Source organism: Pseudorca crassidens, unplaced genomic scaffold (genome assembly GCF_039906515.1).
Source record: "Pseudorca crassidens isolate mPseCra1 unplaced genomic scaffold, mPseCra1.hap1 Scaffold_46, whole genome shotgun sequence".
Taxonomy (NCBI): domain Eukaryota; kingdom Metazoa; phylum Chordata; class Mammalia; order Artiodactyla; family Delphinidae; genus Pseudorca; species Pseudorca crassidens.
Genome location: NW_027136299.1, coordinates 167,855 through 312,033, shown reverse-complemented (window position 1 = coordinate 312,033; position 144,179 = coordinate 167,855).

Here is a 144,179-nt window from a genome sequence, read left to right as displayed (position 1 = left end):
CTGTGCTCATTTCAATCTCTGGTTTTATGCAGCACCCCAACTCACCTTTCCCCTTAAGCAAGCATAAGTTGGTTTTCTAAATTTGAGACACTGTTCTGTTCTGTAATTCAGTTCCTGTGTAGCCAAGTTTACATTCCATGTATTACTGATATCTTATGATGTTTCTTTTTCTGTGTGACTTATTTCAGTTAGAATCATCATACCTGAATCCACTCATTGTGCTGCTAAGGGCCTGATGACATAGATTTCATTGCTGAGTGATATTGCTTTGTAAGTAAATACCACAACTTCTTTATCCATTTTTCACTTTCTGCGATGTTGAACTTGTACTGTAAACGAGGTTCTTGTAAACAGAGGCGTCCCAAACTTTGGGGTGGCTGTGTCTTTTTGATTTTAATTTCCCTAAGCTATAGGACCATAAGTGGAAGTGCCCTAGGCTCTGTTGCTTTGTTTCTTAGATGTTTCAGGAAACACCATACACTTCTCCCGAGTGTCTGTTGGCAATTTACATCCCGCCCATCAGCATAACAAGGCTCCCAGTTCTCCATGGCCTGTCCCGCCTTTCTGGATTTTACACTTTTTTCAGATGGCCCTTTTGACTGGGGGGAAGTGAGACTTCATTGTAGTGCAGATTTCCTTTGCAAGCTTGCTTGGTTGGCCAAAAAGGGCGTATGCGTTTTTTCATGAATATATTCAGGAAAAAACGCATACGCCCTTTTTGGCCAAGTGCATCATTGTGGACGTTCTGCCTCTTTTCCTATGCTTTCAATGCAATTCCAGTCTACCTCCTGAAATCGGTTTCCTGCAATTCTGACCCACTTTCAAGTCCTCTTGGCAGCCTTACTTCAGTATATTTTTGGACGATAGCTGTCATTTATAACTCTGCAGGTTTGTGAATTACAGTGCCCCTGAGCTCCTTTCTTCAACTCGCTTTCTTTTGAGCTGGCCGCAACACCGCAGGATGGCTTCAGGCCCTAATCTGGTTCCGGCACGGCACGCTGAGCCTTTGGTTAATTCCTCTTCCTGGTGGGAAATGAGAGTTAAATTTGCCCGTCCAGACACCTCCAGCTAGTCTCTCATTGGTTCTCGCTATTCCTGTTCATCTTCCGCAGAAATTGCAAACTGGGCCAAACAGGAGGTTAAAGGGACTGACTCTCCAAGTCGGGAGGGTGTTAGTAAAGCGTCTGGAATGTTGCACCCGAGTACCAGGGTACGAAAACTGAGACATATTTGAACACGTCTCCCGATCACATGGTTGATCATACTCTAGGTTCCACATGCATGTTTTAGCTGAAGGAAGAATACCTTAAACCTGGGTAGTTGAAACCCGTGGAATGGGTACCATGCAATATGACTTCAAAGGGTCTTCATTTGCTCACCGAACCTCTCCAATCCTATCACTGCTGCGTTTATGCCCCTGTACACATGCTTGATTCTCTTTCGGAGACATAGCAATCCATAGGTTTTAAGATACTTACTAGTCATGTACATTCTTAGGCATTTAATATGCGGTGTTGAGTCCATTTCGTTGAGCAAGGAGTAGCTCTTGTCTATTCCATATTTGGATTAAGGAACTTTATCTGTGTTCATTTCAATCTCTGGTTTTATGCAGCACCCCAACTCACCTTTACCCTTAAGCAAGCATAAGTTGGTTTTCTAAATTTGAGACCCTGTTCTGTTCTGTAATTCAGTTCCTGTGTAGCCAAGTTTACATTCCGTGTATTACTGATATCTTATGATGTTTCTTTTTCTGTGTGACTTATTTCAGTTAGAATCATCATACCTGAATCCACTCATTGTGCTGCTAAGGGCCTGATGACATAGATTTCATTGCTGAGGGATATTGCTTTGTAAGTAAATACCACAACTTCTTTATCCATTTTTCACTTTCTGCAATGTTGAACTTGTACTGTAAACGAGGTTCTTGTAAACAGAGGCGTCCCAAACTTTGGGGTGGCTGTGTCTTTTTGATTTTAATTTCCCTAAGCTATAGGACCATAAGTGGAAGTGCCCTAGGCTCTGTTGCTTTGTTTTTTAGATGTTTCAGGAAACACCATACACTTCTCCCGAGTGTCTGTTGGCAATTTACATCCCGCCCATCAGCATAACAAGGCTCCCAGTTCTCCATGGCCTGTCCTGTCTTTCTGGATTTTACACTTTTTTCAGATGGCCCTTTTGACCGGGGGGAAGTGAGACTTCATTGTAGTGCAGATTTCCTTTGCAAGCTTGCTTGGTTGGCCAAAAAGGGCGTATGCGTTTCTTCCTGAATATATTCAGGAAAAAACGCATACGCCCTTTTTGGCCAAGTGCATCATTGTGGACGTTCTGCCTCTTTTCCTATGCTTTCAATGCAATTCCAGTCTACCTCCTGAAATCGGTTTCCTGCAATTCTGCCCCGCTTTCAAGTCCTCTTGGCAGCCTTACTTCAGTATATTTTTGGACGATAGCTGTCATTTATAACTCTGCAGGTTTGTGAATTACAGTGCCCCTGAGCTCCTTTCTTCAACTCGCTTTCTTTTGAGCTGGCCGCAACACCGCAGGATGGCTTCAGGCCCTAATCTGGTTCCGGCACGGCACGCTGAGCCTTTGGTTAATTCCTCTTCCTGGTGGGAAATGAGAGTTAAATTTGCCCGTCCAGACACCTCCAGCTAGTCTCTCATTGGTTCTCGCTATTCCTGTTCATCTTCCGCAGAAATTGCAAACTGGGCCAAACAGGAGGTTAAAGGGACTGACTCTCCAAGTCGGGAGGGTGTTAGTAAAGCGTCTGGAATGTTGCACCCGAGTACCAGAGTACGAAAACTGAGACATATTTGAACACGTCTCCCGATCACATGGTTGATCATACTCTAGGTTCCACATGCATGTTTTAGCTGAAGGAAGAATACCTTAAACCTGGGTAGTTGAAACCCGTGGAATGGGTACCATGCAATATGACTTCAAAGGGTCTTCATTTGCTCACCGAACCTCTCCAATCCTATCACTGCTGCGTTTATGCCCCTGTACACATGCTTGATTCTCTTTCGGAGACATAGTAATCCATAGGTTTTAAGATACTTACTAGTCAGGTACATTCTTAGGCATTTAATATGCGGTGTTGAGTCCATTTCGTTGAGCAAGGAGTAGCTCTTGTCTATTCCATATTTGGCTTAAGGAACTTTATCTGTGCTCATTTCAATCTCTGGTTTTATGCAGCACCCCAACTCACCTTTACCCTTAAGCAAGCATAAGTTGGTTTTCTAAATTTGAGACCCTGTTCTGTTCTGTAATTCAGTTCCTGTGTAGCCAAGTTTACATTCCGTGTATTACTGATATCTTATGATGTTTCTTTTTCTGTGTGACTTATTTCAGTTAGAATCATCATACCTGAATCCACTCATTGTGCTGCTAAGGGCCTGATGACATAGATTTCATTGCTGAGTGATATTGCTTTGTAAGTAAATACCACAACTTCTTTATCCATTTTTCACTTTCTGCGATGTTGAACTTGTACTGTAAACGAGGTTCTTGTAAACAGAGGCGTCCCAAACTTTGGGGTGGCTGTGTCTTTTTGATTTTAATTTCCCTAAGCTATAGGACCATAAGTGGAAGTGCCCTAGGCTCTGTTGCTTTGTTTTTTAGATGTTTCAGGAAACACCATACACTTCTCCCGAGTGTCTGTTGGCAATGTACATCCCGCCCATCAGCATAACAAGGCTCCCAGTTCTCCAGGGCCTGTCCTGCCTTTCTGGATTTTACACTTTTTTCAGATGGCCCTTTTGACCGGGGGGAAGTGAGACTTCATTGTAGTGCAGATTTCCTTTGCAAGCTTGCTTGGTTGGCCAAAAAGGGCGTATGCGTGTTTTCCTAAATATATTCAGGAAAAAACGCATACGCACTTTTTGGCCAAGTGCATCATTGTGGACGTTCTGCCTCTTTTCCTATGCTTTCAATGCAATTCCAGTCTACCTCCTGAAATCGGTTTCCTGCAATTCTGCCCCGCTTTCAAGTCCTCTTGGCAGCCTTACTTCAGTATATTTTTGGACGATAGCTGTCATTTATAACTCTGCAGGTTTGTGAATTACAGTGCCCCTGAGCTCCTTTCTTCAACTCGCTTTCTTGTGACCTGGCCGCAACACCGCAGGATGGCTTCAGGCCCTAATCTTGTTCCGGCACGGCACGCTGAGCCTTTGGTTAATTCCTCTTCCTGGTGGGAAATGAGAGTTAAATTTGCCCGTCCAGACACCTCCAGCTAGTCTCTCATTGGTTCTCGCTATTCCTGTTCATCTTCCGCAGAAATTGCAAACTGGGCCAAACAGGAGGTTAAAGGGACTGACTCTCCAAGTCGGGAGAGTGTTAGTAAAGCGTCTGGAATGTTGCACCCGAGTACCAGGGTACGAAAACTGAGACATATTTGAACACGTCTCCCGATCACCTGGTTGATCATACTCTAGGTTCCACATGCATGTTTTAGCTGAAGGAAGAATACCTTAAACCTGGGTAGTTGAAACCCGTGGAATGGGTACCATGCAATATGACTTCAAAGGGTCTTCATTTGCTCACCGAACCTCTCCAATCCTATCACTGCTGCGTTTATGCCCCTGTACACATGCTTGATTCTCTTTCGGAGACATAGCAATCCATAGGTTTTAAGATACTTACTAGTCAGGTACATTCTTAGGCATTTAATATACGGTGTTGAGTCCATTTCGTTGAGCAAGGAGTAGCTCTTGTCTATTCCATATTTGGCTTAAGGAACTTTATCTGTGCTCATTTCAATCTCTGGTCTTATGCAGCACCCCAACTCACCTTTACCCTTAAGCAAGCATAAGTTGGTTTTCTTAATTTGAGACCCTGTTCTGTTCTGTAATTCAGTTCCTGTGGAGCCAAGTTTACATTCCGTGTATTACTGATATCTTATGATGTTTCTTTTTCTGTGTGACTTATTTCAGTTAGAATCATCATACCTGAATCCACTCATTGTGCTGCTAAGGGCCTGATGACATAGATTTCATTGCTGAGTGATATTGCTTTGTAAGTAAATACCACAACTTCTTTATCCATTTTTCACTTTCTGCAATGTTGAACTTGTACTGTAAACGAGGTTCTTGTAAACAGAGGCGTCCCAAACTTTGGGGTGGCTGTGTCTTTTTGATTTTAATTTCCCTAAGCTATAGGACCATAAGTGGAAGTGCCCTAGGCTCTGTTTCTTTGTTTTTTAGATGTTTCAGGAAACACCATACACTTCTCCCGAGTGGCTGTTGGCAATTTACATCCCGCCCATCAGCATAACAAGGCTCCCAGTTCTCCATGGCCTGTCCTGCCTTTCTGGATTTTACACTTTTTTCAGATGGCCCTTTTGACCGGGGGGAAGTGAGACTTCATTGTAGTGCAGATTTCCTTTGCAAGCTTGCTTGGTTGGCCAAAAAGTGCGTATATGTTTTTTCCTGAATATATTCAGGAAAAAACGCATACGCCCTTTTTGGCCAAGTGCATCATTGTGGACGTTCTGCCTCTTTTCCTATGCTTTCAATGCAATTCCAGTCTACCTCCTGAAATCGGTTTCCTGCAATTCTGCCCCGCTTTCAAGTCCTCTTGGCAGCCTTACTTCAGTATATTTTTGGACGATAGCTGTCATTTATAACTCTGCAGTTTTGTGAATTACAGTGCCCCTGAGCTCCTTTCTTCAACTCGCTTTCTTGTGAGCTGGCTGCAACACCGCAGGATTGCTTCAGGCCCTAATCTGGTTCCGGCACGGCATGCTGAGCCTTTGGTTATTTCCTCTTCCTGGTGGGAAATGAGAGTTAAATTTGCCCGTCCAGACACCTCCAGCTAGTCTCTCATTGGTTCTCGCTATTCCTGTTCATCTTCCGCAGAAATTGCAAACTGGGCCAAACAGGAGTTTAAAGGCGCTGACTCTCCAAGTGGGGAGAGTGTTAGTAAAGCGTCTGGAATGTTGCACCCGAGTACCAGGGTAGGAAAACTGAGACATATTTGAACATGTCTCCCGTTCACACGGTTGATCATACTCTGGGTTCCACATGCATGTTTTAGCTGAAGGAAGAATACCTTAAACCTGGAGAGTTGAGACCCGTGGAATTGGTACCATGCAATATGACTTCAAAGGGTCTTCATTTGCTCACTGAACCTCTCCAATCCTATCACTGCTGCGTTTATGCCCCTGTACACATGCTTGATTCTCTTTTGGAGACATAGCAATCCATAGGTTTTAAGATACTTACTAGTTAGGTACATTCTTAGGCGTTTAATATGGGGTGTTGAGTCCATTTCGTTGAGCAAGGAGTAGCTCTTGTCTATTCCATATTTGGCTTAAGGAACTTTATCTGTGTTCATTTCAATCTCTGGTTTTATGCAGCACCCCAACTCACCTTTCCCCTTAAGCAAGCATAAGTTGGTTTTCTAAATTTGAGACCCTGTTCTGTTCTGTAATTCAGTTCCTGTGTAGCCAAGTTTACATTCCGTGTATTAGTGATATCTTATGATGTTTCTTTTTCTGTGTGTCTTATTTCAGTTAGAATCATCGTACCTGAATCCACTCATTATGCTGCTATGGGCCTGATGACATAGATTTCATTACTGAGTGATACTGCATTGTACGTAAGTACCACAAGTTCTTTATCCATTTTTCACTTTCTTTGATATTGAACTTGTACGGTTAACGAGGTTCTTGTAAACAGAGGCGTCCCAAATTTTGGGGTGGCTGTGTCTTTTTGATTTTAATTTCCCTAAGCTATAGGACCATAAGTGGAAGTGCCCTAGGCTCTGTTGCTTTGTTTTTTAGATGTTTCAGGAAACACCATACACATCCCGCCCATCAGCATAACAAGGCTCCCTGTTCTCCATGGCCTGTCCTGCCTTTCTGGATTTTACACTTTTTTCAGATGGCCCTTTTGACCAGGGGGAAGTGAGACTTCATTGTAGTGCAGATTTCCTTTGCAAGCTTGCTTGGTTGGCCAAAAAGGGCGTATGCCTTTTTTCCTGAATAAATTCAGGAAAAAAGGCATACGCCCTTTTTGGCCAAGTGCATCATTGTGGACGTTCTGCCTCTTTTCCTATGCTTTAAATGCAATTCCAGTCTACCTCCTGAAATCGTTTTCCTGCAATTCTGCCTTGCTTTCAATGCCTCTTCATAGCCTTACCTCAATATATTTTTTGAAAATAGTTGGCCTTTATAACTCTGCAGGTTTTTGAATTGCAGTGGCCCTTAGCTCCATTTTTCAGCTCTTATTTTTGTGATCTTGCCTCATAACCACAGGATTCCTTCAGGCCCTATTCTTCTTCTGGGGCACCTTGCTGTGCCTTTGGTTTATTCTTCTTACTGATGTGAATTTAGAGTGACATGTGCCCATTGAAACCGCTACAGCTAGTTTCTCACTGGTTCCCCCTATTCCCATTCATCCTCCGCACTAACTGCAGACTGTGCGATACCAGAACTTAAAGGCATTGACTCTCCATGTGGGGATATTTTTGGTAAAGCGGCTGGAATGTCGATCCGGAGCCCCAGGAGAGGAAAAATGAGGTGCGTTTTAGAAACCTTTCCCGATCATATGGTATACCAGTCGCTGGGTTTCCCAAGCATGGTTTAGCTGTAGGAAGATTCCCTTCAACCTGGAGTGTTGGGACCCTTGGAATGAGTAGCATGAAGTATTGCATTAAACTTTTGGCAGTTGCTCACCAAAGCTCATCAATCCTCTCAGCCCCAAGTGTCCAGCCTTATGTCTTATCCAGCTGTGGGTTTATATGTGGTCAATCCAGGTTGCATCACAGCCCCTGAGCGAATTTTGTAAGAATTTTTCTCTCTTTCATTGTTTCTGCGTTTTGTTTTTAAAATTTATTTCTATAATGGGGTTTAGCTCATTTTCACTGCTGTGTTTGTGCCACTCTGCACACACTTGATTCCCTTATGGAGATATATCAATACATGGGTTTTAAGATTCTTATTACTCAGATATATTTCTCTGCGGTGTATAGGGTGTGTTGAGGCCAGTTCATTGAGCAAGGTGTAGATCTTGTCTAATATCTATTTGGTTTATTGAACGGTATCTGTGCTAATTTCAAACTCTGGTTTTATGCATCACCCCACCTCTCCTTTCCCCTTAAGCTGAAATAAGTGTGTTTTCTAAATGTGAGACACTGTTCTGTTCTGTAATTCATTTCTTGTGCAGCCATATTTACCCTCCCTCTATAAGTGATATCTTATGATATGTTTCTTTTTCTGTTTGACTTATTTCAAGTAGTATTATCGGACCTAAATCCACTCTTTATCCTTCTACTAGCCTTATTACATTGATTTCATGGTGAAGAGATATTCCATTGTACATAAGTACCACATCTTCTTTATCCATTGTTCTCTTTCCTGGGATATTTAAGGTATACTGAAGTTGAGGTTCTTGTAAACAGAGTAGCCCTAAACTGTGGTGTGCTTGTGTCTTGTTAATTTTTAGATTTCCCTAGATATACTCCCATGATTGGAAGTGTCCTATGCTCTGTAGCTCTGTTTTTTAGATGATTTAGGAACCACCATACACTTCTCCAGAGTGGCTCTCGGCAGTTCACACACTGCCCATCAGCGTATAAAGGCTCCCTGTTCTCCATGGCCTGTCCTGCATTTCTGGTTTTTACAATTTTTTAGGATGGCCCTTTTGACCAGTGGGAAATGAGACTTCTTTGTTGTGCACATTTGCATTGCTTGCTTGCTTCGTTGCCCATAAAGTGCGTATGCGTTTTTTCCTGGATATAATCAGGAAAAAACGCATACGCCCTTTTGGGCCAACTGCATCATTGTCGAAATTCTGCCGCTTTTCATGTGCTTTAAAGACGAGTCCAATCTATCTCTTGAAATCTGTTTCTTGCAATTCTGTCTTGCATTCAGATCCTCTTCTTTGCCTTACCTCAACATATTTTTGGACGTTAGTTTTCATTTATAACTCTGCAGGTTTGTGAATTGCAGTGACCCTGAGCTCCATTTTTTAAGTTGCTCTTTTGTGAGCTGGCCTCAAACCCGCAGGATTGCTTCAGGCCCTATTTTGGCTCGGGCGAGGCGGGCTGAGCCTTTTTTCAATTCTTATTCTTAATGGGAAATTAGAGTGATATGTGCCCGTCCAAACCCCTACAACTATTCTCTCATTGGTTCCCCGTTCATCCTCCTCACAATTTGCAAAATGTGTGAAACAGAAGTTGAAATGTGCTGATTCTCCAAGTGGGGAGATTCTAAGTAACGTGGCTGGAATGGTGAACAGGAGCACCAGGAGAGGATAAATGAGCTGCATTTTAGACACATCTCCCGATCACATGGTGTACAGTCCTCTGGGTTTTCCATGCATGTTTTAGCTGTAGGAAGATCCCTTGAACCTGCATATTTGGGACCCATTGAATGGGTACCAGGTAGTATTACTTTAAAGGGTGTGCATTTCCTCACCCAACCTCACATTTCTCTTAGCGCAAACAGTTTCCAGCCTTATGTCTCATCCTGCTGTGGGTCTAGATGTGTTCAATCCATGTTGCATCACCGGCCCTGAGGAAAAGTTGTAAGAGGTTTTCTCTGTCTCTCTGTCGTTTATTTTTTTCAATTTATTACTATATTGGTTACAGCTGATTTTCAAAGCTCTGTTTCTTGCTGCTGTACATCCACTTGATTCACGTACAGAGAGACATCAGTAAATTCTTTTTCAGATTCTTACCAGTCGTATATATTCTTTTCCGGTGACTTGAGTGTGCTGAGTGCAGTTCTTTTAGCTACCGTGTAGGCCTTGTTGATTATCAGTTTGGTATTTGGAATGGTATCTTTGCTAATTTCAACCTCCTGGGTGATGCCTCACCCCTCCCCACCTTTCCCGTTTAGCAGCCTTATGCGTGTTTTCTACATATTTGACTATGTTTTTGTTTTGTAATTTATTTCATGTGTAGCCATTTTGGATTCCACCTTTAAGTGATATCTTATGATATGTGTCTTTTTCTTTTTGAATTCTGTCACTTAGAAAGATCATACGTAACTCCTCCGGAGTTGTTACAACTGGCTATATTTCATTGATTTCCAGGCTGAATAATATTCCACTCTACCTAAGTACCACATCTCTACCCATTTTTTCCCTCCAGAGACATTTAAGTTATATCCTAGTTGAGGATCTTTTAAACAGAGAGGGGGTAAACATTGGGGTGCCTGTGTCCTCTCGATTTTTGTTTTTCTCAAGATATACGCCCATGAGTGCAAGTGCCCTATGCTCTGTAGCTCATTTTTTAGATGCTTTAGTAAACACAATACACTTCTCCAGAATGGCCGTTGGCAATATACATTTCCACTATAAGTCTCACAGGGCTCCCTCTTCTCCTTGCCCTGTCCTGCATTTCTGTTGTTTACGCTTTATGAGGATGGCTCTTCTGACTGATGCGAAGTGATATCTTTTGTAGTATTGACTTCCAGTGCCCACCTGTTTGGTTGGCTAAAAAAGTGTATGCCCTTTTCTTGAATATATACAGAAAAAAACGCATACACCCTTTTTGGCCAACTGCAATGTTGGCAATGTTCAGCTCCTTTTCTTGTGCTTAATGGCGAGTCCTTTCTACCTCCTCAAATCCCTTTCCTGCCATTCTCCCTTGCTTACAAGTCCTTTTCTCTGACTTTCCTCAAGACATTTTTCAGTGATGGATATTTTCAACTCTGCAGTTTTGTGAATTTTACTGCCCCTGAGTTCCATTGTTCAACTTGTGTTTATGGGAACTGGCCACAAAGCAGCGGGATTTCCTCAAGCCCTATACTGTTTCCATGGGCAACCCTAGCCTTTGGTCAATTCGTCTTCCTGATTGGAAATTAGAGTGACATGTGCCTGTCTGAACACCTAGGACTTGTCTCTCATTGTTCCTCATCCTTCTGCTTCATCCTCTGGACAAATTCCAAACTGTACGCAACAGGATGTTGACAGTGCTGACATCTCCAAGTGGGGAGACTGTTAGTAAAGACGCTGGAGGGGTGAACCCGAGCACCAGGAGATGAGGAGATGAGATGCCTTTTCCAAACTCTTCCCGATCAGACGGTATACCATCCTCTGGGTGTGACAGACATGTTTTAGCAGTAGGAAGAGTCCCATTCATGTAAGGAGAACACCAGGGCTTTTTCAAAATCAGTGTCTCCCCGAAACCCAAACTGGGGAATTTTTTAAGCTACGGCTACACATATGTTCATTAAGGGCCTTGGGAAGTAGGCAGAGTCCAAACTTTAGATGATTGAAGTCTTCAGGGTCAGAAGCACTCACCACCAGCTTCCCTTAGGTTACACTTTAACTGTCATTGATAGATGATGTCAATAAAAATATCTATTCTTTTTCAGATTATTTCCCCTTATAGGTTATTGCAAAATGTTGAGTGTAGTTCCCTGTGCTATACAGTAGTTCCTTGTTGATGATCTATTTTATACATAGCAGTGTGTATGTGTTAATCCCAAACTGTTAATTTATCCCTCCTCCCACCTTTCCCCTTTGGTAATAATAAATTATAAGATTTTATACTTCTCAGAAATGGGGGAGCTGAAAGAGAGGTATCATTTTCAATGGAAAAGCATTTAAAACAAGATTGAAGCTTTAACCAAGATTATTAGATGTACATCCTTGGAAAGAAATCACTTCGTTTCTCTAATATTGACCTGACAAATAAGACAAACCTTTTCACTGAACTTGCTTATAATAAAGTGATGGAAATATCAAATGGAAGTGTTAGAAACATCTTATTTTACCCGAGCCTTATACACTGTTCTATGTTAACTACAGTTTGGCTCACACATCTGTTCATTGAGGTTACAATAGTCTCAATTTCTGTTACTGATCCTCCAGAGTGGACCCCAACAAGTGTCCCCCTGCCCAGTGTCATTGGGGCCAACAGATCGAGACTGAGTTTGGTTCACAAGCAAAGGAAACTTTATATTTTGATCAGAGAATGGAGAGGTGAGAGCATGCACTACCCCGTGGGCTGTGGGCTGGGCTGCTGTGTAGAGATCCTGTCAGAGTCAGTGGGAGGGAGGGGGCGGAGCTCTCGAGGGCCAGGTTGGCTGCAGCTCAGGCTCTATATCGCGGAGTCTGCACTGGGCCCCAGGAGCTGAGGTGTCGACCCAGCCATTCTGCACTAGGAAATCTGGTCTGAAGTGCCGGGTGTGGAACCTCTGCATGCGGGACCCTAGGAGCACGTGAAATTAGACAAAGCACAAAGGATAAAAAAGGTTAGACTTGACTTTATTGCCCAGATTCTATTTTTATCTCCCAGGGATTTTTAATGGGCTTTGCTGGGGACAAACCCCTCCTCTGCCTTTTGTCCCGTTCCTCATTCTTGGAGTGCTGAGGGTGCAGACACTTCTTCTGTAACTGCTGAGTGCTGAGTTGGGAGCCCTAATACCCGGGGGCGAGGGTCAGAGCTTCTCCCCAGCAGCCTCCAGGTGACGTTGATTGTCCCCAGGCCCCCTGCCTCCCTGCTCGTCCACCTGAGCACCAGCATTGGAAGTGTTATAGATTCTAATGACCTTTAAGGGTCCAGGAAAGAGATGTGCAGAGACGCTGTGGGGGCCGGTTTCACCCCGCCCCACATTTGTTCGGCCACCTTAGGCTGACCGTTTCTGCCAGCCTAGATGCTCTGACCAGTAGTCTGCGCTTTCTTCAATTAGGCCCCTGAATTAACGTACAAACAGCACCAGGTGTCAGAGCCCTGCCCGCTCAACTCCCAGACAGTCCAGGGTCAGTGGTGATCAAGGACCATGATGACCACTGAGTCAACAGCCTTTTGAAGTAAACAGGAGTCCAGCCGGTCTTATTGGCCACCATCATCACGGTGTCTGTAGGCTTTTCTATGGTGACAGTGTGATATACGGTTCCCCCGCCAAGATTATTAGCTCCCCTCTGGGTGCAGTAAGTCCTGCAAGCAGTAGTCTACTCTTTTGGGACACACTCTTATTGTTTTATGAGAGAAACTCCAGGTCAAGTGATGTTCACACGAGTCGTCATGGTGCCCTGTTGCCCCCGGTTATCTCTCTGGATGTTGGAGTTGGAGGGCCTCCTCACTCGAGGTCGGTGTGCCCACGGAGCGAACCCTGCAACTTCAGGGCATCGTTGGTGGTTAGGATCACCACGTGGGGTCCTTTTCCCTTAGGAAGGAGGTGGCCTTTTGGGCTGCTGATTTCCAGGTTTTTAGATACCGCCAGTATCTTGGCCAGATGCGGCAGTGGGCCAAGCCCCTTGGTGACCGTAGTTTATCCTACCTGGATGGCATTCTTGCATTGTTCCATTTCAAGTGGTCCCAGTTTTTGCACTAATTCTCCAATGGCGATTCACCTTTCACCGGGAATGTAAAGGTCAAAGGGTTTAGCTAAATTAGGGAGTTCCAGGGCAAGGGTCTGAATTGACTGCTCTTTCCATTCTTGAAAGGCCACTTCTGGATTCTATTCAAAAGGATCATCATCTTTTCCTTTCAGTGTTTCATATAGAGGCCCAGCTAGTAGACTGTAGTTAGGGATCCAGAAGCAGCAAACCCTGGCCTCCCCAGGAACCCCTAAGCTGTCTTCTAGTTTTAGAAAGGGGTAAGGCTGCAAATGGTTTCTTCCCTTTCCTGGGATGGGCTTCTCCGACCTTCTGTGAGAATGAAGCCCAGGCAGGTCACTGCAGTCTGTGATATTTGAGCTTTTTCTTGGACAACTTCTATCCTTTATTGGCTTGGTAGTTCAGAGGCCTCCTTAGTAGGGCTGGCGATCAGAATGTCGTCTGCGTACTGAAGGAGGGTTTCCTTTTCCAGAGGTAGAACTTTTAGGTCTTTAGCTAAGCTTTCCCCAAAGATGGTGTGGGAATTTTTGCACCCTTGGGGCAAGACGGCCCGGAAGTATTGTTTTAGTTGTATGTTGAGTCCTGCCACTCACAAGCCAAAATTTCTTGTGACTCTGGGACTAATGGAATACAAAAGAAGGCATCATTGAAGACTAATACAGAATACCATGTCCTGGTGGTTGGTAGAATGACCAGCAGGGTGTAGGAATTAGGAGCAACTGGAGGTATATCCTCGGTGGCTTCACTGACTGTCCTGACATCCTTTACCAGGTCCCCAGCAGCCCATGGGGCTCTCGTGGTCAGACCAATCCCAGAATATGGAGCTCACCTGGGCAGGTACCCCACCCCCACCCCAGCCCACGGGGCTCTCGTGGTCAGGCCCTTCCCAGGATACAGAGCTACCCTTGCAGGTACCATGGCAGGGCTGGGCACACAGGAACCGTGCACATAGCCCTCATTGCAGAGCACCCCCAGCTCACCTGTCGCTCAGAGCTGGCACAGAGCACCTCAGAGCAGGACTTGAACTAACAAACAGCAGCTGTGACAGGTCTGTGACCCTGGGCATCACTCTGTGCGGCCTCCCTCCACCTGGTCTTCCAGAGACTTCCACTGCACCCGGGGCACCAGGCCTCTGTCTCCAACCACCACCCACCCCTCCTCTCCCTGACTCCTGGGTTCCTCTCATAAGGAGAGGGTTTTCTTGAAGTTGTCTCCCACTCATGGGCCAGATAAAATGATTAGAAAACAAGCCAAAGCTGCAGCCCCTTGTCTATCCTGACTCTCAGGAGCCCACACCTGTTCCTTGGACCTGGCCGGTTCAGCAAGTTCCATTTTCTGCAACTGTGAGCCCCTGAGGGGTGATGATTGGCTGACCTGGGCAGCCTTACCGTGCGGGCCAGCCCTCCCCAGGTGTGCCTGGGTTGAGATCAATATAAATACCACTCCAGGCAGCAAGAGCCCCTGCAGCCGTGCCTGACGCCATTTTCTCTGCCGTGTCAGCAGTCTCGGGGCTGGGCTGGTGGGAGGGAGTGAGAGGCCATGGCTTTGTGGGTGGCCCAGTGTGAGTGGGGCTCTGCTGGACTTTCTGCAGCAGTTGCCAGGCTGCCACCTGCTAAAGAAGAGGATGTGTCACCCATACCTGCTGCTGGAATTTCTCCCTGGGCAGAGGTGAGGAAGGAAAAAAGCAGTGGGGGCAGGGACAGGACGGGTATCTCAGTCAGGGAAATGGAAATCTTCCAGAAGAGCACCCAGGGCCAGGACCATCCTGGCTGGCCTGCAGGCACCAAGTCGGCCGGCATGCTGTCACTCGTGTGGCTCTATGGCCCTTCCTCTAGGCTTTCAAGTCCTTGTATATATTCAGGTGTTTTACCTGGGACGGGTGGGAATAGTTCAGCAGCAACTGGCCTGGGGCTCAGCTCACGTTTACTCACAGATGCCTCGGCACGGTGCCCCAGCTTTGCAATGAGGACGCTTGTTGCGTGGGGGCTGCTGGCTGAATGGGAGACGATTCCCCACCACTGGCCAACTTCAGAATTGTTTACAACTGGAGCAAGTGCCCTGATACGGTTTTCCTCTGTGGAACTGGTGGGTTCTGTGTTTTTTTTTCTCTTTTTCGTTTTTGGTTCAAGGTAGATTTTATTCCTCTTTTTTGTATTTACAGATATAAGCATGGAAATAATTTATTCATACAAATACATGTATGTGAAGGGAATAATTGTTTTTTCTGTTTTATTTTTTAAATTTTCTTTCTTTTTAATTTTGAATTTTATTTTATATTTTTATACAGCAGGTTCTTATTGGTTATCTATTTTATACATATAAATGTATACATGCCAATCCCAGTCTCTCAACTCCTCCCACCACCACCCCCCCAACAGCTTTCCCCCCTTGTTGTCCATACATTTGTTGTCTACATCTGTTGCTCTATTTATGCCTTGCAAAATGGTTAATCTGTACAGTTTTTCTAGGTTCCACATATATGCATGAATATACAAGATTTGTTTTTCTCTTTCTGACTTACTTCACTCTGTATGACAGTCTCTAGATCCATCGACATCTCTACAAATGACCCAATTTCATTCCTTTTCATGGCTTAGTAATATTCCATTTTATATATGTACCACAGCTTTATGCATTCGTCTGTCTGTGGGCATTTAGGTTGCTTCCATTACCTCGATATTGTAAATAGTGATGCAATGAACATTGCGGTGAATGTCTCGTTTTGATTTATGGTTTTGTCTGGGTATATGTCCAGTACTGGGATTGCTGTATCATATGGTAATTCTATTGTTAGTTTCTTAAGAAACTCCATATTGTTCTCCGTAGTGACTGTATCAATTTATATTCCCAACAATAGTGGAAGAGGGTTCCTTTTCTCCACACGCTTTCCAGCATTTTTGTTTGTAGATTTTCTCATGATGCTCATTCTATCAGGTGTGAGGTGATACCTCATTGTTGAGTCCATTTTGTTGAGCAAGGGGTAGGTCTTGTCTATTACATATTTGGCTTATTGAATGGTATCTGTGCTAATTTCAAACTCTGGTTTTATGCAGCACCCCAACTCACTTTCCCCCTTAAGGAAGCATAAGTTGGTTTTCTAAACTTGAGACCCTGTTCTGTTTTGTAATTCAGTTCATGTGTAGCCAAGTTCACATTCCGTGTATTAGTGATATCTTATGATGTTTCTTTTTCTGTGTGACATATTTCAGTTAGAATCATCATACCTGAATCCACTCATTATGCTGCTATGGGTCTGATGACATAGATTTCATGGCTGAGTGATTTTGCATTGTACATAAGTACCACAACTTCTTTATCCATTTTTCACTTTCTGCGATATTGAACTTGTACCGTAAACGAGGTTCTTGTAAACAGAGCTGTCCCAAACTGTGGGGTGGCTGTGTCTTTTTGATTTTAATTTCCCTAAGCTATAGGACCATAAGTGGAAGTGCCCTAGGCTCTGTTGCTTTGTTTTTTAGATGTTTCAGGAAACACCATACACTTCTCCCGAGTGGCTGTTGGCAATTTACATCCCGCCCATCAGCATAACAAGGCTCCCAGTTCTCCATGGCCTGTCCTGCCTTTCTGGATTTTACACTTTTCTCAGATGGCCCTTTTGACCGGGGGGAAGTGAGACTTCATTGTAGTGCAGATTTCCTTTGCAAGCTTGCTTGGTTGGCCAAAAAGTGCGTATGCGTTTTTTCCTGATTCAGGAAAAAACGCATACGCCCTTTTTGGCCAAGTGCATCATTGTGGACGTTCTCCCTCTTTTCCTATGCTTTCAATGCAATTCCAGTCTACCTCCTGAAATCGGTTTCCTGCAATTCTTCCCCGCTTTCAAGTCCTCTTGGCAACCTTACTTCAGTATATTTTTGGACGATAGCTGTCATTTATAAGTCTGCAGGTTTGTGAATTACAGTGCCGCTGAGCTCCTTTCTTCTACTCGCTTTCTTGTGAGCTGGCCGCAACACCGCAGGATTGCTTCAGGCCCTAATCTGGTTCCGGCACGACATGCTGAGCCTTTGGTTAATTCCTCTTCCTGGTGGGAAATGAGAGTTAAATTTGCCGGTCCAGACACCTCCAGCTAGTCTCTCATTGGTTCTCCCTATTCCTGTTCATCTTCCGCAGAAATTGCAAACTGGGCCAAACAGGAGGTTAAAGGCACTGACTCTCCAAGTCGGGAGAGTGTTAGTAAAGCGTCTGGAATGTTGCACCCGAGTACCAGGGGACGAAATCTGAGACTTATTTGAACACGTCTCCCGATCACACGGTGGATAATACTCTGGGTTCCACATGCATGTTTTAGCTGAAGGAAGAATCCCTGAAACCTGGAGAGTTGAAACCCGTGGAATGGGTACCATGCAATATGACTTCAAAGGGTCTTCGTTTGCTCACCGAACCTCTCCAATCCTATCATTGCTGCATTTATGCCCCTGGACACACGCTTGATTCTCTTTTGGAGATATAGCAATCCATAGGTTTTAAGATACTTACTAGTCAGGTACATTCTTAGGCGTTTAATATGGGGTGTTGTGTCCATTTCGTTGAGCAAGGAGTAGCTCTTGTCTATTACATATTTGGCTTAAGGAACTTTATCTGTGCTCATTTCAATGTCTGGTTTTATGCTGCACCCCAACTCACCTTTCCCCTTAAGCAAGCATAAGTTGGTTTTCTAAATTTGAGACCCTGTTCTGCTTTGTAATTCAGTTCCTGTGTAGCCAAGTTTACACTCCGTGTATTAGTGATATCTTATGATGTTTCTTTTTCTGTGTGACTTATTTCAGTTAGAATCATCATACCTGAATCCACTCATTATGCTGCTACGGGCCTGATGACATAGATTTCATTGCTGAGTGATATTGCATTGTACGTAAGTACCACAACTTCTTTATCCATTTTTCACTTTCTACGATATTGAACTTGTACCGTAAACGAGGTTCTTGTAAACAGAGCAGTCCCAAACTTTGGGGTGGCTGTGTCTTTTTGATTTTAATTTCCCTAAGCTATAGGACCATAAGTGGAAGTGCCCTAGGCTCTGTTGCTTTGTTTTTTAGATGTTTCAGGAAACACCATACACTTCTCCCGAGTGTCTGTTGGCAATTTACACCCCGCCCATCAGCATAACAAGGCTCCCAGTTCTCCATGGCCTGTCCTGTCTTTCTGGATTTTACACTTTTTTCAGATGGCCCTTTTGACCGGGGGGAAGTGAGACTTCATTGTAGTGCAGATTTCCTTTGCAAGTTTGCTTGGTTGGCCAAAAAGGGCGTATGCGTTTTTTCCTGAATATATTCAGGAAAAAACGCATACACCCTTTTTGGCCAAGTGCATCATTGTGGACGTTCTGCCTCTTTTCCTATGCTTTCAATGCAATTCCAGTCTACCTCCTGAAATCGGTTTCCTGCAATTCTGCCCCGCTTTCAAGTCCTCTTGGCAGCCTTACTTCAGTATATTTTTGGACGATAGCTGTCATTTATAACTCTGCAGGTTTGTGAATTACAGTGCCCCTGAGCTCCTTTCTTCAACTCGCTTTCTTTTGAGCTGGCCGCAACACCGCAGGATGGCTTCAGGCCCTAATCTGGTTCCGTCACGGCACGCTGAGCCTTTGGTTAATTCCTCTTCCTGGTGGGAAATGAGAGTTAAATTTGCCCGTCCAGACACCTCCAGCTAGTCTCTCATTGGTTCTCGCTATTCCTGTTCATCTTCCGCAGAAATTGCAAACTGGGCCAAACAGGAGGTTAAAGGGACTGACTCTCCAAGTCGGGAGGGTGTTAGTAAAGCGTCTGGAATGTTGCACCCGAATACCAGGGTACGAAAACTGAGAAATATTTGAACACGTCTCCCGATCACATGGTTGATCATACTCTAGGTTCCACATGCATGTTTTAGCTGAAGGAAGAATACCTTAAACCTGGGTAGTTGAAACCCGTGGAATGGGTACCATGCAATATGACTTCAAAGGGTCTTCATTTGCTCACCGAACCTCTCCAATCCTATCACTGCTGCGTTTATGCCCCAGTACACACGCTTGATTCTCTTTCGGAGACATAGCAATCCATAGGTTTTAAGATACTTACTAGTCAGGTACATTCTTAGGCGTTTAATATGGGGTGTTGAGTCCATTTCGTTGAGCAAGGAGTAGCTCTTGTCTATTCCATATTTGGCTTAAGGAACTTTATCTGTGCTCATTTCAATCTCTGGTTTTATGCAGCACCCCAACTCACCTTTCCCCTTAAGCAAGCATAAGTTGGTTTTCTAAATTTGAGACCCTGTTCTGTTCTGTAATTCAGTTCCTGTGTAGCCAAGTTTACATTCCGTGTATTACTGATATCTTATGATGTTTCTTTTTCTGTGTGACTTATTTCAGTTAGAATCATCATACCTGAATCCACTCATTGTGCTGCTAAGGGCCTGATGACATAGATTTCATTGCTGAGTGATATTGCTTTGTAAGTAAATACCACAAATTCTTTATCCATTTTTCACTTTCTGCGATGTTGAACTTGTACTGTAAACGAGGTTCTTGTAAACAGAGGCGTCCCAATGTTTGGGGTGGCTGTGTCTTTTTGATTTTAATTTCCCTAAGCTATAGGACCATAAGTGGAAGTGCCCTAGGCTCTGTTGCTTTGTTTTTTAGATGTTTCAGGAAACACCATACACTTCTCCCGAGTGTCTGCTGGCAATTTACATCCCGCCCATCAGCATAACAAGGCTCCCAGTTCTCCATGGCCTGTCCTGCCTTTCTGGATTTTACACTTTTTTCAGATGGCCCTTTTGACCGGGGGGAAGTGAGACTTCATTGTAGTGCAGATTTCCTTTGCAAGCTTGCTTGGTTGGCCAAAAAGGGCGTATGCGTTTTTTCCTGAATATATTCAGGAAAAAACGCATACGCCCTTTTTGGCCAAGTGCATCACTGTGGACGTTCTGCCTCTTTTCCTATGCTTTCAATGCAATTCCAGTCTACCTCCTGAAATCGGTTTCCTGCAATTCTGCCCCGCTTTCAAGTCCTCTTGGCAGCCTTACTTCAGTATATTTTTGGACGATAGCTGTCATTTATAACTCTGCAGGTTTGTGAATTACAGTGCCCCTGAGCTCCTTTCTTCAGCTCGCTTTCTTGTGACCTGGCCGCAACACCGCAGGATGGCTTCAGGCCCTAATCTGGTTCCGGCACGGCACGCTGAGCCTTTGGTTAATTCCTCTTCCTGGTGGGAAATGAGAGTTAAATTTGCCCGTCCAGACACCTCCAGCTAGTCTCTCATTGGTTCTCGCTATTCCTGTTCATCTTCCGCAGAAATTGCAAACTGGGCCAAACAGGAGGTTAAAGGGACTGACTCTCCAAGTCGGGAGAGTGTTAGTAAAGCGTCTGGAATGTTGCACCCGAGTACCAGGGTACGAAAACTGAGACATATTTGAACACGTCTCCCGATCACATGGTTGATCATACTCTAGGTTCCACATGCATGTTTTAGCTGAAGGAAGAATACCTTAAACCTGGGTAGTTGAAACCCGTGGAATGGGTACCATGCAATATGACTTCAAAGGGTCATCATTTGCTCACCGAACCTCTCCAATCCTATCACTGCTGCGTTTATGCCCCTGTACACATGCTTGATTCTCTTTTGGAGACATAGCAATCCATAGGTTTTAAGATACTTACTAGTCAGGTACATTCTTAGGCGCTTAATATGGGGTGTTGAGTCCATTTCGTTGAGCAAGGAGTAGCTCTTGTCTATTCCATATTTGGCTTAAGGAACTTTATCTGTGCTCATTTCAATCTCTGGTTTTATGCAGCACCCCAACTCACCTTTACCCTTAAGCAAGCATAAGTTGGTTTTCTAAATTTGAGACCCTGTTCTGTTCTGTAATTCAGTTCCTGTGTAGCCAAGTTTACATTCCGTGTATTACTGATATCTTATGATGTTTCTTTTTCTGTGTGACTTATTTCAGTTAGAATCGTCATACCTGAATCCACTCATTGTGCTGCTAAGGGCCTGATGACATAGATTTCATTGCTGAGTGATATTGCTTTGTAAGTAAATACCACAACTTCTTTATCCATTTTTCACTTTCTGCGTTGTTGAACGTGTACTGTAAACGAGGTTCTTGTAAACAGAGGCGTCCCAAACTTTGAGGTGGCTGTGTCTTTTTGATTTTAATTTCCCTAAGCTATAGGACCATAAGTGGAAGTGCCCTAGGCTCTGTTGCTTTGTTTTTTAGATGTTTCAGGAAACACTATACACTTCTCCCGAGTGTCTGTTGGCAATTTACATCCCGCCCATCAGCATAACAAGGCTCCCAGTTCTCCATGGCCTGTCCTGCCTTTCTGGATTTTACACTTTTTTCAGATGGCCCTTTTGACCGGGGGGAAGTGAGACTTCATTGTAGTGCAGATTTCCTTTGCAAGCTTGCTTGGTTGGCCAAAAAGGGCGTATGCGTTTTTTCCTGAATATATTCAGGAAAAAACGCATACGCCCTTTTTGGCCAAGTGCATCATTGTGGACGTTCTGCCTCTTTTCCTATGCTTTCAATGCAATTCCAGTCTACCTCCTGAAATCGGTTTCCTGCAATTCTGCCCCGCTTTCAAGTCCTCTTGGCAGCCTTACTTCAGTATATTTTTGGACGATAGCTGTCATTGATAACTCTGCAGGTTTGTGAATTACAGTGCCCCTGAGCTCCTTTCTTCAACTCGCTTTCTTTTGAGCTGGCCGCAACACCGCAGGATGGCTTCAGGCCCTAATCTGGTTCCGGCACGGCACGCTGAGCCTTTGGTTAATTCCTCTTCCTGGTGGGAAATGAGAGTTAAATTTGCCCGTCCAGACACCTCCAGCTAGTCTCTCATTGGTTCTCGCTATTCCTGTTCATCTTCCACAGAAATTGCAAACTGGGCCAAACAGGAGGTTAAAGGGACTGACTCTCCAAGTCGGGAGAGTGTTAGTAAAGCGTCTGGAATGTTGCACCCGAGTACCAGGGTACGAAAACTGAGACATATTTGAACAGGTCTCCCGATCACATGGTTGATCATACTCTAGGTTCCACATGCATGTTTTAGCTGAAGGAAGAATCCCTGAAACCTGGAGAGTTGAGACCCGTGGAATGGGTACCATGCAATATGACTTCAAAGGGTCTTTGTTTGCTCACCGAACCTCTCCAATCCTATCACTGCTTCATTTATGCCCCTGGACACACGCTTGATTCTCTTTTGGAGATATAGCAATCCATAGGTTTTAAGATACTTACTAGTCAGGTACATTCTTAGGCGCTTAATATGGGGTGTTGAGTCCATTTCGTTGAGCAAGGAGTAGCTCTTGTCTATCCCATATTTGGCTTAAGGAACTTTATCTGTGCTCATTTCAATCTCTGATTTTATGCAGCACCCCAACTCACCTTTACCATTAAGCAAGCATAAGTTGGTTTTCTAAATTTGAGACCCTGTTCTGTTCTGTAATTCAGTTCCTGTGTAGCCAAGTTTACATTCCGTGTATTACTGATATCTTATGATGTTTCTTTTTCTGTGTGACTTATTTCAGTTAGAATCATCATACCTGAATCCACTCATTGTGCTGCTAAGGGCCTGATGACATAGATTTCATTGGTGAGTGATATTGCTTTGTAAGTAAATACCACAAATTCTTTATCCATTTTTCACTTTCTGCGATGTTGAACTTGTACTGTAAACGAGGTTCTTGTAAACAGAGGCGTCCCAAACTTTGGGGTGGCTGTGTCTTTTTGATTTTAATTTCCCTAAGCTATAGGACCATAAGTGGAAGTGCCCTAGGCTCTGTTGCTTTGTTTTTTAGATGTTTCAGGAAACACCGTACACTTCTCCCGAGTGTCTGTTGGCAATTTACATCCCGCCCATCAGCATAACAAGGCTCCCAGTTCTCCATGGCCTGTCCTGCCTTTCTGGATTTTACACTTTTTTCAGATGGCCCTTTTGACCGGGGGGAAGTGAGACTTCATTGTACTGCAGATTTCCTTTGCAAGTTTGCTTGGTTGGCCAAAAAGGGCGTATGCGTTTTTTCCTGAATATATTCAGGAAAAAACGCATACGCCCTTTTTGGCCAAGTGCATCATTGTGGACGTTCTGCCTCTTTTCCTATGCTTTCAATGCAATTCCAGTCTACCTCCTGAAATCGGTTTCCTGCAATTCTGCCCCGCTTTCAAGTCCTCTTGGCAGCCTTACTTCAGTATATTTTTGGACGATAGCTGTCATTTATAACTCTGCAGGTTTGTGAATTACAGTGCCCCTGTGCTCCTTTCTTTAACTCGCTTTCTTTTCAGCTGGCCGCAACACCGCAGGATGGCTTCAGGCCCTAATCTTGTTCCGGCACGGCACGCTGAGCCTTTGGTTAATTCCTCTTCCTGGTGGGAAATGAGAGTTAAATTTGCCCGTCCAGACACCTCCAGCTAGTCTCTCATTGGTTCTCGCTATTCCTGTTCATCTTCCGCAGAAATTGCAAACTGGGCCAAACAGGAGGTTAAAGGGACTGACTCTCCAAGTCGGGAGAGTGTTAGTAAAGCGTCTGGAATGTTGCACCCGAGTACCAGGGTACGAAAACTGAGACATATTTGAACAGGTCTCCCGATCACATGGTTGATCAGACTCTAGGTTCCACATGCATGTTTTAGCTGAAGGAAGAATCCCTGAAACCTGGAGAGTTGAGACCCGTGGAATGGGTACCATGCAATATGACTTCAAAGGGTCTTCATTTGCTCACCGAACCTCTCCAATCCTATCATTGCTGCATTTATGCCCCTGGACACACGCTTGATTCTCTTTTGGAGATATAGCAATCCATAGGTTTTAAGATACTTACTAGTCAGGTACATTCTTAGGCGTTTAATATGGGGTGTTGTGTCCATTTCGTTGAGCAAGGAGTAGCTCTTGTCTATTACATATTTGGCTTAAGGAAATTTATCTGTGCTCATTTCAATGTCTGGTTTTATGCAACACCCCAACTCACCTTTCCCCTTAAGCAAGCATAAGTTGGTTTTCTAAATTTGAGACCCTGTTCTGCTTTGTAATTCAGTTCCTGTGTAGCCAAGTTTACACTCCGTGTATTAGTGATATCTTATGATGTTTCTTTTTCTGTGTGACTTATTTCAGTTAGAATCATCATACCTGAATCCACTCATTATGCTGCTACGGGCCTGATGACATAGATTTCATTGCTGAGTGATATTGCATTGTACGTAAGTACCACAACTTCTTTATCCATTTTTCACTTTCTACGATATTGAACTTGTACCGTAAACGAGGTTCTTGTAAACGGAGCAGTCCCAAACTTTGGGGTGGCTGTGTCTTTTTGATTTTAATTTCCCTAAGCCATAGGACCATAAGTGGAAGTGCCCTAGGCTCTGTTGCTTTGTTTTTTAGATGTTTCAGGAAACACCATACACTTCTCCCGAGTGTCTGTTGGCAATTTACACCCCGCCCATCAGCATAACAAGGCTCCCAGTTCTCCATGGCCTGTCCTGCCTTTCTGGATTTTACACTTTTTTCAGATGGCCCTTTTGACCGGGGGGAAGTGAGACTTCATTGTAGTGCAGATTTCCTTTGCAAGTTTGCTTGGTTGGCCAAAAAGTGCGTATGCGTTTTTTCCTGAATATATTCAGGAAAAAACGCATACACCCTTTTTGGCCAAGTGCATCATTGTGGACGTTCTGCCTCTTTTCCTATGCTTTCAATGCAATTCCAGTCTACCTCCTGAAATCGGTTTCCTGCAATTCTGCCCCGCTTTCAAGTCCTCTTGGCAGCCTTACTTCAGTATATTTTTGGACGATAGCTGTCATTTATAACTCTGCAGGTTTGTGAATTACAGTGCCCCTGAGCTCCTTTCTTCAACTCGCTTTCTTTTGAGCTGGCCGCAACACCGCAGGATGGCTTCAGGCCCTAATCTGGTTCCGTCACGGCACGCTGAGCCTTTGGTTAATTCCTCTTCCTCGTGGGAAATGAGAGTTAAATTTGCCCGTCCAGACACCTCCAGCTAGTCTCTCATTGGTTCTCGCTATTCCTGTTCATCTTCCGCAGAAATTGCAAACTGGGCCAAACAGGAGGTTAAAGGGACTGACTCTCCAAGTCGGGAGGGTGTTAGGAAAGCGTCTGGAATGTTGCACCCGAGTACCAGGGTACGAAAACTGAGACATATTTGAACACGTCTCCCGATCACATGGTTGATCATACTCTAGGTTCCACATGCATGTTTTAGCTGAAGGAAGAATACCTTAAACCTGGGTAGTTGAAACCCGTGGAATGGGTACCATGCAATATGACTTCAAAGGGTCTTCATTTGCTCACCGAACCTCTCCAATCCTATCACTGCTGCGTTTATGCCCCTGTACACATGCTTGATTCTCTTTCGGAGACATAGCAATCCATAGGTTTTAAGATACTTACTAGTCAGGTACATTCTTAGGCATTTAATATGCGGTGTTGAGTCCATTTCGTTGAGCAAGGAGTAGCTCTTGTCTATTCCATATTTGGCTTAAGGAACTTTATCTGTGCTCATTTCAATCTCTGGTTTTATGCAGCACCCCAACTCACCTTTCCCCTTAAGCAATCATAAGTTGGTTTTCTAAATTTGAGACCCTGTTCTGTTTTGTAATTCAGTTCCTGTGTAGCCAAGTTTACACTCCGTGTATTAGTGATATCTTATGATGTTTCTTTTTCTGTGTGACTTATTTCAGTTAGAATCATCATACCTGAATCCACTCATTATGCTGCTACGGGCCTGATGACATAGATTTCATTGCTGAGTGATATTGCATTGTACGTAAGTACCACAACTTCTTTATCCATTTTTCACTTTCTACGATATTGAACTTGTACCGTAAACGAGGTTCTTGTAAACAGAGCAGTCCCAAACTTTGGGGTGGCTGTGTCTTTTTGATTTTAATTTCCCTAAGCTATAGGACCATAAGTGGAAGTGCCCTAGGCTCTGTTGCTTTGTTTTTTAGATGTTTCAGGAAACACCATACACTTCTCCCGAGTGTCTGTTGGCAATTTACACCCCGCCCATCAGCATAACAAGGCTCCTAGTTCTCCATGGCCTGTCCTGCCTTTCTGGATTTTACATTTTTTTCAGATGGCCCTTTTGACTGGGGGGAAGTGAGACTTCATTGTAGTGCAGATTTCCTTTGCAAGCTTGCTTGGTTGGCCAAAAAGGGCGTATGCGTTTTTTCCTGAATATATTCAGGAAAAAACGCATACGCCCTTTTTGGCCAAGTGCATCATTGTGGACGTTCTGCCTCTTTTCCTATGCTTTCAATGCAATTCCAGTCTACCTCCTGAAATCGGTTTCCTGCAATTCTGCCCCGCTTTCAAGTCCTCTTGGCAGCCTTACTTCAGTATATTTTTGGACGATAGCTGTCATTGATAACTCTGCAGGTTTGTGAATTACAGTGCCCCTGAGCTCCTTTCTTCAACTCACTTTCTTTTGAGCTGGCCGCAACACCGCAGGATGGCTTCAGGCCCTAATCTGGTTCCGGCACGGCACGCTGAGCCTTTGGTTAATTCCTCTTCCTCGTGGGAAATGAGAGTTAAATTAGCCCGTCCAGACACCTCCAGCTAGTCTCTCATTGGTTCTCGCTATTCCTGTTCATCTTCCGCAGAAATTGCAAACTGGGCCAAACAGGAGGTTAAAGGGACTGACTCTCCAAGTCGGGAGGGTGTTAGTAAAGCGTCTGGAATGTTGCACCCGAGTACCAGGGTACGAAAACTGAGACATATTTGAACACGTTTCCCGATCACATGGTTGATCATACTCTAGGTTCCACATGCATGTTTTAGCTGACGGAAGAATCCCTGAAACATGGAGAGTTGAGACCCGTGGAATGGGTACCATGCAATATGACTTCAAAGGGTCTTTGTTTGCTCACCGAACCTCTCCAATCCTATCACTGCTGCATTTATGCCCCTGGACACATGCTTGATTCTCTTTTGGAGATATAGCAATCCATAGGTTTTAAGATACTTACTAGTCAGGTACATTCTTAGGCGCTTAATGTGGGGTGTTGAGTCCATTTCGTTGAGCAAGGAGTAGCTCTTGTCTAATCCATATTTGGCTTAAGGAACTTTATCTGTGCTCATTTCAATCTCTGGTCTTATGCAGCACCCCAACTCACCTTTACCCTTAAGCAAGCATAAGTTGGTTTTCTAAATTTGAGACCCTGTTCTGTTCTGTAATTCAGTTCCTGTGTAGCCAAGTTTACATTCCGTGTATTACTGATATCTTATGATGTTTCTTTTTCTGTGTGACTTATTTCAGTTAGAATCGTCATACCTGAATCCACTCATTGTGCTGCTAAGGGCCTGATGACATAGATTTCATTGCTGAGTGATATTGCTTTGTAAGTAAATACCACAAATTCTTTATCCATTTTTCACTTTCTGCGATGTTGAACTTGTACTGTAAACGAGGTTCTTGTAAACAGAGGCGTCCCAAACTTTGGGGTGGCTGTGTGTTTTTGATTTTAATTTCCCTAAGCTATAGGACCATAAGTGGAAGTGCCCTAGGCTCTGTTGCTTTGTTTTTTAGATGTTTCAGGAAACACCATACACTTCTCCCGAGTGTCTGTTGGCAATTTACATCCCGCCCATCAGCATAACAAGGCTCCCAGTTCTCCATGGCCTGTCCTGCCTTTCTGGATTTTACACTTTTTTCAGATGGCCCTTTTGACCGGGGGGAAGTGAGACTTCATTGTAGTGCAGATTTCCTTTGCAAGCTTGTTTGGTTGGCCAAAAAGGGCGTATGCGTTTTTTCCTGAATATATTCAGGAAAAAACGCATACGCCCTTTTTGGCCAAGTGCATCATTGTGGACGTTCTGCCTCTTTTCCTATGCTTTCAATGCAATTCCAGTCTACCTCCTGAAATCGGTTTCCTGCAATTCTGCCCCGCTTTCAAGTCCTCTTGGCAGCCTTACTTCAATATATTTTTGGACGATAGCTGTCATTTATAACTCTGCAGTTTTGTGAATTACAGTGCCCCTGAGCTCCTTTCTTCAACTCGCTTTCTTGTGACCTGGCCGCAACACCGCAGGATGGCTTCAGGCCCTAATCTGGTTCCGGCACGGCATGCTGAGCCTTTGGTTAATTCCTCTTCCTGGTGGGAAATGAGAGTTAAATTTGCCCGTCCAGACACCTCCAGCTAGTCTCTCATTGGTTCTCGCTATTCCTGTTCATCTTCCGCAGAAATTGCAAACTGGGCCAAAGAGGAGGTTAAAGGGACTGACTCTCCAAGTCGGGAGGATGTTAGTAAAGCGTCTGGAATGTTGCACCCGAGTACCAGGGTACGAAAACTGAGACATATTTGAACACGTCTCCCGATCACATGGTTGATCATACTCTATGTTCTACATGCATGTTTTAGCTGAAGGAAGAATACCTTAAACCTGGGTAGTTGAAACCCGTGGAATGGGTACCATGCAATATGACTTCAAAGGGTCTTCATTTGCTCACCGAACATCTCCAATCCTATCACTGCTGCTTTTATGCCCCTGTACACATGCTTGATTCCCTTTCGGAGACATAGCAATCCATAGGTTTTAAGATACTTACTAGTCAGGTACATTCTTATGCGTTTAATATGCGGTGTTGAGTCCATTTCGTTGAGCAAGGAGTAGATCTTGTCTATTCCATATTTGGCTTAAGGAACTTTATCTGTGCTCATTTCAATCTCTGGTTTTATGCAGCACCCCAACTCACCTTTACCCTTAAGCAAGCATAAGTTGGTTTTCTAAATTTGAGACCCTGTTCTGTTCTGTAATTCAGTTCCTGTGTAGCCAAGTTTACATTCCGTGTATTACTGATATCTTATGATGTTTCTTTTTCTGTGTGACTTATTTTAGTTAGAATCATCATACCTGAATCCACTCATTGTGCTGCTAAGGGCCTGATGACATAGATTTCATTGCTGAGTGATATTGCTTTGTAAGTAAATACCACAACTTCTTTATCCATTTTTCACTTTCTGCAATGTTGAACTTGTACTGTAAACGAGGTTCTTGTAAACAGAGGCGTCCCAAACTTTGGGGTGGCTGTGTCTTTTTGATTTTAATTTCCCTAAGCTATAGGACCATAAGTGGAAGTGCCCTAGGCTCTGTTGCTTTGTTTTTTAGATGTTTCAGGAAACACCATACACTTCTCCCGAGTGTCTGTTGGCAATTTACATCCCGCCCATCAGCATAACAAGGCTCCCAGTTCTCCATGGCCTGTCCTGCCTTTCTGGATTTTACACTTTTTTCAGATGGCCCTTTTGACCGGGGGGAAGTGAGACTTCATTGTAGTGCAGATTTCCTTTGCAAGCTTGCTTGGTTGGCCAAAAAGGCCGTATGCGTTTTTTCCTGAATATATTCAGGAAAAAACGCATACGCCCTTTTTGGCCAAGTGCATCATTGTGGACGTTCTGCCTCTTTTCCTATGCTTTCAATGCAATTCCAGTCTACCTCCTGAAATCGGTTTCCTGCAATTCTGCCCCGCTTTCAAGTCCTCTTGGCAGCCTTACTTCAGTATATTTTTGGACGATAGCTGTCATTGATAACTCTGCAGGTTTGTGAATTACAGTGCCCCTGAGCTCCTTTCTTCAACTCGCTTTCTTTTGAGCTGGCCGCAACACCGCAGGATGGCTTCAGGCCCTAATCTTGTTCCGGCACGGCACGCTGAGCCTTTGGTTAATTCCTCTTCCTGGTGGGAAATGAGAGTAAAATTTTCCCGTCCAGACACCTCCAGCTAGTCTCTCATTGGTTCTCGCTATTCCTGTTCATCTTCCGCAGAAATTGCAAACTGGGCCAAACAGGAGGTTAAAGGGACTGACTCTCCAAGTCGGGAGAGTGTTAGTAAAGCGTCTGGAATGTTGCACCCGAGTACCAGGGTACGAAAACTGAGACATATTTGAACACGTCTCCCGATCACATGGTTGATCAGACTCTAGGTTCCACATGCATGTTTTAGCTGAAGGAAGAATACCTTAAACCTGGGTAGTTGAAACCCGTGGAATGGGTACCATGCAATATGACTTCAAAGGGTCTTCATTTGCTCACCGAACCTCTCCAATCCTATCACTGCTGCGTTTATGCCCCTGTACACATGCTTGATTCTCTTTCGGAGACATAGCAATCCATAGGTTTTAAGATACTTACTAGTCAGGTACATTCTTAGGCGCTTAATATGGGGTGTTGAGTCCATTTCGTTGAGCAAGGAGTAGCTCTTGTCTATTCCATATTTGGCTTAAGGAACTTTATCTGTGCTCATTTCAATCTCTGGTTTTATGCAGCACCCCAACTCACCTTTACCCTTAAGCAAGCATAAGCTGGTTTTCTAAATTTGAGACCCTGTTCTGTTCTGTAATTCAGTTCCTGTGTAGCCAAGTTTACATTCCGTGTATTACTGATATCTTATGATGTTTCTTTTTCTGTGTGACTTATTTCAGTTAGAATCGTCATACCTGAATCCACTCATTGTGCTGCTAAGGGCCTGATGACATAGATTTCATTGCTGAGTGATATTGCTTTGTAAGTAAATACCACAACTTCTTTATCCATTTTTCACTTTCTGCGATGTTGAACTTGTACTGGAAACGAGGTTCTTGTAAACAGAGGCGTCCCAAACTTTGGGGTGGCTGTGTCTTTTTGATTTTAATTTCCCTAAGCTATAGGACCATAAGTGGAAGTGCCCTAGGCTCTGTTGCTTTGTTTTTTAGATGTTTCAGGAAACACCATACACTTCTCCCGAGTGTCTGTTGGCAATTTACATCCCGCCCATCAGCATAACAAGGCTCCCAGTTCTCCATGGCCTGTCCTGCCTTTCTGGATTTTACACTTTTTTCAGATGGCCCTTTTGACCGGGGGGAAGTGAGACTTCATTGTAGTGCAGATTTCCTTTGCAAGCTTGCTTGGTTGGCCAAAAAGGGCGTATGCGTTTTTTCCTGAATATATTCAGGAAAAAACGCATACGCCCTTTTTGGCCAAGTGCGTCATTGTGGACGTTCTGCCTCTTTTCCTATGCTTTCAATGCAATTCCAGTCTACCTCCTGAAATCGGTTTCCTGCAATTCTGCCCCGCTTTCAAGTCCTCTTGGCAGCCTTACTTCAGTATATTTTTGGACGATAGCTGTCATTTATAACTCTGCAGGTTTGTGAATTACAGTGCCCCTGAGCTCCTTTCTTCAACTCGCTTTCTTGTGACCTGGCCGCAACACCGCATGATGGCTTCAGGCCCTAATCTTGTTCCGGCACGGCACGCTGAGCCTTTGGTTAATTCCTCTTCCTGGTGGGAAATGAGAGTTAAATTTGCCCGTCCAGACACCTCCAGCTAGTCTCTCATTGGTTCTCGCTATTCCTGTTCATCTTCCGCAGAAATTGCAAACTGGGCCAAACAGGAGGTTAAAGGGACTGACTCTCCAAGTCGGGAGGGTGTTAGTAAAGCGTCTGGAATGTTGCACCCGAGTACCAGGGTACGAAAACTGAGACATATTTGAACACGTTTCCCGATCACATGGTTGATCATACTCTAGGTTCCACATGCATGTTTTAGCTGAAGGAAGAATCCGTGAAACCTGGAGAGTTGAGACCCGTGGAATGGGTACCATGCAATATGACTTCAAAGGGTCTTTGTTTGCTCACCGAACCTCTCCAATCTTATCACTGCTGCATTTATGCCCCTGGACACCCGCTTGATTCTCTTTTGGAGATATAGCAATCCATAGGTTTTAAGATACTTACTAGTCAGGTACATTCTTAGGCGCTTAATATGGGGTGTTGAGTCCATTTTGTTGAGCAAGGAGTAGCTCTTGTCTATTCCATATTTGGCTTAAGGAACTTTATCTGTGCTCATTTCAATCTCTGGTTTTATGCAGCACCCCAACTCACCTTTACCCTTAAGCAAGCATAAGTTGGTTTTCTAAATTTGAGACCCTGTTCTGTTCTGTAATTCAGTTCCTTTGGAGCCAAGTTTACATTCCGTGTATTACTGATATCTTATGATGTTTCTTTTTCTGTGTGACTTATTTCAGTTAGAATCGTCATACCTGAATCCACTCATTGTGCTGCTAAGGGCCTGATGACATAGATTTCATTGCTGCGTGATATTGCTTTGTAAGTAAATACCACAAATACTTTATCCATTTTTCACTTTCTGCGATGTTGAACTTGTACTGTAAACGAGGTTCTTGTAAACAGAGGCGTCCCAAACTTTGGGGTGGCTGTGTCTTTTTGATTTTAATTTCCCTAAGCTATAGGACCATAAGTGGAAGTGCCCTAGGCTCTGTTGCTTTGTTTTTTAGATGTTTCAGGAAACACCATACACTTCTCCCGAGTGTCTGTTGGCAATTTACATCCCGCCCATCAGCATAACAAGGCTCCCAGTTCTCCATGGCCTGTCCTGCCTTTCTGGATTTTACACTTTTTTCAGATGGCCCTTTTGACCGGGGGGAAGTGAGACTTCATTGTAGTGCAGATTTCCTTTGCAAGCTTGCTTGGTTGGCCAAAAAGGGCGTATGCGTTTTTTCCTGAATATATTCAGGAAAAAACGCATACGCCCTTTTTGGCCAAGTGCATCATTGTGGACGTTCTGCCTCTTTTCCTATGCTTTCAATGCAATTCCAGTCTACCTCCTGAAATCGGTTTCCTGCAATTCTGCCCCGCTTTCAAGTCCTCTTGGCAGCCTTACTTCAGTATATTTTTGGACGATAGCTGTCATTGATAACTCTGCAGGTTTGTGAATTACAGTGCCCCTGAGCTCCTTTCTTCAACTCGCTTTCTTTTGAGCTGGCCGCAACACCGCAGGATGGCTTCAGGCCCTAATCTTGTTCCGGCACGGCACGCTGAGCCTTTGGTTAATTCCTCTTCCTGGTGGGAAATGAGAGTAAAATTTTCCCGTCCAGACACCTCCAGCTAGTCTCTCATTGGTTCTCGCTATTCCTGTTCATCTTCCGCAGAAATTGCAAACTGGGCCAAACAGGAGGTTAAAGGGACTGACTCTCCAAGTCGGGAGAGTGTTAGTAAAGCGTCTGGAATGTTGCACCCGAGTACCAGGGTACGAAAACTGAGACATATTTGAACACGTCTCCCGATCACATGGTTGATCAGACTCTAGGTTCCACATGCATGTTTTAGCTGAAGGAAGAATACCTTAAACCTGGGTAGTTGAAACCCGTGGAATGAGTACCATGCAATATGACTTCAAAGGGTCTTCATTTGCTCACCGAACCTCTCCAATCCTATCACTGCTGCGTTTATGCCCCTGTACACATGCTTGATTCTCTTTCGGAGACATAGCAATCCATAGGTTTTAACATACTTACTAGTCAGGTACATTCTTAGGCGTTTAATATGCGGTGTTGAGTCCATTTCGTTGAGCAAGGAGTAGCTCTTGTCTATTCCATATTTGGCTTAAGGAACTTTATCTGTGCTCATTTCAATCTCTGGTTTTATGCAGCACCCCAACTCACCTTTCCCCTTAAGCAAGCATAAGTTGGTTTTCTAAATTTGAGACCCTGTTCTGTTCTGTAATTCAGTTCCTGTGTAGCCAAGTTTACATTCCGTGTATTACTGATATCTTATGATGTTTCTTTTTCTGTGTGACTTATTTCAGTTAGAATCATCATACCTGGATCCACTCATTGTGCTGCTAAGGGCCTGATGACATAGATTTCATTGCTGAGTGATATTGCTTTGTAAGTAAATACCACAACTTCTTTATCCATTTTTCACTTTCTGCGATGTTGAACTTGTACTGTAAACGAGGTTCTTGTAAACAGAGGCGTTCCAAACTTTGAGGTGGCTGTGTCTTTTTGATTTTAATTTCCCTAAGCTATAGGACCATAAGTGGAAGTGCCCTAGGCTCTGTTGCTTTGTTTTTTAGATGTTTCAGGAAACACCATACACTTCTCCCGAGTGTCTGTTGGCAATTTACATCCCGCCCATCAGCATAACAAGGCTCCCAGTTCTCCATGGCCTGTCCTGCCTTTCTGGATTTTACACTTTTTTCAGATGGCCCTTTTGACCGGGGGGAAGTGAGACTTCATTGTAGTGCAGATTTCCTTTGCAAGCTTGCTTGGTTGGCCAAAAAGGGCGTATGCGTTTTTTCCTGAATATATTCAGGAAAAAACGCATACGCCCTTTTTGGCCAAGTGCATCATTGTGGACGTTCTGCCTCTTTTCCTATGCTTTCAATGCAATTCCAGTCTACCTCCTGAAATCGGTTTCCTGCAATTCTGCCCCGCTTTCAAGTCCTCTTGGCAGCCTTACTTCAGTATATTTTTGGACGATAGCTGTCATTGATAACTCTGCAGGTTTGTGAATTACAGTGCCCCTGAGCTCCTTTCTTCAACTCGCTTTCTTTTGAGCTGGCCGCAACACCGCAGGATGGCTTCAGGCCCTAATCTGGTTCCGTCACGGCACGCTGAGCCTTTGGTTAATTCCTCTTCCTGGTGGGAAATGAGAGTAAAATTTTCCCGTCCAGACACCTCCAGCTAGTCTCTCATTGGTTCTCGCTATTCCTGTTCATCTTCCGCAGAAATTGCAAACTGGGCCAAACAGGAGGTTAAAGGGACTGACTCTCCAAGTCGGGAGAGTGTTAGTAAAGTGTCTGGAATGTTGCACCCGAGTACCAGGGTAGGAAAACTGAGACATATTTGAACACGTCTCCCGATCACATGGTTGATCATACTCTAGGTTCCACATGCATGTTTTAGCTGAAGGAAGAATACCTTAAACCTGGGTAGTTGAAACCCGTGGAATGGGTAACATGCAATATGACTTCAAAGGGTCTTCATTTGCTCACCGAACCTCTCCAATCCTTTCACTGCTGCGTTTATGCCCCTGTACACATGCTTGATTCTCTTTCGGAGACATAGCAATCCATAGGTTTTAAGATACTTACTAGTCAGGTACATTCTTAGGCTTTTAATATGCGGTGTTGAGTCCATTTCGTTGAGCAAGGAGTAGCTCTTGTCTATTCCATATTTGGCTTAAGGAACTTTATCTGTGCTCATTTCAATCTCTGGTTTTATGCAGCACCCCAACTCACCTTTACCCTTAAGCAAGCATAAGTTTGTTTTCTAAATTTGAGACCCTGTTCTGTTTTGTAATTCAGTTCCTGTGTAGCCAAGTTTACATTCCGTGTATTACTGATATCTTATGATGTTTCTTTTTCTGTGTGACTTATTTCAGTTAGAATCATCATACCTGAATCCACTCATTGTGCTGCTAAGGGCCTGATGACATAGATTTCATTGCTGAGTGATATTGCTTTGTAAGTAAATACCACAACTTCTTTATCCATTTTTCTCTTTCTGCAATGTTGAACTTGTATTGGAAACGAGGTTCTTGTAAACAGAGGCGTCCCAAACTTTGGGGTGGCTGTGTCTTTTTGATTTTAATTTCCCTAAGCTATAGGACCATAAGTGGTAGTGCCCTAGGCTCTGTTGCTTTGTTTTTTAGATGTTTCAGGAAACACCATACACTTCTCCCGAGTGTCTGTTGGCAATTTACATCCCGCCCATCAGCATAACAAGGCTCCCAGTTCTCCATGGCCTGTCCTGCCTTTCTGGATTTTACACTTTTTTCAGATGGCCCTTTTGACCGGGGGGAAGTGAGACTTCATTGTAGTGCAGATTTCCTTTGCAAGCTTGCTTGGTTGGCCAAAAAGGGCGTATGCGTTTTTTCCTGAATATATTCAGGAAAAAACGCATACGCCCTTTATGGCCAAGTGCATCATTGTGGACGTTCTGCCTCTTTTCCTATGCTTTCAATGCAATTCCAGTCTACCTCCTGAAATCGGTTTCCTGCAATTCTGCCCCGCTTTCAAGTCCTCTTGGCAGCCTTACTTCAGTATATTTTTGGACGATAGCTGTCATTTATAACTCTGCAGGTTTGTGAATTACAGTGCCCCTGAGCTCCTTTCTTCAACTCGCTTTCTTTTGAGCTGGCCGCAACACCGCAGGATGGCTTCAGGCCCTAATCTGGTTCCGGCACGGCACGCTGAGCCTTTGGTTAATTCCTCTTCCTGGTGGGAAATGAGAGTTAAATTTGCCCATCCAGACACCTCCAGCTAGTCTCTCATTGGTTCTTGCTATTCCTGTTCATCTTCCGCAGAAATTGCAAACTGGGCCAAACAGGAGGTTAAAGGGACTGACTCTCCAAGTCAGGAGGGTGTTAGTAAAGCGTCTGGAATGTTGCACCCGAGTACCAGGGTACGAAAACTGAGACATATTTGAACACGTTTCCCGATCACATGGTTGATCATACTCTAGGTTCCACATGCATGTTTTAGCTGAAGGAAGAATCCCTGAAACCTGGAGAGTTGAGACCCGTGGAATGGGTACCATGCAATATGACTTCAAAGGGTCTTTGTTTGCTCACCGAACCTCTCCAATCCTATCACTGCTGCATTTATGCCCCTGGACACACGCTTGATTCTCTTTTGGAGATATAGCAATCTATAGGTTTTAAGATACTTACTAGTCAGGTACATTCTTAGGCTCTTAATATGGGGTGTTGAGTCCATTTCGTTGAGCAAGGAGTAGCTCTTGTCTATTCCATATTTGGCTTAAGGAAGTTTATCTGTGCTCATTTCAATCTCTGGTTTTATGCAGCACCCCAACTCACCTTTACCCTTAAGCAAGCATAAGTTGGTTTTCTAAATTTGAGACCCTGTTCTGTTCTGTAATTCAGTTCCTGTGTAGCCAAGTTTACATTCTGTGTATTACTGATATCTTATGATGTTTCTTTTTCTGTGTGACTTATTTCAGTTAGAATCATCATACCTGAATCCACTCATTGTGCTGCTAAGGGCCTGATGACATAGATTTCATTGCTGAGTGATATTGCTTTGTAAGTAAATACCACAACTTCTTTATCCATTTTTCACTTTCTGCGATGTTGAACTTGTACTGTAAATGAGGTTCTTGTAAACAGAGGCGTTCCAAAGTTTGGGGTGGCTGTGTCTTTTTGATTTTAATTTCCCTAAGCTATAGGACCATAAGTGGAAGTGCCCTAGGCTCTGTTGCTTTGTTTTTTAGATGTTTCAGGAAACACCATACACTTCTCCCGAGTGGCTGTTGGCAATTTACATCCCGCCCATCAGCATAACAAGGCTCCCAGTTCTCCATGGCCTGTCCTGCCTTTCTGGATTTTACACTTTTTTCAGATGGCCCTTTTGACCGGGGGGAAGTGAGACTTCATTGTAGTGCAGATTTCCTTTGCAAGCTTGCTTGGTTGGCCAAAAAGGGCGTATGCGTTTTTTCCTGAATATATTCAGGAAAAAACGCATACGCCCTTTTTGGCCAAGTGCATCATTGTGGACGTTCTGCCTCTTTTCCTATGCTTTCAATGCAATTCCAGTCTACCTCCTGAAATCGGTTTCCTGCAATTCTGCCCCGCTTTCAAGTCCTCTTGGCAGCCTTACTTCAGTATATTTTTGGACGATAGCTGTCATTGATAACTCTGCAGGTTTGTGAATTACAGTGCCCCTGAGCTCCTTTCTTCAACTCGCTTTCTTTTGAGCTGGCCGCAAACACCGCAGGATGGCTTCAGGCCCTAATCTTGTTCCGGCACGGCACGCTGAGCCTTTGGTTAATTCCTCTTCCTGGTGGGAAATGAGAGTTAAATTTGCCCATCCAGACACCTCCAGCTAGTCTCTCATTGGTTCTTGCTATTCCTGTTCATCTTCCGCAGAAATTGCAAACTGGGCCAAACAGGAGGTTAAAGGGACTGACTCTCCAAGTCAGGAGGGTGTTAGTAAAGCGTCTGGAATGTTGCACCCGAGTACCAGGGTACGAAAACTGAGACATATTTGAACACGTTTCCCGATCACATGGTTGATCATACTCTAGGTTCCACATGCATGTTTTAGCTGAAGGAAGAATCCCTGAAACCTGGAGAGTTGAGACCCGTGGAATGGGTACCATGCAATATGACTTCAAAGGGTCTTTGTTTGCTCACCGAACCTCTCCAATCCTATCACTGCTGCATTTATGCCCCTGGACACACGCTTGATTCTCTTTTGGAGATATAGCAATCTATAGGTTTTAAGATACTTACTAGTCAGGTACATTCTTAGGCTCTTAATATGGGGTGTTGAGTCCATTTCGTTGAGCAAGGAGTAGCTCTTGTCTATTCCATATTTGGCTTAAGGAAGTTTATCTGTGCTCATTTCAATCTCTGGTTTTATGCAGCACCCGAACTCACCTTTACCCTTAAGCAAGCATAAGTTGGTTTTCTAAATTTGAGACCCTGTTCTGTTCTGTAATTCAGTTCCTGTGTAGCCAAGTTTACATTCTGTGTATTACTGATATCTTATGATGTTTCTTTTTCTGTGTGACTTATTTCAGTTAGAATCATCATACCTGAATCCACTCATTGTGCTGCTAAGGGCCTGATGACATAGATTTCATTGCTGAGTGATATTGCTTTGTAAGTAAATACCACAACTTCTTTATCCATTTTTCACTTTCTGCGATGTTGAACTTGTACTGTAAACGAGGTTCTTGTAAACAGAGGCGTTCCAAAGTTTGGGGTGGCTGTGTCTTTTTGATTTTAATTTCCCTAAGCTATAGGACCATAAGTGGAAGTGCCCTAGGCTCTGTTGCTTTGTTTTTTAGATGTTTCAGGAAACACCATACACTTCTCCCGAGTGGCTGTTGGCAATTTACATCCCGCCCATCAGCATAACAAGGCTCCCAGTTCTCCATGGCCTGTCCTGCCTTTCTGGATTTTACACTTTTTTCAGATGGCCCTTTTGACCGGGGGGAAGTGAGACTTCATTGTAGTGCAGATTTCCTTTGCAAGCTTGCTTGGTTGGCCAAAAAGGGCGTATGCGTTTTTTCCTGAATATATTCAGGAAAAAACGCATACGCCCTTTTTGGCCAAGTGCATCATTGTGGACGTTCTGCCTCTTTTCCTATGCTTTCAATGCAATTCCAGTCTACCTCCTGAAATTGGTTTCCTGCAATTCTGCCCCGCTTTCAAGTCCTCTTGGCAGCCTTACTTCAGTATATTTTTGGACGATAGCTGTCATTGATAACTCTGCAGGTTTGTGAATTACAGTGCCCCTGAGCTCCTTTCTTCAACTCGCTTTCTTTTGAGCTGGCCGCAACACCGCAGGATGGCTTCAGGCCCTAATCTGTTTCTGGCACGGCACGCTGAGCCTTTGGTTAATTCCTCTTCCTGGTGGGAAATGAGAGTTAAATTTGCCCATCCAGACACCTCCAGCTAGTCTCTCATTGGTTCTTGCTATTCCTGTTCATCTTCCGCAGAAATTGCAAACTGGGCCAAACAGGAGGTTAAAGGGACTGACTCTCCAAGTCAGGAGGGTGTTAGTAAAGCGTCTGGAATGTTGCACCCGAGTACCAGGGTACGAAAACTGAGACATATTTGAACACGTTTCCCGATCACATGGTTGATCATACTCTAGGTTCCACATGCATGTTTTAGCTGAAGGAAGAATCCCTGAAACCTGGAGAGTTGAGACCCGTGGAATGGGTACCATGCAATATGACTTCAAAGCGTCTTTGTTTGCTCACCGAACCTCTCCAATCCTATCACTGCTGCATTTATGCCCCTGGACACACGCTTGATTCTCTTTTGGAGATATAGCAATCTATAGGTTTTAAGATACTTACTAGTTAGGTACATTCGTAGGCTCTTAATATGGGGTGTTGAGTCCATTTCGTTGAGCAAGGAGTAGCTCTTGTCTATTCCATATTTGGCTTAAGGAACTTTATCTGTGCTCATTTCAATCTCTGGTTTTATGCAGCACCCCAACTCACCTTTACCCTTAAGCAAGCATAAGTTGGTTTTCTAAATTTGAGACCCTGTTCTGTTCTGTAATTCAGTTCCTGTGTAGCCAAGTTTACATTCCGTGTATTACTGATATCTTATGATGTTTCTTTTTCTGTGTGACTTATTTCAGTTAGAATCATCATACCTGAATCCACTCATTGTGCTGCTAAGGGCCTGATGACATAGATTTCATTGCTGAGTGATATTGCTTTGTAAGTAAATACCACAACTTCTTTATCCATTTTTCACTTTCTGCGATGTTGAACTTGTACTGTAAACGAGGTTCTTGTAAACAGAGGCGTTCCAAAGTTTGGGGTGGCTGTGTCTTTTTGATTTTAATTTCCCTAAGCTATAGGACCATAAGTGGAAGTGCCCTAGGCTCTGTTGCTTTGTTTTTTAGATGTTTCAGGAAACACCATACACTTCTCCCGAGTGGCTGTTGGCAATTTACATCCCGCCCATCAGCATAACAAGGCTCCCAGTTCTCCATGGCCTGTCCTGCCTTTCTGGATTTTACACTTTTTTCAGATGGCCCTTTTGACCGGGGGGAAGTGAGACTTCATTGTAGTGCAGATTTCCTTTGCAAGCTTGCTTGGTTGGCCAAAAAGGGCGTATGCGTTTTTTCCTGAATATATTCAGGAAAAAACGCATACGCCCTTTTTGGCCAAGTGCATCATTGTGGACGTTCTGCCTCTTTTCCTATGCTTTCAATGCAATTCCAGTCTACCTCCTGAAATCGGTTTCCTGCAATTCTGCCCCGCTTTCAAGTCCTCTTGGCAGCCTTACTTCAGTATATTTTTGGACGATAGCTGTCATTGATAACTCTGCAGGTTTGTGAATTACAGTGCCCCTGAGCTCCTTTCTTCAACTCGCTTTCTTTTGAGCTGGCCGCAAACACCGCAGGATGGCTTCAGGCCCTAATCTGGTTCCGGCACGGCACGCTGAGCCTTTGGTTAATTCCTCTTCCTGGTGGGAAATGAGAGTTAAATTTGCCCATCCAGACACCTCCAGCTAGTCTCTCATTGGTTCTTGCTATTCCTGTTCATCTTCCGCAGAAATTGCAAACTGGGCCAAACAGGAGGTTAAAGGGACTGACTCTCCAAGTCAGGAGGGTGTTAGTAAAGCGTCTGGAATGTTGCACCCGAGTACCAGGGTACGAAAACTGAGACATATTTGAACACGTTTCCCGATCACATGGTTGATCATACTCTAGGTTCCACATGCATGTTTTAGCTGAAGGAAGAATCCCTGAAACCTGGAGAGTTGAGACCCGTGGAATGGGTACCATGCAATATGACTTCAAAGGGTCTTTGTTTGCTCACCGAACCTCTCCAATCCTATCACTGCTGCATTTATGCCCCTGGACACACGCTTGATTCTCTTTTGGAGATATAGCAATCTATAGGTTTTAAGATACTTACTAGTCAGGTACATTCTTAGGCGTTTAATATGCGGTGTTGAGTCCATTTCGTTGAGCAAGGAGTAGCTCTTGTCTATTCCATATTTGGCTTAAGGAAGTTTATCTGTGCTCATTTCAATCTCTGGTTTTATGCAGCACCCCAACTCACCTTTACCCTTAAGCAAGCATAAGTTGGTTTTCTAAATTTGAGACCCTGTTCTGTTCTGTAATTCAGTTCCTGTGTAGCCAAGTTTACATTCCGTGTATTACTGATATCTTATGATGTTTCTTTTTCTGTGTGACTTATTTCAGTTAGAATCATCATACCTGAATCCACTCATTGTGCTGCTAAGGGCCTGATGACATAGATTTCATTGCTGAGTGATATTGCTTTGTAAGTAAATACCACAACTTCTTTATCCATTTTTCACTTTCTGCGATGTTGAACTTGTACTGTAAACGAGGTTCTTGTAAACAGAGGCGTTCCAAAGTTTGGGGTGGCTGTGTCTTTTTGATTTTAATTTCCCTAAGCTATAGGACCATAAGTGGAAGTGCCCTAGGCTCTGTTGCTTTGTTTTTTAGATGTTTCAGGAAACACCATACACTTCTCCCGAGTGGCTGTTGGCAATTTACATCCCGCCCATCAGCATAACAAGGCTCCCAGTTCTCCATGGCCTGTCCTGCCTTTCTGGATTTTACACTTTTTTCAGATGGCCCTTTTGACCGGGGGGAAGTGAGACTTCATTGTAGTGCAGATTTCCTTTGCAAGCTTGCTTGGTTGGCCAAAAAGGGCGTATGCGTTTTTTCCTGAATATATTCAGGAAAAAACGCATACGCCCTTTTTGGCCAAGTGCATCATTGTGGACGTTCTGCCTCTTTTCCTATGCTTTCAATGCAATTCCAGTCTACCTCCTGAAATCGGTTTCCTGCAATTCTGCCCCGCTTTCAAGTCCTCTTGGCAGCCTTACTTCAGTATATTTTTGGACGATAGCTGTCATTGATAACTCTGCAGGTTTGTGAATTACAGTGCCCCTGAGCTCCTTTCTTCAACTCGCTTTCTTTTGAGCTGGCCGCAACACCGCAGGATGGCTTCAGGCCCTAATCTGGTTCCGGCACGGCATGCTGAGCCTTTGGTTAATTCCTCTTCCTGGTGGGAAATGAGAGTTAAATTTGCCCGTCCAGACACCTCCAGCTAGTCTCTCATTGGTTCTCCCTATTTCTGTTCATCTTCCGCAGAAATTGCAAACTGGGACAAACAGGAGGTTAAAGGCGCTGACTCTCCAAGTGGGGAGAGTGTTAATAAAGCGTCTGGAATGTTGCACCCAAGTACCAGGGTACGAAAACTGAGACATATTTGAACACGTTTCCCGATCACATGGTTGATCATACTCTAGGTTCCACATGCATGTTTTAGCTGAAGGAAGAATCCCTGAAACCTGGAGAGTTGAGACCCGTGGAATGGGTACCATGCAATATGACTTCAAAGGGTCTTTGTTTGCTCACCGAACCTCTCCAATCCTATCACTGCTGCGTTTATGCCCCTGTACACATGCTTGATTCTCTTTCGGAGACATAGCAATCCATAGGTTTTAAGATACTTACTAGTCAGGTACATTCTTAGGCGCTTAATATGGGATGTTGAGTCCATTTCGTTGAGCAAGGAGTAGCTCTTGTCTATTCCATATTTGGCTTAAGGAACTTTATCTGTGCTCATTTCAATCTCTGGTTTTATGCAGCACCCCAACTCACCTTTACCCTTAAGCAAGCATAAGTTGGTTTTCTAAATTTGAGACCCTGTTCTGTTCTGTAATTCAGTTCCTGTGGAGCCAAGTTTACATTCCGTGTATTACTGATATCTCATGATGTTTCTTTTTCTGTGTGACATATTTCAGTTAGAATCATCATACCTGAATCCACTCATTGTGCTGCTAAGGGCCTGATGACATAGATTTCATTGCTGAGTGATATTGCTTTGTAAGTAAATACCACAACTTCTTTATCCATTTTTCACTTTCTGCGATGTTGAACTTGTACTGTAAAAGAGGTTCTTGTAAACAGAGGCATTCCAAACTTTGGGGTGGCTGTGTCTTTTTGATTTTAATTTCCCTAAGCTATAGGACCATAAGTGGAAGTGCCCTAGGCTCTGTTGCTTTGTTTTTTAGATGTTTCAGGAAACACCATACACTTCTCCCGAGTGTCTGTTGGCAATTTACATCCCGCCCATCAGCATAACAAGGCTCCCAGTTCTCCATGGCCTGTCCTGCCTTTCTGGATTTTACACTTTTTTCAGATGGCCCTTTTGACCGGGGGGAAGTGAGACTTCATTGTAGTGCAGATTTCCTTTGCAAGCTTGCTTGGTTGGCCAAAAAGGGCGTATGCGTTTTTTCCTGAATATATTCAGGAAAAAACGCATACGCCCTTTTTGGCCAAGTGCATCATTGTGGACGTTCTGCCTCTTTTCCTATGCTTTCAATGCAATTCCAGTCTACCTCCTGAAATCGGTTTCCTGCAATTCTGCCCCGCTTTCAAGTCCTCTTGGCAGCCTTACTTCAGTATATTTTTGGACGATAGCTGTCATTTATAACTCTGCAGGTTTGTGAATTACAGTGCCCCTGAGCTCCTTTCTTCAACTCGCTTTCTTGTGACCTGGCCGCAACACCGCAGGATGGCTTCAGGCCCTAATCTGGTTCCGGCAGGGCATGCTGAGCCTTTGGTTAATTCCTCTTCCTGGTGGGAAATGAGAGTTAAATTTGCCCGTCCAGACACCTCCAGCTAGTCTCTCATTGGTTCTCACTATTCCTGTTCATCTTCCGCAGAAATTGCAAACTGGGCCAAACAGGAGGTTAAAGGGACTGACTCTCCAAGTCGGGAGGGTGTTAGTAAAGCGTCTGGAATGTTGCACCCGAGTACCAGGGTACGAAAACTGAGACATATTTGAACACATTTCCCGATCACATGGTTGATCATACTCTAGGTTCCACATGCATGTTTTAGCTGAAGGAAGAATACCTTAAACCTGGGTAGTTGAAACCCGTGGAATGGGTACCATGCAATATGACTTCAAAGGGTCTTCATTTGCTCACCGAACCTCTCCAATCCTATCACTGCTGTGTTTATGTCCCTTTACACATGCTTGATTCTCTTTCGGAGACATAGCAATCCATAGGTTTTAAGATACTTCCTAGTCAGGTACATTCTTAGGCGTTTAATATGCGGTGTTGAGTCCATTTCGTTGAGCAAGGAGTAGCTCTTGTCTATTCCATATTTGGCTTAAGGAACTTTATCTGTGCTCATTTCAATCTCTGGTTTTATGCAGCACCCCAACTCACCTTTCCCCTTAAGAAAGCATAAGTTGCTTTTCTAAATTTGAGACCCTGTTCTGTTCTGTAATTCAGTTCCTGTGTAGCCAAGTTTACATTCCGTGTATTACTGATATCTTATGATGTTTCTTTTTCTGTGTGACTTATTTCAGTTAGAATCATCATACCTGAATCCACTCATTGTGCTGCTAAGGGCCTGATGACATAGATTTCATTGCTGAGTGATATTGCTTTGTAAGTAAATACCACAACTTCTTTATCCATTTTTCACTTTCTGCGATGTTGAACTTGTACTGTAAACGAGGTTCTTGTAAACAGAGGCGTCCCAAACTTTGGGGTGGCTGTGTCTTTTTGATTTTAATTTCCCTAAGCTATAGGACCATAAGTGAAAGTGCCCTACGCTCTGTTGCTTTGTTTTTTAGATGTCAGGAAACACCATACACTTCTCCCGAGTGTCTGTTGGCAATTTACATCCCGCCCATCAGCATAACAAGGCTCCCAGTTCTCCATGGCCTGTCCTGCCTTTCTGGATTTTACACTTTTTTCAGATGGCCCTTTTAACCGGGGGGAAGTGAGACTTCATTGTAGTGCAGATTTCCTTTGCAAGCTTGCTTGGTTGGCCAAAAAGGGCGTATGCGTTTTTTCCTGAATATATTCAGGAAAAAACGCATACGCCCTTTTTGGCCAAGTGCATCATTGTGGACGTTCTGCCTCTTTTCCTATGCTTTCAATGCAATTCCAGTCTACCTCCTGAAATCGGTTTCCTGCAATTCTGCCCCGCTTTCAAGTCCTCTTGGCAGCCTTACTTCAGTATATTTTTGGACGATAGCTGTCATTTATAACTCTGCAGGTTTGTGAATTACAGTGCCCCTGAGCTCCTTTCTTCAACTCGCTTTCTTTTGAGCTGGCCGCAACACCGCAGGATGGCTTCAGGCCCTAATCTGGTTCCGGCACGGCACGCTGAGCCTTTGGTTAATTCCTCTTCCTGGTGGGAAATGAGAGTTAAATTTGCCCGTCCAGACACCTCCAGCTAGTCTCTCATTGGTTCTCGCTATTCCTGTTCATCTTCCGCAGAAATTGCAAACTGGGCCAAACAGGAGGTTAAAGGGACTGACTCTCCAAGTCGGGAGGGTGTTAGTAAAGCGTCTGGAATGTTGCACCCGAGTACCAGGTACGAAAACTGAGACATATTTGAACACGTCTCCCGATCACATGGTTGATCATACTCTAGGTTCCACATGCATGTTTTAGCTGAAGGAAGAATACCTTAAACCTGGGTAGTTGAAACCCGTGGAATGGGTACCATGCAATATGACTTCAAAGGGTCTTCATTTGCTCACCGAACCTCTCCAATCCTATCACTGCTGCGTTTATGCCCCTGTACACATGCTTGATTCTCTTTCGGAGACATAGCAATCCATAGGTTTTAAGATACTTACTAGTCAGGTACATTCTTAGGCGTTTAATATGCGGTGTTGAGTCCATTTCGTTGAGCAAGGAGTAGCTCTTGTCTATTCCATATTTGGCTTAAGGAACTTTATCTGTGCTCATTTCAATCTCTGGTTTTATGCAGCACCCCAACTCACCTTTACCCTTAAGCAAGCATAAGTTGGTTTTCTAAATTTGAGACCCTGTTCTGTTCTGTAATTCAGTTCCTGTGTAGCCAAGTTTACATTCCGTGTATTACTGATATCTTATGATGTTTCTTTTTCTGTGTGACTTATTTCAGTTAGAATCATCATACCTGAATCCACTCATTGTGCTGCTAAGGGCCTGATGACACAGATTTCATTGCTGAGTGATATTGCTTTGTAAGTAAATACCACAACTTCTTTATCCATTTTTCACTTTCTGCGATGTTGAACTTGTACTGTAAACGAGGTTCTTGTAAACAGAGGCGTCCCAAACTTTGGGGTGGCTGTGTCTTTTTTATTTTAATTTCCCTAAGCTATAGGACCATAAGTGGAAGTGCCCTAGGCTCTGTTGCTTTGTTTTTTAGATGTTTCAGGAAACACCATACACTTCTCCCGAGTGTCTGTTGGCAATTTACATCCCGCCCATCAGCATAACAAGGCTCCCAGTTCTCCATGGCCTGTCCTGCCTTTCTGGATTTTACACTTTTTTCAGATGGCCCTTTTGACCGGGGGGAAGTGAGACTTCATTGTAGTGCAGATTTCCTTTGCAAGCTTGCTTGGTTGGCCAAAAAGGGCGTATGCGTTTTTTCCTGAATATATTCAGGAAAAAACGCATACGCACTTTTTGGCCAAGTGCATCATTGTGGACGTTCTGCCTCTTTTCCTATGCTTTCAATGCAATTCCAGTCTACCTCCTGAAATCGGTTTCCTGCAATTCTGCCCCGCTTTCAAGTCCTCTTGGCAGCCTTACTTCAGTATATTTTTGGACGATAGCTGTCATTTATAACTCTGCAGGTTTGTGAATTACAGTGCCCCTGAGCTCCTTTCTTCAACTCGCTTTCTTTTGAGCTGGCCGCAACACCGCAGGATGGCTTCAGGCCCTAATCTGGTTCCGGCACGGCACGCTGAGCCTTTGGTTAATTCCTCTTCCTGGTGGGAAATGAGAGTTAAATTTGCCCGTCCAGACACCTCCAGCTAGTCTCTCATTGGTTCTCGCTATTCCTGTTCATCTTCCGCAGAAATTGCAAACTGGGCCAAACAGGAGGTTAAAGGGACTGACTCTCCAAGTCGGGAGGGTGTTAGTAAAGCGTCTGGAATGTTGCACCCGAGTACCAGGGTACGAAAACTGAGACATATTTGAACACGTCTCCCGATCACATGGTTGATCATACTCTAGGTTCCACATGCATGTTTTAGCTGAAGGAAGAATACCTTAAACCTGGGTAGTTGAAACCCGTGGAATGGGTACCATGCAATATGACTTCAAAGGGTCTTCATTTGCTCACCGAACCTCTCCAATCCTATCACTGCTGCGTTTATGCCCCTGTACACATGCTTGATTCTCTTTCGGAGACATAGCAATCCATAGGTTTTAAGATACTTACTAGTCAGGTACATTCTTAGGCGTTTAATATGCGGTGTTGAGTCCATTTCGTTGAGCAAGGAGTAGCTCTTGTCTATTCCATATTTGGCTTAAGGAACTTTATCTGTGCTCATTTCAATCTCTGGTTTTATGCAGCACCCCAACTCACCTTTACCCTTAAGCAAGCATAAGTTGGTTTTCTAAATTTGAGACCCTGTTCTGTTCTGTAATTCAGTTCCTGTGTAGCCAAGTTTACATTCCGTGTATTACTGATATCTTATGATGTTTCTTTTTCTGTGTGACTTATTTCAGTTAGAATCATCATACCTGAATCCACTCATTGTGCTGCTAAGGGCCTGATGACATAGATTTCATTGCTGAGTGATATTGCTTTGTAAGTAAATACCACAACTTCTTTATCCATTTTTCACTTTCTGCGATGTTGAACTTGTACTGTAAACGAGGTTCTTGTAAACAGAGGCGTCCCAAACTTTGGGGTGGCTGTGTCTTTTTGATTTTAATTTCCCTAAGCTATAGGACCATAAGTGGAAGTGCCCTAGGCTCTGTTGCTTTGTTTTTTAGATGTTTCAGGAAACACCATACACTTCTCCCGAGTGTCTGTTGGCAATTTACATCCCGCCCATCAGCATAACAAGGCTCCCAGTTCTCCATGGCCTGTCCTGTCTTTCTGGATTTTACACTTTTTTCAGATGGCCCTTTTGACCGGGGGGAAGTGAGACTTCATTGTAGCGCAGATTTCCTTTGCAAGCTTGCTTGGTTGGCCAAAAAGGGCGTATGCGTTTTTTCCTGAATATATTCAGGAAAAAACGCATACGCCCTTTTTGGCCAAGTGCATCATTGTGGACGTTCTGCCTCTTTTCCTATGCTTTCAATGCAATTCCAGTCTACCTCCTGAAATCGGTTTCCTGCAATTCTGCCCCGCTTTCAAGTCCTCTTGGCAGCCTTACTTCAGTATATTTTTGGACGATAGCTGTCATTTATAACTCTGCAGGTTTGTGAATTACAGTGCCCCTGAGTTCCTTTCTTCAACTCGCTTTCTTTTGAGCTGGCCGCAACACCGCAGGATGGCTTCAGGCCCTAATCTGGTTCCGGCACGGCATGCTGAGCCTTTGGTTAATTCCTCTTCCTGGTGGGAAATGAGAGTTAAATTTGCCCGTCCAGACACCTCCAGCTAGTCTCTCATTGGTTCTCGCTATTCCTGTTCATCTTCCGCAGAAATTGCAAACTGGGCCAAACAGGAGGTTAAAGGGACTGACTCTCCAAGTCGGGAGGGTGTTAGTAAAGCGTCTGGAATGTTGCACCCGAGTACCAGGTACGAAAACTGAGACATATTTGAACACGTCTCCCGATCACATGGTTGATCATACTCTAGGTTCCACATGCATGTTTTAGCTGAAGGAAGAATACCTTAAACCTGGGTAGTTGAAACCCGTGGAATGGGTACCATGCAATATGACTTCAAAGGGTCTTCATTTGCTCACTGAACCTCTCCAATCCTATCACTGCTGTGTTTATGCCCCTGTACACATGCTTGATTCTCTTTCGGAGACATAGCAATCCATAGGTTTTAAGATACTTACTAGTCAGGTACATTCTTAGGCGTTTAATATGCGGTGTTGAGTCCATTTCGTTGAGCAAGGAGTAGCTCTTGTCTATTCCATATTTGGCTTAAGGAACTTTATCTGTGCTCATTTCAATCTCTGGTTTTATGCAGCACCCCAACTCACCTTTACCCTTAAGCAAGCATAAGTTGGTTTTCTAAATTTGAGACCCTGTTCTGTTCTGTAATTCAGTTCCTGTGTAGCCAAGTTTACATTCCGTGTATTACTGATATCTTATGATGTTTCTTTTTCTGTGTGACTTATTTCAGTTAGAATCATCATACCTGAATCCACTCATTGTGCTGCTAAGGGCCTGATGACATAGATTTCATTGCTGAGTGATATTGCTTTGTAAGTAAATACCACAACTTCTTTATCCATTTTTCACTTTCTGCAATGTTGAACTTGTACTGTAAACGAGGTTCTTGTAAACAGAGGCGTCCCAAACTTTGGGGTGGCTGTGTCTTTTTGATTTTAATTTCCCTAAGCTATAGGACCATAAGTGGAAGTGCCCTAGGCTCTGTTGCTTTGTTTTTTAGATGTTTCAGGAAACACCATACACTTCTCCCGAGTGTCTGTTGGCAATTTACATCCCGCCCATCAGCATAACAAGGCTCCCAGTTCTCCATGGCCTGTCCTGCCTTTCTGGATTTTACACTTTTTTCAGATGGCCCTTTTGACCGGGGGGAAGTGAGACTTCATTGTAGTGCAGATTTCCTTTGCAAGCTTGCTTGGTTGGCCAAAAAGGGCGTATGCGTTTTTTCCTGAATATATTCAGGAAAAAACGCATACGCCCTTTTTGGCCAAGTGCATCATTGTGGACGTTCTGCCTCTTTTCCTATGCTTTCAATGCAATTCCAGTCTACCTCCTGAAATCAGTTTCCTGCAATTCTGCCCCGCTTTCAAGTCCTCTTGGCAGCCTTACTTCAGTATATTTTTGGACGATAGCTGTCATTTATAACTCTGCAGGTTTGTGAATTACAGTGCCCCTGAGCTCCTTTCTTCAACTCGCTTTCTTTTGAGCTGGCCGCAACACCGCAGGATGGCTTCAGGCCCTAATCTGGTTCCGGCACGGCACGCTGAGCCTTTGGTTAATTCCTCTTCCTCGTGGGAAATGAGAGTTAAATTTGCCCGTCCAGACACCTCCAGCTAGTCTCTCATTGGTTCTCGCTATTCCTGTTCATCTTCCGCAGAAATTGCAAACTGGGCCAAACAGGAGGTTAAAGGGACTGACTCTCCAAGTCGGGAGGGTGTTAGTAAAGCGTCTGGAATGTTGCACCCGAGTACCAGGGTACGAAAACTGAGACATATTTGAACACGTCTCCCGATCACATGGTTGATCATACTCTAGGTTCCACATGCATGTTTTACCTGAAGAAAGAATACCTTAAACCTGGGTAGTTGAAACCCGTGGAATGGGTACCATGCAATATGACTTCAAAGGGTCTTCATTTGCTCACCGAACCTCTCCAATCATATCACTGCTGCGTTTATGCCCCTGTACACATGCTTGATTCTCTTTCGGAGACATAGCAATCCATAGGTTTTAAGATACTTACTAGTCAGGTACATTCTTAGGCGTTTAATATGCGGTGTTGAGTCCATTTCATTGAGCAAGGAGTAGCTCTTGTCTATTCCATATTTGGCTTAAGGAACTTTATCTGTGCTCATTTCAATCTCTGGTTTTATGCAGCACCCCAACTCACCTTTCCCCTTAAGCAAGCATAAGTTGGTTTTCTAAATTTGAGACCCTGTTCTGTTCTGTAATTCAGTTCCTGTGTAGCCAAGTTTACATTCCGTGTATTACTGATATCTTATGATGTTTCTTTTTCTGTGTGACTTATTTCAGTTAGAATCATCATACCTGAATCCACTCATTGTGCTGCTAAGGGCCTGATGACATAGATTTCATTGCTGAGTGATATTGCTTTGTAAGTAAATACCACAACTTCTTTATCCATTTTTCACTTTCTGCGATGTTGAACTTGTACTGTAAACGAGGTTCTTGTAAACAGAGGCGTCCCAAACTTTGGGGTGGCTGTGTCTTTTTTATTTTAATTTCCCTAAGCTATAGGACCATAAGTGGAAGTGCCCTAGGCTCTGTTGCTTTGTTTTTTAGATGTTTCAGGAAACACCATACACTTCTCCCGAGTGTCTGTTGGCAATTTACATCCCGCCCATCAGCATAACAAGGCTCCCAGTTCTCCATGGCCTGTCCTGCCTTTCTGGATTTTACACTTTTTTCAGATGGCCCTTTTGACCAGGGGGAAGTGAGACTTCATTGTAGTGCAGATTTCCTTTGCAAGCTTGCTTGGTTGGCCAAAAAGGGCGTATGCGTTTTTTCCTGAATATATTCAGGAAAAAACGCATACGCCCTTTTTGGCCAAGTGCATCATTGTGGACGTTCTGCCTCTTTTCCTATGCTTTCAATGCAATTCCAGTCTACCTCCTGAAATCAGTTTCCTGCAATTCTGCCCCGCTTTCAAGTCCTCTTGGCAGCCTTACTTCAGTATATTTTTGGACGATAGCTGTCATTTATAACTCTGCAGGTTTGTGAATTACAGTGCCCCTGAGCTCCTTTCTTCAACTCGCTTTCTTTTGAGCTGGCCGCAACACCGCAGGATGGCTTCAGGCCCTAATCTGGTTCCGGCACGGCACGCTGAGCCTTTGGTTAATTCCTCTTCCTCGTGGGAAATGAGAGTTAAATTTGCCCGTCCAGACACCTCCAGCTAGTCTCTCATTGGTTCTCGCTATTCCTGTTCATCTTCCGCAGAAATTGCAAACTGGGCCAAACAGGAGGTTAAAGGGACTGACTCTCCAAGTCGGGAGGGTGTTAGTAAAGCGTCTGGAATGTTGCACCCGAGTACCAGGGTACGAAAACTGAGACATATTTGAACACGTCTCCCGATCACATGGTTGATCATACTCTAGGTTCCACATGCATGTTTTAGCTGAAGAAAGAATACCTTAAACCTGGGTAGTTGAAACCCGTGGAATGGGTACCATGCAATATGACTTCAAAGGGTCTTCATTTGCTCACCAAACCTCTCCAATCATATCACTGCTGCGTTTATGCCCCTGTACACATGCTTGATTCTCTTTCGGAGACATAGCAATCCATAGGTTTTAAGATACTTACTAGTCAGGTACATTCTTAGGCGTTTAATATTCGGTGTTGAGTCCATTTCATTGAGCAAGGAGTAGCTCTTGTCTATTCCATATTTGGCTTAAGGAAGTTTATCTGTGCTCATTTCAATCTCTGGTTTTATGCAGCACCCCAACTCACCTTTCCCCTTAAGCAAGCATAAGTTGGTTTTCTAAATTTGAGACCCTGTTCTGTTCTGTAATTCAGTTCCTGTGTAGCCAAGTTTACATTCCGTGTATTACTGATATCTTATGATGTTTCTTTTTCTGTGTGACTTATTTCAGTTAGAATCATCATACCTGAATCCACTCATTGTGCTGCTAAGGGCCTGATGACATAGATTTCATTGCTGAGTGATATTGCTTTGTAAGTAAATACCACAACTTCTTTATCCATTTTTCACTTTCTGCGATGTTGAACTTGTACTGTAAACGAGGTTCTTGTAAACAGAGGCGTCCCAAACTTTGGGGTGGCTGTGTCTTTTTGATTTTAATTTCCCTAAGCTATAGGACCATAAGTGGAAGTGCCCTAGGCTCTGTTGCTTTGTTTTTTAGATGTTTCAGGAAACACCATACACTTCTCCCGAGTGTCTGTTGGCAATTTACATCCCGCCCATCAGCATAACAAGGCTCCCAGTTCTCCATGGCCTGTCCTGCCTTTCTGGATTTTACACTTTTTTCAGATGGCCCTTTTGACCGGGGGGAAGTGAGACTTCATTGTAGTGCAGATTTCCTTTGCAAGCTTGCTTGGTTGGCCAAAAGGGGCGTATGCGTTTTTTCCTGAATATATTCAGGAAAAAACGCATACGCCCTTTTTGGCCAAGTGCATCATTGTGGACGTTCTGCCTCTTTTCCTATGCTTTCAATGCAATTCCAGTCTACCTCCTGAAATCGGTTTCCTGCAATTCTGCCCCGCTTTCAAGTCCTCTTGGCAGCCTTACTTCAGTATATTTTTGGACGATAGCTGTCATTTATAACTCTGCAGGTTTGTGAATTACAGTGCCCCTGAGCTCCTTTCTTCAACTCGCTTTCTTTTGAGCTGGCCGCAACACCGCAGGATGGCTTCAGGCCCTAATCTGGTTCCGGCACGGCACGCTGAGCCTTTGGTTAATTCCTCTTCCTGGTGGGAAATGAGAGTTAAATTTGCCCGTCCAGACACCTCCAGCTAGTCTCTCATTGGTTCTCGCTAATCCTGTTCATCTTCCGCAGAAATTGCAAACTGGGCCAAACAGGAGGTTAAAGGGACTGACTCTCCAAGTCGGGAGGGTGTTAGTAAAGCGTCTGGAATGTTGCACCCGAGTACCAGGGTACGAAAACTGAGACATATTTGAACACGTCTCCCGATCACATGGTTGATCATACTCTAGGTTCCACATGCATGTTTTAGCTGAAGGAAGAATACCTTAAACCTGGGTAGTTGAAACCCGTGGAATGGGTACCATGCAATATGACTTCAAAGGGTCTTCATTTGCTCACCGAACCTCTCCAATCATATCACTGCTGCGTTTATGCCCCTGTACACATGCTTGATTCTCTTTCGGAGACATAGCAATCCATAGGTTTTAAGATACTTACTAGTCAGGTACATTCTTAGGCGTTTAATATGCGGTGTTGAGTCCATTTCATTGAGCAAGGAGTAGCTCTTGTCTATTCCATATTTCGCTTAAGGAACTTTATCTGTGCTCATTTCAATCTCTGGTTTTATGCAGCACCCCAACTCACCTTTCCCCTTAAGCAAGCATAAGTTGGTTTTCTAAATTTGAGACCCTGTTCTGTTCTGTAATTCAGTTCCTGTGTAGCCAAGTTTACATTCCGTGTATTACTGATATCTTATGATGTTTCTTTTTCTGTGTGACTTATTTCAGTTAGAATCATCATACCTGAATCCACTCATTGTGCTGCTAAGGGCCTGATGACATAGATTTCATTGCTGAGTGATATTGCTTTGTAAGTAAATACCACAACTTCTTTATCCATTTTTCACTTTCTGCGATGTTGAACTTGTACTGTAAACGAGGTTCTTGTAAACAGAGGCGTCCCAAACTTTGGGGTGGCTGTGTCTTTTTGATTTTAATTTCCCTAAGCTATAGGACCATAAGTGGAAGTGCCCTAGGCTCTGTTGCTTTGTTTTTTAGATGTTTCAGGAAACACCATACACTTCTCCCGAGTGTCTGTTGGCAATTTACATCCCGCCCATCAGCATAACAAGGCTCCCAGTTCTCCATGGCCTGTCCTGCCTTTCTGGATTTTACACTTTTTTCAGATGGCCCTTTTGACCGGGGGGAAGTGAGACTTCATTGTAGTGCAGATTTCCTTTGCAAGCTTGCTTGGTTGGCCAAAAAGGGCGTATGCGTTTTTTCCTGAATATATTCAGGAAAAAACGCATATGCACTTTTTGGCCAAGTGCATCATTGTGGACGTTCTGCCTCTTTTCCTATGCTTTCAATGCAATTCCAGTCTACCTCCTGAAATCGGTTTCCTGCAATTCTGCCCCGCTTTCAAGTCCTCTTGGCAGCCTTACTTCAGTATATTTTTGGACGATAGCTGTCATTTATAACTCTGCAGGTTTGTGAATTACAGTGCCCCTGAGCTCCTTTCTTCAACTCGCTTTCTTTTGAGCTGGCCGCAACACCGCAGGATGGCTTCAGGCCCTAATCTGGTTCCGGCACGGCACGCTGAGCCTTTGGTTAATTCCTCTTCCTCGTGGGAAATGAGAGTTAAATTTGCCCGTCCAGACACCTCCAGCTAGTCTCTCATTGGTTCTCGCTATTCCTGTTCATCTTCCGCAGAAATTGCAAACTGGGCCAAACAGGAGGTTAAAGGGACTGACTCTCCAAGTCGGGAGGGTGTTAGTAAAGCGTCTGGAATGTTGCACCCGAGTACCAGGGTACGAAAACTGAGACATATTTGAACACGTCTCCCGATCACATGGTTGATCATACTCTAGGTTCCACATGCATGTTTTAGCTGAAGGAAGAATACCTTAAACCTGGGTAGTTGAAACCCGTGGAATGGGTACCATGCAATATGACTTCAGAGGGTCTTCATTTGCTCACCGAACCTCTCCAATCCTATCACTGCTGCGTTTATGCCCCTGTACACATGCTTGATTCTCTTTCGGAGACATAGCAATCCATAGGTTTTAAGATACTTACTAGTCAGGTACATTCTTAGGCGTTTAATATGCGGTGTTGAGTCCATTTCGTTGAGCAAGGAGTAGCTCTTGTCTATTCCATATTTGGCTTAAGGAACTTTATCTGTGCTCATTTCAATCTCTGGTTTTATGCAGCACCCCAACTCACCTTTCCCCTTAAGCAAGCATAAGTTGGTTTTCTAAATTTGAGACCCTGTTCTGTTCTGTAATTCAGTTCCTGTGTAGCCAAGTTTACATTCCGTGTATTACTGATATCTTATGATGTTTCTTTTTCTGTGTGACTTATTTCAGTTAGAATCATCATACCTGAATCCACTCATTGTGCTGCTAAGGGCCTGATGACATAGATTTCATTGCTGAGTGATATTGCTTTGTAAGTAAATACCACAACTTCTTTATCCATTTTTCACTTTCTGCGATGTTGAACTTGTACTGTAAACGAGTTTCTTGTAAACAGAGGCGTCCCAAACTTTGGGGTGGCTGTGTCTTTTTGATTTTAATTTCCCTAAGCTATAGGACCATAAGTGGAAGTGCCCTAGGCTCTGTTGCTTTGTTTTTTAGATGTTTCAGGAAACACCATACACTTCTCCCGAGTGTCTGTTGGCAATTTACATCCCGCCCATCAGCATAACAAGGCTCCCAGTTCTCCATGGCCTGTCCTGTCTTTCTGGATTTTACACTTTTTTCAGATGGCCCTTTTGACCGGGGGGAAGTGAGACTTCATTGTAGCGCAGATTTCCTTTGCAAGCTTGCTTGGTTGGCCAAAAAGGGCGTATGCGTTTTTTCCTGAATATATTCAGGAAAAAACGCATACGCCCTTTTTGGCCAAGTGCATCATTGTGGACGTTCTGCCTCTTTTCCTATGCTTTCAATGCAATTCCAGTCTACCTCCTGAAATCGGTTTCCTGCAATTCTGCCCCGCTTTCAAGTCCTCTTGGCAGCCTTACTTCAGTATATTTTTGGACGATAGCTGTCATTTATAACTCTGCAGGTTTGTGAATTACAGTGCCCCTGAGTTCCTTTCTTCAACTCGCTTTCTTTTGAGCTGGCCGCAACACCGCAGGATGGCTTCAGGCCCTAATCTGGTTCCGGCACGGCATGCTGAGCCTTTGGTTAATTCCTCTTCCTGGTGGGAAATGAGAGTTAAATTTGCCCGTCCAGACACCTCCAGCTAGTCTCTCATTGGTTCTCGCTATTCCTGTTCATCTTCCGCAGAAATTGCAAACTGGGCCAAACAGGAGGTTAAAGGGACTGACTCTCCAAGTCGGGAGGGTGTTAGTAAAGCGTCTGGAATGTTGCACCCGAGTACCAGGTACGAAAACTGAGACATATTTGAACACGTCTCCCGATCACATGGTTGATCATACTCTAGGTTCCACATGCATGTTTTAGCTGAAGGAAGAATACCTTAAACCTGGGTAGTTGAAACCCGTGGAATGGGTACCATGCAATATGACTTCAAAGGGTCTTCATTTGCTCACTGAACCTCTCCAATCCTATCACTGCTGCGTTTATGCCCCTGTACACATGCTTGATTCTCTTTCGGAGACATAGCAATCCATAGGTTTTAAGATACTTACTAGTCAGGTACATTCTTAGGCGTTTAATATGCGGTGTTGAGTCCATTTCGTTGAGCAAGGAGTAGCTCTTGTCTATTCCATATTTGGCTTAAGGAACTTTATCTGTGCTCATTTCAATCTCTGGTTTTATGCAGCACCCCAACTCACCTTTACCCTTAAGCAAGCATAAGTTGGTTTTCTAAATTTGAGACCCTGTTCTGTTCTGTAATTCAGTTCCTGTGTAGCCAAGTTTACATTCCGTGTATTACTGATATCTTATGATGTTTCTTTTTCTGTGTGACTTATTTCAGTTAGAATCATCATACCTGAATCCACTCATTGTGCTGCTAAGGGCCTGATGACATAGATTTCATTGCTGAGTGATATTGCTTTGTAAGTAAATACCACAACTTCTTTATCCATTTTTCACTTTCTGCAATGTTGAACTTGTACTGTAAACGAGGTTCTTGTAAACAGAGGCGTCCCAAACTTTGGGGTGGCTGTGTCTTTTTGATTTTAATTTCCCTAAGCTATAGGACCATAAGTGGAAGTGCCCTAGGCTCTGTTGCTTTGTTTTTTAGATGTTTCAGGAAACACCATACACTTCTCCCGAGTGTCTGTTGGCAATTTACATCCCGCCCATCAGCATAACAAGGCTCCCAGTTCTCCATGGCCTGTCCTGCCTTTCTGGATTTTACACTTTTTTCAGATGGCCCTTTTGACCGGGGGGAAGTGAGACTTCATTGTAGTGCAGATTTCCTTTGCAAGCTTGCTTGGTTGGCCAAAAAGGGCGTATGCGTTTTTTCCTGAATATATTCAGGAAAAAACGCATACGCCCTTTTTGGCCAAGTGCATCATTGTGGACGTTCTGCCTCTTTTCCTATGCTTTCAATGCAATTCCAGTCTACCTCCTGAAATCAGTTTCCTGCAATTCTGCCCCGCTTTCAAGTCCTCTTGGCAGCCTTACTTCAGTATATTTTTGGACGATAGCTGTCATTTATAACTCTGCAGGTTTGTGAATTACAGTGCCCCTGAGCTCCTTTCTTCAACTCGCTTTCTTTTGAGCTGGCCGCAACACCGCAGGATGGCTTCAGGCCCTAATCTGGTTCCGGCACGGCACGCTGAGCCTTTGGTTAATTCCTCTTCCTCGTGGGAAATGAGAGTTAAATTTGCCCGTCCAGACACCTCCAGCTAGTCTCTCATTGGTTCTCGCTATTCCTGTTCATCTTCCGCAGAAATTGCAAACTGGGCCAAACAGGAGGTTAAAGGGACTGACTCTCCAAGTCGGGAGGGTGTTAGTAAAGCGTCTGGAATGTTGCACCCGAGTACCAGGGTACGAAAACTGAGACATATTTGAACACGTCTCCCGATCACATGGTTGATCATACTCTAGGTTCCACATGCATGTTTTACCTGAAGAAAGAATACCTTAAACCTGGGTAGTTGAAACCCGTGGAATGGGTACCATGCAATATGACTTCAAAGGGTCTTCATTTGCTCACCGAACCTCTCCAATCATATCACTGCTGCGTTTATGCCCCTGTACACATGCTTGATTCTCTTTCGGAGACATAGCAATCCATAGGTTTTAAGATACTTACTAGTCAGGTACATTCTTAGGCGTTTAATATGCGGTGTTGAGTCCATTTCATTGAGCAAGGAGTAGCTCTTGTCTATTCCATATTTGGCTTAAGGAACTTTATCTGTGCTCATTTCAATCTCTGGTTTTATGCAGCACCCCAACTCACCTTTCCCCTTAAGCAAGCATAAGTTGGTTTTCTAAATTTGAGACCCTGTTCTGTTCTGTAATTCAGTTCCTGTGTAGCCAAGTTTACATTCCGTGTATTACTGATATCTTATGATGTTTCTTTTTCTGTGTGACTTATTTCAGTTAGAATCATCATACCTGAATCCACTCATTGTGCTGCTAAGGGCCTGATGACATAGATTTCATTGCTGAGTGATATTGCTTTGTAAGTAAATACCACAACTTCTTTATCCATTTTTCACTTTCTGCGATGTTGAACTTGTACTGTAAACGAGGTTCTTGTAAACAGAGGCGTCCCAAACTTTGGGGTGGCTGTGTCTTTTTTATTTTAATTTCCCTAAGCTATAGGACCATAAGTGGAAGTGCCCTAGGCTCTGTTGCTTTGTTTTTTAGATGTTTCAGGAAACACCATACACTTCTCCCGAGTGTCTGTTGGCAATTTACATCCCGCCCATCAGCATAACAAGGCTCCCAGTTCTCCATGGCCTGTCCTGCCTTTCTGGATTTTACACTTTTTTCAGATGGCCCTTTTGACCAGGGGGAAGTGAGACTTCATTGTAGTGCAGATTTCCTTTGCAAGCTTGCTTGGTTGGCCAAAAAGGGCGTATGCGTTTTTTCCTGAATATATTCAGGAAAAAACGCATACGCCCTTTTTGGCCAAGTGCATCATTGTGGACGTTCTGCCTCTTTTCCTATGCTTTCAATGCAATTCCAGTCTACCTCCTGAAATCAGTTTCCTGCAATTCTGCCCCGCTTTCAAGTCCTCTTGGCAGCCTTACTTCAGTATATTTTTGGACGATAGCTGTCATTTATAACTCTGCAGGTTTGTGAATTACAGTGCCCCTGAGCTCCTTTCTTCAACTCGCTTTCTTTTGAGCTGGCCGCAACACCGCAGGATGGCTTCAGGCCCTAATCTGGTTCCGGCACGGCACGCTGAGCCTTTGGTTAATTCCTCTTCCTCGTGGGAAATGAGAGTTAAATTTGCCCGTCCAGACACCTCCAGCTAGTCTCTCATTGGTTCTCGCTATTCCTGTTCATCTTCCGCAGAAATTGCAAACTGGGCCAAACAGGAGGTTAAAGGGACTGACTCTCCAAGTCGGGAGGGTGTTAGTAAAGCGTCTGGAATGTTGCACCCGAGTACCAGGGTACGAAAACTGAGACATATTTGAACACGTCTCCCGATCACATGGTTGATCATACTCTAGGTTCCACATGCATGTTTTAGCTGAAGAAAGAATACCTTAAACCTGGGTAGTTGAAACCCGTGGAATGGGTACCATGCAATATGACTTCAAAGGGTCTTCATTTGCTCACCGAACCTCTCCAATCATATCACTGCTGCGTTTATGCCCCTGTACACATGCTTGATTCTCTTTCGGAGACATAGCAATCCATAGGTTTTAAGATACTTACTAGTCAGGTACATTCTTAGGCGTTTAATATGCGGTGTTGAGTCCATTTCATTGAGCAAGGAGTAGCTCTTGTCTATTCCATATTTGGCTTAAGGAACTTTATCTGTGCTCATTTCAATCTCTGGTTTTATGCAGCACCCCAACTCACCTTTCCCCTTAAGCAAGCATAAGTTGGTTTTCTAAATTTGAGACCCTGTTCTGTTCTGTAATTCAGTTCCTGTGTAGCCAAGTTTACATTCCGTGTATTACTGATATCTTATGATGTTTCTTTTTCTGTGTGACTTATTTCAGTTAGAATCATCATACCTGAATCCACTCATTGTGCTGCTAAGGGCCTGATGACATAGATTTCATTGCTGAGTGATATTGCTTTGTAAGTAAATACCACAACTTCTTTATCCATTTTTCACTTTCTGCGATGTTGAACTTGTACTGTAAACGAGGTTCTTGTAAACAGAGGCGTCCCAAACTTTGGGGTGGCTGTGTCTTTTTGATTTTAATTTCCCTAAGCTATAGGACCATAAGTGGAAGTGCCCTAGGCTCTGTTGCTTTGTTTTTTAGATGTTTCAGGAAACACCATACACTTCTCCCAAGTGTCTGTTGGCAATTTACATCCCGCCCATCAGCATAACAAGGCTCCCAGTTCTCCATGGCCTGTCCTGCCTTTCTGGATTTTACACTTTTTTCAGATGGCCCTTTTGACCGGGGGGAAGTGAGACTTCATTGTAGTGCAGATTTCCTTTGCAAGCTTGCTTGGTTGGCCAAAAGGGGCGTATGCGTTTTTTCCTGAATATATTCAGGAAAAAACGCATACGCCCTTTTTGGCCAAGTGCATCATTGTGGACGTTCTGCCTCTTTTCCTATGCTTTCAATGCAATTCCAGTCTACCTCCTGAAATCGGTTTCCTGCAATTCTGCCCCGCTTTCAAGTCCTCTTGGCAGCCTTACTTCAGTATATTTTTGGACGATAGCTGTCATTTATAACTCTGCAGGTTTGTGAATTACAGTGCCCCTGAGCTCCTTTCTTCAACTCGCTTTCTTTTGAGCTGGCCGCAACACCGCAGGATGGCTTCAGGCCCTAATCTGGTTCCGGCACGGCACGCTGAGCCTTTGGTTAATTCCTCTTCCTGGTGGGAAATGAGAGTTAAATTTGCCCGTCCAGACACCTCCAGCTAGTCTCTCATTGGTTCTCGCTAATCCTGTTCATCTTCCGCAGAAATTGCAAACTGGGCCAAACAGGAGGTTAAAGGGACTGACTCTCCAAGTCGGGAGGGTGTTAGTAAAGCGTCTGGAATGTTGCACCCGAGTACCAGGGTACGAAAACTGAGACATATTTGAACACGTCTCCCGATCACATGGTTGATCATACTCTAGGTTCCACATGCATGTTTTAGCTGAAGGAAGAATACCTTAAACCTGGGTAGTTGAAACCCGTGGAATGGGTACCATGCAATATGACTTCAAAGGGTCTTCATTTGCTCACCGAACCTCTCCAATCATATCACTGCTGCGTTTATGCCCCTGTACACATGCTTGATTCTCTTTCGGAGACATAGCAATCCATAGGTTTTAAGATACTTACTAGTCAGGTACATTCTTAGGCGTTTAATATGCGGTGTTGAGTCCATTTCATTGAGCAAGGAGTAGCTCTTGTCTATTCCATATTTCGCTTAAGGAACTTTATCTGTGCTCATTTCAATCTCTGGTTTTATGCAGCACCCCAACTCACCTTTCCCCTTAAGCAAGCATAAGTTGGTTTTCTAAATTTGAGACCCTGTTCTGTTCTGTAATTCAGTTCCTGTGTAGCCAAGTTTACATTCCGTGTATTACTGATATCTTATGATGTTTCTTTTTCTGTGTGACTTATTTCAGTTAGAATCATCATACCTGAATCCACTCATTGTGCTGCTAAGGGCCTGATGACATAGATTTCATTGCTGAGTGATATTGCTTTGTAAGTAAATACCACAACTTCTTTATCCATTTTTCACTTTCTGCGATGTTGAACTTGTACTGTAAACGAGGTTCTTGTAAACAGAGGCGTCCCAAACTTTGGGGTGGCTGTGTCTTTTTGATTTTAATTTCCCTAAGCTATAGGACCATAAGTGGAAGTGCCCTAGGCTCTGTTGCTTTGTTTTTTAGATGTTTCAGGAAACACCATACACTTCTCCCGAGTGTCTGTTGGCAATTTACATCCCGCCCATCAGCATAACAAGGCTCCCAGTTCTCCATGGCCTGTCCTGCCTTTCTGGATTTTACACTTTTTTCAGATGGCCCTTTTGACCGGGGGGAAGTGAGACTTCATTGTAGTGCAGATTTCCTTTGCAAGCTTGCTTGGTTGGCCAAAAAGGGCGTATGCGTTTTTTCCTGAATATATTCAGGAAAAAACGCATACACACTTTTTGGCCAAGTGCATCATTGTGGACGTTCTGCCTCTTTTCCTATGCTTTCAATGCAATTCCAGTCTACCTCCTGAAATCGGTTTCCTGCAATTCTGCCCCGCTTTCAAGTCCTCTTGGCAGCCTTACTTCAGTATATTTTTGGACGATAGCTGTCATTTATAACTCTGCAGGTTTGTGAATTACAGTGCCCCTGAGCTCCTTTCTTCAACTCGCTTTCTTTTGAGCTGGCCGCAACACCGCAGGATGGCTTCAGGCCCTAATCTGGTTCCGGCACGGCACGCTGAGCCTTTGGTTAATTCCTCTTCCTCGTGGGAAATGAGAGTTAAATTTGCCCGTCCAGACACCTCCAGCTAGTCTCTCATTGGTTCTCGCTATTCCTGTTCATCTTCCGCAGAAATTGCAAACTGGGCCAAACAGGAGGTTAAAGGGACTGACTCTCCAAGTCGGGAGGGTGTTAGTAAAGCGTCTGGAATGTTGCACCCGAGTACCAGGGTACGAAAACTGAGACATATTTGAACACGTCTCCCGATCACATGGTTGATCATACTCTAGGTTCCACATGCATGTTTTAGCTGAAGGAAGAATACCTTAAACCTGGGTAGTTGAAACCCGTGGAATGGGTACCATGCAATATGACTTCAGAGGGTCTTCATTTGCTCACCGAACCTCTCCAATCCTATCACTGCTGCGTTTATGCCCCTGTACACATGCTTGATTCTCTTTCGGAGACATAGCAATCCATAGGTTTTAAGATACTTACTAGTCAGGTACATTCTTAGGCGTTTAATATGCGGTGTTGAGTCCATTTCGTTGAGCAAGGAGTAGCTCTTGTCTATTCCATATTTGGCTTAAGGAACTTTATCTGTGCTCATTTCAATCTCTGGTTTTATGCAGCACCCCAACTCACCTTTCCCCTTAAGCAAGCATAAGTTGGTTTTCTAAATTTGAGACCCTGTTCTGTTCTGTAATTCAGTTCCTGTGTAGCCAAGTTTACATTCCGTGTATTACTGATATCTTATGATGTTTCTTTTTCTGTGTGACTTATTTCAGTTAGAATCATCATACCTGAATCCACTCATTGTGCTGCTAAGGGCCTGATGACATAGATTTCATTGCTGAGTGATATTGCTTTGTAAGTAAATACCACAACTTCTTTATCCATTTTTCACTTTCTGCGATGTTGAACTTGTACTGTAAACGAGGTTCTTGTAAACAGAGGCGTCCCAAACTTTGGGGTGGCTGTGTCTTTTTGATTTTAATTTCCCTAAGCTATAGGACCATAAGTGGAAGTGCCCTAGGCTCTGTTGCTTTGTTTTTTAGATGTTTCAGGAAACACCATACACTTCTCCCGAGTGTCTGTTGGCAATTTACATCCCGCCCATCAGCATAACAAGGCTCCCAGTTCTCCATGGCCTGTCCTGCCTTTCTGGATTTTACACTTTTTTCAGATGGCCCTTTTGACCGGGGGGAAGTGAGACTTCATTGTAGTGCAGATTTCCTTTGCAAGCTTGCTTGGTTGGCCAAAAGGGGCGTATGCGTTTTTTCCTGAATATATTCAGGAAAAAACGCATACGCCCTTTTTGGCCAAGTGCATCATTGTGGACGTTCTGCCTCTTTTCCTATGCTTTCAATGCAATTCCAGTCTACCTCCTGAAATCGGTTTCCTACAATTCTGCCCCGCTTTCAAGTCCTCTTGGCAGCCTTACTTCAGTATATTTTTGGACGATAGCTGTCATTTATAACTCTGCAGGTTTGTGAATTACAGTGCCCCTGAGTTCCTTTCTTCAACTCGCTTTCTTTTGAGCTGGCCGCAACACCGCAGGATGGCTTCAGGCCCTAATCTGGTTCCGGCAGGGCACGCTGAGCCTTTGGTTAATTCCTCTTCCTGGTGGGAAATGAGAGTTAAATTTGCCCGTCCAGACACCTCCAGCTAGTCTCTCATTGGTTCTCGCTATTCCTGTTCATCTTCCGCAGAAATTGCAAACTGGGCCAAACAGGAGGTTAAAGGGACTGACTCTCCAAGTCGGGAGGGTGTTAGTAAAGCGTCTGGAATGTTGCACCCGAGTACCAGGTACGAAAACTGAGACATATTTGAACACGTCTCCCGATCACATGGTTGATCATACTCTAGGTTCCACATGCATGTTTTAGCTGAAGGAAGAATACCTTAAACCTGGGTAGTTGAAACCCGTGGAATGGGTACCATGCAATATGACTTCAAAGGGTCTTCATTTGCTCACCGAACCTCTCCAATCCTATCACTGCTGCGTTTATGCCCCTGTACACATGCTTGATTCTCTTTCGGAGACATAGCAATCCATAGGTTTTAAGATACTTACTAGTCAGGTACATTCTTAGGCGTTTAATATGCGGTGTTGAGTCCATTTCGTTGAGCAAGGAGTAGCTCTTGTCTATTCCATATTTGGCTTAAGGAACTTTATCTGTGCTCATTTCAATCTCTGGTTTTATGCAGCACCCCAACTCACCTTTACCCTTAAGCAAGCATAAGTTGGTTTTCTAAATTTGAGACCCTGTTCTGTTCTGTAATTCAGTTCCTGTGTAGCCAAGTTTACATTCCGTGTATTACTGATATCTTATGATGTTTCTTTTTCTGTGTGACTTATTTCAGTTAGAATCATCATACCTGAATCCACTCATTGTGCTGCTAAGGGCCTGATGACATAGATTTCATTGCTGAGTGATATTGCTTTGTAAGTAAATACCACAACTTCTTTATCCATTTTTCACTTTCTGCGATGTTGAACTTGTACTGTAAACGAGGTTCTTGTAAACAGAGGCATTCCAAACTTTGGGGTGGCTGTGTCTTTTTGATTTTAATTTCCCTAAGCTATAGGACCATAAGTGGAAGTGCCCTAGGCTCTGTTGCTTTGTTTTTTAGATGTTTCAGGAAACACCATACACTTCTCCCGAGTGGCTGTTGGCAATTTACATCCCGCCCATCAGCATAACAAGGCTCCCAGTTCTCCATGGCCTGTCCTGCCTTTCTGGATTTTACACTTTTTTCAGATGGCCCTTTTGACCGGGGGGAAGGGAGACTTCATTGTAGTGCAGATTTCCTTTGCAAGCTTGCTTGGTTGGCCAAAAAGTGCGTATGCGTTTTTTCCTGAATATATTCAGGAAAAAACGCATACGCCCTTTTTGGCCAAGTGCATCATTGTGGACGTTCTGCCTCTTTTCCTATGCTTTCAATGCAATTCCAGTCTACCTCCTGAAATCGGTTTCCTGCAATTCTGCCCCGCTTTCAAGTCCTCTTGGCAGCCTTACTTCAGTATATTTTTGGACGATAGCTGTCATTTATAACTCTGCAGGTTTGTGAATTACAGTGCCCCTGAGCTCCTTTCTTCAACTCGCTTTCTTTTGAGCTGGCCGCAACACCGCAGGATGGCTTCAGGCCCTAATCTTGTTCCGGGACGGCACGCTGAGCCTTTGGTTAATTCCTCTTCCTGGTGGGAAATGAGAGTTAAATTTGCCCGTCCAGACACCTCCAGCTAGTCTCTCATTGGTTCTCGCTATTCCTGTTCATCTTCCGCAGAAATTGCAAACTGGGCCAAACAGGAGGTTAAAGGAACTGACTCTCCAAGTCGGGAGGGTGTTAGTAAAGCGTCTGGAATGTTGCACCCGAGTACCAGGGTACGAAAACTGAGACATATTTGAACACGTCTCCCGATCACATGGTTGATCATACTCTAGGTTCCACATGCATGTTTTAGCTGAAGGAAGAATACCTTAAACCTGGGTAGTTGAAACCCGTGGAATGGGTACCATGCAATATGACTTCAGAGGGTCTTCATTTGCTCACCGAACCTCTCCAATCCTATCACTGCTGCGTTTATGCCCCTGTACACATGCTTGATTCTCTTTCGGAGACATAGCAATCCATAGGTTTTAAGATACTTACTAGTCAGGTACATTCTTAGGCGTTTAATATGCGGTGTTGAGTCCATTTCGTTGAGCAAGGAGTAGCTCTTGTCTATTCCATATTTGGCTTTAGGAACTTTATCTGTGCTCATTTCAATCTCTGGTTTTATGCAGCACCCCAACTCACCTTTACCCTTAAGCAAGCATAAGTTGGTTTTCTAAATTTGAGACCCTGTTCTGTTCTGTAATTCAGTTCCTGTGTAGCCAAGTTTACATTCCGTGTATTACTGATATCTTATGATGTTTCTTTTTCTGTGTGACTTATTTCAGTTAGAATCATCATACCTGAATCCACTCATTGTGCTGCTCAGGGCCTGATGACATAGATTTCATTGCTGAGTGATATTGCTTTGTAAGTAAATACCACAACTTCTTTATCCATTTTTCACTTTCTGCGATGTTGAACTTGTACTGTAAACGAGGTTCTTGTAAACAGAGGCGTCCCAAACTTTGGGGTGGCTGTGTCTTTTTGATTTTAATTTCCCTAAGCTATAGGACCATAAGTGGAAGTGCCCTAGGCTCTGTTGCTTTGTTTTTTAGATGTTTCAGGAAACACCATACACTTCTCCCGAGTGTCTGTTGGCAATTTACATCCCGCCCATCAGCATAACAAGGCTCCCAGTTCTCCATGGCCTGTCCTGCCTTTCTGGATTTTACACTTTTTTCAGATGGCCCTTTTGACCGGGGGGAAGTGAGACTTCATTGTAGTGCAGATTTCCTTTGCAAGCTTGCTTGGTTGGCCAAAAAGTGCGTATGCGTTTTTTCCTGAATATATTCAGGAAAAAACGCATACGCCCTTTTTGGCCAAGTGCATCATTGTGGACGTTCTGCCTCTTTTCCTATGCTTTCAATGCAATTCCAGTCTACCTCCTGAAATCGGTTTCCTGCAATTCTGCCCCGCTTTCAAGTCCTCTTGGCAGCCTTACTTCAGTATATTTTTGGACGATAGCTGTCATTTATAACTCTGCAGGTTTGTGAATTACAGTGCCCCTGAGCTCCTTTCTTCAACTCGCTTTCTTTTGAGCTGGCCGCAACACCGCAGGATGGCTTCAGACCCTAATCTGGTTCCGGCACGGCACGCTGAGCCTTTGGTTAATTCCTCTTCCTGGTGGGAAATGAGAGTTAAATTTGCCCATCCAGACACCTCCAGCTAGTCTCTCATTGGTTCTCGCTATTCCTGTTCATCTTCCGCAGAAATTGCAAACTGGGCCAAACAGGAGGTTAAAGGGACTGACTCTCCAAGTCGGGAGGGTGTTAGTAAAGCGTCTGGAATGTTGCACCCGAGTACCAGGGTACGAAAACTGAGACATATTTGAACACGTCTCCCGATCACATGGTTGATCATACTCTAGGTTCCACATGCATGTTTTAGCTGAAGGAAGAATACCTTAAACCTGGGTAGTTGAAACCCGTGGAATGGGTACCATGCAATATGACTTCAAAGGGTCTTCATTTGCTCACCGAACCTCTCCAATCCTATCACTGCTGCATTTATGCCCCTGTACACATGCTTGATTCTCTTTCGGAGACATAGCAATCCATAGGTTTTAAGATACTTACTAGTCAGGTACATTCTGAGGCGTTTAATATGCGGTGTTGAGTCCATTTCGTTGAGCAAGGAGTAGCTCTTGTCTATTCCATATTTGGCTTAAGGAACTTTATCTGTGCTCATTTCAATCTCTGGTTTTATGCAGCACCCCAACTCACCTTTACCCTTAAGCAAGCATAAGTTGGTTTTCTAAATTTGAGACCCTGTTCTGTTCTGTAATTCAGTTCCTGTGTAGCCAAGTTTACATTCCATGTATTACTGATATCTTATGATGTTTCTTTTTCTGTGTGACTTATTTCAGTTAGAATCATCATACCTGAATCCACTCATTGTGCTGCTAAGGGCCTGATGACATAGATTTCATTGCTGAGTGATATTGCTTTGTAAGTAAATACCACAACTTCTTTATCCATTTTTCACTTTCTGCGATGTTGAACTTGTACTGTAAACGAGGTTCTTGTAAACAGAGGCGTCCCAAACTTTGGGGTGGCTGTGTCTTTTTGATTTTAATTTCCCTAAGCTATAGGACCATAATTGGAAGTGCCCTAGGCTCTGTTGCTTTGTTTTTTAGATGTTTCAGGAAACACCATACACTTCTCCCGAGTGGCTGTTGGAAATTTACATCCCGCCCATCAGCATAACAAGGCTCCCAGTTCTCCATGGCCTGTCCTGCCTTTCTGGATTTTACACTTTTTTCAGATGGCCCTTTTGACCGGGGGGAAGTGAGACTTCATTGTAGTGCAGATTTCCTTTGCAAGCTTGCTTGGTTGGCCAAAAAGGGCGTATGCGTTTTTTCCTGAATATATTCAGGAAAAAACGCATACGCCCTTTTTGGCCAAGTGCATCATTGTGGACGTTCTGCCTCTTTTCCTATGCTTTCAATGCAATTCCAGTCTACCTCCTGAAATCGGTTTCCTGCAATTCTGCCCCGCTTTCAAGTCCTCTTGGCAGCCTTACTTCAGTATATTTTTGGACGATAGCTGTCATTTATAACTCTGCAGGTTTGTGAATTACAGTGCCCCTGAGCTCCTTTCTTCAACTCGCTTTCTTTTGAGCTGGCCGCAACACCGCAGGATGGCTTCAGGCCCTAATCTGGTTCCGGCACGGCACGCTGAGCCTTTGGTTAATTCCTCTTCCTGGTGGGAAATGAGAGTTAAATTTGCCCGTCCAGACACCTCCAGCTAGTCTCTCATTGGTTCTCGCTATTCCTGTTCATCTTCCGCAGAAATTGCAAACTGGGCCAAACAGGAGGTTAAAGGGACTGACTCTCCAACTCGGGAGGATGTTAGTAAAGCATCTGGAATGTTGCACCCGAGTACCAGGGTACGAAAACTGAGACATATTTGAACACGTCTCCCGATCACATGGTTGATCATACTCTAGGTTCCACATGCATGTTTTAGCTGAAGGAAGAATACCTTAAACCTGGGTAGTTGAAACCCGTGGAATGGGTACCATGCAATATGACTTCAAAGGGTCTTCATTTGCTCACCGAACCTCTCCAATCCTATCACTGCTGCGTTTATGCCCCTGTACACATGCTTGATTCTCCTTCGGAGACATAGCAATCCATAGGTTTTAAGATACTTACTAGTCAGGTACATTCTTAGGCGTTTAATATGCGGTGTTGAGTCCATTTCGTTGAGCAAGGAGTAGCTCTTGTCTATTCCATATTTGGCTTAAGGAACTTTATCTGTGCTCATTTCAATCTATGGTTTTATGCAGCACCCCAACTCACCTTTACCCTTGAGCAAGCATAAGTTGGTTTTCTAAATTTGAGACCCTGTTCTGTTCTGTAATTCAGTTCCTGTGTAGCCAAGTTTACATTCTGTGTATTACTGATATCTTATGATGTTTCTTTTTCTGTGTGACTTATTTCAGTTAGAATCATCATACCTGAATCCACTCATTGTGCTGCTAAGGGCCTGATGACATAGATTTCATTGCTGAGTGATATTGCTTTGTAAGTAAATACCACAACTTCTTTATCCATTTTTCACTTTCTGCGATGTTGAACTTGTACTGGAAACGAGGTTCTTGTAAACAGAGGCGTCCCAAACTTTGGGGTGGCTGTGTCTTTTTGATTTTAATTTCCCTAAGCTATAGGACCATAAGTGGAAGTGCCCTAGGCTCTGTTGCTTTGTTTTTTAGATGTTTCAGGAAACACCATACACTTCTCCCGAGTGTCTGTTGGCAATTTACATCCCGCCCATCAGCATAACAAGGCTCCCAGTTCTCCATGGCCTGTCCTGCCTTTCTGGATTTTACACTTTTTTCAGATGGCCCTTTTGACCGGGGGGAAGTGAGACTTCATTGTAGTGCAGATTTCCTTTGCAAGCTTGCTTGGTTGGCCAAAAAGTGCGTATGCGTTTTTTCCTGAATATATTCAGGAAAAAACGCATACGCCCTTTTTGGCCAAGTGCATCATTGTGGACGTTCTGCCTCTTTTCCTATGCTTTCAATGCAATTCCAGTCTACCTCCTGAAATCGGTTTCCTGCAATTCTGCCCCGCTTTCAAGTCCTCTTGGCAGCCTTACTTCAGTATATTTTTGGACGATAGCTGTCATTTATAACTCTGCAGGTTTGTGAATTACAGTGCCCCTGAGCTCCTTTCTTCAACTCGCTTTCTTTTGAGCTGGCCGCAACACCGCAGGATGGCTTCAGGCCCTAATCTGGTTCCGGCACGGCACGCTGAGCCTTTGGTTAATTCCTCTTCCTGGTGGGAAATGAGAGTTAAATTTGCCCATCCAGACACCTCCAGCTAGTCTCTCATTGGTTCTCGCTATTCCTGTTCATCTTCCGCAGAAATTGCAAACTGGGCCAAACAGGAGGTTAAAGGGACTGTCTCTCCAAGTCGGGAGGGTGTTAGTAAAGCGTCTGGAATGTTGCACCCGAGTACCAGGGTACGAAAACTGAGACATATTTGAACACGTCTCCCGATCACATGGTTGATCATACTCTAGGTTCCACATGCATGTTTTAGCTGAAGGAAGAATACCTTAAACCTGGGTAGTTGAAACCCGTGGAATGGGTACCATGCAATATGACTTCAAAGGGTCTTCATTTGCTCACCGAACCTCTCCAATCCTATCACTGCTGCATTTATGCCCCTGTACACATGCTTGATTCTCTTTCGGAGACATAGCAATCCATAGGTTTTAAGATACTTACTAGTCAGGTACATTCTGAGGCGTTTAATATGCGGTGTTGAGTCCATTTCGTTGAGCAAGGAGTAGCTCTTGTCTATTCCATATTTGGCTTAAGGAACTTTATCTGTGCTCATTTCAATCTCTGGTTTTATGCAGCACCCCAACTCACCTTTACCCTTAAGCAAGCATAAGTTGGTTTTCTAAATTTGAGACCCTGTTCTGTTCTGTAATTCAGTTCCTGTGTAGCCAAGTTTACATTCCATGTATTACTGATATCTTATGATGTTTCTTTTTCTGTGTGACTTATTTCAGTTAGAATCATCATACCTGAATCCACTCATTGTGCTGCTAAGGGCCTGATGACATAGATTTCATTGCTGAGTGATATTGCTTTGTAAGTAAATACCACAACTTCTTTATCCATTTTTCACTTTCTGCGATGTTGAACTTGTACTGTAAACGAGGTTCTTGTAAACAGAGGCGTCCCAAACTTTGGGGTGGCTGTGTCTTTTTGATTTTAATTTCCCTAAGCTATAGGACCATAATTGGAAGTGCCCTAGGCTCTGTTGCTTTGTTTTTTAGATGTTTCAGGAAACACCATACACTTCTCCCGAGTGGCTGTTGGCAATTTACATCCCGCCCATCAGCATAACAAGGCTCCCAGTTCTCCATGGCCTGTCCTGCCTTTCTGGATTTTACACTTTTTTCAGATGGCCCTTTTGACCGGGGGGAAGTGAGACTTCATTGTAGTGCAGATTTCCTTTGCAAGCTTGCTTGGTTGGCCAAAAAGGGCGTATGCGTTTTTTCCTGAATATATTCAGGATAAAACGCATACGCCCTTTTTGGCCAAGTGCATCATTGTGGACGTTCTGCCTCTTTTCCTATGCTTTCAATGCAATTCCAGTCTACCTCCTGAAATCGGTTTCCTGCAATTCTGCCCCGCTTTCAAGTCCTCTTGGCAGCCTTACTTCAGTATATTTTTGGACGATAGCTGTCATTTATAACTCTGCAGGTTTGTGAATTACAGTGCCCCTGAGCTCCTTTCTTCAACTCGCTTTCTTTTGAGCTGGCCGCAACACCGCAGGATGGCTTCAGGCCCTAATCTGGTTCCGGCACGGCACGCTGAGCCTTTGGTTAATTCCTCTTCCTGGTGGGAAATGAGAGTTAAATTTGCCCGTCCAGACACCTCCAGCTAGTCTCTCATTGGTTCTCGCTATTCCTGTTCATCTTCCGCAGAAATTGCAAACTGGGCCAAACAGGAGGTTAAAGGGACTGACTCTCCAACTCGGGAGGATGTTAGTAAAGCATCTGGAATGTTGCACCCGAGTACCAGGGTACGAAAACTGAGACATATTTGAACACGTCTCCCGATCACATGGTTGATCATACTCTAGGTTCCACATGCATGTTTTAGCTGAAGGAAGAATACCTTAAACCTGGGTAGTTGAAACCCGTGGAATGGGTACCATGCAATATGACTTCAAAGGGTCTTCATTTGCTCACCGAACCTCTCCAATCCTATCACTGCTGCGTTTATGCCCCTGTACACATGCTTGATTCTCCTTCGGAGACATAGCAATCCATAGGTTTTAAGATACTTACTAGTCAGGTACATTCTTAGGCGTTTAATATGTGGTGTTGAGTCCATTTCGTTGAGCAAGGAGTAGCTCTTGTCTATTCCATATTTGGCTTAAGGAACTTTATCTGTGCTCATTTCAATCTATGGTTTTATGCAGCACCCCAACTCACCTTTACCCTTGAGCAAGCATAAGTTGGTTTTCTAAATTTGAGACCCTGTTCTGTTCTGTAATTCAGTTCCTGTGTAGCCAAGTTTACATTCTGTGTATTACTGATATCTTATGATGTTTCTTTTTCTGTGTGACTTATTTCAGTTAGAATCATCATACCTGAATCCACTCATTGTGCTGCTAAGGGCCTGATGACATAGATTTCATTGCTGAGTGATATTGCTTTGTAAGTAAATACCACAACTTCTTTATCCATTTTTCACTTTCTGCGATGTTGAACTTGTACTGGAAACGAGGTTCTTGTAAACAGAGGCGTCCCAAACTTTGGGGTGGCTGTGTCTTTTTGATTTTAATTTCCCTAAGCTATAGGACCATAAGTGGAAGTGCCCTAGGCTCTGTTGCTTTGTTTTTTAGATGTTTCAGGAAACACCATACACTTCTCCCGAGTGTCTGTTGGCAATTTACATCCCGCCCATCAGCATAACAAGGCTCCCAGTTCTCCATGGCCTGTCCTGCCTTTCTGGATTTTACACTTTTTTCAGATGGCCCTTTTGACCGGGGGGAAGTGAGACTTCATTGTAGTGCAGATTTCCTTTGCAAGCTTGCTTGGTTGGCCAAAAAGGGCGTATGCGTTTTTTCCTGAATATATTCAGGAAAAAACGCATACGCCCTTTTTGGCCAAGTGCATCATTGTGGACGTTCTGCCTCTTTTCCTATGCTTTCAATGCAATTCCAGTCTACCTCCTGAAATCGGTTTCCTGCAATTCTGCCCCGCTTTCAAGTCCTCTTGGCAGCCTTACTTCAGTATATTTTTGGACGATAGCTGTCATTTATAACTCTGCAGGTTTGTGAATTACAGTGCCCCTGAGCTCCTTTCTTCAACTCGCTTTCTTTTGAGCTGGCCGCAACACCGCAGGATGGCTTCAGGCCCTAATCTGGTTCCGGCACGGCACGCTGAGCCTTTGGTTAATTCCTCTTCCTGGTGGGAAATGAGAGTTAAATTTGCCCGTCCAGACACCTCCAGCTAGTCTCTCATTGGTTCTCACTATTCCTGTTCATCTTCCGCAGAAATTGCAAACTGGGCCAAACAGGAGGTTAAAGGGACTGACTCTCCAAGTCGGGAGGGTGTTAGTAAAGCGTCTGGAATGTTGCACCCGAGTACCAGGGTACGAAAACTGAGACATATTTGAACACGTCTCCCGATCACATGGTTGATCATACTCTAGGTTCCACATGCATGTTTTAGCTGAAGGAAGAATACCTTAAACCTGGGTAGTTGAAACCCGTGGAATGGGTACCATGCAATATGACTTCAAAGGGTCTTCATTTGCTCACCGAACCTCTCCAATCCTATCACTGCTGCGTTTATGCCCCTGTACACATGCTTGATTCTCTTTCGGAGACATAGCAATCCATAGGTTTTAAGATACTGACTAGTCAGGTACATTCTTAGGCATTTAATATGCGGTGTTGAGTCCATTTCGTTGAGCAAGGAGTAGCTCTTGTCTATTCCATATTTGGCTTAAGGAACTTTATCTGTGCTCATTTCAATCTCTGGTTTTATGCAGCACCCCAACTCACCTTTCCCCTTAAGCAAGCATAAGTTGGTTTTCTAAATTTGAGACCCTGTTCTGTTCTGTAATTCAGTTCCTGTGTAGCCAAGTTTACATTCCGTGTATTACTGATATCTTATGATGTTTCTTTTTCTGTGTGACTTATTTCAGTTAGAATCATCATACTTGAATCCACTCATTGTGCTGCTAAGGGCCTGATGACATAGATTTCATTGCTGAGTGATATTGCTTTGTAAGTAAATACCACAACTTCTTTATCCATTTTTCACTTTCTGCGATGTTGAACTTGTACTGTACACGAGGTTCTTGTAAACAGAGGCGTCCCAAAGTTTGGGGTGGCTGTGTCTTTTTGATTTTAATTTCCCTAAGCTATAGGACCATAAGTGGAAGTGCCCTAGGCTCTGTTGCTTTGTTTTTTAGATGTTTCAGGAAACACCATACACTTCTCCCGAGTGTCTGTTGGCAATTTACATCCCACCCATCAGCATAACAAGGCTCCCAGTTCTCCATGGCCTGTCCTGCCTTTCTGGATTTTACACTTTTTTCAGATGGCCCTTTTGACCGGGGGGAAGTGAGACTTCATTGTAGTGCAGATTTCCTTTGCAAGCTTGCTTGGTTGGCCAAAAAGGGCGTATGCGTTTTTTCCTGAATATATTCAGGAAAAAACGCATACGCCCTTTTTGGCCAAGTGCATCATTGTGGACGTTCTGCCTCTTTTCCTATGCTTTCAATGCAATTCCAGTCTACCTCCTGAAATCGGTTTCCTGCAATTCTGCCCCGCTTTCAAGTCCTCTTGGCAGCCTTACTTCAGTATATTTTTGGACGATAGCTGTCATTTATAACTCTGCAGGTTTGTGAATTACAGTGCCCCTGAGCTCCTTTCTTCAACTCGCTTTCTTTTGAGCTGGCCGCAACACCGCAGGATGGCTTCAGGCCCTAATCTGGTTCCGGCACGGCACGCTGAGCCTTTGGTTAATTCCTCTTCCTGGTGGGAAATGAGGGTTAAATTTGCCCGTCCAGACACCTCCAGCTAGTCTCTCATTGGTTCTCGCTATTCCTGTTCATCTTCCGCAGAAATTGCAAACTGGGCCAAACAGGAGGTTAAAGGGACTGACTCTCCAAGTCGGGAGGGTGTTAGTAAAGTGTCTGGAATGTTGCACCCGAGTACCAGGGTACGAAAACTGAGACATATTTGAACACGTCTCCCGATCACATGGTTGATCATACTCTAGGTTCCACATGCATGTTTTACCTGAAGGAAGAATACCTTAAAACTGGGTAGTTGAAACCCGTGGAATGGGTACCATGCAATATGACTTCAAAGGGTCTTCATTTGCTCACCGAACCTCTCCAATCCTATCACTGCTGCGTTTATGCCCCTGTACACATGCTTGATTCTCTTTCGGAGACATAGCAATCCATAGGTTTTAAGATACTTACTAGTCAGGTACATTCTTAGGCATTTAATATGCGGTGTTGAGTCCATTTCGTTGAGCAAGGAGTAGCTCTTGTCTATTCCATATTTGGCTTAAGGAACTTTATCTGTGCTCATTTCAATCTCTGGTTTTATGCAGCACCCCAACTCACCTTTACCCTTAAGCAAGCATAAGTTGGTTTTCTAAATTTGAGACCCTGTTCTGTTCTGTAATTCAGTTCCTGTGTAGCCAAGTTTACATTCTGTGTATTACTGATATCTTATGATGTTTCTTTTTCTGTGTGACTTATTTCAGTTAGAATCATCATACCTGAATCCACTCATTGTGCTGCTAAGGGCCTGATGACATAGATTTCATTGCTGAGTGATATTGCTTTGTAAGTAAATACCACAACTTCTTTATCCATTTTTCACTTTCTGCGATGTTGAACTTGTACTGTAAACGAGGTTCTTGTAAACAGAGGCGTCCCAAACTTTGGGGTGGCTGTGTCTTTTTGATTTTAATTTCCCTAAGCTATAGGACCATAAGTGGAAGTGCCCTAGGCTCTGTTGCTTTGTTTTTTAGATGTTTCAGGAAACACCATACACTTCTCCCGAGTGTCTGTTGGCAATTTACATCCCGCCCATCAGCATAACAAGGCTCCCAGTTCTCCATGGCCTGTCCTGCCTTTCTGGATTTTACACTTTTTTCAGATGGCCCTTTTGACCGGGGGGAAGTGAGACTTCATTGTAGTGCAGATTTCCTTTGCAAGCTTGCTTGGTTGGCCAAAAAGGGCGTATGCGTTTTTTCCTGAATATATTCAGGAAAAAACGCATACGCCCTTTTTGGCCAAGTGCATCATTGTGGACGTTCTGCCTCTTTTCCTATGCTTTCAATGCAATTCCAGTCTACCTCCTGAAATCGGTTTCCTGCAATTCTGCCCCGCTTTCAAGTCCTCTTGGCAGCCTTACTTCAGTATATTTTTGGACGATAGCTGTCATTTATAACTCTGCAGGTTTGTGAATTACAGTGCCCCTGAGCTCCTTTCTTCAACTCGCTTTCTTTTGAGCTGGCCACAACACCGCAGGATGGCTTCAGGCCCTAATCTGGTTCCGGCACGGCACGCTGAGCCTTTGGTTAATTCCTCTTCCTGGTGGGAAATGAGAGTTAAATTTGCCCGTCCAGACACCTCCAGCTAGTCTCTCATTGGTTCTCACTATTCCTGTTCATCTTCCGCAGAAATTGCAAACTGGGCCAAACAGGAGGTTAAAGGGACTGACTCTCCAAGTCGGGAGGGTGTTAGTAAAGCGTCTGGAATGTTGCACCCGAGTACCAGGGTACGAAAACTGAGACATATTTGAACACGTCTCCCGATCACATGGTTGATCATACTCTAGGTTCCACATGCATGTTTTAGCTGAAGGAAGAATACCTTAAAACTGGGTAGTTGAAACCCGTGGAATGGGTACCATGCAATATGACTTCAAAGGGTCTTCATTTGCTCACCGAACCTCTCCAATCCTATCACTGCTGCGTTTATGCCCCTGTACACATGCTTGATTCTCTTTCGGAGACATAGCAATCCATAGGTTTTAAGATACTGACTAGTCAGGTACATTCTTAGGCATTTAATATGCGGTGTTGAGTCCATTTCGTTGAGCAAGGAGTAGCTCTTGTCTATTCCATATTTGGCTTAAGGAACTTTATCTGTGCTCATTTCAATCTCTGGTTTTATGCAGCACCCCAACTCACCTTTCCCCTTAAGCAAGCATAAGTTGGTTTTCTAAATTTGAGACCCTGTTCTGTTCTGTAATTCAGTTCCTGTGTAGCCAAGTTTACATTCCGTGTATTACTGATATCTTATGATGTTTCTTTTTCTGTGTGACTTATTTCAGTTAGAATCATCATACCTGAATCCACTCATTGTGCTGCTAAGGGCCTGATGACATAGATTTCATTGCTGAGTGATATTGCTTTGTAAGTAAATACCACAACTTCTTTATCCATTTTTCACTTTCTGCGATGTTGAACTTGTACTGGAAACGAGGTTCTTGTAAACAGAGGCGTCCCAAACTTTGGGGTGGCTGTGTCTTTTTGATTTTAATTTCCCTAAGCTATAGGACCATAAGTGGAAGTGCCCTAGGCTCTGTTGCTTTGTTTTTTAGATGTTTCAGGAAACACCATACACTTCTCCCGAGTGTCTGTTGGCAATTTACATCCCACCCATCAGCATAACAAGGCTCCCAGTTCTCCATGGCCTGTCCTGCCTTTCTGGATTTTACACTTTTTTCAGATGGCCCTTTTGACCGGGGGGAAGTGAGACTTCATTGTAGTGCAGATTTCCTTTGCAAGCTTGCTTGGTTGGCCAAAAAGGGCGTATGCGTTTTTTCCTGAATATATTCAGGAAAAAACGCATACGCCCTTTTTGGCCAAGTGCATCATTGTGGACGTTCTGCCTCTTTTCCAATGCTTTCAATGCAATTCCAGTCTACCTCCTGAAATCGGTTTCCTGCAATTCTGCCCCGCTTTCAAGTCCTCTTGGCAGCCTTACTTCAGTATATGTTTGGACGATAGCTGTCATTTATAACTCTGCAGGTTTGTGAATTACAGTGCCCCTGAGCTCCTTTCTTCAACTCGCTTTCTTTTGAGCTGGCCGCAACACCGCAGGATGGCTTCAGGCCCTAATCTGGTTCCGGCACGGCACGCTGAGCCTTTGGTTAATTCCTCTTCCTGGTGGGAAATGAGAGTTAAATTTGCCCGTCCAGACACCTCCAGCTAGTCTCTCATTGGTTCTCGCTATTCCTGTTCATCTTCCGCAGAAATTGCAAACTGGGCCAAACAGGAGGTTAAAGGGACTGACTCTCCAACTCGGGAGGATGTTAGTAAAGCATCTGGAATGTTGCACCCGAGTACCAGGGTACGAAAACTGAGACATATTTGAACACGTCTCCCGATCACATGGTTGATCATACTCTAGGTTCCACATGCATGTTTTAGCTGAAGGAAGAATACCTTAAACCTGGGTAGTTGAAACCCGTGGAATGGGTACCATGCAATATGACTTCAAAGGGTCTTCATTTGCTCACCGAACCTCTCCAATCCTATCACTGCTGCGTTTATGCCCCTGTACACATGCTTGATTCTCCTTTGGAGACATAGCAATCCATAGGTTTTAAGATACTTACTAGTCAGGTACATTCTTAGGCGTTTAATATGTGGTGTTGAGTCCATTTCATTGAGCAAGGAGTAGCTCTTGTCTATTCCATATTTGGCTTAAGGAACTTTATCTGTGCTCATTTCAATCTATGGTTTTATGCAGCACCCCAACTCACCTTTACCCTTAAGCAAGCATAAGTTGGTTTTCTAAATTTGAGACCCTGTTCTGTTCTGTAATTCAGTTCCTGTGTAGCCAAGTTTACATTCTGTGTATTACTGATATCTTATGATGTTTCTTTTTCTGTGTGACTTATTTCAGTTAGAATCATCATACCTGAATCCACTCATTGTGCTGCTAAGGGCCTGATGACATAGATTTCATTGCTGAGTGATATTGCTTTGTAAGTAAATACCACAACTTCTTTATCCATTTTTCACTTTCTGCGATGTTGAACTTGTACTGTAAACGAGGTTCTTGTAAACAGAGGCGTCCCAAACTTTGGGGTGGCTGTGTCTTTTTGATTTTAATTTCCCTAAGCTATAGGACCATAAGTGGAAGTGCCCTAGGCTCTGTTGCTTTGTTTTTTAGATGTTTCAGGAAACACCATACACTTCTCCCGAGTGTCTGTTGGCAATTTACATCCCGCCCATCTGCATAACAAGGCTCCCAGTTCTCCATGGCCTGTCCTGCCTTTCTGGATTTTACACTTTTTTCAGATGGCCCTTTTGACCGGGGGGAAGTGAGACTTCATTGTAGTGCAGATTTCCTTTGCAAGCTTGCTTGGTTGGCCAAAAAGGGCGTATGCGTTTTTTCCTGAATATATTCAGGAAAAAACGCATACGCCCTTTTTGGCCAAGTGCATCATTGTGGACGTTCTGCCTCTTTTCCTATGCTTTCAATGCAATTCCAGTCTACCTCCTGAAATCGGTTTCCTGCAATTCTGCCCCGCTTTCAAGTCCTCTTGGCAGCCTTACTTCAGTATATTTTTGGACGATAGCTGTCATTTATAACTCTGCAGGTTTGTGAATTACAGTGCCCCTGAGCTCCTTTCTTCAACTCGCTTTCTTTTGAGCTGGCCGCAACACCGCAGGATGGCTTCAGGCCCTAATCTGGTTCCGGCACGGCACGCTGAGCCTTTGGTTAGTTCCTCTTCCTGGTGGGAAATGAGAGTTAAATTTGCCCGTCCAGACACCTCCAGCTAGTCTCTCATTGGTTCTCGCTATTCCTGTTCATCTTCCGCAGAAATTGCAAACTGGGCCAAACAGGAGGTTAAAGGGACTGACTCTCCAAGTCGGGAGGGTGTTAGTAAAGCGTCTGGAATGTTGCACCCGAGTACCAGGGTACGAAAACTGAGACATATTTGAACACGTCTCCCGATCACATGGTTGATCATACTCTAGGTTCCACATGCATGTTTTAGCTGAAGGAAGAATACCTTAAACCTGGGTAGTTGAAACCCGTGGAATGGGTACCATGCAATATGACTTCAGAGGGTCTTCATTTGCTCACCGAACCTCTCCAATCCTATCACTGCTGCGTTTATGCCCCTGTACACATGCTTGATTCTCTTTCGGAGACATAGCAATCCATAGGTTTTAAGATACTTACTAGTCAGGTACATTCTTAGGCGTTTAATATGCGGTGTTGAGTCCATTTCGTTGAGCAAGGAGTAGCTCTTGTCTATTCCATATTTGGCTTTAGGAACTTTATCTGTGCTCATTTCAATCTCTGGTTTTATGCAGCACCCCAACTCACCTTTACCCTTAAGCAAGCATAAGTTGGTTTTCTAAATTTGAGACCCTGTTCTGTTCTGTAATTCAGTTCCTGTGTAGCCAAGTTTACATTCCGTGTATTACTGATATCTTATGATGTTTCTTTTTCTGTGTGACTTATTTCAGTTAGAATCATCATACCTGAATCCACTCATTGTGCTGCTCAGGGCCTGATGACATAGATTTCATTGCTGAGTGATATTGCTTTGTAAGTAAATACCACAACTTCTTTATCCATTTTTCACTTTCTGCAATGTTGAACTTGTACTGTAAACGAGGTTCTTGTAAACAGAGGCGTCCCAAACTTTGGGGTGGCTGTGTCTTTTTGATTTTAATTTCCCTAAGCTATAGGACCATAAGTGGAAGTGCCCTAGGCTCTGTTGCTTTGTTTTTTAGATGTTTCAGGAAACACCATACACTTCTCCCGAGTGTCTGTTGGCAATTTACATCCCGCCCATCAGCATAACAAGGCTCCCAGTTCTCCATGGCCTGTCCTGCCTTTCTGGATTTTACACTTTTTTCAGATGGCCCTTTTGACCGGGGGGAAGTGAGACTTCATTGTAGTGCAGATTTCCTTTGCAAGCTTGCTTGGTTGGCCAAAAAGGGCGTATGCGTTTTTTTCTGAATATATTCAGGAAAAAACGCATACGCCCTTTTTGGCCAAGTGCATCATTGTGGACGTTCTGCCTCTTTTCCTATGCTTTCAATGCAATTCCAGTCTACCTCCTGAAATCGGTTTCCTGCAATTCTGCCCCGCTTTCAAGTCCTCTTGGCAGCCTTACTTCAGTATATTTTTGGACGATAGCTGTCATTTATAACTCTGCAGGTTTGTGAATTACAGTGCCCCTGAGCTCCTTTCTTCAACTCGCTTTCTTTAGAGCTGGCCGCAACACCGCAGGATGGCTTCAGGCCCTAATCTGGTTCCGGCACGGCACGCTGAGCCTTTGGTTAATTCCTCTTCCTCGTGGGAAATGAGAGTTAAATTTGCCCGTCCAGACACCTCCAGCTAGTCTCTCATTGGTTCTCGCTATTCCTGTTCATCTTCCGCAGAAATTGCAAACTGGGCCAAACAGGAGGTTGAAGGGACTGACTCTCCAAGTCGGGAGGGTGTTAGTAAAGCGTCTGGAATGTTGCACCCGAGTACCAGGGGAGGAAAACTGAGACATATTTGAACACGTCTCCCGTTCACACGGTTGATCATACTCTGCGTTCCACATGCATGTTTTAGCTGAAGGAAGAATACCTTAAACCTGGAGAGTTGAGACCCGTGGAATGGGTACCATGCAATATGACTTCAAAGGGTCTTTATTTGCTCACCGAACCTCTCCAATCCTATCATTGCTGCGTTTATGCCCCTGTACACACGCTTGATTCTCTTTTGGAGACATAGCAATCCATAGGTTTTAAGATACTTACTAGTCAGGTACATTCTTAGGCGTTTAATATGCGGTGTTGAGTCCATTTCGTTGAGCAAGGAGTAGCTCTTGTCTATTCCATATTTGGCTTAAGGAACTTTATCTGTGCTCATTTCAATCTCTGGTTTTATGCAGCACCCCAACTCACCTTTACCCTTAAGCAAGCATAAGTTGGTTTTCTAAATTTGAGACCCTGTTCTGTTCTGTAATTCAGTTCCTGTGTAGCCAAGTTTACATTCCGTGTATTACTGATATCTTATGATGTTTCTTTTTCTGTGTGACTTATTTCAGTTAGAATCATCATACCTGAATCCACTCATTGTGCTGCTAAGGGCCTGATGACATAGATTTCATTGCAGAGTGATATTGCTTTGTAAGTAAATACCACAACTTCTTTATCCATTTTTCACTTTCTGCGATGTTGTACTTGTAGTGTAAACGAGGTTCTTGTAAACAGAGGCGTCCCAAACATTGGGGTGGCTGTGTCTTTTTGATTTTAATTTCCCTAAGCTATAGGACCATAAGTGGAAGTGCCCTAGGCTCTGTTGCTTTGTTTATTAGATGTTTCAGGAAACACCATACACTTCTCCCGAGTGTCTGTTGGCAATTTACATCCCGCCCATCAGCATAACAAGGCTCCCAGTTCTCCATGGCCTGTCCTGCCTTTCTGGATTTTACACTTTTCTCAGATGGCCCTTTTGACCGGGGTTAAGTGAGACTTCATTGTAGTGCAGATTTCCTTTGCAAGCTTGCTTGGTTGGCCAAAAAGTGCGTATGCATTTTTTCCTGAATATATTCAGGAAAAAACACATACGCCCTTTTTGGCCAAGTGCATCATTGTGGACGTTCTGCCTCTTTTCCTATGCTTTCAATGCAATTCCAGTCTACCTCCTGAAATCGTTTTCCTGCAATTCTGCCCCGCTTTCAAGTCCTCTTGGCAGCCTTACTTCAGTATATTTTTGGACGATAGCTGTCATTTATAACTCTGCAGGTTTGTGAATTACAGTGCCCCTGAGCTCCTTTCTTCAACTCGCTTTCTTTTGAGCTGGCCGCAACACCGCAGGATGGCTTCAGGCCCTAATCTGGTTCCGACACGGCACGCTGAGCCTTTGGTTAATTCCTCTTCCTGGTGGGAAATGAGAGTTAAATTTGCCCGTCCAGACACCTCCAGCTAGTCTCTCATTGGTTCTCGCTATTCCTGTTCATCTTCCGCAGAAATTGCAAACTGGGCCAAACAGGAGGTTAAAGGGACTGACTCTCCAAGTCGGGAGGGTGTTAGTAAAGCGTCTGGAATGTTGCACCCGAGTACCAGGGTACGAAAACTGAGACATATTTGAACACGTCTCCCGATCACATGGTTGATCATACTCTAGGTTCCACATGCATGTTTTAGCTGAAGGAAGAATACCTTAAACCTGGGTAGTTGAAACCCGTGGAATGGGTACCATGCAATATGACTTCAGAGGGTCTTCATTTGCTCACCGAACCTCTCCAATCCTATCACTGCTGCGTTTATGACCCTGTACACATGCTTGATTCTCTTTCGGAGACATAGCAATCCATAGGTTTTAAGATACTTACTAGTCAGGTACATTCTTAGGCGTTTAATATGCGGTGTTGAGTCCATTTCGTTGAGCAAGGAGTAGCTCTTGTCTATTCCATATTTGGCTTTAGGAACTTTATCTGTGCTCATTTCAATCTCTGGTTTTATGCAGCACCCCAACTCACCTTTACCCTTAAGCAAGCATAAGTTGGTTTTCTAAATTTGAGACCCTGTTCTGTTCTGTAATTCAGTTCCTGTGTAGCCAAGTTTACATTCCGTGTATTACTGATATCTTATGATGTTTCTTTTTCTGTGTGACTTATTTCAGTTAGAATCATCATACCTGAATCCACTCATTGTGCTGCTCAGGGCCTGATGACATAGATTTCATTGCTGAGTGATATTGCTTTGTAAGTAAATACCACAACTTCTTTATCCATTTTTCACTTTCTGCAATGTTGAACTTGTACTGTAAACGAGGTTCTTGTAAACAGAGGCGTCCCAAACATTGGGGTGGCTGTGTCTTTTTGATTTTAATTTCCCTAAGCTATAGGACCATAAGTGGAAGTGCCCTAGGCTCTGTTGCTTTGTTTATTAGATGTTTCAGGAAACACCATACACTTCTCCCGAGTGTCTGTTGGCAATTTACATCCCGCCCATCAGCATAACAAGGCTCCCAGTTCTCCATGGCCTGTCCTGCCTTTCTGGATTTTACACTTTTCTCAGATGGCCCTTTTGACCGAGGTTAAGTGAGACTTCATTGTAGTGCAGATTTCCTTTGCAAGCTTGCTTGGTTGGCCAAAAAGTGCGTATGCATTTTTTCCTGAATATATTCAGGAAAAAACACATACGCCCTTTTTGGCCAAGTGCATCATTGTGGACGTTCTGCCTCTTTTCCTATGCTTTCAATGCAATTCCAGTCTACCTCCTGAAATCGTTTTCCTGCAATTCTGCCCCGCTTTCAAGTCCTCTTGGCAGCCTTACTTCAGTATATTTTTGGACGATAGCTGTCATTTATAACTCTGCAGGTTTGTGAATTACAGTGCCCCTGAGCTCCTTTCTTCAACTCGCTTTCTTTTGAGCTGGCCGCAACACCGCAGGATGGCTTCAGGCCCTAATCTGGTTCCGACACGGCACGCTGAGCCTTTGGTTAATTCCTCTTCCTGGTGGGAAATGAGAGTTAAATTTGCCCGTCCAGACACCTCCAGCTAGTCTCTCATTGGTTCTCGCTATTCCTGTTCATCTTCCGCAGAAATTGCAAACTGGGCCAAACAGGAGGTTAAAGGGACTGACTCTCCAAGTCGGGAGGGTGTTAGTAAAGCGTCTGGAATGTTGCACCCGAGTACCAGGGTACGAAAACTGAGACATATTTGAACACGTCTCCCGATCACATGGTTGATCATACTCTAGGTTCCACATGCATGTTTTAGCTGAAGGAAGAATACCTTAAACCTGGGTAGTTGAAACCCGTGGAATGGGTACCATGCAATATGACTTCAGAGGGTCTTCATTTGCTCACCGAACCTCTCCAATCCTATCACTGCTGCGTTTATGCCCCTGTACACATGCTTGATTCTCTTTCGGAGACATAGCAATCCATAGGTTTTAAGATACTTACTAGTCAGGTACATTCTTAGGCGTTTAATATGCGGTGTTGAGTCCATTTCGTTGAGCAAGGAGTAGCTCTTGTCTATTCCATATTTGGCTTTAGGAACTTTATCTGTGCTCATTTCAATCTCTGGTTTTATGCAGCACCCCAACTCACCTTTACCCTTAAGCAAGCATAAGTTGGTTTTCTAAATTTGAGACCCTGTTCTGTTCTGTAATTCAGTTCCTGTGTAGCCAAGTTTACATTCCGTGTATTACTGATATCTTATGATGTTTCTTTTTCTGTGTGACTTATTTCAGTTAGAATCATCATACCTGAATCCACTCATTGTGCTGCTCAGGGCCTGATGACATAGATTTCATTGCTGAGTGATATTGCTTTGTAAGTAAATACCACAACTTCTTTATCCATTTTTCACTTTCTGCAATGTTGAACTTGTACTGTAAACGAGGTTCTTGTAAACAGAGGCGTCCCAAACTTTGGGGTGGCTGTGTCTTTTTGATTTTAATTTCCCTAAGCTATAGGACCATAAGTGGAAGTGCCCTAGGCTCTGTTGCTTTGTTTTTTAGATGTTTCAGGAAACACCATACACTTCTCCCGAGTGTCTGTTGGCAATTTACATCCCGCCCATCAGCATAACAAGGCTCCCAGTTCTCCATGGCCTGTCCTGCCTTTCTGGATTTTACACTTTTTTCAGATGGCCCTTTTGACCGGGGGGAAGTGAGACTTCATTGTAGTGCAGATTTCCTTTGCAAGCTTGCTTGGTTGGCCAAAAAGGGCGTATGCGTTTTTTTCTGAATATATTCAGGAAAAAACGCATACGCCCTTTTTGGCCAAGTGCATCATTGTGGACGTTCTGCCTCTTTTCCTATGCTTTCAATGCAATTCCAGTCTACCTCCTGAAATCGGTTTCCTGCAATTCTGCCCCGCTTTCAAGTCCTCTTGGCAGCCTTACTTCAGTATATTTTTGGACGATAGCTGTCATTTATAACTCTGCAGGTTTGTGAATTACAGTGCCCCTGAGCTCCTTTCTTCAACTCGCTTTCTTTTGAGCTGGCCGCAACACCGCAGGATGGCTTCAGGCCCTAATCTGGTTCCGGCACGGCACGCTGAGCCTTTGGTTAATTCCTCTTCCTCGTGGGAAATGAGAGTTAAATTTGCCCGTCCAGACACCTCCAGCTAGTCTCTCATTGGTTCTCGCTATTCCTGTTCATCTTCCGCAGAAATTGCAAACTGGGCCAAACAGGAGGTTGAAGGGACTGACTCTCCAAGTCGGGAGGGTGTTAGTAAAGCGTCTGGAATGTTGCACCCGAGTACCAGGGTACGGAAAGTGAAACATATTTGAACACATCTCCCGATCACATGGTTGATCATACTCTAGGTTCCACATGCATGTTTTAGCTGAAGGAAGAATACCTTAAACCTGGGTAGTTGAAACCCGTGGAATGGGTACCATGCAATATGACTTCAAAGGGTCTTCATTTGCTCACCGAACCTCTCCAATCCTATCACTGCTGCGTTTATGCCCCTGTACACATCCTTGATTCTCTTTCGGAGACATAGCAATCCATAGGTTTTAAGATACTTACTAGTCAGGTACATTCTTAGGCGTTTAATATGCAGTGTTGAGTCCATTTCGTTGAGCAAGGAGTAGCTCTTGTCTATTCCATATTTGGCTTAAGGAACTTTATCTGTGCTCATTTCAATCTCTGGTTTTATGCAGCACCCCAACTCACCTTTACCCTTAAGCAAGCATAAGTTGGTTTTCTAAATTTGAGACCCTGTTCTGTTCTGTAATTCAGTTACTGTGTAGCCAAGTTTACATTCTGTGTATTACTGATATCTTATGATGTTTCTTTTTCTGTGTGACTTATTTCAGTTAGAATCATCATACCTGAATCCACTCATTGTGCTGCTAAGGGCCTGATGACATAGATTTCATTGCTGAGTGATATTGCTTTGTAAGTAAATACCACAACTTCTTTATCCATTTTTCACTTTCTGCGATGTTGAACTTGTACTGTAAACGAGGTTCTTGTAAACAGAGGCGTCCCAAACTTTGGGGTGGCTGTGTCTTTTTGATTTTAATTTCCCTAAGCTATAGGACCATAATTGGAAGTGCCCTAGGCTCTGTTGCTTTGTTTTTTAGATGTTTCAGGAAACACCATACACTTCTCCCGAGTGTCTGTTGGCAATTTACATCCCGCCCATCAGCATAACAAGGCTCCCAGTTCTCCATGGCCTGTCCTGCCTTTCTGGATTTTACACTTTTTTCAGATGGCCCTTTTGACCGGGGGGAAGTGAGACTTCATTGTAGTGCAGATTTCCTTTGCAAGCTTGCTTGGTTGGCCAAAAAGGGCGTATGCGTTTTTTCCTGAATATATTCAGGAAAAAACGCATACGCCCTTTTTGGCCAAGTGCATCATTGTGGACGTTCTGCCTCTTTTCCTATGCTTTCAATGCAATTCCAGTCTACCTCCTGAAATCGGTTTCCTGCAATTCTGCCCCGCTTTCAAGTCCTCTTGGCAGCCTTACTTCAGTATATTTTTGGACGATAGCTGTCATTTATAACTCTGCAGGTTTGTGAATTACAGTGCCCCTGAGCTCCTTTCTTCAACTCGCTTTCTTTTGAGCTGGCCGCAACACCGCAGGATGGCTTCAGGCCCTAATCTGGTTCCGGCACGGCACGCTGAGCCTTTGGTTAATTCCTCTTCCTGGTGGGAAATGAGAGTTAAATTTGCCCGTCCAGACACCTCCAGCTAGTCTCTCATTGGTTCTCGCTATTCCTGTTCATCTTCCGCAGAAATTGCAAACTGGGCCAAACAGGAGGTTAAAGGGACTGACTCTCCAACTCGGGAGGATGTTAGTAAAGCATCTGGAATGTTGCACCCGAGTACCAGGGTACGAAAACTGAGACATATTTGAACACGTCTCCCGATCACATGGTTGATCATACTCTAGGTTCCACATGCATGTTTTAGCTGAAGGAAGAATACCTTAAACCTGGGTAGTTGAAACCCGTGGAATGGGTACCATGCAATATGACTTCAAAGGGTTTTCATTTGCTCACCGAACCTCTCCAATCCTATCACTGCTGCGTTTATGCCCCTGTACACATGCTTGATTCTCTTTCGGAGACATAGCAATCCATAGGTTTTAAGATACTTACTAGTCAGGTACATTCTTAGGCATTTAATATGCGGTGTTGAGTCCATTTCGTTGAGGAAGGAGTAGCTCTTGTCTATTCCATATTTGGCTTAAGGAACTTTATCTGTGCTCATTTCAATCTCTGGTTTTATGCAGCACCCCAACTCACCTTTACCCTTAAGCAAGCATAAGTTGGTTTTCTAAATTTGAGACCCTGTTCTGTTCTGTAATTCAGTTCCTGTGTAGCCAAGTTTACATTCCGTGTATTACTGATATCTTATGATGTTTCTTTTTCTGTGTGACTTATTTCAGTTAGAATCATCATACCTGAATCCACTCATTGTGCTGCTAAGGGCCTGATGACATAGATTTCATTGCTGAGTGATATTGCTTTGTAAGTAAATACCACAACTTCTTTATCCATTTTTCACTTTCTGCGATGTTGAACTTGTACTGTAAACGAGGTTCTTGTAAACAGAGGCGTCCCAAACTTTGGGGTGGCTGTGTCTTTTTGATTTTAATTTCCCTAAGCTATAGGACCATAAGTGGAAGTGCCCTAGGCTCTGTTGCTTTGTTTTTTAGATGTTTCAGGAAACACCATACACTTCTCCCGAGTGTCTGTTGGCAATTTACATCCCGCCCATCAGCATAACAAGGCTCCCAGTTCTCCATGGCCTGTCCTGCCTTTCTGGATTTTACACTTTTTTCAGATGGCCCTTTTGACCGGGGGGAAGTGAGACTTCATTGTAGTGCAGATTTCCTTTGCAAGCTTGCTTGGTTGGCCAAAAAGGGCGTATGCGTTTTTTCCTGAATATATTCAGGAAAAAACGCATACGCCCTTTTTGGCCAAGTGCATCATTGTGGACGTTCTGCCTCTTTTCCTATGCTTTCAATGCAATTCCAGTCTACCTCCTGAAATCGGTTTCCTGCAATTCTGCCCCGCTTTCAAGTCCTCTTGGCAGCCTTACTTCAGTATATTTTTGGACGATAGCTGTCATTTATAACTCTGCAGGTTTGTGAATTACAGTGCCCCTGAGCTCCTTTCTTCAACTCGCTTTCTTTTGAGCTGGCCGCAACACCGCAGGATGGCTTCAGGCCCTAATCTGGTTCCGGCACGGCACGCTGAGCCTTTGGTTAATTCCTCTTCCTGGTGGGAAATGAGAGTTAAATTTGCCCGTCCAGACACCTCCAGCTAGTCTCTCATTGGTTCTCGCTGTTCCTGTTCATCTTCCGCAGAAATTGCAAACTGGGCCAAACAGGAGGTTAAAGGGACTGACTCTCCAAGTCGGGAGGGTGTTAGTAAAGCGTCTGGAATGTTGCACCCGAGTACCAGGGTACGAAAACTGAGACATATTTGAACACGTCTCCCGATCACATGGTTGATCATACTCTAGGTTCCACATGCATGTTTTAGCTGAAGGAAGAATACCTTAAACCTGGGTAGTTGAAACCCGTGGAATGGGTACCATGCAATATGACTTCAAAGGGTCTTCATTTGCTCACCAAACCTCTCCAATCCTATCACTGCTACGTTTATGCCCCTGTACAAATGCTTGATTCTCTTTCGGAGACATAGCAATCCATAGGTTTTAAGATACTTACTAGTCAGGTACATTCTTAGGCGTTTAATATGCGGTGTTGAGTCCATTTCGTTGAGCAAGGAGTAGCTCTTGTCTATTCCATATTTGGCTTAAGGAACTTTATCTGTGCTCATTTCAATCTCTGGTTTTATGCAGCACCCCAACTCACCTTTCCCCTTAAGCAAGCATAAGTTGGTTTTCTAAATTTGAGACCCTGTTCTGTTCTGTAATTCAGTTCCTGTGTAGCCAAGTTTACATTCCGTGTATTACTGATATCTTATGATGTTTCTTTTTCTGTGTGACTTGTTTCAGTTAGAATCATCATACCTGAATCCACTCATTGTGCTGCTAAGGGCCTGATGACATAGATTTCATTGCTGAGTGATATTGCTTTGTAAGTAAATACCACAACTTCTTTATCCATTTTTCACTTTCTGCGATGTTGAACTTGTACTGTAAACGAGGTTCTTGTAAACAGAGGCGTCCCAAACTTTGGGGTGGCTGTGTCTTTTTGATTTTAATTTCCCTAAGCTATAGGACCATAAGTGGAAGTGCCCTAGGCTCTGTTGCTTTGTTTTTTAGATGTTTCAGGAAACACCATACACTTCTCCCGAGTGTCTGTTGGCAATTTACATCCCGCCCATCAGCATAACAAGGCTCCCAGTTCTCCAAGGCCTGTCCTGTCTTTCTGGATTTTACACTTTTTTCAGATGGCCCTTTTGACCGGGGGGAAGTGAGACTTCATTGTAGTGCAGATTTCCTTTGCAAGTTTGCTTGGTTGGCCAAAAAGGGCGTATGCGTTTTTTCCTGAATATATTCAGGAAAAAACGCATACGCCCATTTTGGCCAAGTGCATCATTGTGGACGTTCTGCCTCTTTTCCTATGCTTTCAATGCAATTCCAGTCTACCTCCTGAAATCGGTTTCCTGCAATTCTGCCCCGCTTTCAAGTCCTCTTGGCAGCCTTACTTCAGTATATTTTTGGACGATAGCTGTCATTTATAACTCTGCAGGTTTGTGAATTACAGTGCCCCTGAGCTCCTTTCTTCAACTCGCTTTCTTTTGAGCTGGCCGCAACACCGCAGGATGGCTTCAGGCCCTAATCTGGTTCCGGCACGGCACGCTGAGCCTTTGGTTAATTCCTCTTCCTGGTGGGAAATGAGAGTTAAATTTGCCCGTCCAGACACCTCCAGCTAGTCTCTCATTGGTTCTCGCTATTCCTGTTCATCTTCCGCAGAAATTGCAAACTGGGCCAAACAGGAGGTTAAAGGGACTGACTCTCCAAGTCGGGAGGGTGTTAGTAAAGCGTCTGGAATGTTGCACCCGAGTACCAGGGTACGAAAACTGAGACATATTTGAACACGTCTCCCGATCACATGGTTGATCATACTCTAGGTTCCACATGCATGTTTTAGCTGAAGGAAGAATACCTTAAACCTGGGTAGTTGAAACCCGTGGAATGGGTACCATGCAATATGACTTCAAAGGGTCTTCATTTGCTCACCGAACCTCTCCAATCCTATCACTGCTGCGTTTATGCCCCTGTACACATGCTTGATTCTCTTTCGGAGACATAGCAATCCATAGGTTTTAAGATACTTACTAGTCAGGTACATTCTTAGGCGTTTAATATGCGGTGTTGAGTCCATTTCGTTGAGCAAGGAGTAGCTCTTGTCTATTCCATATTTGGCTTAAGGAACTTTATCTGTGTTCATTTCAATCTCTGGTTTTATGCAGCACCCCAACTCACCTTTCCCCTTAAGCAAGCATAAGTTGGTTTTCTAAATTTGAGACCCTGTTCTGTTCTGTAATTCAGTTCCTGTGTAGCCAAGTTTACATTCCGTGTATTACTGATATCTTATGATGTTTCTTTTTCTGTGTGACTTATTTCAGTTAGAATCATCATACCTGAATCCACTCATTGTGCTGCTAAGGGCCTGATGACATAGATTTCATTGCTGAGTGATATTGCTTTGTATGTAAATACCACAACTTCTTTATCCATTTTTCACTTTCTGCGATGTTGAACTTGTACTGTAAACGAGGTTCTTGTAAACAGAGGCGTCCCAAACTTTGAGGTGGCTGTGTCTTTTTGATTTTAATTTCCCTAAGCTATAGGACCATAAGTGGAAGTGCCCTAGGCTCTGTTGCTTTGTTTTTTAGATGCTTCAGGAAACACCATACACTTCTCCCGAGTGTCTGTTGGCAATTTACATCCCGCCCATCAGCATAACAAGGCTCCCAGTTCTCCATGGCCTGTCCTGTCTTTCTGGATTTTACACTTTTTTCAGATGGCCCTTTTGACCGGGGGGAAGTGAGACTTCATTGTAGTGCAGATTTCCTTTGCAAGTTTGCTTGGTTGGCCAAAAAGGGCGTATGCGTTTTTTCCTGAATATATTCAGGAAAAAACGCATACGCCCTTTTTGGCCAAGTGCATCATTGTGGACGTTCTGCCTCTTTTCCTATGCTTTCAATGCAATTCCAGTCTACCTCCTGAAATCGGTTTCCTGCAATTCTGCCCCGCTTTCAAGTCCTTTGGCAGCCTTACTTCAGTATATTTTTGGACGATAGCTGTCATTTATAACTCTGCAGGTTTGTGAATTACAGTGCCCCTGAGCTCCTTTCTTCAACTCGCTTTCTTTTGAGCTGGCCGCAACACCGCAGGATGGCTTCAGGCCCTAATCTGGTTCCGGCACGGCACGCTGAGCCTTTGGTTAATTCCTCTTCCTGGTGGGAAATGAGAGTTAAATTTGCCCGTCCAGACACCTCCAGCTAGTCTCTCATTGGTTCTCGCTATTCCTGTTCATCTTCCGCAGAAATTGCAAACTGGGCCAAACAGGAGGTTAAAGGGACTGACTCTCCAAGTCGGGAGGGTGTTAGTAAAGCATCTGGAATGTTGCACCCGAGTACCAGGGTACGAAAACTGAGACATATTTGAACACGTCTCCCGATCACATGGTTGATCATACTCTAGGTTCCACATGCATGTTTTAGCTGAAGGAAGAATACCTTAAACCTGGGTAGTTGAAACCCGTGGAATGGGTACCATGCAATATGACTTCAAAGGGTCTTCATTTGCTCACCGAACCTCTCCAATCCTATCACTGCTGCGTTTATGCCCCTGTACACATGCTTGATTCTCTTTCGGAGACATAGCAATCCATAGGTTTTAAGATACTTACTAGTCAGGTACATTCTTAGGCATTTAATATGCGGTGTTGAGTCCATTTCGTTGAGCAAGAGGTAGCTCTTGTCTATTCCATATTTGGCTTAAGGAACTTTATCTGTGCTCATTTCAATCTCTGGTTTTATGCAGCACCCCAACTCACCTTTACCCTTAAGCAAGCATAAGTTGGTTTTCTAAATTTGAGACCCTGTTCTGTTCTGTAATTCAGTTCCTGTGTAGCCAAGTTTACATTCCGTGTATTACTGATATCTTATGATGTTTCTTTTTCTGTGTGACTTATTTCAGTTAGAATCATCATACCTGAATCCACTCATTGTGCTGCTAAGGGCCTGATGACATAGATTTCATTGCTGAGTGATATTGCTTTGTAAGTAAATACCACAACTTCTTTATCCATTTTTCACTTTCTGCGATGTTTAACTTGTACTGTAAACGAGGTTCTTGTAAACAGAGGCGTTCCAAAACTTTGGGGTGGCTGTGTCTTTTTGATTTTAATTTCCCTAAGCTATAGGACCATAAGTGGAAGTGCCCTAGGCTCTGTTGCTTTGTTTTTTAGATGTTTCAGGAAACACCATACACTTCTCCCGAGTGTCTGTTGGCAATTTACATCCCGCCCATCAGCATAACAAGGCTCCCAGTTCTCCATGGCCTGTCCTGTCTTTCTGGATTTTACACTTTTTTCAGATGGCCCTTTTGACCGGGGGGAAGTGAGACTTCATTGTAGTGCAGATTTCCTTTGCAAGCTTGCTTGGTTGGCCAAAAAGGGCGTATGCGTTTTTTCCTGAATATATTCAGGAAAAAACGCATACGTCCTTTTTGGCCAAGTGCATCATTGTGGACGTTCTGCCTCTTTTCCTATGCTTTCAATGCAATTCCAGTCTACCTCCTGAAATCGGTTTCCTGCAATTCTGCCCCGCTTTCAAGTCCTCTTGGCAGCCTTACTTCAGTATATTTTTGGACGATAGCTGTCATTTATAACTCTGCAGGTTTGTGAATTACAGTGCCCCTGAGCTCCTTTCTTCAACTCGCTTTCTTTTGAGCTGGCCGCAACACCGCAGGATGGCTTCAGGCCCTAATCTGGTTCCGGCACGGCACGCTGAGCCTTTGGTTAATTCCTCTTCCTGGTGGGAAATGAGAGTTAAATTTGCCCGTCCAGGCACCTCCAGCTAGTCTCTCGTTGGTTCTCGCTATTCCTGTTCATCTTCCGCAGAAATTGCAAACTGGGCCAAACAGGAGGTTAAAGGGACTGACTCTCCAAGTCGGGAGGGTGTTAGTAAAGCGTCTGGAATGTTGCACCCGAGTACCAGGGTACGAAAACTGAGACATATTTGAACACGTCTCCCGATCACATGGTTGATCATACTCTAGGTTCCACATGCATGTTTTAGCTGAAGGAAGAATACCTTAAACCTGGGTAGTTGAAACCCGTGGAATGGGTACCATGCAATATGACTTCAAAGGGTCTTCATTTGCTCACCGAACCTCTCCAATCCTATCACTGCTGCGTTTATGCCTCTGTACACATGCTTGATTCTCTTTCGGAGACATAGCAATCCATAGGTTTTAAGATACTTACTAGTCAGGTACATTCTTAGGCATTTAATATGCGGTGTTGAGTCCATTTCGTTGAGCAAGGAGTAGCTCTTGTCTATTCCATATTTGGCTTAAGGAACTTTATCTGTGCTCATTTCAATCTCTGGTTTTATGCAGCACCCCAACTCACCTTTACCCTTAAGCAAGCATAAGTTGGTTTTCTAAATTTGAGACCCTGTTCTGTTCTGTAATTCAGTTCCTGTGTAGCCAAGTTTACATTCCGTGTATTACTGATATCTTATGATGTTTCTTTTTCTGTGTGACTTATTTCAGTTAGAATCATCATACCTGAATCCACTCATTGTGCTGCTAAGGGCCTGATGACATAGATTTCATTGCTGAGTGATATTGCTTTGTAAGTAAATACCACAACTTCTTTATCCATTTTTCACTTTCTGCGATGTTGAACTTGTACTGTACACGAGGTTCTTGTAAACAGAGGCGTCCCAAACTTTGGGGTGGCTGTGTCTTTTTGATTTTAATTTCCCTAAGCTATAGGACCATAAGTGGAAGTGCCCTAGGCTCTGTTGCTTTGTTTTTTAGATGCTTCAGGAAACACCATACACTTCTCCCGAGTGTCTGTTGGCAATTTACATCCCGCCCATCAGCATAACAAGGCTCCCAGTTCTCCATGGCCTGTCCTGCCTTTCTGGATTTTACACTTTTTTCAGATGGCCCTTTTGACCGGGGGGAAGTGAGACTTCATTGTAGTGCAGATTTCCTTTGCAAGCTTGCTTGGTTGGCCAAAAAGGGCGTATGCGTTTTTTCCTGAATATATTCAGGAAAAAACGCATACGCCCTTTTTGGCCAAGTGCATCATTGTGGACGTTCTGCCTCTTTTCCTATGCTTTCAATGCAATTCCAGTCTACCTCCTGAAATCGGTTTCCTGCAATTCTGCCCCGCTTTCAAGTCCTCTTGGCAGCCTTACTTCAGTATATTTTTGGACGATAGCTGTCATTTATAACTCTGCAGGTTTGTGAATTACAGTGCCCCTGAGCTCCTTTCTTCAACTCGCTTTCTTTTGAGCTGGCCGCAACACCGCAGGATGGCTTCAGGCCCTAATCTGGTTCCGGCACGGCACGCTGAGCCTTTGGTTAATTCCTCTTCCTGGTGGGAAATGAGAGTTAAATTTGCCCGTCCAGACACCTCCAGCTAGTCTCTCATTGGTTCTCGCTATTCCTGTTCATCTTCCGCAGAAATTGCAAACTGGGCCAAACAGGAGGTTAAAGGGACTGACTCTCCAAGTCGGGAGGGTGTTAGTAAAGCGTCTGGAATGTTGCACCCGAGTACCAGGGTACGAAAACTGAGACATATTTGAACACGTCTCCCGATCACATGGTTGATCATACTCTAGGTTCCACATGCATGTTTTAGCTGAAGGAAGAATACCTTAAACCTGGGTAGTTGAAACCCGTGGAATGGGTACCATGCAATATGACTTCAAAGGGTCTTCATTTGCTCACCGAACCTCTCCAATCCTATCACTGCTGCGTTTATGCCCCTGTACACATGCTTGATTCTCTTTCGGAGACATAGCAATCCATAGGTTTTAAGATCCTTACTAGTCAGGTACATTCTTAGGCATTTAATATGCGCTGTTGAGTCCATTTCGTTGAGCAAGGAGTAGCTCTTGTCTATTCCATATTTGGCTTAAGGAACTTTATCTGTGCTCATTTCAATCTCTGGTTTTATGCAGCACCCCAACTCACCTTTACCCTTAAGCAAGCATAAGTTGGTTTTCTAAATTTGAGACCCTGTTCTGTTCTGTAATTCAGTTCCTGTGTAGCCAAGTTTACATTCCGTGTATTACTGATATCTTATGATGTTTCTTTTTCTGTGTGACTTATTTCAGTTAGAATCATCATACCTGAATCCACTCATTGTGCTGCTAAGGGCCTGATGACATAGATTTCATTGCTGAGTGATATTGCTTTGTAAGTAAATACCACAACTTCTTTATCCATTTTTCACTTTCTGCGATGTTGAACTTGTACTGTAAACGAGGTTCTTGTAAACAGAGGCGTCCCAAACTTTGAGGTGGCTGTGTCTTTTTGATTTTAATTTCCCTAAGCTATAGGACCATAAGTGGAAGTGCCCTAGGCTCTGTTGCTTTGTTTTTTAGATGTTTCAGGAAACACCATACACTTCTCCCGAGTGTCTGTTGGCAATTTACATCCCGCCCATCAGCATAACAAGGCTCCCAGTTCTCCATGGCCTGTCCTGCCTTTCTGGATTTTACACTTTTTTCAGATGGCCCTTTTGACCGGGGGGAAGTGAGACTTCATTGTAGTGCAGATTTCCTTTGCAAGCTTGCTTGGTTGGCCAAAAAGGGCGTATGCGTTTTTTCCTGAATATATTCAGGAAAAAACGCATATGCCCTTTTTGGCCAAGTGCATCATTTTGGACGTTCTGCCTCTTTTCCTATGCTTTCAATGCAATTCCAGTCTGCCTCCTGAAATCGGTTTCCTGCAATTCTGCCCCGCTTTCAAGTCCTCTTGGCAGCCTTACTTCAGTATATTTTTGGACGATAGCTGTCATTTATAACTCTGCAGGTTTGTGAATTACAGTGCCCCTGAGCTCCTTTCTTCAACTCGCTTTCTTTTGAGCTGGCCGCAACACCGCAGGATGGCTTCAGGCCCTAATCTGGTTCCGGCACGGCACGCTGAGCCTTTGGTTAATTCCTCTACCTCGTGGGAAATGAGAGTTAAATTTGCCCGTCCAGACACCTCCAGCTAGTCTCTCATTGGTTCTCGCTATTCCTGTTCATCTTCCGCAGAAATTGCAAACTGGGCCAAACAGGAGGTTAAAGGGACTGACTCTCCAAGTCGGGAGGGTGTTAGTAAAGCGTCTGGAATGTTGCACCCGAGTACCAGGGTACGAAAACTGAGACATATTTGAACACGTCTCCCGATCACATGGTTGATCATACTCTAGGTTCCACATGCATGTTTTAGCTGAAGGAAGAATACCTTAAACCTGGGTAGTTGAAACCCGTGGAATGGGTACCATGCAATATGACTTCAAAGGGTCTTCATTTGCTCACCGAACCTCTCCAATCCTATCACTGCTGCGTTTATGCCCCTGTACACATGCTTGATTCTCTTTCGGAGACATAGCAATCTATAGGTTTTAAGATACTTACTAGTCAGGTACATTCTTAGGCATTTAATATGCGGTGTTGAGTCCATTTCGTTGAGCAAGGAGTAGCTCTTGTCTATTCCATATTTGGCTTAAGGAACTTTATCTGTGCTCATTTCAATCTCTGGTTTTATGCAGCACCCCAACTCACCTTTACCCTTAAGCAAGCATAAGTTGGTTTTCTAAATTTGAGACCCTGTTCTGTTCTGTAATTCAGTTCCTGTGTAGCCAAGTTTACATTCCGTGTATTACTGATATCTTATGATGTTTCTTTTTCTGTGTGACTTATTTCAGTTAGAATCATCATACCTGAATCCACTCATTGTGCTGCTAAGGGCCTGATGACATAGATTTCATTGCTGAGTGATATTGCTTTGTAAGTAAATACCACAACTTCTTTATCCATTTTTCACTTTCTGCGATGTTGAACTTGTACTGTACACGAGGTTCTTGTAAACAGAGGCGTCCCAAACTTTGAGGTGGCTGTGTCTTTTTGATTTTAATTTCCCTAAGCTATAGGACCATAAGTGGAAGTGCCCTAGGCTCTGTTGCTTTGTTTTTTAGATGTTTCAGGAAACACCATACACTTCTCCCGAGTGTCTGTTGGCAATTTACATCCCGCCCATCAGCATAACAAGGCTCCCAGTTCTCCATGGCCTGTCCTGCCTTTCTGGATTTTACACTTTTTTCAGATGGCCCTTTTGACCGGGGGGAAGTGAGACTTCATTGTAGTGCAGATTTCCTTTGCAAGCTTGCTTGGTTGGCCAAAAAGGGCGTATGCGTTTTTTCCTGAATATATTCAGGAAAAAACGCATACGCCCTTTTTGGCCAAGTGCATCATTGTGGACGTTCTGCCTCTTTTCCTATGCTTTCAATGCAATTCCAGTCTGCCTCCTGAAATCGGTTTCCTGCAATTCTGCCCCGCTTTCAAGTCCTCTTGGCAGCCTTGCTTCAGTATATTTTTGGACGATAGCTGTCATTGATAACTCTGCAGGTTTGTGAATTACAGTGCCCCTGAGCTCCTTTCTTCAACTCGCTTTCTTTTGAGCTGGCCGCAACACCGCAGGATGGCTTCAGGCCCTAATCTGGTTCCGGCACGGCACGCTGAGCCTTTGGTTAATTCCTCTTCCTGGTGGGAAATGAGAGTTAAATTTGCCCGTCCAGACACCTCCAGCTAGTCTCTCATTGGTTCTCGCTATTCCTGTTCATCTTCCGCAGAAATTGCAAACTGGGCCAAACAGGAGGTTAAAGGGACTGACTCTCCAAGTCGGGAGGGTGTTAGTAAAGCGTCTGGAATGTTGCACCCGAGTACCAGGGTACGAAAACTGAGACATATTTGAACACGTCTCCCGATCACATGGTTGATCATACTCTAGGTTCCACATGCATGTTTTAGCTGAAGGAAGAATACCTTAAACCTGGGTAGTTGAAACCCGTGGAATGGGTACCATGCAATATGACTTCAAAGGGTCTTCATTTGCTCACCGAACCTCACCAATCCTATCACTGCTGCGTTTATGCCCCTGTACACATGCTTGATTCTCTTTCGGAGACATAGCAATCCATAGGTTTTAAGATACTTACTAGTCAGGTACATTCTTAGGCATTTAATATGCGGTGTTGAGTCCATTTCGTTGAGCAAGGAGTAGCTCTTGTCTATTCCATATTTGGCTTAAGGAACTTTATCTGTGCTCATTTCAATCTCTGGTTTTATGCAGCACCCCAACTCACCTTTCCCCTTAAGCAAGCATAAGTTGGTTTTCTAAATTTGAGACCCTGTTCTGTTCTGTAATTCAGTTCCTGTGTAGCCAAGTTTACATTCCGTGTATTACTGATATCTTATGATGTTTCTTTTTCTGTGTGACTTATTTCAGTTAGAATCATCATACCTGAATCCACTCATTGTGCTGCTAAGGGCCTGATGACATAGATTTCATTGCTGAGTGATATTGCTTTGTAAGTAAATACCACAACTTCTTTATCCATTTTTCACTTTCTGCGATGTTGAACTTGTACTGTAAACGAGGTTCTTGTAAACAGAGGCGTCCCAAACTTTGAGGTGGCTGTGTCTTTTTGATTTTAATTTCCCTAAGCTATAGGACCATAAGTGGAAGTGCCCTAGGCTCTGTTGCTTTGTTTTTAAGATGTTTCAGGAAACACCATACACTTCTCCCGAGTGTCTGTTGGCAATTTACATCCCGCCCATCAGCATAACAAGGCTCCCAGTTCTCCATGGCCTGTCCTGCCTTTCTGGATTTTACACTTTTTTCAGATGGCCCTTTTGACCGGGGGGAAGTGAGACTTCATTGTAGTGCAGATTTCCTTTGCAAGCTTGCTTGGTTGGCCAAAAAGGGCGTATGCGTTTTTTCCTGAATATATTCAGGAAAAAACGCATACGCCCTTTTTGGCCAAGTGCATCATTGTGGACGTTCTGCCTCTTTTCCTATGCTTTCAATGCAATTCCAGTCTACCTCCTGAAATCGGTTTCCTGCAATTCTGCCCCGCTTTCAAGTCCTCTTGGCAGCCTTGCTTCAGTATATTTTTGGACGATAGCTGTCATTTATAACTCTGCAGGTTTGTGAATTACAGTGCCCCTGAGCTCCTTTCTTCAACTCGCTTTCTTTTGAGCTGGCCGCAACACCGCAGGATGGCTTCAGGCCCTAATCTGGTTCCGGCACGGCACGCTGAGCCTTTGGTTAATTCCTCTTCCTGGTGGGAAATGAGAGTTAAATTTGCCCGTCCAGACACCTCCAGCTAGTCTCTCATTGGTTCTCGCTATTCCTGTTCATCTTCCGCAGAATTTGCAAACTGGGCCAAACAGGAGGTTAAAGGGACTGACTCTCCAAGTCGGGAGGGTGTTAGTAAAGCGTCTGGAATGTTGCACCCGAGTACCAGGGTACGAAAACTGAGACATATTTGAACACGTCTCCCGATCACATGGTTGATCATACTCTAGGTTCCACATGCATGTTTTAGCTGAAGGAAGAATACCTTAAACCTGGGTAGTTGAAACCCGTGGAATGGGTACCATGCAATATGACTTCAAAGGGTCTTCATTTGCTCACCGAACCTCTCCAATCCTATCACTGCTGCGTTTATGCCCCTGTACACATGCTTGATTCTCTTTCGGAGACATAGCAATCCATAGGTTTTAAGATACTTACTAGTCAGGTACATTCTTAGGCATTTAATATGCGGTGTTGAGTCCATTTCGTTGAGCAAGAGGTAGCTCTTGTCTATTCCATATTTGGCTTAAGGAACTTTATCTGTGCTCATTTCAATCTCTGGTTTTATGCAGCACCCCAACTCACCTTTCCCCTTAAGAAAGCATAAGTTGGTTTTCTAAATTTGAGACCCTGTTCTGTTCTGTAATTCAGTTCCTGTGTAGCCAAGTTTACATTCCGTGTATTACTGATATCTTATGATGTTTCTTTTTCTGTGTGACTTATTTCAGTTAGAATCATCATACCTGAATCCACTCATTGTGCTGCTAAGGGCCTGATGACATAGATTTCATTGCTGAGTGATATTGCTTTGTAAGTAAATACCACAACTTCTTTATCCATTTTTCACTTTCTGCGATGTTGAACTTGTACTGTAAACGAGGTTCTTGTAAACAGAGGCGTCCCAAACTTTGGGGTGGCTGTGTCTTTTTGATTTTAATTTCCCTAAGCTATAGGACCATAAGTGGAAGTGCCCTAGGCTCTGTTGCTTTGTTTTTTAGATGTTTCAGGAAACACCATACACTTCTCCCGAGTGTCTGTTGGCAATTTACATCCCGCCCATCAGCATAACAAGGCTCCCAGTTCTCCATGGCCTGTCCTGCCTTTCTGGATTTTACACTTTTTTCAGATGGCCCTTTTGACCGGGGGGAAGTGAGACTTCATTGTAGTGCAGATTTCCTTTGCAAGTTTGCTTGGTTGGCCAAAAAGGGCGTATGCGTTTTTTCCTGAATATATTCAGGAAAAAACGCATACGCCCTTTTTGGCCAAGTGCATCATTGTGGACGTTCTGCCTCTTTTCCTATGCTTTCAATGCAATTCCAGTCTACCTCCTGAAATCGGTTTCCTGCAATTCTGCCCCGCTTTCAAGTCCTCTTGGCAGCCTTACTTCAGTATATTTTTGGACGATAGCTGTCATTTATAACTCTGCAGGTTTGTGAATTACAGTGCCCCTGAGCTCCTTTCTTCAACTCGCTTTCTTTTGAGCTGGCCGCAACACCGCAGGATGGCTTCAGGCCCTAATCTGGTTCCGGCACGGCACGCTGAGCCTTTGGTTAATTCCTCTTCCTGGTGGGAAATGAGAGTTAAATTTGCCCGTCCAGACACCTCCAGCTAGTCTCTCATTGGTTCTCGCTATTCCTGTTCATCTTCCGCAGAAATTGCAAACTGGGCCAAACAGGAGGTTAAAGGGACTGACTCTCCAAGTCGGAAGGGTGTTAGTAAAGCGTCTGGAATGTTGCACCCGAGTACCAGGGTACGAAAACTGAGACATATTTGAACACGTCTCCCGATCACATGGTTGATCATACTCTAGGTTCCACATGCATGTTTTAGCTGAAGGAAGAATACCTTAAACCTGGGTAGTTGAAACCCGTGGAATGGGTACCATGCAATATGACTTCAAAGGGTCTTCATTTGCTCACCGAACCTCTCCAATCCTATCACTGCTGCGTTTATGCCCCTGTACACATGCTTGATTCTCTTTCGGAGACATAGCAATCCATAGGTTTTAAGATACTTACTAGTCAGGTACATTCTTAGGCGTTTAATATGCGGTGTTGAGTCCATTTCGTTGAGCAAGGAGTAGCTCTTGTCTATTCCATATTTGGCTTAAGGAACTTTATCTGTGCTCATTTCAATCTCTGGTTTTATGCAGCACCCCAACTCACCTTTCCCCTTATGCAAGCATAAGTTGGTTTTCTAAATTTGAGACCCTGTTCTGTTCTGTAATTCAGTTCCTGTGTAGCCAAGTTTACATTCCGTGTATTACTGATATCTTATGATGTTTCTTTTTCTGTGTGACTTATTTCAGTTAGAATCATCATACCTGAATCCACTCATTGTGCTGCTAAGGGCCTGATGACATAGATTTCATTGCTGAGTGATATTGCTTTGTAAGTAAATACCACAACTTCTTTATCCATTTTTCACTTTCTGCGATGTTGAACTTGTACTGTAAACGAGGTTCTTGTAAACAGAGGCGTCCCAAACTTTGGGGTGGCTGTGTCTTTTTGATTTTAATTTCCCTAAGCTATAGGACCATAAGTGGAAGTGCCCTAGGCTCTGTTGCTTTGTTTTTTAGATGTTTCAGGAAACACCATACACTTCTCCCGAGTGTCTGTTGGCAATTTACATCCCGCCCATCAGCATAACAAGGCTCCCAGTTCTCCATGGCCTGTCCTGCCTTTCTGGATTTTACACTTTTTTCAGATGGCCCTTTTGACCGGGGGGAAGTGAGACTTCATTGTAGTGCAGATTTCCTTTGCAAGCTTGCTTGGTTGGCCAAAAAGGGCGTATGCGTTTTTTCCTGAATATATTCAGGAAAAAACGCATACGCCCTTTTTGGCCAAGTGCATCATTGTGGACGTTCTGCCTCTTTTCCTATGCTTTCAATGCAATTCCAGTCTACCTCCTGAAATCGGTTTCCTGCAATTCTGCCCCGCTTTCAAGTCCTCTTGGCAGCCTTGCTTCAGTATATTTTTGGACGATAGCTGTCATTTATAACTCTGCAGGTTTGTGAATTACAGTGCCCCTGAGCTCCTTTCTTCAACTCGCTTTCTTTTGAGCTGGCCGCAACACCGCAGGATGGCTTCAGGCCCTAATCTGGTTCCGGCACGGCACGCTGAGCCTTTGGTTAATTCCTCTTCCTGGTGGGAAATGAGAGTTAAATTTGCCCGTCCAGACACCTCCAGCTAGTCTCTCATTGGTTCTCCCTAATTCTGTTCATCTTCCGCAGAAATTGCAAACTGGGCCAAACAGGAGCTTAAAGGTGCTGACTCTCCAAGTGCGGAGAGTGTTAGTAAAGCGTCTGGAATGTTGCACCCGAGTACCAGGGTACGAAAACTGAGACATATTTGAACACGTCTCCCGATCACATGGTTGATCATACTCTAGGTTCCACATGCATGTTTTAGCTGAAGGAAGAATACCTTAAACCTGGGTAGTTGAAACCCGTGGAATGGGTACCATGCAATATGACTTCAAAGGGTCTTCATTTGCTCACCGAACCTCTCCAATCCTATCACTGCTGCGTTTATGCCCCTGTACACATGCTTGATTCTCTTTCGGAGACATAGCAATCCATAGGTTTTAAGATACTTACTAGTCAGGTACATTCTTAGGCATTTAATATGCGGTGTTGAGTCCATTTCGTTGAGCAAGGAGTAGCTCTTGTCTATTCCATATTTGGCTTAAGGAACTTTATCTGTGCTCATTTCAATCTCTGGTTTTATGCAGCACCCCAACTCACCTTTCCCCTTAAGCAAGCGTAAGTTGGTTTTCTAAATTTGAGACCCTGTTCTGTTCTGTAATTCAGTTCCTGTGTAGCCAAGTTTACATTCCGTGTATTACTGATATCTTATGATGTTTCTTTTTCTGTGTGACTTATTTCAGTTAGAATCATCATACCTGAATCCACTCATTGTGCTGCTAAGGGCCTGATGACATAGATTTCATTGCTGAGTGATATTGCTTTGTAAGTAAATACCACAACTTCTTTATCCATTTTTCACTTTCTGCGATGTTGAACTTGTACTGTAAACGAGGTTCTTGTAAACAGAGGCGTCCCAAACTTTGAGGTGGCTGTGTCTTATTGATTTTAATTTCCCTAAGCTATAGGACCATAAGTGGAAGTGCCCTAGGCTCTGTTGCTTTGTTTTTTAGATGTTTCAGGAAACACCATACACTTCTCCCGAGTGTCTGTTGGCAATTTACATCCCGCCCATCAGCATAACAAGGCTCCCAGTTCTCCATGGCCTGTCCTGCCTTTCTGGATTTTACACTTTTTTCAGATGGCCCTTTTGACCGGGGGGAAGTGAGACTTCATTGTAGTGCAGATTTCCTTTGCAAGCTTGCTTGGTTGGCCAAAAAGGGCGTATGCGTTTTTTCCTGAATATATTCAGGAAAAAACGCATACGCCCTTTTTGGCCAAGTGCATCATTGTGGACGTTCTGCCTCTTTTCCTATGCTTTCAATGCAATTCCAGTCTACCTCCTGAAATCGGTTTCCTGCAATTCTGCCCCGCTTTCAAGTCCTCTTGGCAGCCTTACTTCAGTATATTTTTGGACGATAGCTGTCATTTATAACTCTGCAGGTTTGTGAATTACAGTGCCCCTGAGCTCCTTTCTTCAACTCGCTTTCTTTTGAGCTGGCCGCAACACCGCAGGATGGCTTCAGGCCCTAATCTGGTTCCGGCACGGCATGCTGAGCCTTTGGTTATTTCCTCTTCCTGGTGGGAAATGAGAGTTAAATTTGCCCGTCCAGACACCTCCAGCTAGTCTCTCATTGGTTCTCGCTATTCCTGTTCATCTTCCGCAGAAATTGCAAACTGGGCCAAACAGGAGCTTAAAGGTGCTGACTCTCAAAGTGGGGAGAGTGTTAGTAAAGCGTCTGGAATGTTGCACCCGAGTACCAGGGGAGGAAAACTGAGACATATTTGAACGTGTCTCCCGTTCACACGGATGATCATACTCTGGGATCCACATGCATGTTTTAGCTGAAGGAAGAATACCTTAAACCTGGAGAGTTGAGACCCGTGGAATGGGTACCATGCAATATGACTTCAAAGGGTCTTCATTTGCTCACTGAACCTCTCCAATCCTATCACTGCTGCGTTTATGCCCCTGTACACATGCTTGATTCTCTTTTGGAGACATAGCAATCCATAGGTTTTAAGATACTTACTAGTCAGGTACATTCTTAGGCGTTTAATATGGGGTGTTGAGTCCATTTCATTGAGCAAGGAGTAGCTCTTGCTATTCCATATTTGGCTTAAGGAACTTTATCTGTGCTCATTTCAATCTCTGGTTTTATGCAGCACCCCAACTCACCTTTCCCCTTAAGCAAGCATAAGTTGGTTTTCTAATTTTGAGACCCTGTTCTGTTTTGGAATTCAGTTCCTGTGTAGCCAAGTTTACATTCCGTGTATTAGTGATATCTTATGATGTTTCTTTTTCTGTGTGACTTATTTCAGTTAGAATCATAGTACCTGAATCCACTCATTATGCTGCTACGGGCCTGATGACATAGATTTCATTGTTGAGTGATACTGCATTGTACGTAAGTACCACAAGTTCTTTATCCATTTTTCACTTTCTGTGATATTGAACTTGTACGGTAAACGAGGTTCTTGTAAACAGAGGCGTCCCAAACTTTGGGGTGGCTGTGTCTTTTTGATTTTAATTTCCCTAAGCTATAGGACCATAAGTGGAAGTGCCCTAGGCTCTGTTGCTTTGTTTTTTAGATGTTTCAGGAAACACCATACACTTCTCCCGAGTGTCTGTTGGCAATTTACATCCCGCCCATCAGCATAACAAGGCTCCCAGTTCTCCATGGCCTGTCCTGCCTTTCTGGATTTTACACTTTTTTCAGATGGCCCTTTTGACCGGGGGGAAGTGAGACTTCATTGTAGTGCAGATTTCCTTTGCAAGCTTGCTTGGTTGGCCAAAAAGGGCGTATGCGTTTTTTCCTGAATATATTCAGGAAAAAACGCATACGCCCTTTTTGGCCAAGTGCATCATTGTGGACGTTCTGCCTCTTTTCCTATGCTTTCAATGCAATTCCAGTCTACCTCCTGAAATCGGTTTCCTGCAATTCTGCCCCGCTTTCAAGTCCTCTTGGCAGCCTTACTTCAGTATATTTTTGGACGATAGCTGTCATTTATAACTCTGCAGGTTTGTGAATTACAGTGCCCCTGAGCTCCTTTCTTCAACTCGCTTTCTTTTGAGCTGGCCGCAACACCGCAGGATGGCTTCAGGCCCTAATCTGGTTCCGGCACGGCACGCTGAGCCTTTGGTTAATTCCTCTTCCTGGTGGGATATGAGAGTTAAATTTGCCCATCCAGACACCTCCAGCTAGTCTCTCATTGGTTCTCGCTATTCCTGTTCATCTTCCGCAGAAATTGCAAACTGGGCCAAACAGGAGGTTAAAGGGACTGACTCTCCAAGTCGGGAGGGTGTTAGTAAAGCATCTGGAATGTTGCACCCGAGTACCAGGGTACGAAAACTGAGACATATTTGAACACGTCTCCCGATCACATGGTTGATCATACTCTAGGTTCCACATGCATGTTTTAGCTGAAGGAAGAATACCTTAAACCTGGGTAGTTGAAACCCGTGGAATGGGTACCATGCAATATGACTTCAAAGGGTCTTCATTTGCTCACCGAACCTCTCCAATCCTATCACTGCTGCGTTTATGCCCCTGTACACATGCTTGATTCTCTTTCGGAGACATAGCAATCCATAGGTTTTAAGATACTTACTAGTCAGGTACATTCTTAGGCATTTAATATGCGGTGTTGAGTCCATTTCGTTGAGCAAGAGGTAGCTCTTGTCTATTCCATATTTGGCTTAAGGAACTTTATCTGTGCTCATTTCAATCTCTGGTTTTATGCAGCACCCCAACTCACCTTTACCCTTAAGAAAGCATAAGTTGGTTTTCTAAATTTGAGACCCTGTTCTGTTCTGTAATTCAGTTCCTGTGTAGCCAAGTTTACATTCCGTGTATTACTGATATCTTATGATGTTTCTTTTTCTGTGTGACTTATTTCAGTTAGAATCATCATACCTGAATCCACTCATTGTGCTGCTAAGGGCCTGATGACATAGATTTCATTGCTGAGTGATATTGCTTTGTAAGTAAATACCACAACTTCTTTATCCATTTTTCACTTTCTGCGATGTTGAACTTGTACTGTAAACGAGGTTCTTGTAAACAGAGGCGTCCCAAACTTTGGGGTGGCTGTGTCTTTTTGATTTTAATTTCCCTAAGCTATAGGACCATAAGTGGAAGTGCCCTAGGCTCTGTTGCTTTGTTTTTTAGATGTTTCAGGAAACACCATACACTTCTCCCGAGTGTCTGTTGGCAATTTACATCCCGCCCATCAGCATAACAAGGCTCCCAGTTCTCCATGGCCTGTCCTGCCTTTCTGGATTTTACACTTTTTTCAGATGGCCCTTTTGACCGGGGGGAAGTGAGACTTCATTGTAGTGCAGATTTCCTTTGCAAGCTTGCTTGGTTGGCCAAAAAGGGCGTATGCGTTTTTTCCTGAATATATTCAGGAAAAAACGCATACGCCCTTTTTGGCCAAGTGCATCATTGTGGACGTTCTGCCTCTTTTCCTATGCTTTCAATGCAATTCCAGTCTACCTCCTGAAATCGGTTTCCTGCAATTCTGCCCCGCTTTCAAGTCCTCTTGGCAGCCTTACTTCAGTATATTTTTGGACGATAGCTGTCATTTATAACTCTGCAGGTTTGTGAATTACAGTGCCCCTGAGCTCCTTTCTTCAACTCGCTTTCTTTTGAGCTGGCCGCAACACCGCAGGATGGCTTCAGGCCCTAATCTGGTTCCGGCACGGCATGCTGAGCCTTTGGTTATTTCCTCTTCCTGGTGGGAAATGAGAGTTAAATTTGCCCGTCCAGACACCTCCAGCTAGTCTCTCATTGGTTCTCGCTATTCCTGTTCATCTTCCGCAGAAATTTCAAACTGGGCCAAACAGGAGCTTAAAGGTGCTGACTCTCAAAGTGGGGAGAGTGTTAGTAAAGCGTCTGGAATGTTGCACCCGAGTACCAGGGGAGGAAAACTGAGACATATTTGAACGTGTCTCCCGTTCACACGGATGATCATACTCTGGGATCCACATGCATGTTTTAGCTGAAGGAAGAATACCTTAAACCTGGAGAGTTGAGACCCGTGGAATGGGTACCATGCAATATGACTTCAAAGGGTCTTCATTTGCTCACTGAACCTCTCCAATCCTATCACTGCTGCGTTTATGCCCCTGTACACATGCTTGATTCTCTTTTGGAGACATAGCAATCCATAGGTTTTAAGATACTTACTAGTCAGGTACATTCTTAGGCGTTTAATATGGGGTGTTGAGTCCATTTCATTGAGCAAGGAGTAGCTCTTGCTATTCCATATTTGGCTTAAGGAACTTTATCTGTGCTCATTTCAATCTCTGGTTTTATGCAGCACCCCAACTCACCTTTCCCCTTAAGCAAGCATAAGTTGGTTTTCTAATTTTGAGACCCTGTTCTGTTTTGGAATTCAGTTCCTGTGTAGCCAAGTTTACATTCCGTGTATTAGTGATATCTTATGATGTTTCTTTTTCTGTGTGACTTATTTCAGTTAGAATCATAGTACCTGAATCCACTCATTATGCTGCTACGGGCCTGATGACATAGATTTCATTGTTGAGTGATACTGCATTGTACGTAAGTACCACAAGTTCTTTATCCATTTTTCACTTTCTGTGATATTGAACTTGTACGGTAAACGAGGTTCTTGTAAACAGAGGCGTCCCAAACTTTGGGGTGGCTGTGTCTTTTTGATTTTAATTTCCCTAAGCTATAGGACCATAAGTGGAAGTGCCCTAGGCTCTGTTGCTTTGTTTTTTAGATGTTTCAGGAAACACCATACACTTCTCCCGAGTGTCTGTTGGCAATTTACATCCCGCCCATCAGCATAACAAGGCTCCCAGTTCTCCATGGCCTGTCCTGCCTTTCTGGATTTTACACTTTTTTCAGATGGCCCTTTTGACCGGGGGGAAGTGAGACTTCATTGTAGTGCAGATTTCCTTTGCAAGTTTGCTTGCTTGGCCAAAAAGGGCGTATGCGTTTTTTCCTGAATATATTCAGGAAAAAACGCGTACGCCCTTTTTGGCCAAGTGCATCATTGTGGACGTTCTGCCTCTTTTCCTATGCTTTCAATGCAATTCCAGTCTACCTCCTGAAATCGGTTTCCTGCAATTCTGCCCCGCTTTCAAGTCCTCTTGGCAGCCTTACTTCAGTATATTTTTGGACGATAGCTGTCATTTATAACTCTGCAGGTTTGTGAATTACAGTGCCCCTGAGCTCCTTTCTTCAACTCGCTTTCTTTTGAGCTGGCCGCAACACCACAGGATGGCTTCAGGCCCTAATCTGGTTCCGGCACGGCACGCTGAGCCTTTGGTTAATTCCTCTTCCTGGTGGGAAATGAGAGTTAAATTTGCCCGTCCAGACACCTCCAGCTAGTCTCTCATTGGTTCTCGCTATTCCTGTTCATCTTCCGCAGAAATTGCAAACTGGGCCAAACAGGAGGTTAAAGGGACTGACTCTCCAAGTCGGGAGGGTGTTAGTAAAGCGTCTGGAATGTTGCACCCGAGTACCAGGGTACGAAAACTGAGACATATTTGAACACGTCTCCCGATCACATGGTTGATCATACTCTAGGTTCCACATGCATGTTTTAGCTGAAGGAAGAATACCTTAAACCTGGGTAGTTGAAACCCGTGGAATGGGTACCATGCAATATGACTTCAAAGGGTCTTCATTTGCTCACCGAACCTCTCCAATCCTATCACTGCTGCATTTATGCCCCTGTACACATGCTTGATTCTCTTTCGGAGACATAGCAATCCATAGGTTTTAATATACTTACTAGTCAGGTACATTCTTAGGCATTTAATATGCGGTGTTGAGTCCATTTCATTGAGCAAGAGGTAGCTCTTGTCTATTCCATATTTGGCTTAAGGAACTTTATCTGTGCTCATTTCAATCTCTGGTTTTATGCAGCACCCCAACTCACCTTTACCCTTAAGCAAGCATAAGTTGGTTTTCTAAATTTGAGACCCTGTTCTGTTCTGTAATTCAGTTCCTGTGTAGCCAAGTTTACATTCCGTGTATTACTGATATCTTATGATGTTTCTTTTTCTGTGTGACTTATTTCAGTTAGAATCATCATACCTGAATCCACTCATTGTGCTGCTAAGGGCCTGATGACATAGATTTCATTGCTGAGGGATATTGCTTTGTAAGTAAATACCACAAATTCTTTATCCATTTTTCACTTTCTGCGATGTTGAACTTGTACTGTAAACGAGGTTCTTGTAAACAGAGGCGTCCCAAACTTTGGGGTGGCTGTGTCTTTTTGATTTTAATTTCCCTAAGCTATAGGACCATAAGTGGAAGTGCCCTAGGCTCTGTTGCTTTGTTTTTTAGATGTTTCAGGAAACACCATACACTTCTCCCGAGTGTCTGTTGGCAATTTACATCCCGCCCATCAGCATAACAAGGCTCCCAGTTCTCCATGGCCTGTCCTGCCTTTCTGGATTTTACACTTTTTTCAGATGGCCCTTTTGACCGGGGGGAAGTGAGACTTCATTGTAGTGCAGATTTCCTTTGCAAGCTTGCTTGGTTGGCCAAAAAGGGCGTATGCGTTTTTACCTGAATATATTCAGGAAAAAACGCATACGCCCTTTTTGGTCAAGTGCATCATTGTGGACGTTCTGCCTCTTTTCCTATGCTTTCAATGCAATTCCAGTCTACCTCCTGAAATCGGTTTCCTGCAATTCTGCCCCGCTTTCAAGTCCTCTTGGAAACCTTACTTCAGTATATTTTTGGACGATAGCTGTCATTTATAACTCTGCAGGTTTGTGAATTACAGTGCCCCTGAGCTCCTTTCTTCAACTCGCTTTCTTTTGAGCTGGCCGCAACACCGCAGGATGGCTTCAGGCCCTAATCTGGTTCCGGCACGGCACGCTGAGCCTTTGGTTAATTCCTCTTCCTGGTGGGAAATGAGAGTTAAATTTGCCCGTCCAGACACCTCCAGCTAGTCTCTCATTGGTTCTCGCTATTCCTGTTCATCTTCCACAGAAATTGCAAACTGGGCCAAACAGGAGGTTAAAGGGACTGACTCTCCAAGTCAGGAGGGTGTTAGTAAAGCGTCTGGAATGTTGCACCCGAGTACCAGGGTACGAAAACTGAGACATATTTGAACACGTCTCCCGATCACATGGTTGATCATACTCTAGGTTCCACATGCATGTTTTAGCTGAAGGAAGAATACCTTAAACCTGGGTAGTTGAAACCCGTGGAATGGGTACCATGCAATATGACTTCAAAGGGTCTTCATTTGCTCACCGAACCTCTCCAATCCTATCACTGCTGCGTTTATGCCCCTGTACACATGCTTGATTCTCTTTCGGAGACATAGCAATCCATAGGTTTTAAGATACTTACTAGTCAGGTACATTCTTAGGCATTTAATATGCGGTGTTGAGTCCATTTCGTTGAGCAAGAGGTAGCTCTTGTCTATTCCATATTTGGCTTAAGGAACTTTATCTGTGCTCATTTCAATCTCTGGTTTTATGCAGCACCCCAACTCACCTTTACCCTTAAGAAAGCATAAGTTGGTTTTCTAAATTTGAGACCCTGTTCTGTTCTGTAATTCAGTTCCTGTGTAGCCAAGTTTACATTCCGTGTATTACTGATATCTTATGATGTTTCTTTTTCTGTGTGACTTATTTCAGTTAGAATCATCATACCTGAATCCACTCATTGTGCTGCTAAGGGCCTGATGACATAGATTTCATTGCTGAGTGATATTGCTTTGTAAGTAAATACCACAACTTCTTTATCCATTTTTCACTTTCTGCGATGTTGAACTTGTACTGTAAACGAGGTTCTTGTAAACAGAGGCGTCCCAAACTTTGAGGTGGCTGTGTCTTATTGATTTTAATTTCCCTAAGCTATAGGACCATAAGTGGAAGTGCCCTAGGCTCTGTTGCTTTGTTTTTTAGATGTTTCAGGAAACACCATACACTTCTCCCGAGTGTCTGTTGGCAATTTACATCCCGCCCATCAGCATAACAAGGCTCCCAGTTCTCCATGGCCTGTCCTGCCTTTCTGGATTTTACACTTTTTTCAGATGGCCCTTTTGACCGGGGGGAAGTGAGACTTCATTGTAGTGCAGATTTCCTTTGCAAGCTTGCTTGGTTGGCCAAAAAGGGCGTATGCGTTTTTTCCTGAATATATTCAGGAAAAAACGCATACGCCCTTTTTGGCCAAGTGCATCATTGTGGACGTTCTGCCTCTTTTCCTATGCTTTCAATGCAATTCCAGTCTACCTCCTGAAATCGGTTTCCTGCAATTCTGCCCCGCTTTCAAGTCCTCTTGGCAGCCTTACTTCAGTATATTTTTGGACGATAGCTGTCATTTATAACTCTGCAGGTTTGTGAATTACAGTGCCCCTGAGCTCCTTTCTTCAACTCGCTTTCTTTTGAGCTGGCCGCAACACCGCAGGATGGCTTCAGGCCCTAATCTGGTTCCGGCACGGCACGCTGAGCCTTTGGTTAATTCCTCTTCCTGGTGGGATATGAGAGTTAAATTTGCCCATCCAGACACCTCCAGCTAGTCTCTCATTGGTTCTCGCTATTCCTGTTCATCTTCCGCAGAAATTGCAAACTGGGCCAAACAGGAGGTTAAAGGGACTGACTCTCCAAGTCGGGAGGGTGTTAGTAAAGCATCTGGAATGTTGCACCCGAGTACCAGGGTACGAAAACTGAGACATATTTGAACACGTCTCCCGATCACATGGTTGATCATACTCTAGGTTCCACATGCATGTTTTAGCTGAAGGAAGAATACCTTAAACCTGGGTAGTTGAAACCCGTGGAATGGGTACCATGCAATATGACTTCAAAGGGTCTTCATTTGCTCACCGAACCTCTCCAATCCTATCACTGCTGCGTTTATGCCCCTGTACACATGCTTGATTCTCTTTCGGAGACATAGCAATCCATAGGTTTTAAGATACTTACTAGTCAGGTACATTCTTAGGCATTTAATATGCGGTGTTGAGTCCATTTCGTTGAGCAAGAGGTAGCTCTTGTCTATTCCATATTTGGCTTAAGGAACTTTATCTGTGCTCATTTCAATCTCTGGTTTTATGCAGCACCCCAACTCACCTTTACCCTTAAGAAAGCATAAGTTGGTTTTCTAAATTTGAGACCCTGTTCTGTTCTGTAATTCAGTTCCTGTGTAGCCAAGTTTACATTCCGTGTATTACTGATATCTTATGATGTTTCTTTTTCTGTGTGACTTATTTCAGTTAGAATCATCATACCTGAATCCACTCATTGTGCTGCTAAGGGCCTGATGACATAGATTTCATTGCTGAGTGATATTGCTTTGTAAGTAAATACCACAACTTCTTTATCCATTTTTCACTTTCTGCGATGTTGAACTTGTACTGTAAACGAGGTTCTTGTAAACAGAGGCGTCCCAAACTTTGGGGTGGCTGTGTCTTTTTGATTTTAATTTCCCTAAGCTATAGGACCATAAGTGGAAGTGCCCTAGGCTCTGTTGCTTTGTTTTTTAGATGTTTCAGGAAACACCATACACTTCTCCCGAGTGTCTGTTGGCAATTTACATCCCGCCCATCAGCATAACAAGGCTCCCAGTTCTCCATGGCCTGTCCTGCCTTTCTGGATTTTACACTTTTTTCAGATGGCCCTTTTGACCGGGGGGAAGTGAGACTTCATTGTAGTGCAGATTTCCTTTGCAAGCTTGCTTGGTTGGCCAAAAAGGGCGTATGCGTTTTTTCCTGAATATATTCAGGAAAAAACGCATACGCCCTTTTTGGCCAAGTGCATCATTGTGGACGTTCTGCCTCTTTTCCTATGCTTTCAATGCAATTCCAGTCTACCTCCTGAAATCGGTTTCCTGCAATTCTGCCCCGCTTTCAAGTCCTCTTGGCAGCCTTACTTCAGTATATTTTTGGACGATAGCTGTCATTTATAACTCTGCAGGTTTGTGAATTACAGTGCCCCTGAGCTCCTTTCTTCAACTCGCTTTCTTTTGAGCTGGCCGCAACACCGCAGGATGGCTTCAGGCCCTAATCTGGTTCCGGCATGGCACGCTGAGCCTTTGGTTAATTCCTCTTCCTGGTGGGATATGAGAGTTAAATTTGCCCGTCCAGACACCTCCAGCTAGTCTCTCATTGGTTCTCGCTATTCCTGTTCATCTTCCGCAGAAATTGCAAACTGGGCCAAACAGGAGGTTAAAGGGACTGACTCTCCAAGTCGGGAGGGTGTTAGTAAAGCGTCTGGAATGTTGCACCCGAGTACCAGGGTACGAAAACTGAGACATATTTGAACACGTCTCCCGATCACATGGTTGATCATACTCTAGGTTCCACATGCATGTTTTACCTGAAGGAAGAATACCTTAAACCTGGGTAGTTGAAACCCGTGGAATGGGTACCATGCAATATGACTTCAAAGGGTCTTCATTTGCTCACTGAACCTCTCCAATCCTATCACTGCTGCGTTTATGCCCCTGTACACATGCTTGATTCTCTTTCGGAGACATAGCAATCCATAGGTTTTAAGATACTTACTAGTCAGGTACATTCTTAGGCATTTAATATGCGGTGTTGAGTCCATTTCGTTGAGCAAGAGGTAGCTCTTGTCTATTCCATATTTGGCTTAAGGAACTTTATCTGTGCTCATTTCAATCTCTGGTTTTATGCAGCACCCCAACTCACCTTTACCCTTAAGAAAGCATAAGTTGGTTTTCTAAATTTGAGACCCTGTTCTGTTCTGTAATTCAGTTCCTGTGTAGCCAAGTTTACATTCCGTGTATTACTGATATCTTATGATGTTTCTTTTTCTGTGTGACTTATTTCAGTTAGAATCATCATACCTGAATCCACTCATTGTGCTGCTAAGGGCCTGATGACATAGATTTCATTGCTGAGTGATATTGCTTTGTAAGTAAATACCACAACTTCTTTATCCATTTTTCACTTTCTGCGATGTTGAACTTGTACTGTAAACGAGGTTCTTGTAAACAGAGGCGTCCCAAACTTTGGGGTGGCTGTGTCTTTTTGATTTTAATTTCCCTAAGCTATAGGACCATAAGTGGAAGTGCCCTAGGCTCTGTTGCTTTGTTTTTTAGATGTTTCAGGAAACACCATACACTTCTCCCGAGTGTCTGTTGGCAATTTACATCCCGCCTATCAGCATAACAAGGCTCCCAGTTCTCCATGGCCTGTCCTGCCTTTCTGGATTTTACACTTTTTTCAGATGGCCCTTTTGACCGGGGGGAAGTGAGACTTCATTGTAGTGCAGATTTCCTTTGCAAGCTTGCTTGGTTGGCCAAAAAGGGCGTATGCGTTTTTTCCTGAATATATTCAGGAAAAAACGCATACGCCCTTTTTGGCCAAGTGCATCATTGTGGACGTTCTGCCTCTTTTCCTATGCTTTCAATGCAATTCCAGTCTACCTCCTGAAATCGGTTTCCTGCAATTCTGCCCCGCTTTCAAGTCCTCTTGGCAGCCTTACTTCAGTATATTTTTGGACGATAGCTGTCATTTATAACTCTGCAGGTTTGTGAATTACAGTGCCCCTGAGCTCCTTTCTTCAACTCGCTTTCTTTTGAGCTGGCCGCAACACCGCAGGATGGCTTCAGGCCCTAATCTGGTTCCGGCACGGCATGCTGAGCCTTTGGTTATTTCCTCTTCCTGGTGGGAAATGAGAGTTAAATTTGCCCGTCCAGGCACCTCCAGCTAGTCTCTCATTGGTTCTCGCTATTCCTGTTCATCTTCCGCAGAAATTGCAAACTGGGCCAAACAGGAGCTTAAAGGTGCTGACTCTCCAAGTGCGGAGAGTGTTAGTAAAGCGTCTGGAATGTTGCACCCGAGTACCAGGGGAGGAAAACTGAGACATATTTGAACATGTCTCCCGTTCACACGGATGATCATACTCTGGGTTCCACATGCATGTTTTAGCTGAAGGAAGAATACCTTAAACCTGGAGAGTTGAGACCCGTGGAATGGGTACCATGCAATATGACTTCAAAGGGTCTTCATTTGCTCACTGAACCTCTCCAATCCTATCACTGCTGCGTTTATGCCCCTGTACACATGCTTGATTCTCTTTCGGAGACATAGCAATCCATAGGTTTTAAGATACTTACTAGTCAGGTACATTCTTAGGCGTTTAATATGGGGTGTTGAGTCCATTTCATTGAGCAAGGAGTAGCTCTTGCTATTCCATATTTGGCTTAAGGAACTTTATCTGTGCTCATTTCAATCTCTGGTTTTATGCAGCACCCCAACTCACCTTTCCCATTAAGCAAGCATAAGTTGGTTTTCTAATTTTGAGACCCTGTTCTGTTTTGGAATTCAGTTCCTGTGTAGCCAAGTTTACATTCCGTGTATTGGTGATATCTTATGATGTTTCTTTTTCTGTGTGACTTATTTCAGTTAGAATCATAGTACCTGAATCCACTCATTATGCTGCTACGGGCCTGATGACATAGATTTCATTGTTGAGTGATACTGCATTGTACGTAAGTACCACAACTTCTTTATCCATTTTTCTCTTTCTGTGATATTGAACTTGTACGGTAAACGAGGTTCTTGTAAACAGAGGCGTCCCAAACTTTGGGGTGGCTGTGTCTTTTTGATTTTAATTTCCCTAAGCTATAGGACCATAAGTGGAAGTGCCCTAGGCTCTGTTGCTTTGTTTTTTAGATGTTTCAGGAAACACCATACACTTCTCCCGAGTGTCTGTTGGTAATTTACATCCCGCCCATCAGCATAACAAGGCTCCCAGTTCTCCATGGCCTGTCCTGCCTTTCTGGATTTTACACTTTTTTCAGATGGCCCTTTTGACCGGGGGGAAGTGAGACTTCATTGTAGTGCAGATTTCCTTTGCAAGTTTGCTTGGTTGGCCAAAAAGGGCGTATGCGTTTTTTCCTGAATATATTCAGGAAAAATCGCGTACGCCCTTTTTGGCCAAGTGCATCATTGTGGACGTTCTGCCTCTTTTCCTATGCTTTCAATGCAATTCCAGTCTACCTCCTGAAATCGGTTTCCTGCAATTCTGACCCACTTTCAAGTCCTCTTGGCAGCCTTACTTCAGTATATTTTTGGACGATAGCTGTCATTTATAACTCTGCAGGTTTGTGAATTACAGTGCCCCTGAGCTCCTTTCTTCAACTCGCTTTCTTTTGAGCTGGCCGCAACACCGCAGGATGGCTTCAGGCCCTAATCTGGTTCCGTCACGGCACGCTGAGCCTTTGGTTAATTCCTCTTCCTGGTGGGAAATGAGAGTTAAATTTGCCCGTCCAGACACCTCCAGCTAGTCTCTCGTTGGTTCTCGCTATTCCTGTTCATCTTCCGCAGAATTTGCAAACTGGGCCAAACAGGAGGTTAAAGGGACTGACTCTCCAAGTCGGGAGGGTGTTAGTAAAGCGTCTGGAATGTTGCACCCGAGTTCCAGGGTACGAAAACTGAGATATATTTGAACACATTTCCCGATCACATGGTTGGTCATACTCTAGGTTCCACATGCATGTTTTAGCTGAAGGAAGAATACCTTAAACTTGGGTAGTTGAAACCCGTGGAATGGGTACCATGCAATATGACTTCAAAGGGTCTTCATTTGCTCACCGAACCTCTCCAATCCTATCACTGCTGCGTTTATGCCCCTGTACACACGCTTCATTCTCTTTCAGAGACATAGCAATCCATAGGTTTTAAGATACTTACTAGTCAGGTACATTCTTAGGCGTTTAATATGCGGTGTTGAGTCCATTTCGTTGAGCAAGGAGTAGCTCTTGTCTATTCCATATTTGGCTTAAGGAACTTTATCTGTGCTCATTTCAATCTCTGGTTTTATGCAGCACCCCAACTCACCTTTCCCCTTAAGCAAGCATAAGTTGGTTTTCTAAATTTGAGACCCTGTTCTGTTCTGTAATTCAGTTCCTGTGTAGCCAAGTTTACATTCCGTGTATTACTGATATCTTATGATGTTTCTTTTTCTGTGTGACTTATTTCAGTTAGAATCATCATACCTGAATCCACTCATTGTGCTGCTAAGGGCCTGATGACATAGATTTCATTGCTGAGTGATATTGCTTTGTAAGTAAATACCACAACTTCTTTATCCATTTTTCACTTTCTGCGATGTTGAACTTGTACTGTAAACAAGGTTCTTGTAAACAGAGGCGTCCCAAACATTGGGGTGGCTGTGTCTTTTTGATTTTAATTTCCCTAAGCTATAGGACCATAAGTGGAAGTGCCCTAGGCTCTGTTGCTTTGTTTCTTAGATGTTTCAGGAAACACCATACACTTCTCCCGAGTGTCTGTTGGCAATTTACATCCCGCCCATCAGCATAACAAGGCTCCCAGTTCTCCATGGCCTGTCCCGCCTTTCTGGATTTTACACTTTTTTCAGATGGCCCTTTTGACTGGGGGGAAGTGAGACTTCATTGTAGTGCAGATTTCCTTTGCAAGCTTGCTTGGTTGGCCAAAAAGGGCGTATGCGTTTTTTCATGAATATATTCAGGAAAAAACGCATACGCCCTTTTTGGCCAAGTGCATCATTGTGGACGTTCTGCCTCTTTTCCTATGCTTTCAATGCAATTCCAGTCTACCTCCTGAAATCGGTTTCCTGCAATTCTGACCCACTTTCAAGTCCTCTTGGCAGCCTTACTTCAGTATATTTTTGGACGATAGCTGTCATTTATAACTCTGCAGGTTTGTGAATTACAGTGCCCCTGAGCTCCTTTCTTCAACTCGCTTTCTTTTGAGCTGGCCGCAACACCGCAGGATGGCTTCAGGCCCTAATCTGGTTCCGGCACGGCACGCTGAGCCTTTGGTTAATTCCTCTTCCTGGTGGGAAATGAGAGTTAAATTTGCCCGTCCAGACACCTCCAGCTAGTCTCTCATTGGTTCTCGCTATTCCTGTTCATCTTCCGCAGAAATTGCAAACTGGGCCAAACAGGAGGTTAAAGGGACTGACTCTCCAAGTCGGGAGGGTGTTAGTAAAGCGTCTGGAATGTTGCACCCGAGTACCAGGGTACGAAAACTGAGACATATTTGAACACGTCTCCCGATCACATGGTTGATCATACTCTAGGTTCCACATGCATGTTTTAGCTGAAGGAAGAATACCTTAAACCTGGGTAGTTGAAACCCGTGGAATGGGTACCATGCAATATGACTTCAAAGGGTCTTCATTTGCTCACCGAACCTCTCCAATCCTATCACTGCTGCGTTTATGCCCCTGTACACATGCTTGATTCTCTTTCGGAGACATAGCAATCCATAGGTTTTAAGATACTTACTAGTCATGTACATTCTTAGGCATTTAATATGCGGTGTTGAGTCCATTTCGTTGAGCAAGGAGTAGCTCTTGTCTATTCCATATTTGGATTAAGGAACTTTATCTGTGTTCATTTCAATCTCTGGTTTTATGCAGCACCCCAACTCACCTTTACCCTTAAGCAAGCATAAGTTGGTTTTCTAAATTTGAGACCCTGTTCTGTTCTGTAATTCAGTTCCTGTGTAGCCAAGTTTACATTCCGTGTATTACTGATATCTTATGATGTTTCTTTTTCTGTGTGACTTATTTCAGTTAGAATCATCATACCTGAATCCACTCATTGTGCTGCTAAGGGCCTGATGACATAGATTTCATTGCTGAGGGATATTGCTTTGTAAGTAAATACCACAACTTCTTTATCCATTTTTCACTTTCTGCAATGTTGAACTTGTACTGTAAACGAGGTTCTTGTAAACAGAGGCGTCCCAAACTTTGGGGTGGCTGTGTCTTTTTGATTTTAATTTCCCTAAGCTATAGGACCATAAGTGGAAGTGCCCTAGGCTCTGTTGCTTTGTTTTTTAGATGTTTCAGGAAACACCATACACTTCTCCCGAGTGTCTGTTGGCAATTTACATCCCGCCCATCAGCATAACAAGGCTCCCAGTTCTCCATGGCCTGTCCTGTCTTTCTGGATTTTACACTTTTTTCAGATGGCCCTTTTGACCGGGGGGAAGTGAGACTTCATTGTAGTGCAGATTTCCTTTGCAAGCTTGCTTGGTTGGCCAAAAAGGGCGTATGCGTTTCTTCCTGAATATATTCAGGAAAAAACGCATACGCCCTTTTTGGCCAAGTGCATCATTGTGGACGTTCTGCCTCTTTTCCTATGCTTTCAATGCAATTCCAGTCTACCTCCTGAAATCGGTTTCCTGCAATTCTGCCCCGCTTTCAAGTCCTCTTGGCAGCCTTACTTCAGTATATTTTTGGACGATAGCTGTCATTTATAACTCTGCAGGTTTGTGAATTACAGTGCCCCTGAGCTCCTTTCTTCAACTCGCTTTCTTTTGAGCTGGCCGCAACACCGCAGGATGGCTTCAGGCCCTAATCTGGTTCCGGCACGGCACGCTGAGCCTTTGGTTAATTCCTCTTCCTGGTGGGAAATGAGAGTTAAATTTGCCCGTCCAGACACCTCCAGCTAGTCTCTCATTGGTTCTCGCTATTCCTGTTCATCTTCCGCAGAAATTGCAAACTGGGCCAAACAGGAGGTTAAAGGGACTGACTCTCCAAGTCGGGAGGGTGTTAGTAAAGCGTCTGGAATGTTGCACCCGAGTACCAGAGTACGAAAACTGAGACATATTTGAACACGTCTCCCGATCACATGGTTGATCATACTCTAGGTTCCACATGCATGTTTTAGCTGAAGGAAGAATACCTTAAACCTGGGTAGTTGAAACCCGTGGAATGGGTACCATGCAATATGACTTCAAAGGGTCTTCATTTGCTCACCGAACCTCTCCAATCCTATCACTGCTGCGTTTATGCCCCTGTACACATGCTTGATTCTCTTTCGGAGACATAGTAATCCATAGGTTTTAAGATACTTACTAGTCAGGTACATTCTTAGGCATTTAATATGCGGTGTTGAGTCCATTTCGTTGAGCAAGGAGTAGCTCTTGTCTATTCCATATTTGGCTTAAGGAACTTTATCTGTGCTCATTTCAATCTCTGGTTTTATGCAGCACCCCAACTCACCTTTACCCTTAAGCAAGCATAAGTTGGTTTTCTAAATTTGAGACCCTGTTCTGTTCTGTAATTCAGTTCCTGTGTAGCCAAGTTTACATTCCGTGTATTACTGATATCTTATGATGTTTCTTTTTCTGTGTGACTTATTTCAGTTAGAATCATCATACCTGAATCCACTCATTGTGCTGCTAAGGGCCTGATGACATAGATTTCATTGCTGAGTGATATTGCTTTGTAAGTAAATACCACAACTTCTTTATCCATTTTTCACTTTCTGCGATGTTGAACTTGTACTGTAAACGAGGTTCTTGTAAACAGAGGCGTCCCAAACTTTGGGGTGGCTCTGTCTTTTTGATTTTAATTTCCCTAAGCTATAGGACCATAAGTGGAAGTGCCCTAGGCTCTGTTGCTTTGTTTTTTAGATGTTTCAGGAAACACCATACACTTCTCCCGAGTGTCTGTTGGCAATGTACATCCCGCCCATCAGCATAACAAGGCTCCCAGTTCTCCAGGGCCTGTCCTGCCTTTCTGGATTTTACACTTTTTTCAGATGGCCCTTTTGACCGGGGGGAAGTGAGACTTCATTGTAGTGCAGATTTCCTTTGCAAGCTTGCTTGGTTGGCCAAAAAGGGCGTATGCGTGTTTTCCTAAATATATTCAGGAAAAAACGCATACGCACTTTTTGGCCAAGTGCATCATTGTGGACGTTCTGCCTCTTTTCCTATGCTTTCAATGCAATTCCAGTCTACCTCCTGAAATCGGTTTCCTGCAATTCTGCCCCGCTTTCAAGTCCTCTTGGCAGCCTTACTTCAGTATATTTTTGGACGATAGCTGTCATTTATAACTCTGCAGGTTTGTGAATTACAGTGCCCCTGAGCTCCTTTCTTCAACTCGCTTTCTTGTGACCTGGCCGCAACACCGCAGGATGGCTTCAGGCCCTAATCTTGTTCCGGCACGGCACGCTGAGCCTTTGGTTAATTCCTCTTCCTGGTGGGAAATGAGAGTTAAATTTGCCCGTCCAGACACCTCCAGCTAGTCTCTCATTGGTTCTCGCTATTCCTGTTCATCTTCCGCAGAAATTGCAAACTGGGCCAAACAGGAGGTTAAAGGGACTGACTCTCCAAGTCGGGAGAGTGTTAGTAAAGCGTCTGGAATGTTGCACCCGAGTACCAGGGTACGAAAACTGAGACATATTTGAACACGTCTCCCGATCACCTGGTTGATCATACTCTAGGTTCCACATGCATGTTTTAGCTGAAGGAAGAATACCTTAAACCTGGGTAGTTGAAACCCGTGGAATGGGTACCATGCAATATGACTTCAAAGGGTCTTCATTTGCTCACCGAACCTCTCCAATCCTATCACTGCTGCGTTTATGCCCCTGTACACATGCTTGATTCTCTTTCGGAGACATAGCAATCCATAGGTTTTAAGATACTTACTAGTCAGGTACATTCTTAGGCATTTAATATACGGTGTTGAGTCCATTTCGTTGAGCAAGGAGTAGCTCTTGTCTATTCCATATTTGGCTTAAGGAACTTTATCTGTGCTCATTTCAATCTCTGGTCTTATGCAGCACCCCAACTCACCTTTACCCTTAAGCAAGCATAAGTTGGTTTTCTTAATTTGAGACCCTGTTCTGTTCTGTAATTCAGTTCCTGTGGAGCCAAGTTTACATTCCGTGTATTACTGATATCTTATGATGTTTCTTTTTCTGTGTGACTTATTTCAGTTAGAATCATCATACCTGAATCCACTCATTGTGCTGCTAAGGGCCTGATGACATAGATTTCATTGCTGAGTGATATTGCTTTGTAAGTAAATACCACAACTTCTTTATCCATTTTTCACTTTCTGCAATGTTGAACTTGTACTGTAAACGAGGTTCTTGTAAACAGAGGCGTCCCAAACTTTGGGGTGGCTGTGTCTTTTTGATTTTAATTTCCCTAAGCTATAGGACCATAAGTGGAAGTGCCCTAGGCTCTGTTTCTTTGTTTTTTAGATGTTTCAGGAAACACCATACACTTCTCCCGAGTGGCTGTTGGCAATTTACATCCCGCCCATCAGCATAACAAGGCTCCCAGTTCTCCATGGCCTGTCCTGCCTTTCTGGATTTTACACTTTTTTCAGATGGCCCTTTTGACCGGGGGGAAGTGAGACTTCATTGTAGTGCAGATTTCCTTTGCAAGCTTGCTTGGTTGGCCAAAAAGTGCGTATATGTTTTTTCCTGAATATATTCAGGAAAAAACGCATACGCCCTTTTTGGCCAAGTGCATCATTGTGGACGTTCTGCCTCTTTTCCTATGCTTTCAATGCAATTCCAGTCTACCTCCTGAAATCGGTTTCCTGCAATTCTGCCCCGCTTTCAAGTCCTCTTGGCAGCCTTACTTCAGTATATTTTTGGACGATAGCTGTCATTTATAACTCTGCAGTTTTGTGAATTACAGTGCCCCTGAGCTCCTTTCTTCAACTCGCTTTCTTGTGAGCTGGCTGCAACACCGCAGGATTGCTTCAGGCCCTAATCTGGTTCCGGCACGGCATGCTGAGCCTTTGGTTATTTCCTCTTCCTGGTGGGAAATGAGAGTTAAATTTGCCCGTCCAGACACCTCCAGCTAGTCTCTCATTGGTTCTCGCTATTCCTGTTCATCTTCCGCAGAAATTGCAAACTGGGCCAAACAGGAGTTTAAAGGCGCTGACTCTCCAAGTGGGGAGAGTGTTAGTAAAGCGTCTGGAATGTTGCACCCGAGTACCAGGGTAGGAAAACTGAGACATATTTGAACATGTCTCCCGTTCACACGGTTGATCATACTCTGGGTTCCACATGCATGTTTTAGCTGAAGGAAGAATACCTTAAACCTGGAGAGTTGAGACCCGTGGAATTGGTACCATGCAATATGACTTCAAAGGGTCTTCATTTGCTCACTGAACCTCTCCAATCCTATCACTGCTGCGTTTATGCCCCTGTACACATGCTTGATTCTCTTTTGGAGACATAGCAATCCATAGGTTTTAAGATACTTACTAGTTAGGTACATTCTTAGGCGTTTAATATGGGGTGTTGAGTCCATTTCGTTGAGCAAGGAGTAGCTCTTGTCTATTCCATATTTGGCTTAAGGAACTTTATCTGTGTTCATTTCAATCTCTGGTTTTATGCAGCACCCCAACTCACCTTTCCCCTTAAGCAAGCATAAGTTGGTTTTCTAAATTTGAGACCCTGTTCTGTTCTGTAATTCAGTTCCTGTGTAGCCAAGTTTACATTCCGTGTATTAGTGATATCTTATGATGTTTCTTTTTCTGTGTGTCTTATTTCAGTTAGAATCATCGTACCTGAATCCACTCATTATGCTGCTATGGGCCTGATGACATAGATTTCATTACTGAGTGATACTGCATTGTACGTAAGTACCACAAGTTCTTTATCCATTTTTCACTTTCTTTGATATTGAACTTGTACGGTTAACGAGGTTCTTGTAAACAGAGGCGTCCCAAATTTTGGGGTGGCTGTGTCTTTTTGATTTTAATTTCCCTAAGCTATAGGACCATAAGTGGAAGTGCCCTAGGCTCTGTTGCTTTGTTTTTTAGATGTTTCAGGAAACACCATACACATCCCGCCCATCAGCATAACAAGGCTCCCTGTTCTCCATGGCCTGTCCTGCCTTTCTGGATTTTACACTTTTTTCAGATGGCCCTTTTGACCAGGGGGAAGTGAGACTTCATTGTAGTGCAGATTTCCTTTGCAAGCTTGCTTGGTTGGCCAAAAAGGGCGTATGCCTTTTTTCCTGAATAAATTCAGGAAAAAAGGCATACGCCCTTTTTGGCCAAGTGCATCATTGTGGACGTTCTGCCTCTTTTCCTATGCTTTAAATGCAATTCCAGTCTACCTCCTGAAATCGTTTTCCTGCAATTCTGCCTTGCTTTCAATGCCTCTTCATAGCCTTACCTCAATATATTTTTTGAAAATAGTTGGCCTTTATAACTCTGCAGGTTTTTGAATTGCAGTGGCCCTTAGCTCCATTTTTCAGCTCTTATTTTTGTGATCTTGCCTCATAACCACAGGATTCCTTCAGGCCCTATTCTTCTTCTGGGGCACCTTGCTGTGCCTTTGGTTTATTCTTCTTACTGATGTGAATTTAGAGTGACATGTGCCCATTGAAACCGCTACAGCTAGTTTCTCACTGGTTCCCCCTATTCCCATTCATCCTCCGCACTAACTGCAGACTGTGCGATACCAGAACTTAAAGGCATTGACTCTCCATGTGGGGATATTTTTGGTAAAGCGGCTGGAATGTCGATCCGGAGCCCCAGGAGAGGAAAAATGAGGTGCGTTTTAGAAACCTTTCCCGATCATATGGTATACCAGTCGCTGGGTTTCCCAAGCATGGTTTAGCTGTAGGAAGATTCCCTTCAACCTGGAGTGTTGGGACCCTTGGAATGAGTAGCATGAAGTATTGCATTAAACTTTTGGCAGTTGCTCACCAAAGCTCATCAATCCTCTCAGCCCCAAGTGTCCAGCCTTATGTCTTATCCAGCTGTGGGTTTATATGTGGTCAATCCAGGTTGCATCACAGCCCCTGAGCGAATTTTGTAAGAATTTTTCTCTCTTTCATTGTTTCTGCGTTTTGTTTTTAAAATTTATTTCTATAATGGGGTTTAGCTCATTTTCACTGCTGTGTTTGTGCCACTCTGCACACACTTGATTCCCTTATGGAGATATATCAATACATGGGTTTTAAGATTCTTATTACTCAGATATATTTCTCTGCGGTGTATAGGGTGTGTTGAGGCCAGTTCATTGAGCAAGGTGTAGATCTTGTCTAATATCTATTTGGTTTATTGAACGGTATCTGTGCTAATTTCAAACTCTGGTTTTATGCATCACCCCACCTCTCCTTTCCCCTTAAGCTGAAATAAGTGTGTTTTCTAAATGTGAGACACTGTTCTGTTCTGTAATTCATTTCTTGTGCAGCCATATTTACCCTCCCTCTATAAGTGATATCTTATGATATGTTTCTTTTTCTGTTTGACTTATTTCAAGTAGTATTATCGGACCTAAATCCACTCTTTATCCTTCTACTAGCCTTATTACATTGATTTCATGGTGAAGAGATATTCCATTGTACATAAGTACCACATCTTCTTTATCCATTGTTCTCTTTCCTGGGATATTTAAGGTATACTGAAGTTGAGGTTCTTGTAAACAGAGTAGCCCTAAACTGTGGTGTGCTTGTGTCTTGTTAATTTTTAGATTTCCCTAGATATACTCCCATGATTGGAAGTGTCCTATGCTCTGTAGCTCTGTTTTTTAGATGATTTAGGAACCACCATACACTTCTCCAGAGTGGCTCTCGGCAGTTCACACACTGCCCATCAGCGTATAAAGGCTCCCTGTTCTCCATGGCCTGTCCTGCATTTCTGGTTTTTACAATTTTTTAGGATGGCCCTTTTGACCAGTGGGAAATGAGACTTCTTTGTTGTGCACATTTGCATTGCTTGCTTGCTTCGTTGCCCATAAAGTGCGTATGCGTTTTTTCCTGGATATAATCAGGAAAAAACGCATACGCCCTTTTGGGCCAACTGCATCATTGTCGAAATTCTGCCGCTTTTCATGTGCTTTAAAGACGAGTCCAATCTATCTCTTGAAATCTGTTTCTTGCAATTCTGTCTTGCATTCAGATCCTCTTCTTTGCCTTACCTCAACATATTTTTGGACGTTAGTTTTCATTTATAACTCTGCAGGTTTGTGAATTGCAGTGACCCTGAGCTCCATTTTTTAAGTTGCTCTTTTGTGAGCTGGCCTCAAACCCGCAGGATTGCTTCAGGCCCTATTTTGGCTCGGGCGAGGCGGGCTGAGCCTTTTTTCAATTCTTATTCTTAATGGGAAATTAGAGTGATATGTGCCCGTCCAAACCCCTACAACTATTCTCTCATTGGTTCCCCGTTCATCCTCCTCACAATTTGCAAAATGTGTGAAACAGAAGTTGAAATGTGCTGATTCTCCAAGTGGGGAGATTCTAAGTAACGTGGCTGGAATGGTGAACAGGAGCACCAGGAGAGGATAAATGAGCTGCATTTTAGACACATCTCCCGATCACATGGTGTACAGTCCTCTGGGTTTTCCATGCATGTTTTAGCTGTAGGAAGATCCCTTGAACCTGCATATTTGGGACCCATTGAATGGGTACCAGGTAGTATTACTTTAAAGGGTGTGCATTTCCTCACCCAACCTCACATTTCTCTTAGCGCAAACAGTTTCCAGCCTTATGTCTCATCCTGCTGTGGGTCTAGATGTGTTCAATCCATGTTGCATCACCGGCCCTGAGGAAAAGTTGTAAGAGGTTTTCTCTGTCTCTCTGTCGTTTATTTTTTTCAATTTATTACTATATTGGTTACAGCTGATTTTCAAAGCTCTGTTTCTTGCTGCTGTACATCCACTTGATTCACGTACAGAGAGACATCAGTAAATTCTTTTTCAGATTCTTACCAGTCGTATATATTCTTTTCCGGTGACTTGAGTGTGCTGAGTGCAGTTCTTTTAGCTACCGTGTAGGCCTTGTTGATTATCAGTTTGGTATTTGGAATGGTATCTTTGCTAATTTCAACCTCCTGGGTGATGCCTCACCCCTCCCCACCTTTCCCGTTTAGCAGCCTTATGCGTGTTTTCTACATATTTGACTATGTTTTTGTTTTGTAATTTATTTCATGTGTAGCCATTTTGGATTCCACCTTTAAGTGATATCTTATGATATGTGTCTTTTTCTTTTTGAATTCTGTCACTTAGAAAGATCATACGTAACTCCTCCGGAGTTGTTACAACTGGCCATATTTCATTGATTTCCAGGCTGAATAATATTCCACTCTACCTAAGTACCACATCTCTACCCATTTTTTCCCTCCAGAGACATTTAAGTTATATCCTAGTTGAGGATCTTTTAAACAGAGAGGGGGTAAACATTGGGGTGCCTGTGTCCTCTCGATTTTTGTTTTTCTCAAGATATACGCCCATGAGTGCAAGTGCCCTATGCTCTGTAGCTCATTTTTTAGATGCTTTAGTAAACACAATACACTTCTCCAGAATGTCCGTTGGCAATATACATTTCCACTATAAGTCTCACAGGGCTCCCTCTTCTCCTTGCCCTGTCCTGCATTTCTGTTGTTTACGCTTTATGAGGATGGCTCTTCTGACTGATGCGAAGTGATATCTTTTGTAGTATTGACTTCCAGTGCCCACCTGTTTGGTTGGCTAAAAAAGTGTATGCCCTTTTCTTGAATATATACAGAAAAAAACGCATACACCCTTTTTGGCCAACTGCAATGTTGGCAATGTTCAGCTCCTTTTCTTGTGCTTAATGGCGAGTCCTTTCTACCTCCTCAAATCCCTTTCCTGCCATTCTCCCTTGCTTACAAGTCCTTTTCTCTGACTTTCCTCAAGACATTTTTCAGTGATGGATATTTTCAACTCTGCAGTTTTGTGAATTTTACTGCCCCTGAGTTCCATTGTTCAACTTGTGTTTATGGGAACTGGCCACAAAGCAGCGGGATTTCCTCAAGCCCTATACTGTTTCCATGGGCAACCCTAGCCTTTGGTCAATTCGTCTTCCTGATTGGAAATTAGAGTGACATGTGCCTGTCTGAACACCTAGGACTTGTCTCTCATTGTTCCTCATCCTTCTGCTTCATCCTCTGGACAAATTCCAAACTGTACGCAACAGGATGTTGACAGTGCTGACATCTCCAAGTGGGGAGACTGTTAGTAAAGACGCTGGAGGGGTGAACCCGAGCACCAGGAGATGAGGAGATGAGATGCCTTTTCCAAACTCTTCCCGATCAGACGGTATACCATCCTCTGGGTGTGACAGACATGTTTTAGCAGTAGGAAGAGTCCCATTCATGTAAGGAGAACACCAGGGCTTTTTCAAAATCAGTGTCTCCCCGAAACCCAAACTGGGGAATTTTTTAAGCTACGGCTACACATATGTTCATTAAGGGCCTTGGGAAGTAGGCAGAGTCCAAACTTTAGATGATTGAAGTCTTCAGGGTCAGAAGCACTCACCACCAGCTTCCCTTAGGTTACACTTTAACTGTCATTGATAGATGATGTCAATAAAAATATCTATTCTTTTTCAGATTATTTCCCCTTATAGGTTATTGCAAAATGTTGAGTGTAGTTCCCTGTGCTATACAGTAGTTCCTTGTTGATGATCTATTTTATACATAGCAGTGTGTATGTGTTAATCCCAAACTGTTAATTTATCCCTCCTCCCACCTTTCCCCTTTGGTAATAATAAATTATAAGATTTTATACTTCTCAGAAATGGGGGAGCTGAAAGAGAGGTATCATTTTCAATGGAAAAGCATTTAAAACAAGATTGAAGCTTTAACCAAGATTATTAGATGTACATCCTTGGAAAGAAATCACTTCGTTTCTCTAATATTGACCTGACAAATAAGACAAACCTTTTCACTGAACTTGCTTATAATAAAGTGATGGAAATATCAAATGGAAGTGTTAGAAACATCTTATTTTACCCGAGCCTTATACACTGTTCTATGTTAACTACAGTTTGGCTCACACATCTGTTCATTGAGGTTACAATAGTCTCAATTTCTGTTACTGATCCTCCAGAGTGGACCCCAACAAGTGTCCCCCTGCCCAGTGTCATTGGGGCCAACAGATCGAGACTGAGTTTGGTTCACAAGCAAAGGAAACTTTATATTTTGATCAGAGAATGGAGAGGTGAGAGCATGCACTACCCCGTGGGCTGTGGGCTGGGCTGCTGTGTAGAGATCCTGTCAGAGTCAGTGGGAGGGAGGGGGCGGAGCTCTCGAGGGCCAGGTTGGCTGCAGCTCAGGCTCTATATCGCGGAGTCTGCACTGGGCCCCAGGAGCTGAGGTGTCGACCCAGCCATTCTGCACTAGGAAATCTGGTCTGAAGTGCCGGGTGTGGAACCTCTGCATGCGGGACCCTAGGAGCACGTGAAATTAGACAAAGCACAAAGGATAAAAAAGGTTAGACTTGACTTTATTGCCCAGATTCTATTTTTATCTCCCAGGGATTTTTAATGGGCTTTGCTGGGGACAAACCCCTCCTCTGCCTTTTGTCCCGTTCCTCATTCTTGGAGTGCTGAGGGTGCAGACACTTCTTCTGTAACTGCTGAGTGCTGAGTTGGGAGCCCTAATACCCGGGGGCGAGGGTCAGAGCTTCTCCCCAGCAGCCTCCAGGTGACGTTGATTGTCCCCAGGCCCCCTGCCTCCCTGCTCGTCCACCTGAGCACCAGCATTGGAAGTGTTATAGATTCTAATGACCTTTAAGGGTCCAGGAAAGAGATGTGCAGAGACGCTGTGGGGGCCGGTTTCACCCCGCCCCACATTTGTTCGGCCACCTTAGGCTGACCGTTTCTGCCAGCCTAGATGCTCTGACCAGTAGTCTGCGCTTTCTTCAATTAGGCCCCTGAATTAACGTACAAACAGCACCAGGTGTCAGAGCCCTGCCCGCTCAACTCCCAGACAGTCCAGGGTCAGTGGTGATCAAGGACCATGATGACCACTGAGTCAACAGCCTTTTGAAGTAAACAGGAGTCCAGCCGGTCTTATTGGCCACCATCATCACGGTGTCTGTAGGCTTTTCTATGGTGACAGTGTGATATACGGTTCCCCCGCCAAGATTATTAGCTCCCCTCTGGGTGCAGTAAGTCCTGCAAGCAGTAGTCTACTCTTTTGGGACACACTCTTATTGTTTTATGAGAGAAACTCCAGGTCAAGTGATGTTCACACGAGTCGTCATGGTGCCCTGTTGCCCCCGGTTATCTCTCTGGATGTTGGAGTTGGAGGGCCTCCTCACTCGAGGTCGGTGTGCCCACGGAGCGAACCCTGCAACTTCAGGGCATCGTTGGTGGTTAGGATCACCACGTGGGGTCCTTTTCCCTTAGGAAGGAGGTGGCCTTTTGGGCTGCTGATTTCCAGGTTTTTAGATACCGCCAGTATCTTGGCCAGATGCGGCAGTGGGCCAAGCCCCTTGGTGACCGTAGTTTATCCTACCTGGATGGCATTCTTGCATTGTTCCATTTCAAGTGGTCCCAGTTTTTGCACTAATTCTCCAATGGCGATTCACCTTTCACCGGGAATGTAAAGGTCAAAGGGTTTAGCTAAATTAGGGAGTTCCAGGGCAAGGGTCTGAATTGACTGCTCTTTCCATTCTTGAAAGGCCACTTCTGGATTCTATTCAAAAGGATCATCATCTTTTCCTTTCAGTGTTTCATATAGAGGCCCAGCTAGTAGACTGTAGTTAGGGATCCAGAAGCAGCAAACCCTGGCCTCCCCAGGAACCCCTAAGCTGTCTTCTAGTTTTAGAAAGGGGTAAGGCTGCAAATGGTTTCTTCCCTTTCCTGGGATGGGCTTCTCCGACCTTCTGTGAGAATGAAGCCCAGGCAGGTCACTGCAGTCTGTGATATTTGAGCTTTTTCTTGGACAACTTCTATCCTTTATTGGCTTGGTAGTTCAGAGGCCTCCTTAGTAGGGCTGGCGATCAGAATGTCGTCTGCGTACTGAAGGAGGGTTTCCTTTTCCAGAGGTAGAACTTTTAGGTCTTTAGCTAAGCTTTCCCCAAAGATGGTGTGGGAATTTTTGCACCCTTGGGGCAAGACGGCCCGGAAGTATTGTTTTAGTTGTATGTTGAGTCCTGCCACTCACAAGCCAAAATTTCTTGTGACTCTGGGACTAATGGAATACAAAAGAAGGCATCATTGAAGACTAATACAGAATACCATGTCCTGGTGGTTGGTAGAATGACCAGCAGGGTGTAGGAATTAGGAGCAACTGGAGGTATATCCTCGGTGGCTTCACTGACTGTCCTGACATCCTTTACCAGGTCCCCAGCAGCCCATGGGGCTCTCGTGGTCAGACCAATCCCAGAATATGGAGCTCACCTGGGCAGGTACCCCACCCCCACCCCAGCCCACGGGGCTCTCGTGGTCAGGCCCTTCCCAGGATACAGAGCTACCCTTGCAGGTACCATGGCAGGGCTGGGCACACAGGAACCGTGCACATAGCCCTCATTGCAGAGCACCCCCAGCTCACCTGTCGCTCAGAGCTGGCACAGAGCACCTCAGAGCAGGACTTGAACTAACAAACAGCAGCTGTGACAGGTCTGTGACCCTGGGCATCACTCTGTGCGGCCTCCCTCCACCTGGTCTTCCAGAGACTTCCACTGCACCCGGGGCACCAGGCCTCTGTCTCCAACCACCACCCACCCCTCCTCTCCCTGACTCCTGGGTTCCTCTCATAAGGAGAGGGTTTTCTTGAAGTTGTCTCCCACTCATGGGCCAGATAAAATGATTAGAAAACAAGCCAAAGCTGCAGCCCCTTGTCTATCCTGACTCTCAGGAGCCCACACCTGTTCCTTGGACCTGGCCGGTTCAGCAAGTTCCATTTTCTGCAACTGTGAGCCCCTGAGGGGTGATGATTGGCTGACCTGGGCAGCCTTACCGTGCGGGCCAGCCCTCCCCAGGTGTGCCTGGGTTGAGATCAATATAAATACCACTCCAGGCAGCAAGAGCCCCTGCAGCCGTGCCTGACGCCATTTTCTCTGCCCTGTCAGCAGTCTCGGGGCTGGGCTGGTGGGAGGGAGTGAGAGGCCATGGCTTTGTGGGTGGCCCAGTGTGAGTGGGGCTCTGCTGGACTTTCTGCAGCAGTTGCCAGGCTGCCACCTGCTAAAGAAGAGGATGTGTCACCCATACCTGCTGCTGGAATTTCTCCCTGGGCAGAGGTGAGGAAGGAAAAAAGCAGTGGGGGCAGGGACAGGACGGGTATCTCAGTCAGGGAAATGGAAATCTTCCAGAAGAGCACCCAGGGCCAGGACCATCCTGGCTGGCCTGCAGGCACCAAGTCGGCCGGCATGCTGTCACTCGTGTGGCTCTATGGCCCTTCCTCTAGGCTTTCAAGTCCTTGTATATATTCAGGTGTTTTACCTGGGACGGGTGGGAATAGTTCAGCAGCAACTGGCCTGGGGCTCAGCTCACGTTTACTCACAGATGCCTCGGCACGGTGCCCCAGCTTTGCAATGAGGACGCTTGTTGCGTGGGGGCTGCTGGCTGAATGGGAGACGATTCCCCACCACTGGCCAACTTCAGAATTGTTTACAACTGGAGCAAGTGCCCTGATACGGTTTTCCTCTGTGGAACTGGTGGGTTCTGTGTTTTTTTTTCTCTTTTTCGTTTTTGGTTCAAGGTAGATTTTATTCCTCTTTTTTGTATTTACAGATATAAGCATGGAAATAATTTATTCATACAAATACATGTATGTGAAGGGAATAATTGTTTTTTCTGTTTTATTTTTTAAATTTTCTTTCTTTTTAATTTTGAATTTTATTTTATATTTTTATACAGCAGGTTCTTATTGGTTATCTATTTTATACATATAAATGTATACATGCCAATCCCAGTCTCTCAACTCCTCCCACCACCACCCCCCCAACAGCTTTCCCCCCTTGTTGTCCATACATTTGTTGTCTACATCTGTTGCTCTATTTATGCCTTGCAAAATGGTTAATCTGTACAGTTTTTCTAGGTTCCACATATATGCATGAATATACAAGATTTGTTTTTCTCTTTCTGACTTACTTCACTCTGTATGACAGTCTCTAGATCCATCGACATCTCTACAAATGACCCAATTTCATTCCTTTTCATGGCTTAGTAATATTCCATTTTATATATGTACCACAGCTTTATGCATTCGTCTGTCTGTGGGCATTTAGGTTGCTTCCATTACCTCGATATTGTAAATAGTGATGCAATGAACATTGCGGTGAATGTCTCGTTTTGATTTATGGTTTTGTCTGGGTATATGTCCAGTACTGGGATTGCTGTATCATATGGTAATTCTATTGTTAGTTTCTTAAGAAACTCCATATTGTTCTCCGTAGTGACTGTATCAATTTATATTCCCAACAATAGTGGAAGAGGGTTCCTTTTCTCCACACGCTTTCCAGCATTTTTGTTTGTAGATTTTCTCATGATGCTCATTCTATCAGGTGTGAGGTGATACCTCATTGTTGAGTCCATTTTGTTGAGCAAGGGGTAGGTCTTGTCTATTACATATTTGGCTTATTGAATGGTATCTGTGCTAATTTCAAACTCTGGTTTTATGCAGCACCCCAACTCACTTTCCCCCTTAAGGAAGCATAAGTTGGTTTTCTAAACTTGAGACCCTGTTCTGTTTTGTAATTCAGTTCATGTGTAGCCAAGTTCACATTCCGTGTATTAGTGATATCTTATGATGTTTCTTTTTCTGTGTGACATATTTCAGTTAGAATCATCATACCTGAATCCACTCATTATGCTGCTATGGGTCTGATGACATAGATTTCATGGCTGAGTGATTTTGCATTGTACATAAGTACCACAACTTCTTTATCCATTTTTCACTTTCTGCGATATTGAACTTGTACCGTAAACGAGGTTCTTGTAAACAGAGCTGTCCCAAACTGTGGGGTGGCTGTGTCTTTTTGATTTTAATTTCCCTAAGCTATAGGACCATAAGTGGAAGTGCCCTAGGCTCTGTTGCTTTGTTTTTTAGATGTTTCAGGAAACACCATACACTTCTCCCGAGTGGCTGTTGGCAATTTACATCCCGCCCATCAGCATAACAAGGCTCCCAGTTCTCCATGGCCTGTCCTGCCTTTCTGGATTTTACACTTTTCTCAGATGGCCCTTTTGACCGGGGGGAAGTGAGACTTCATTGTAGTGCAGATTTCCTTTGCAAGCTTGCTTGGTTGGCCAAAAAGTGCGTATGCGTTTTTTCCTGATTCAGGAAAAAACGCATACGCCCTTTTTGGCCAAGTGCATCATTGTGGACGTTCTCCCTCTTTTCCTATGCTTTCAATGCAATTCCAGTCTACCTCCTGAAATCGGTTTCCTGCAATTCTTCCCCGCTTTCAAGTCCTCTTGGCAACCTTACTTCAGTATATTTTTGGACGATAGCTGTCATTTATAAGTCTGCAGGTTTGTGAATTACAGTGCCGCTGAGCTCCTTTCTTCTACTCGCTTTCTTGTGAGCTGGCCGCAACACCGCAGGATTGCTTCAGGCCCTAATCTGGTTCCGGCACGACATGCTGAGCCTTTGGTTAATTCCTCTTCCTGGTGGGAAATGAGAGTTAAATTTGCCGGTCCAGACACCTCCAGCTAGTCTCTCATTGGTTCTCCCTATTCCTGTTCATCTTCCGCAGAAATTGCAAACTGGGCCAAACAGGAGGTTAAAGGCACTGACTCTCCAAGTCGGGAGAGTGTTAGTAAAGCGTCTGGAATGTTGCACCCGAGTACCAGGGGACGAAATCTGAGACTTATTTGAACACGTCTCCCGATCACACGGTGGATAATACTCTGGGTTCCACATGCATGTTTTAGCTGAAGGAAGAATCCCTGAAACCTGGAGAGTTGAAACCCGTGGAATGGGTACCATGCAATATGACTTCAAAGGGTCTTCGTTTGCTCACCGAACCTCTCCAATCCTATCATTGCTGCATTTATGCCCCTGGACACACGCTTGATTCTCTTTTGGAGATATAGCAATCCATAGGTTTTAAGATACTTACTAGTCAGGTACATTCTTAGGCGTTTAATATGGGGTGTTGTGTCCATTTCGTTGAGCAAGGAGTAGCTCTTGTCTATTACATATTTGGCTTAAGGAACTTTATCTGTGCTCATTTCAATGTCTGGTTTTATGCAGCACCCCAACTCACCTTTCCCCTTAAGCAAGCATAAGTTGGTTTTCTAAATTTGAGACCCTGTTCTGCTTTGTAATTCAGTTCCTGTGTAGCCAAGTTTACACTCCGTGTATTAGTGATATCTTATGATGTTTCTTTTTCTGTGTGACTTATTTCAGTTAGAATCATCATACCTGAATCCACTCATTATGCTGCTACGGGCCTGATGACATAGATTTCATTGCTGAGTGATATTGCATTGTACGTAAGTACCACAACTTCTTTATCCATTTTTCACTTTCTACGATATTGAACTTGTACCGTAAACGAGGTTCTTGTAAACAGAGCAGTCCCAAACTTTGGGGTGGCTGTGTCTTTTTGATTTTAATTTCCCTAAGCTATAGGACCATAAGTGGAAGTGCCCTAGGCTCTGTTGCTTTGTTTTTTAGATGTTTCAGGAAACACCATACACTTCTCCCGAGTGTCTGTTGGCAATTTACACCCCGCCCATCAGCATAACAAGGCTCCCAGTTCTCCATGGCCTGTCCTGTCTTTCTGGATTTTACACTTTTTTCAGATGGCCCTTTTGACCGGGGGCAAGTGAGACTTCATTGTAGTGCAGATTTCCTTTGCAAGCTTGCTTGGTTGGCCAAAAAGGGCGTATGCGTTTCTTCCTGAATATATTCAGGAAAAAACGCATACGCCCTTTTTGGCCAAGTGCATCATTGTGGACGTTCTGCCTCTTTTCCTATGCTTTCAATGCAATTCCAGTCTACCTCCTGAAATCGGTTTCCTGCAATTCTGCCCCGCTTTCAAGTCCTCTTGGCAGCCTTACTTCAGTATATTTTTGGACGATAGCTGTCATTTATAACTCTGCAGGTTTGTGAATTACAGTGCCCCTGAGCTCCTTTCTTCAACTCGCTTTCTTTTGAGCTGGCCGCAACACCGCAGGATGGCTTCAGGCCCTAATCTGGTTCCGGCACGGCACGCTGAGCCTTTGGTTAATTCCTCTTCCTGGTGGGAAATGAGAGTTAAATTTGCCCGTCCAGACACCTCCAGCTAGTCTCTCATTGGTTCTCGCTATTCCTGTTCATCTTCCGCAGAAATTGCAAACTGGGCCAAACAGGAGGTTAAAGGGACTGACTCTCCAAGTCGGGAGGGTGTTAGTAAAGCGTCTGGAATGTTGCACCCGAGTACCAGAGTGCGAAAACTGAGACATATTTGAACACGTCTCCCGATCACATGGTTGATCATACTCTAGGTTCCACATGCATGTTTTAGCTGAAGGAAGAATACCTTAAACCTGGGTAGTTGAAACCCGTGGAATGGGTACCATGCAATATGACTTCAAAGGGTCTTCATTTGCTCACCGAACCTCTCCAATCCTATCACTGCTGCGTTTATGCCCCTGTACACATGCTTGATTCTCTTTCGGAGACATAGCAATCCATAGGTTTTAAGATACTTACTAGTCAGGTACATTCTTAGGCATTTAATATGCGGTGTTGAGTCCATTTCGTTGAGCAAGGAGTAGCTCTTGTCTATTCCATATTTGGCTTAAGGAACTTTATCTGTGTTCATTTCAATCTCTGGTTTTATGCAGCACCCCAACTCACCTTTACCCTTAAGCAAGCATAAGTTGGTTTTCTAAATTTGAGACCCTGTTCTGTTCTGTAATTCAGTTCCTGTGTAGCCAAGTTTACATTCCGTGTATTACTGATATCTTATGATGTTTCTTTTTCTGTGTGACTTATTTCAGTTAGAATCATCATACCTGAATCCACTCATTGTGCTGCTAAGGGCCTGATGACATAGATTTCATTGCTGAGTGATATTGCTTTGTAAGTAAATACCACAACTTCTTTATCCATTTTTCACTTTCTGCGATGTTGAACTTGTACTGTAAACGAGGTTCTTGTAAACAGAGGCGTCCCAAACTTTGGGGTGGCTGTGTCTTTTTGATTTTAATTTCCCTAAGCTATAGGACCATAAGTGGAAGTGCCCTAGGCTCTGTTGCTTTGTTTTTTAGATGTTTCAGGAAACACCATACACTTCTCCCGAGTGTCTGTTGGCAATTTACATCCCGCCCATCAGCATAACAAGGCTCCCAGTTCTCCATGGCCTGTCCTGTCTTTCTGGATTTTACACTTTTTTCAGATGGCCCTTTTGACCGGGGGGAAGTGAGACTTCATTGTAGTGCAGATTTCCTTTGCAAGCTTGCTTGGTTGGCCAAAAAGGGCGTATGCGTTTCTTCCTGAATATATTCAGGAAAAAACGCATACGCCCTTTTTGGCCAAGTGCATCATTGTGGACGTTCTGCCTCTTTTCCTATGCTTTCAATGCAATTCCAGTCTACCTCCTGAAATCGGTTTCCTGCAATTCTGCCCCGCTTTCAAGTCCTCTTGGCAGCCTTACTTCAGTATATTTTTGGACGATAGCTGTCATTTATAACTCTGCAGGTTTGTGAATTACAGTGCCCCTGAGCTCCTTTCTTCAACTCGCTTTCTTTTGAGCTGGCCGCAACACCACAGGATGGCTTCAGGCCCTAATCTGGTTCCGGCACGGCACGCTGAGCCTTTGGTTAATTCCTCTTCCTGGTGGGAAATGAGAGTTAAATTTGCCCGTCCAGACACCTCCAGCTAGTCTCTCATTGGTTCTCGCTATTCCTGTTCATCTTCCGCAGAAATTGCAAACTGGGCCAAACAGGAGGTTAAAGGGACTGACTCTCCAAGTCGGGAGGGTGTTAGTAAAGCGTCTGGAATGTTGCACCCGAGTACCAGAGTGCGAAAACTGAAACATATTTGAACACGTCTCCCGATCACATGGTTGATCATACTCTAGGTTCCACATGCATGTTTTAGCTGAAGGAAGAATACCTTAAACCTGGGTAGTTGAAACCCGTGGAATGGGTACCATGCAATATGACTTCAAAGGGTCTTCATTTGCTCACCGAACCTCTCCAATCCTATCACTGCTGCGTTTATGCCCCTGTACACATGCTTGATTCTCTTTCGGAGACATAGCAATCCATAGATTTTAAGATACTTACTAGTCAGGTACATTCTTAGGCATTTAATATGCGGTGTTGAGTCCATTTCGTTGAGCAAGGAGTAGCTCTTGTCTATTCCATATTTGGCTTAAGGAACTTTATCTGTGCTCATTTCAATCTCTGGTTTTATGCAGCACCCCAACTCACCTTTCCCCTTAAGCAAGCATAAGTTGGTTTTCTAAATTTGAGACCCTGTTCTGTTCTGTAATTCAGTTCCTGTGTAGCCAAGTTTACATTCCGTGTATTACTGATATCTTATGATGTTTCTTTTTCTGTGTGACTTATTTCAGTTAGAATCATCATACCTGAATCCACTCATTGTGCTGCTAAGGGCCTGATGACATAGATTTCATTGCTGAGTGATATTGCTTTGTAAGTAAATACCACAACTTCTTTATCCATTTTTCACTTTCTGCGATGTTGAACTTGTACTGTAAACGAGGTTCTTGTAAACAGAGGCGTCCCAAACTTTGGGGTGGCTGTGTCTTTTTGATTTTAATTTCCCTAAGCTATAGGACCATAAGTGGAAGTGCCCTAGGCTCTGTTGCTTTGTTTTTTAGATGTTTCAGGAAACACCATACACTTCTCCCGAGTGTCTGTTGGCAATTTACATCCCGCCCATCAGCATAACAAGGCTCCCAGTTCTCCATGGCCTGTCCTGTCTTTCTGGATTTTACACTTTTTTCAGATGGCCCTTTTGACCGGGGGGAAGTGAGACTTCATTGTAGTGCAGATTTCCTTTGCAAGCTTGCTTGGTTGGCCAAAAAGGGCGTATGCGTTTCTTCCTGAATATATTCAGGAAAAAACGCATACGCCCTTTTTGGCCAAGTGCATCATTGTGGACGTTCTGCCTCTTTTCCTATGCTTTCAATGCAATTCCAGTCTGCCTCCTGAAATCGGTTTCCTGCAATTCTGCCCCGCTTTCAAGTCCTCTTGGCAGCCTTACTTCAGTATATTTTTGGACGATAGCTGTCATTTATAACTCTGCAGGTTTGTGAATTACAGTGCCCCTGAGCTCCTTTCTTCAACTCGCTTTCTTTTGAGCTGGCCGCAACACCACAGGATGGCTTCAGGCCCTAATCTGGTTCCGGCACGGCACGCTGAGCCTTTGGTTAATTCCTCTTCCTGGTGGGAAATGAGAGTTAAATTTGCCCGTCCAGACACCTCCAGCTAGTCTCTCATTGGTTCTCGCTATACCTGTTCATCTTCCACAGAAATTGCAAACTGGGCCAAACAGGAGGTTAAAGGGACTGACTCTCCAAGTCGGGAGGGTGTTAGTAAAGCGTCTGGAATGTTGCACCCGAGTACCAGGGTACGAAAACTGAGACATATTTGAACACGTCTCCCGATCACATGGTTGATCATACTCTAGGTTCCACATGCATGTTTTAGCTGAAGGAAGAATACCTTAAACCTGGGTAGTTGAAACCCGTGGAATGGGTACCATGCAATATGACTTCAGAGGGTCTTCATTTGCTCACCGAACCTCTCCAATCCTATCACTGCTGCGTTTATGCCCCTGTACACATGCTTGATTCTCTTTCGGAGACATAGCAATCCATAGGTTTTAAGATACTTACTAGTCAGGTACATTCTTAGGCGTTTAATATGCGGTGTTGAGTCCATTTCGTTGAGCAAGGAGTAGCTCTTGTCTATTCCATATTTGGCTTAAGGAACTTTATCTGTGTTCATTTCAATCTCTGGTTTTATGCAGCACCCCAACTCACCTTTACCCTTAAGCAAGCATAAGTTGGTTTTCTAAATTTGAGACCCTGTTCTGTTCTGTAATTCAGTTCCTGTGTAGCCAAGTTTACATTCCGTGTATTACTGATATCTTATGATGTTTCTTTTTCTGTGTGACTTATTTCAGTTAGAATCATCATACCTGAATCCACTCATTGTGCTGCTAAGGGCCTGATGACATAGATTTCATTGCTGAGTGATATTGCTTTGTAAGTAAATACCACAACTTCTTTATCCATTTTTCACTTTCTGCGATGTTGAACTTGTACTGTAAACGAGGTTCTTGTAAACAGAGGCGTCCCAAACTTTGGGGTGGCTGTGTCTTTTTGATTTTAATTTCCCTAAGCTATAGGACCATAAGTGGAAGTGCCCTAGGCTCTGTTGCTTTGTTTTTTAGATGTTTCAGGAAACACCATACACTTCTCCCGAGTGTCTGTTGGCAATTTACATCCCGCCCATCAGCATAACAAGGCTCCCAGTTCTCCATGGCCTGTCCTGTCTTTCTGGATTTTACACTTTTTTCAGATGGCCCTTTTGACCGGGGGGAAGTGAGACTTCATTGTAGTGCAGATTTCCTTTGCAAGCTTGCTTGGTTGGCCAGAAAGGGCGTATGCGTTTCTTCCTGAATATATTCAGGAAAAAACGCATACGCCCTTTTTGGCCAAGTGCATCATTGTGGACGTTCTGCCTCTTTTCCTATGCTTTCAATGCAATTCCAGTCTACCTCCTGAAATCGGTTTCCTGCAATTCTGCCCCACTTTCAAGTCCTCTTGGCAGCCTTACTTCAGTATATTTTTGGACGATAGCTGTCATTTATAACTCTGCAGGTTTGTGAATTACAGTGCCCCTGAGCTCCTTTCTTCAACTCGCTTTCTTTTGAGCTGGCCGCAACACCGCAGGATGGCTTCAGGCCCTAATCTGGTTCCGGCACGGCACGCTGAGCCTTTGGTTAATTCCTCTTCCTGGTGGGAAATGAGAGTTAAATTTGCCCGTCCAGACACCTCCAGCTAGTCTCTCATTGGTTCTCGCTATTCCTGTTCATCTTCCGCAGAAATTGCAAACTGGGCCAAACAGGAGGTTAAAGGGACTGACTCTCCAAGTCGGGAGGGTGTTAGTAAAGCGTCTGGAATGTTGCACCCGAGTACCAGGGTACGAAAACTGAGACATATTTGAACACGTCTCCCGATCACATGGTTGATCATACTCTAGGTTCCACATGCATGTTTTAGCTGAAGGAAGAATACCTTAAACCTGGGTAGTTGAAACCCGTGGAATGGGTACCATGCAATATGACTTCAAAGGGTCTTCATTTGCTCACCGAACCTCTCCAATCCTATCACTGCTGCGTTTATGGCCCTGTACACATGCTTGATTCTCTTTCGGAGACATAGCAATCCATAGGTTTTAAGATACTTACTAGTCAGGTACATTCTTAGGCATTTAATATGCGGTGTTGAGTCCATTTCGTTGAGCAAGGAGTAGCTCTTGTCTATTCCATATTTGGCTTAAGGAACTTTATCTGTGCTCATTTCAATCTCTGGTTTTATGCAGCACCCCAACTCACCTTTCCCCTTAAGCAAGCATAAGTTGGTTTTCTAAATTTGAGACACTGTTCTGTTCTGTAATTCAGTTCCTGTGTAGCCAAGTTTACATTCCGTGTATTACTGATATCTTATGATGTTTCTTTTTCTGTGTGACTTATTTCAGTTAGAATCATCATACCTGAATCCACTCATTGTGCTGCTAAGGGCCTGATGACATAGATTTCATTGCTGAGTGATATTGCTTTGTAAGTAAATACCACAACGTCTTTATCCATTTTTTAACTTTCTGCGATGTTGAACTTGTACTGTAAACGAGGTTCTTGTAAACAGAGGCGTCCCAAATTTTGGGGTGGCTGTGTCTTTTTGATTTTAATTTCCCTAAGCTATAGGACCATAAGTGGAAGTGCCCTAGGCTCTGTTGCTTTGTTTTTTAGATGTTTCAGGAAACACCATACACTTCTCCCGAGTGGCTGTTGGCAATTTACATCCCGCCCATCAGCATAACAAGGCTCCCAGTTCTCCATGGCCTGTCCTGCCTTTCTGGATTTTACACTTTTTTCAGATGGCCCTTTTGACCGGGGGGAAGTGAGACTTCATTGTAGTGCAGATTTCCTTTGCAAGCTTGCTTGGTTGGCCAAAAAGGGCGTATGCGTTTTTTCCTGAATATATTCAGGAAAAAACGCATACGCCCTTTTTGGCCAAGTGCATCATTGTGGACGTTCTGCCTCTTTTCCTATGCTTTCAATGCAATTCCAGTCTACCTCCTGAAATCGGTTTCCTGCAATTCTGCCCCGCTTTCAAGTCCTCTTGGCAGCCTTACTTCAGTATATTTTTGGACGATAGCTGTCATTTATAACTCTGCAGGTTTGTGAATTACAGTGCCCCTGAGCTCCTTTCTTCAACTCGCTTTCTTTTGAGCTGGCCGCAACACCGCAGGATGGCTTCAGGCCC